The sequence below is a fragment of the Gossypium hirsutum genome, chromosome D09 (assembly GCF_007990345.1).
Source record: "Gossypium hirsutum isolate 1008001.06 chromosome D09, Gossypium_hirsutum_v2.1, whole genome shotgun sequence".
NCBI classification, from domain to species: Eukaryota; Viridiplantae; Streptophyta; class Magnoliopsida; order Malvales; family Malvaceae; genus Gossypium; species Gossypium hirsutum.
In genome coordinates this window covers 35,085,133-35,190,571 of record NC_053445.1, presented here as the reverse complement: position 1 = coordinate 35,190,571, position 105,439 = coordinate 35,085,133, and the positions used below count along the sequence as shown (strand labels likewise).

Here is a 105,439-nt window from a genome sequence, read left to right as displayed (position 1 = left end):
CTAAAAGTACTAGTAATTACCGTCTCTCTATTATTTAACCGACAAATTGGAGTGATTAATTAAAACTAAAATTAACTAAATTAATTAACTAAAGAACACGAAAAAAAAAACAAATCATGAAACCAATTGATTAACAACCAAGAAGCGAAACAATACCCAGGAAAGCATCCACCTAGATTTCATCTGTCACTATTAATCTAAATTAAACAATTTCTTCACTTAGTATCTTAATCCGTAGAAATCCCTAAATTATGGTAATATATTTTTTGAGAGCAAGAGCAACTGACTCTAGGTTAATTAATTAAAATTTCTTTCTAATTAAACCCCCGTTATCGCGTTAACTCGATCTATGGATCCCCTTATTAGATTTGACTCTAATACGGTAGATTTATGTTGTCCTATTTCTAGTACTGCATGCAACTCCACTCAATTATGCTAAATCTACTCTTAATCAGGGACTTTTCCTCCTCTGATCTAAGCACAACAAACATGGATAAATAATCTAGAAATATTAAACCAAGAATTAAGTACACATAATTAAGAACAAGATTCAAGTATTTATTGCGTAAAACAGAAATCAAAAGATAGAATTCATCATAGGGTTCATCTTCCCTAGGTATTTAGAAAATTAGTTCATAACCGCAAATAAAAACATCTCAAAGACAGTATAGCCACAAGAAATAAAGAAACTCATAATAAATTTCAAAAAAATCAAAAGGAGATATTCAAGCTTGATGGAAATCTACTTCAAAGTTGGCTTCAATGGCATTTTTCGAGTTGTTTTCTTCAATATTCTTTGACGACTTCCTCCCCTCTTCTTATATTTGGTATATATAGGTCTTAAAATGCCCGAAAAACCTAAAAATTATGTTTTTCAGCATTTTTGGAGTGTAGTTCGCGATTTTCACACGGCTTGGTACATAGCCGTGTGGCTTACATGGACGTGTGTCCAACTCGTGTGGAATGACCCATCCCATGTGACTCATAAAATTTGCTCCACTTTTCACTCGTTTTTTGCTCGTTTCATTCCCAAATGCTCTCCTAAGTATAGAAACATGAATTTAAAGGATTAGGAGCATAAAATTCACCATTTTATATCAAATAATCATCCAAAAGCGCATTAAGAATGAAGCTAAAACATGTTATTTTTGGCATTTATCAATGTGTTCATGATTTCCAATATTATATCGTGACTTGATAATGTTTGATATCGTATAGATGAGATGATTAAATGACTCGTATATATGAAACTCACCTATTGAATGCTTGTGGTTGATAGGGTTAATGTTAGTTAACGAGTTTGTTAATTATTAAACTATGTTTCAAGGTAAGTTATATTGTTTTAACCTGTGAACTTACTAAGCTCATTGAAACTTACTCGTGTCATTTTTCTTATTTTCTTGTAGATTTCATTTTACGGAATTGAACAATCGGATCAAGTTGAAGATCATACTATCCAACTATCTTTTGGTAGACTTTGAAAACTTTTATTTTGGAATATATGGCATGTAATTGGAATAACTTGTATTTGTTTGTAAGTGTTCTTATAAGTGGTATATTTGGTGCTTGTGTGTAAGTTGAGTGTTTATGGTAAATAATGTGGTGGATCATAGCTTGGTTTAGAGATTTGAAAGTGATATTTGTTTGATATGTGATGAGATATATATATATATGATGGGATGAAATGCATATATAAGAAATTAATGTGATAAATAATGTTTAAATAGATAATACTTTGATTGGAGTTGTTGTGAATACTACGAATTGGTATATGGATGGTTTTCCTTTAGTAGCTAATATGTGGTACATATGTTTTGGCAAGTAATGGTAGAGATTGAAGTTGAATATTAGACTTGAATGTTGTTTGTGATGATGCCTTATGACATATTGGTTAGAATTAGGTAAATGGCATGTTTTGGTATGTTTTTGATATAATTTGAACAAGTTGAATGATTGATTAATGGCATACTTGTGGTCTAAGTAAGCATAAAATGGTATGACTTGCATTTGAAGGCACACTTAGGTTCACACAGGCTTAAACATGGTTGACACACGGTCGTGTGCCATACACGAGCATATGGCACGACCATGTGGTCTATGTGATTTAGTTATCAGTTGGCACACACAACCGCAGTCTGTTACATGGTTTGAAGACATGGTCGTGTACCTCCACCCACACAGTTTTAGTCCTCACACACGGTTGAACAACATGGCCATGTCCCATAGCATCACAGGATACCAAGCTATCACACAATTGTATGACCCCTACTTTTGGTTTTTACCATACTTTTCTATTTTGTTCTGAACTAGTCCTTACTTATTTTTGAATTGATTCTAGAGTTTCATAGACTCGATTTAAGTCTCGTTTTTGCATTATTAGCATGATATCGAATGATTATTTATTAATGATTGATTAAATTAAATTTTGAGTTGAAATTGCATATTCTTGACTTGTTAATTGGCGTAGTATCCTGTAACCTTAATCTGGTGACGGACACGGGCGAGGGGTGTTACAACTATAGTTTGATCATTTCCAACAAGTTTCTGTTTAATTAAAAATTCCGGAGTATATATTTGCAATTCTTGAATTCTCTGTAGAAATACCAATTTAGTTCTCAGCTCAGTTGAAATAGAATCATCATAATCTTAAGTCAAGTGAGTATTCACAGCTTTTAGAGATTTCTGGCTTAGCAAATAAGTTCTCATATCAGTGTTTACCCAGATGATAATGATACTTGATGATCAATTATAAACTTTCAACTACTCTAGATATATGCACTAGATATATGCACTATCTCCAATTTAATTTTGTAGCTTCTGTTAAAATAGCCTTCAATTGTTTGAAATTTTGTTGGCATTTATTCAATCAAGCAAAACTGACATTTTTCCACAATAACTTCATTAATAGTAGAGTTATCTTTGAGAAGTCTAACAATTCATCTGCAATATTGAATAAATCATAGAAAACTTTGCACTTCTATATTAATTCCCGGAGATTCCCTAGTTCACATTTATTAGAGGTTGATTCGAAGTAATTTAGATATCTTCAGCTATTATCCAAAGGACCTAGAAAAACTTACTTCTCAAAAATCAAAATTCATATTTTCTGGTCTTTATATTTATTTGTTTCTCTCGTAAAATCTGTAACACTATTTTTCTGGTGCTAATCTTGTTCAAATTCATTCATCGCATAATTTGAATATCTTCAATAACATAGCAACAATTCTGTGAAAATACGGCTAGCAAATTCTACCCATTACATTTATAAAGAGATCGAGTGATCAATAATTCAAATGGTGTTACCAGAAACTCACATTGTTTATATCAAGTCTGGAAAGTAATCTTCAACACACCAAACTCATAACTCTTAGCTGACAACAACCTGGTCGAAAATCAACACTTGAAAATATGATAGTTCCCCTTAACTAAACAAATAAATCTTCTCTATAAAGTAATAGGTATTGGTCCTTTATGGTGTCTCACATCTGCTATATGTAATCAATACACGATTATCATAATTTCATCTTTCTTTTTCACAAAACATTATCACTCTCCAAGATTACACGCTCGGTTGAGTAAATCTCCTATCAAATAATTATTTCAACAATGCCTACAATTCTTGTAATTCTGTCAATAACATTCTATACAGAGCAATAGAGATCTAAGCAGTTCCGAGTATCGTATTAGTTACAAACTCATATTCTCTTATGGGTGATAATTCAGATAGTTCTTGTAGAAATATATTAATAAATTCTTTACTCATTTCTATCTAATTATTCCTTGATTCTAACATTCTGATATCTAGGATACAAACAAGGTACGATTCACAACCTTTTTCCAATCATTTCATGGGTCGTTAACATTAACATGCTATTGGTCACACAATTAGTTTTGACAATCTTAACATTGATAGACTTCTCATACTGACACGTAATTAGAATATGTATATAACAATAGTTAACCACAACATTGTTGGAAAAAAAAGGGTTTGAAAAATGCAACGAAAAATAAATTTAGGGAAAACAGAGTTTTAAAATTTTTTTATAACAAGATCTTGGTTATGATATCTAAAATAATAAATACTTAATTAAAATTGTACCTTTTCGATTCGCCTAGGATGAACACTTCATGTAACAGCCCGATTTTTAGTGGTGTCGAAAATAGTGGTTCGAGGCCACTAAATCCGACGAGTAAGTTCGCAAATATTATTATTTAATATTTATGAGTCAAATGTGTTTTTTTAAATGCATTCCCGGGACTCCATTTCGGTAAATCAGATTCGTAAATATTTTTAATAAATATTTACGGAGCTAGTTGTGTCGTTAATTAGGTTTTGATTAGGTTAGTTTGACTTAATTAAGGTTAATTAGATAAAAGGACAAAATTAAATTGATTGTAAAAGTTTAATTATGAAATAGAAAAAAAAATTAAAGGCATCAACGAAGCAATTATGCCATTACTTAAAGTTGAGGCAGCATAAGTAGATATTTATTTAAAAATCTAAAGTTAAAATATATTATAATATAATAATATTACTTAAAATTTAAGTATATATTATATTATATTATATTATATTATATAATGAAAACAAACAAATAGAAAAGAAGGAAAGAAGGAAAGAAAGAAAAGGGAAAATTGGGGTTTTGAAGTTCCAAACTTAATTTGGCAAGTCAAATTAGTCCATTTTCTTATAATTTTGATGTTTTTGAAATCCTAGAACAAAATACTACTCGATTTAAGTTGAAATTTTGAAAGTTAGTAAATTTTTAGATGTTGTTCATGTTGAATTAATTGATGAATTAGGGGTTAAATTGATAGAATTTCAAGTTAGGAGTTAGTAAAGGGTTGATTTGTAAAATAGGGGTTAAATTGATTGAATTTCAAATTTTGAATAGTAGGGACTAAATTGAGAGAATTTCAAAATTAGGGATTTATGGTGAAATTAGAGAGTTAAATTAGTTTAAAGTGGGAATGGAATGAAAATATAAAATTAGATTTGAGAATAAAAGTTAGTCTTGGTTTAGGGACTAAATTGGAATTTAGGCAAATATTGAGTAAAAATTGAAATATTTAACGTGAGATTGAATGGTGTTGTATTGATGATTTTTAATTGTTTTAATTTTGTAGCTAGCGTTGTACCGAAATTCTCGACTAAAAAGGGGAAAAATATAGTTGACGAGGAATAGCTCAGAATTCCTGGTTTGTATTTCTATAATCCGAATATAAGTATTAATTGTTGTATTCTGATTAAATGTTATAGTAAGTGATTGAGGTGAGAATTATTGTGTTTTACAATTGAAATGGATTGTCTTGATATGTGATGAAATTATATTGGTTGAATTGAATTGGAATATATATATGTTATGAATAGATATATGTGTAAACGTGAAATTGTGTAAATATGATAATTGGATTATTTTTTATATGTATAAAATTCAATTCTAATGCCCAAGTAGACGAAATTTAGAACTACTGGGATATTAGTGACATGCTATTAAGAAACTTTAGCGCGCTCTCTGATTATTAGCATGTTGGTGCTCTCTGATTACTAGCACGACAGTGCTCTCCGTTTAGCACATATGTGCTCTCTGTTTAGTACTTTAGTGCTCTTTGTTCATTAGTGCATAATCATGCACCTCTGTATTTGTTTCGTATATCCGGCGTGTTCTATAAAATCTACTTTGGGCTAAGAATATGAGATAGTAAACTGAAAATAGAATGTGAAATATGTTGTAAATACATGGAATACACGAGTTATATATTCATAAATTGATTGTGGAATGGATAGTGTCATTGTTAAAATGATACGTGAATAAATTATGGAAATGTATTATATATAGCAAGTGATGAAAATGGAGTATTGTGTGATTTTAAATGTTCAATTGTGCCTAACATTTTATTATACATATTTTATTGTTTTATTTTTTTAAAAAAATTCGGATTATAGAAATACCACTGAGTTTTTACTCAGCGTACGGTTTTGTTTTTCGTGCTCAGGTTAAGTACTTAAGTTTGATCGTTGATTCAACATCCAGCAACGATCCCGAACTCAAATATGGTGATGTTTATTTCTTTGTGTCAGCATGTACCTAGAGTGTCTAAATATTAGTTATTTTGTGATTTGATTGTAAATGAAGTTATAAGATCTATTTTGGAGAGTTTATAATTTGGATTAAAATGATGCTTTGATGACTTGTTTTGATGATATAAAATGTTTGAGATTTCTGTCTATTTGCTCTGTAATCTTCGGTAATGCTCCGTAACCCAATTTCGACGAGGGATATGGGTTAGAGGTGTTACATTTAATGGTATCAGAGCTTTGCAGGTTTAGTCAATTCTCAGACTAAATCGAGCTCAGAATTGAGTTTAGAGGTACATGCATAATTAAGTCGAATTGAGTTAGGATTTGGATGCTGATATATTTGTTTATGTTTTATAGTTGAAAATATCGAATGATTATAATGATTATGTTAATGATAAATGTTATGTTATACGTGCGTATATATGAAAGTCAAATTTTATGGCTTTATGACCTTCACCCCCTCACCTATACAGTCTTACACAAAGAAATTTACAAAATTTATATTCATTAAGTTTACAAGTGTAAAATTGAAGAGTTTAATAATTGAATGAATAATAATGTGGTCAGAGTTGAGGATGGGATAGCAAGTAAAGAGAGTTCTAGAAAAGATATCAAATTTTTGCTAAAGATTATTCGGGATACGCAATATCGTTATTAAGGAAGAAGTTATTCACGAGTAATCGACTTATTTAGGTATGACATTTAAAGAACGGGTTAATCAGAATTTCTTTTGAATTGATTTCTTTAGTGATTGGGATAATGTGAGATCATTAATGATTGTAGTAGTCAGTGGTATAGTATTGAAATTGCAAAGATATCTAAATGCAACTGTTATAGTCAAGCATCTTATAGTAATCTCTTCCGGGTATTCTATATGTTCATTTATTCTTAGAGGTATATGTAATAATTCATGTTCAGATGTGATTTTTATCATATAGCAAGGTTGGCTAATCATAATGTTAGAAAAAATTATTATTAGTTTGGTTGATTCATGATCGGGATTCCTATATCTTTCTTTGGTTTTCTAATCCATTATGTTCGATAGAAGACTTGATGATAAGACTGATATGAAGTTATTTTCTATTTCTACTGGTTGATGCTCTGAATTACATATAAGCAATTTACATTGTCTTTATCACAACTATTTCTAGTGCATACGAGCGATATTCTTCTTTTGGATTTTTTCTGGGATATCATCGATCGCTTTATCATTCAATGTGATTTTTAATCTAAAAAATTCAGTATAGCTTTACATCTTGGATTTCAGTATCTCAGTTTTCTTATTATTCCTCTGGTCTAATCTTATTTATTAACCATGGTTCGTCTGTAAAATATATTCATTGGCCGGAGATAATTATATTTATTACTATTATAAATCTTGGATCGATCATGGGAGCTCAGTGATATGGATCTCAGATTACAGAAGTTGTATTATTGCACTGGTTGTTATTGGGACTACTTTCGGTTTTCTTCATCTATTTTGGAGTGCACTATTGATGTTGAGATATTGTTTTATCTATAAGATTGAAACATTGGTTCTATTATAGCACTATGATTTTTAATCTATCTAATGGTTGTAAATTTGGTATAGTTCAAAGCTTCAATGATTATAACTGAAATAGCCTTATAACATGTAATCTCTTTCTAGTTCTCGTGACAAGGGTTGACATCGGTTAAAGTGTAGATGGAGGAAGATTGAACTCAAACTTGTATTTTGGTTTTCACTTCTCAGGTAATCTTGAATTATGTCAATAAGTCAATAATGGGATGTCATAATTCGTTTGAATTAATGCAGTTTGTCTCAATCTCATGTCTCAGGCCATGTGGACATTCAAAATGGGGCTACACGCCCGTGTCCTAGCCCCTGTCCAAACTAGTTAGCATATTGACTTGGGTCACATAGCTAGACCCCACGCCATGTATTAGGTCGTGTACCCTTTGAAATGGCCTCATACGCCTGTATGCCAGGCCGTGTGCTAGGCCGTGTGAAAACTGAAGGGTATATTGACTTGTGCCACACGGCCAAGCCACACGCCCGAGTGCTAGGCCGTGTGATGCTACTAACTTGATTTTTAAGTAAGTTACAGGGGACACACGGCCGTGTCACCTGGCCGTGTGGACAGAAATAGACTATTTTTCAAGCTATATTTCTTACTCAAATTGGTACCAACCTACACACATCAATACGCATATAACCATGGCCTAAATAGGCATTCAAAAGTAACCAATGTCAAGTTTATAACATGTAATAATATCACATACCATCATGATACATATAGGCTCCTCAAATGGCCACTCATAATCATGCAAACTATGTCTCTAAATATACCTAATTGGTCAAACACATATATACAATCTTTGTGCCTAAAACTTAACATGTATGCCACTTATAAATCTCTACCAGTTGGTACCCAAAATACCAATTCACAACCAAGTCATTTACATAGTAACCATACATCATATACTATAAGGCTATTTACATATTTATAATTCAAAAGATATGTCCACAAAACAAGCCAAATCAAATGGCTAAAACACAACTAGACATACAAGCCTTCATTAGACAAAAAGACCTATACATGCCATTTAACCCAAAATATAAAGTCAAAAGTACCAAAATAACGTTTGATAGTGTGATGCGATCTTCGACAACTTCCAATCCGAACGAGCTTTCGAAACACTATAAAAATAGGAAAAAATAAATAGAGTAAGCAATTAAGCTTAGTAAGTTCGTATAAAACAGAATTAAACTTACCATTTAACCCCAAATTTAGGTAAGTAACCCAAATCATAACACAATTCAATTTGGCCAAAGCCTATCACATAACCATTTATCAAGTTAGCCATGTATTCATATAAAAACCGAGAATCATGTATGAATTCAACAATTATTAAATTCCATGTACATGTAACATCTATACCGTGTATCCGTATATCATACATAGATCATTTCCATGTAAATACATGTACTAGTTCGTATTGAACTTGTATAATCTCATAATAACACTATGCCCGTTGAACCACTTAGAATATCGTTAGATACGCGAGTGGCACACATGAAGTGTACTGAACTGTAATCCTTCAATTCCTGTACATGTATGCTCATACGAACGATAAACGATAAGCTCCTCCGAGTTGAATAACGGTAAGCTCATACGAGCTGAGTATTAGTAAGCTCATAAGAGCTGGAATCAGTAATCCTATGACATGTCATTTGTATCCTACGAATTCCTATGGTTCAAACGGGGCTCGATATTCTTTGTATGTCGTCGGTTATGCGCTCAATAATTATACATAATAATTAAACCATTCACATACATATATTTCAATTAAATCATATAAATACGCAATTTAATTACACGAACTTACCTTAAATTCGTACGATGGAAATACGATGGTTTAGTCCACGACTTTATCCTTTCCCTGATTTAATTCTGAATGTTGCTTTTCTTGATCTATATAATCAAATTTAACTAATTTAAGCATCATTCTATTCAAATTAACCAACATTCATATTATGGAAAAAATATCATTTTGCCCCTATACTTTTGACTTCTTTACAATTTAGTCCCTAGGCTCGTAAAATGAAATTCATGCAATTTCATACACACCTAAGCCTAGCCAAATTTTATATGTGCTTATAGTAGCCCATATATTCCACAAATTCACACATTTACCACCTAATTTTCATATTTCACAAATTAACCCCTAATTGACAATTTCAACAAAACTCACATAATAAAAGTTGTTTATTTAACAATCAAGATTCATTTTCTTCCATTAAACTTCAAAACCTTAACAAATTCATCAATGGAAAAACTCAAACTATTCAACATTTTTGCAAATTAGCCCTCTAGTTAGCTAGGTTAAGCTATGACGATTCCAAAAACATAAAAATCAACAAAAACGGGACAAAGGATCACCTACATGCAAGGGATTTTGCGGCTGAAAAATTCAAGCTCTCAAATTGGCCATTCTTTGCTGTAATTTTGGTGCATGCAAGAATGAAAGAGATGACCATTTGTGTTTTATTTAATTTTTTTATCTTTAATTACCTAATTACCTTTTTACCATTACCTAACTTTAAAATTTATTCAATTACCAAGCCATGTACATCCACTAACTCATTTAATGGTCTAATTACCATATAAGGACTTCCACTTTAAGGTTCTATTTAACATCTTTAGATAATAGAAATAAACTTTAGTACTTTACGCGATTTAGTCCTTTTTCACAAATTGAGCATACAAACGGTAAAATTTCTTAACGAAAATTTTATACCATAATTCTATCATGCTGTAGATCACAAACTAATATTAAAATAAATTTTTTTGACTTCAAATTTGTGGTCCCAAATCCACTGTTCTGATTTCACTGAAAACGGGTTGTTACAATAATTTCCACATTTCATTTGTATCTTTTGCCAACATCAACTTCATAATTCTACATTTTTCATCTTTGATTTTACCCGATGAAAATTTATAAAAGAACTTAGTACACAGGTGTAAATAATATCAAATGCTCGTCTAAGCTAATCATAAACACTAGTGTCACGGGGCTAGACCTTTCGTCTCGCAATCCGTGCGGCCTTAGGCGATCCGTTTGCTCTAAACTCGCCTAAGTCAGCCTTTACGCCCAAAAATGAGGATTCTTTAGAACTCCTCGAAGGCACCAATTTGTATAGCGAAAGTGATTGTGCCAAAAGAAGCTACAAGTGAACAACAGAAAGCCAAAGAAAGAATGCACACAAAGTGTTTGAGTAAATGCTCAAAGAATTCTATTACTCTTAAGAATTCAGCTTACAATGGACGAGTACAAATGAGAGGGAGCTCTCTATTTATAGTTGAGCTCCCCCAAAACCGACGGTCAAGATACATTTATATCGACGGATGAGATTCACTATATCCATTGATTTTAGGGATTTACAAGATTTACCATATCAAATCTAATCTAATCTTTACAAGATATGATTCTCTCTATCTTCTAAGATTAGTTACTCAAATTAGCCTAAGTTGCCATGTCTTCATCATTGGGCCAACCAGGCTTCAATCTGACAGGCTTCTTCAATAGTTCTCTGAATCGGGCAAGTTCTCGTGGGCTAAATGTTCCCCATCTAATCGATAGACCTTCATGGGGCACTTCTTGTGCCATGGTCACGAGCTTTGCACTTTGGCCCGTGACATTCTCCCCCACCAATTCTCGCAACGCCCTCGTTGTGACTTCTGGATGACACTGACTTGATTCACCTTGAAACTTTCTCGTTGCCTCGGCTTCTTTCCGACTTGTATTGCAATCGGGTTGTCCCTTCCTTCAGAACCTATGCCTCGGCTTCCGTCGCCTCTTATCTTGAACTGTTGCACTCGTTGGTACATTATGTTGGCAAGAAGTCTCCGCTTTAACTTGCCCCAATTTTGACTTGTTCCCACTAGAATCCCCTGGATTTTCACATCTTGGCTTCGTACCACCCATAGTCCTTTTGCCTCCTTGCTTATGAACTTTGAAAGGGCCCCTACGATCTTGCCAAGCTAACAAGTTAGAATTCAAAACACTATCAGAGTGTTTTCAATGTACCTTACTTGTAGCATTTACTCGTCTCGACTCTTTTTGCATTGCTCCTTTTCCCTCGAAGCTTGATGCACAACCCACCTTTCCCAAAGGTGTCGGCTCCACAGTCGAATTCGCAGGCTTCATATCGGTCCCTTGCACCACTAACACTTCCGAAGGGGCTTTCGTAGCATTCCGTTCTGACGAATTAATGTTTCTCCCATACGAAACATCTTCGACTAATTGGATTGACGATAACACCTTGGTCCCAACCTTCATATCCTGATGCACCGGCACAACTGTTTTTGTTGACGAACCGATGACTATATGGATTTGATCGGCCCATGGTTGCAGAGTTGCCTGAATCCGGTCAAGGAAGTTTAAGCCAAGCACATAATCGTCTTCATCCAATTGGATTACCTCGAAATCTTCCTTGCTCTTCCATTTGCCGATTTGTAGTTCCACATCACGAACTACTCTCACAGTTAGGGCTTTCTCGGAAGTTGCTACCTTGATCTTCTTATTCGATTTCCTAATCGACAGACCAATCTTCTTCGCAGCCTTTTCCGACATGAACAAGTTCGATGCTCCCGTATCAATAAAAGCACTCCGCTTCTGACCCGCAATGTTGATGTCCACAAACATCAACCCTTTGCCACCATTCCTCGTCCCAGGAATGAGCACCATCCAATTGACTCTCGTTGTCTTTCCCTCGGTAGGCTTCGCCTCTTCCTTCGGCTCATCTTTTTTTTGATTGCCGAAATCATCATTTTATTCGGACATTTTCGCGCCATGTGTGGTCCTTGACACATGAAGCATTTTATCTTCTTCCTCTTGTCCCTTGGGTTGTCGAATCCCCGATTCGCATCTCATGGTTTCCAATTGCCACTTGTGCTATCGGCACTGTTGCCATTATTGCTATGTCCCTCTTCATCTTCTTCATGGTTTCTATTACCATTGCCCTTTCCATTGGGCTTAGATGCCTCGAGCTTGTCTCTCGCTGGACCAAGCTCAACAAAGGACTCTGCTTCTACCATGGCTATAGTAAGTTCAGTGATTCCTTGCCTTCGCAACTCATGCTTTGCCCACGGCTTTAACCCATCCTCGAACCAATAGAAAGCTTCTTTCTCACTCAAGTCAGAGATTTGAAGCATCAACTCGCTAAATGCCCGAACATACTCCCGAACAGTGCCTTGTTGCGTGAGATGACGCAACTTTGCTCGAGCCACCTTCTCGGCAAACTGAGGGTAAAATTGCTTCTTCAACTCTCTTTGGAACTCCTCCCAAGTCCCAATTGCGTTCCCACCACGTTTCTCATCCGTAGACCTATGACGCCACCACAAGAGAGCTACATCAGTAAAATAGATTGAAATAGTGTTTACCTTAATGGCATCATCCTTGATGCCCATCGCTCGGAAGTATTGCTCCATTTCCCACAAGAAGTTGTCCATATCCCTTGCGGATCGTGCACCCTTAAACTCCTCTGGTTTGGGAACATCCATTGCTTGTTGCTTCAACCTTAAAGTCAACATCCCATTACTCAAAACGGCTTTGTAAATCGTGAGCTCCCCTTTGAGCTCCTCTATTTCTTTCTTCATGGCTAACACCATATCCTCGAGATTCTCATCCCTCTCTGCCAGCTTTTTCGCAGTGGACTCGAGTAATTCCTTCACCTTTTCCCCATTTGCATCAAGAGAATCCAACACAAAATCTCAGGTCTCAATTGGCTCACTCTGACCAATGACTTCTTTTGACATCCCAACGATGCCTTCGAACCAACTCGAATATCACTTAGTTCAAAACTTAGCTCTGATACCACTTGTCACGGGGCTAGACATTTCGTCTCGCAATCCGTGCGGCCTTAAGCGATCCGCTTGCTCCAAACTCGCCTAAGTCAGCCTTTACGCCCAAAAGTGAGGATTCTTTAGAACTCCTCCAAGGCACCAACTTGTATAGCGGAAGCGATAGTGCCAAAAGAAGTTACAAGTGAACAACAGAAAGCCAAAGAAAGAATGCACACAAAGTGTTTGAGTAAATGCTCAAAGAATTCTATTACTCTTAAGAATTCAACTTACAATGGATGAGTACAAATGAGGGGGAGGCTCTCTATTTATAGTTTAACTCCCCCAAAACCGACGGTCAAGATACATTTTATATCGATGAATGAGATTCACTATATCCCTTGATTTTAGGGATTTACAAGATTTGCCATATCAAATCTAATCTAATCTTTACAAGATATGATTCTCTCTATCTTCTAAGATTAGCTACTAAAATTAGCCTAAGTTGCCATGTCTTTGTCATCGGGCAACCAGGCTTCAATCTGACAGGCTTTTTTAATAGTTCTCTGAATCAACCAGTTCTCGTGGGCTAAATGTTCCTCATCTAATCGATAGACCTTCATGGGGTCTTGTGCCATGGTCACGGGCTTTGCAGTTTGGCCCGTGACACTAGTATCAGGTTACCCATCTGGGTTAAACCTTTATCGACACAATAAATAGTCTGACCAAGGCTTTATACATTTAAGGTTACCCGTCCGGGCTAAACCTATAAAACGACATTAGGTTACTTGTCCGAGCTAAACTTGTGTCACATGTATCTTCGAGTCCACAACAAATGATGGAGCTTAGAATCATCGGGCATCAACTTGTAACCTCGTGTATGAGACTTTTACTAAGTTCATTGGGATTAATCTCAACATTTTCATTCAGTACCATTCCATTTCAATTAAGTTAAATCCTCAATTTGAGTACTAACTCATAACCAATTCAAACTTTCAATAAAACATAAATACACATTTAAACATGATACAACAAAAATTAAATCTTATTTATACTGTATGAACTTACTAGGGGAAAACAATAAAAGTAGAAGTGTCAGGGACTAATCTATAAATTTCCCTTTTCCTGATTACCTATCAGTTCTTAATCTATACAATAATTTATTTCCAATTATCAGTTCCAAACACTTTAAATAATCTCATTAATGTATGTCATATTTTATTCAATTTTCACAATTTTCCTAAAGTTTTATCTTTTATTCAATTTAGTCCCTAACACCAAAACAAACATATTGTTCACATTTAAACCCCAAACTTTCAATCCGAATTTAATCTCATCCCAATACAGCCTTCAAGTATCTATATTTATAAGAATTTCATGCTAATTTTAACATATTTTCATTTTAATCCCTAAACTCAAAACTAACAAAAATAATTTTTCATAATAGTCCTATTTCATATTAAAACATCAAACTCAACCATTAGTCATTTAAAAAGCTTTAAAAACAACAATGATAACATTTTAAAACTTTGAAAATTTTAAAATTTAATACCCGAGTTAACTAAACTAAATTACGACCATTTTAAAAACATAAAATTTATTAAAAACACTATATGCGCAAGGGGACTGAAAGCTTCAATTCAAAACAATCGCTTCTTCCTTTATGTTTGTGTATTCGGTGAAGACAACTAAAAACGGGAAAGAAGAGAACCAAGTTTATGTTTTAACTTTATTATATTTATTATTTTAACATTAAAATAACATGTAAAATATAACAAAATATGCACCAACCGTCCCACTATAATAAAATATGGTATTATTGCCATATTAAACTTCAGTCATTTCTTAATTAATCAATTTAACTAATAAAATTAGTAGTGATTAACTTTTAAAACTTTTTACGATTTAGTCTTTATACCTTAATTAGCCATATAATTACTGAAATTTTCAGACCAAATTTTAATTCATCTATATGACAGCTCTGTAAACATTTAATGGAAATATTTATAGGTTCAGTTTACAGAAACAAGATCCTGACACCTTATTTTTTAAAACCATTGACTTAAGGATTAAACCACTTGTACTTTAATTAACAGTTCAATTAACAAAATTTATCAAATCAAAATTCACTATAACACTGTATTTGACTCGTAAATATTATTTAATATTTACGGATTCACTCGTCGAAATTGTGGTTTTGAAACCACTGTTTCTAACACAATTAAAAAACAGGCTGTTACAGTTTAAGCCTGAGTTCGATCCATATTTTAAATGAGCCTAATATTTTTATCCAAATCCTCTCAAAATTTAGGTAACTCGACTCATGAACAAGTTTAAGTGACACCAACTCCGTAAAGTGATTAAATAATAATATAGATTTATAACAAAATTGCGAATACTTTGTATTATTTTTATCATAAATTAAGCGTAAATCACGTATATTTAAAAATTTTGTTAAATACTTATAATAAAAGTCAAAATTTTAAATGCGTAATTAATATCCAAATCTTCGGTTTAATAGATAAATGTAAAAAAGATGGCACTCTATTCCAAGAAACAGCTTTTAACGTAATATAATATATAAAAATATCTCAATTCTCAACTGCTTTGGTATATTCGATTCGAATCGCCTAAAAATTTCTTTTTAGTTTATTTATTAATTTTTAATATTTAATTTATTTATTTTTATAAAAAATAGTATTTTAGTTTTTAAAACCGGATCTAAAATGTTTTTTTTTAAATAAAAGAAAATTTGACTTAATTTAAGAATAAATTTACTTATTGATGATGATAATGATTATAGCAATAATTATAAGCAAAATCCCGGTAGCTACTGCATGGCCTAAAAAGAGGCCTATTGCAGTTGGCCTTTTTCCAATGGCGGAAATGGTTTATGGATAACAAAATCTGTGAAGATGATGAATCCTTATATATCTGATTCTTTGGCGATAGATTTTTCAAAATTTTTCCCTTTGAATTCTCTTGTATTTTAGCCCACACGGACATTTAAGCCCTCCCAAAAATTCCGCGTTATTTGTTGTCAACTTGCTTCACTTACTCGAAAAAAAAATCAATGTCAATTTCATCCCAAGAGATCTGCATTTTGCCTAACAAGAACAATCTGGTGATTTTAAAGGAACCCTTTTTTTCTTCCTTTGTAATTTACTCCTTTTTTTTCTGTTTCTGATTTTCTCATTGTTTTTTTCTTGCTTTTTCGTTTTTAGGCTTTGTTGCAAACTAATGGTATGCCAGGGAACTTATTTAATAACTGTAGTAATCTCCCCGCTACACCAACAAGATTGGAAAGGCTTCTTAGAGAGAGGGAGTTGAGGAAGTACTCCAAGTGTTTGAATGATTGTGAAGCTGAGTTACCATCATCAACCCAAGATTGTTTTTCACCTGATCTTGAGACTTCAACTTGTTGGTTCAACGATGAAGAACTTTTAGAAACTGTTTCAGCATCAAGGTCTTTGAATGATGATGGCGAAAGACTGGATTTTCGAACTTCGAAACAACGGCTTTTGGTGGTTGCTAATAGGTTGCCAGTCTCTGCAGTTAGGCATGGGGAAGATTCTTGGCAACTTGAGATGAGTGTTGGTGGCTTAGTCACTGCACTTCTTGGTAAACTCATCACTTCAATAATTCAATTATGTTTTCTTTTTTCGGGTTTTTTGGTTTTCAGTATGGTGCTTGCAGTGTTTATTGTAATTTTGTTATGAAGGTGTGAAGGAATTTGATACCAGATGGATTGGTTGGGCTGGTGTGAATGTCCCTGATGAAATTGGACAAAAGGCATTAGCTAAAGCTTTAGATGAAAAGGTCATATTAGAAAAGAAAAATGAAGTTCATAATTGTTGTTAAAGAAATGCAAATCCATAATCTTGGAAAAATTTTAGTAGGTTTTATATGCTTAATTTTGTGCTTTAGTTAATGCAGAGGTGCATACCGGTATTTCTTGATGAAGAAGTTGTTCATCAATATTATAATGGATATTGTAACAACATATTGTGGCCACTGTTCCACTATATCGGACTTCCACAAGAAGACCGCCTTGCGACTACTCGGAGCTTTCAATCTCAGTTTGATGCTTATAAGAAAGCGAATCAGTTGTTTGCTGATGTGGTTAATGAACATTATGAGGAAGGGGATGTTGTTTGGTGCCATGATTACCACCTAATGTTCCTCCCAAAATGTCTAAAAGAACGGAACAGTAAAATGAAAGTCGGTTGGTTCCTTCATACTCCATTTCCTTCTTCGGAAATCCATAGGATGCTGCCATCTCGGTTGGAGCTGCTGAGGTCTGTTCTTGCTGCTGATTTAGTAGGGTAAGTTCATTTTGCTTCTGGCATTGTTTATGCAGATTCAGTTATCTTGTTTTTCATTCAGTGTTTATGTAAGGTAGGCTGCTTGGATATATGAATTTTGCTAAGATTGCATGCCGGATGAATGTATTTGAATTTCCACTAAACCTAGTATTAGAAATGTACTTTGGGTTTGACTCTGTATGGAGCTTAAACATTCCTCAGGTTTCATTACCGCCCTTAATGAAAGCTGACATTGAATCACATGTCTTCCGGTTGCCAATCTTTCAATTGTCTTCCATTCTATTTCCTTGCCGCCAATGTGATACAAACTGTTATATTCGTTCTACCTGAACACTGGCAGTTACCTGTAGGCCAGTTTGATTTTTATGTTAGTCTGGTACCTAACAGATAAAATGCACTCCACGTTTTGGAGTGATTATGCTGATTCTTGATTTGATAGGTTGATTCAATTTAACGTTTTGACATGCTTGTAAGTTGAGCAATGTCAAGATTTTTTTGTTTGAACTGCTGCAAAACTGCATTGTTGATTTTAACAGACTCCAGTATTACTCTGTGCATGTTAAAGTTCTCAAGTTCATTACTGTGGCAATATTTTCAATTTTTGGTTTGTTGATTTTCTAGCTTCCATACATACGACTATGCAAGGCATTTTGTTAGTGCTTGTACTCGTATTCTCGGGCTGGAGGGCACACCTGAAGGAGTAGAGGATCAAGGAAAGCTGACTCGCATTGCTGCAGTATGTCTTAGTTGTTCTCATTCTCTGTTTATTATCTAAAAAACTTCTAGTGCATAGGTCTTTTAGCATTTAAAAACATTTATTCCTCATCACATCTACTATTTTTGTTGGACGGGATCTTGAAATAACAGTTTCCAGTAGGGATTGATTCTGAACGATTCATTAAAGCTCTTGAACTCCCTGAGGTACAAGATCACATGAAAGTACTGAAACAGAGGTTTGCAGGTCGAAAGGTAGGAATTGGTCAATTGGATTCTTTGCTTTTCTCCCTTAGTTATCAGTTATGTTTGTGTAACATTCATTAGGCATTTTAAAGTCTCATCTTTTGTTTCAAGGAAGCAACATTCAATCTGTTTTTTGAGTTACTTACAATTAATGTTTAATAATTAAAAGGTAATGTTAGGCGTTGATCGGCTTGATATGATCAAGGGAATACCACAGAAGATTTTGGCATTTGAAAAATTTCTCGAGGAAAATCCCAATTGGCGTAATAAGGTGGTTCTCCTTCAAATTGCTGTCCCTACCAGGACCGATGTTCCTGAGTGTATGTTCCTCTGCATATATGTTTCTTCTTCCCATTTGGTTACCTGAAATATTGCCTTACTTTTTCAATGAGAACCACCACAGCAAATTGATTAACTAGCATCTCAAGACACTCTCATGTTGATTTGCCCTCTTATTGTGCCATGCTGTCTTTTATAACAATAGACTGTTGCATGTATTATGTAAATGGAAGATGCAGTGCCAATCTTATATTCAGCAGATATTTTTTAGTAATGAATCGATTTTGCATGAGTCAGTTATTGCATTTTTTACCAGAATGTCGTCTCATTTAATTTAGCTTTCTGATAATCGAAGGCTTTCTTAGGCCATTTTTGCCCCTCTCCCTCTACCCCATTCTCAAAACCTTACATGTCTTACTTTCTTGATATAGATCAAAAGCTTACAAGCCAGGTTCATGAGATTGTGGGGCGCATTAATGGAAGATTTGGAAGTCTTACTGCTGTACCGATACATCATCTGGTTTGTCTATACCTTATTATCAGTTTCCATATATGATATGACTAAAGAATGAACTAAAGGTTACTGCTGGATTGGAAAGATTCAGACCAAAAAAGAAAGACATCTAAGCTTAATCTTATTTACTTTCTTCAACATATGTCACTTTCCAGAAATTCTAGAGGAAACTATGAAAATTTGAAGTGTGAAGTGGTTAAAAATTCTTATTGATAAATTATCACAGATTGTGTAAGGTACAGATATAGGACATTGGCTTGTGTTTGTAAAACTATAACTTATGCAAGGATGCATATGCAATGTGTGTGTGTTTCAATATTTCTGCATATATAGGTGAATAAATGCAATTTTAAGAATATGATTAATCAACAATGACCTAGCTAGAACGCAATTCAAAATTTGGTAAAAGTACCATGAAGGCCCCTGTACTAGGAGTCGGATTGCATTTTATCTCCTGTATTTTAGATAAAAGAGTAAATTGATCTTTCTGTTAAAAATTTCATCCACTTTTATGGTTAAAAATTGGTCCTTGTACCTTACGGAGGTACATGTGGTACGCCATGTGTTATTGTTTACTTATTCCATTAGCTACGTCAATTTTTAATAGTATAAGTGGATGAAATTTTTAACAAAAATGACCATTCTGCTCTTTGATCTAAAGTAGAAGGACTAATTTGCCCATTTTTTTAGTAGAGGGGGCAAAATACAATCTGACTCCTAGTACAGGGGCCTCCATTGTACTTTTGCCTTCAAAATTCATATGGCATATTCCTTTTTAAAGGATAAGTAAAGCCTTTGTTTGCTTATATGAGCACTGTTTCATGCCAGTACGGCATACTGGATGCTTGTTTAATCAAGTAGAACCGTGAGGCTATACGGTCTTGGGAAGATTTTAGAATACTCCAATAAATATTGAATTGAAAATATGTGTTGGGAAGATATGCATATGACTTTAGTATGTGTCAAATGAATGTGAAATTTTATCAGGTTATATCATTGAATACACTACATGAACTTGTGAATACTGTAGATTTTGTTGCCAAGACAGACTTAAAGGAGGAGTACTAAACTTAAACAAACTCCATTCTGGTAGCCATTGAATATGAAACATTTGCACCCTTTACTATATAACTCTAATATGCCTCAATTTCTAAAGTTTTTTACTTACTGTTTTGCAGGATCGTTCTCTTGATTTTCATGAATTATGTGCACTGTACGCTGTTACAGGTACCGACCTTTGTGCTTTAATACCAATTGGAATCACTGTTTTTGTTTGAAATGATAACTTGATTTTTATTCATGTCTGAACTTTTGGCAATTAACAAATCATGCAGATGTAGCTCTTGTGACATCTTTGAGGGATGGAATGAACCTCGTCAGCTATGAGTACGTTGCCTGCCAAGAGTCCAAGAAAGGGGTCCTTATACTAAGCGAGGTACTTAGATTGGATTTGGATTATACATATGTAAGGGCTTTGCCGGATGTGTGTAATTTTCTTAAGAACGTCCCTGCATATATTCTAGTTTGCTGGGGCTGCTCAGTCTCTGGGTGCCGGAGCCATTTTGGTTAATCCATGGAATGTCACTGAAGTTGCTTCTTCTATTGGTTATGCTTTGAATATGCCAGCTGATGAAAGAGAAAAACGACACCACCATAACTTCAAGCATGTGATTTCACATACAGCTCAAGAATGGGCTTCAACTTTTGTAAGGTGGTGATCATAGCTTAGTGCTCATATTTTCTTTGATGAGAACTTGAGGGAGGGAGTGATTGGTGCTTATAATGTGAGATGAAGATTGAAATAAGACCTTTCAGTTTTATGGTAAACTCTGAAGCTTTGTTTGTGCAGTGAACTTAATGTTACCATTGTTGAAGCTCAACTGAGGACAAGACAAATTCCCCCACCACTCCCAATTGAAGTTGCGGTTGATCGCTATTCATGTTCGAATAACTGTTTGCTCATATTGGTATGCTAATTTTTGTAGTCTCATCTTTCTTTATTTGACAATGTCGAAAGGGGCCCTGCTTCTCTTGCTTTGTATCTCCAAACATTATAGGAAAAGAAAAAAGCCACTTCTAATTTTCATTTTCATAATCTCTCTTCCATGTTACAGGGATTTAATGCAACTTTAACTGAACCAGTGGATACCCTTGGAAGGAAGGACAGTCAAATTAATGAATGGCAGCCCAAGTTACGTCCAGATTTACGAGAACCTTTGAGAAAACTTTGTGATGATCCGAAGACAACAGTTCTTGTCCTCAGTGGAAGCGCTAGAAATGTCCTGGATGATGTATTAAATCCTTAGTTTTGACTTGTTGCATTTTTTTTCTTTAAAATGAAATCTCTGAACTCGTAATTTGCAATGCAGAACTTCAGTGATTACAACTTGTGGTTGGCAGCCGAAAATGGGATGTTTTTACGAGTTACAACAGGAGATTGGATGACGACAATGCCTGAAAACTTAAGTATGGAATGGGTGGATAGTGTTAAGGTACTTAACATTAGCTCAATAAAGCTCATAATATGTATGAAGTTGTGTCTAGACTTTCTGATGCTTACTCTGATTTCAGAATGTATTTGAATATTTTACCGATAGAACTCCTCGATCTCAGTTCGAGGTCCGAGAGACTTCACTCATATGGAACTACAAATATTCAGGTCCTCATCTGAGCCTCTTTCACAGATAATCACTTGATTTTATGTTGGTTTCTTGCGTTTATTAATTTTTCTTCTGAACAACTTAATGAAAAAAATGTCTAGATGTCGAGTTTGGAAGACTCCAAGCGAGAGATCTGTTGCAGCATCTTTGGACTGGTCCGATCTCTAATGCATCTCTCGATGTTGTCCAAGGTAGACGGTCTGTTGAGGTTAGATCAGTCGCTGTTACAAAGGTATGCTTTAGTGGTATTATTCACTCTTGGATCACAAGTTATCTCATTTCATGCTTTAATGTATATATAGAGTGCTGCAATCGATCGAATCCTCGGAGAAATAGTTCATAACAAAGGCATGAAAGAACCTATTGATTACGTCCTATGTATCGGTCACTTTCTCACTAAGGTGCGTTTTCGATCACCGACTTTTAGCTGTTTTCCTTTCTTCCAAAGTTTTCCTATATAAAGGAATATGAACTTGGAGAACCAACTCTCGATAAGATCATGTAATGAAAAACCAATGCGGGATAGGATTTAGCCTCAAACTAGTGAAAAATTGGTTGCATTGATTGATAAACTTCGAAAACTGAAACTAAATGATGATCTGCAATTGGTTCAGGATGAAGACATTTATACATTTTTCGAGCCAGAGCTTCCCTCAGAAGTCCCGGCTTCGGTAAGACCCCAAGTACCAACACAAGTTAGGACATCCATCGTTGGGTCGAGGGCAGCTCTCCTTATGAAACAAAATTCTACGTCGGCTGTAGAACAGAACAAGAGCTATGCCATAGATGGAGATACGTTGCACTCGATGGTGACCGATCGAATATCGCTTCAAGAAGGTTCTTCAGTGCTTGATCTTCAGGCCAACGACTACTTTTCTTGCTCCGTTGCAAGGAAAAGATCAAACTCGCGCTACCGCCTTCAATCATCTGATGAAGTTGTGACACTCTTGAGAGAACTAGCAGATCATCGTTGATGGTAAAATCCCGAGATTTAAAGCATATTCTTCGATCGTATCATATTTATTGTTATTGCAGACATAGTAGTTCTTATCGGTCATCTACAGTATATCATGGGATATATACCTAGATGGATTTTACATTAGACGTAGCAAAGTTCAAAGATTAGTTTTATATATTTAGTAGTAAAAGTTCTTTTTGAAAATAATAAATTTCCTTTTTTTTCATAATAAAATTTTATTCTTTTGCAATAATATATACATATATAATAGCCAATTAAAACTTTGAATTTGATTCCATAACACTCAATTAAATTTGTTTATATGTAAAAAGTTGAATTTAAATATTTAAATTTTACTTGAATTGAAATTCTTTTTTTATTTTTTAGAAGCAATATGTATGCTTAAAATTAAGAATGCTCAATTAAATTCACTAGCCATTATAATAAATATTAAAGGTTAAATTCTGCTGTTAGTCCCTGAACTTGTATAGAATTTGAGAATTGGTCTCTGTACTTTAAAAATTAAATCCTCTTAATTTTTCAATTTAAAAAATCTTAGTCCAATAATTATTATTGTCAGTAGTTTTTGTCAAAATTTGTCAAGTTAACATTTTTTTTTCAATCCTATAACACAATTATATGCTTCAATAGGAATCACGCACACAAAGGTAAATTGATACAATATAAACCTCCGTAAAATGCCCCCATAACCCAGTAGATAAAGTACATTACATAGTTTGTTCTAAGCATTGACAACTTACCCATTTCATGACTTTGGCATTGGACATTCTAAAAATGGGTACTATCGGGTTGGGTGAATTCAATAATAGATGCCTAGCGGCATTCTAGCTTTTCTTCTCCTTCCAGGACCTATCCGAAAGAGAATTCAGATCTTCTCGATCATGAATACCTAAATAGGGCGAATCACTTAGTGGATATCTTTGCTTTGGAACAAAACAATTAGAATAGAATTAGGCTCGGTCAATTAGAATTTGTATTATCCATATATTATCCACTATTTTAATAATTGAATTGGGATTTTTAAATAAAAAATAAGACTATTTTTACCTTTTTTTTAAATATGGACTAAATCTCAAAATTTGTCAAAGTATAGGGGCTAATAGCAAATTTTAACCAATATTAAAATACTTGCTTGAATTTTTAAAAGTAATCGAACGGAATGGAATAGAATTAATTTTTATTTATTAATTGCTCTCTCCCATTGCTGAGTACTCTTTGAAAATTGTTTGCTTTGTTCTTCGGTTTTAGTGACAGTTCTTATGAACAGAAGTACTGTCAAAATCTCGCGCGCTTTTATTCAAAAACCCAAACAATCAAATACCCTTTTTCAGTATCTCAATCTTCCTTCGGAATCTTTCACTACAATTTCTTGTAATGCAAATTCTCATTCCCCCAAATATAAATTTTTACTCTCCGATCACCTAAAGAACCGAAGATTGGATGAAGCTCGTGAGGTTTTAAACAAAATCCCATACCCTGGGGTGCATTTATACACCATGATGATCGACGGGTATGCGTTGAATCATCGGCTTGACGATGCAATTCAACTGTTCGAGAAAATGCCGGTGAGAGATACCGTTTCGTGGAATTCAATGATTAAAGGGTGTTTGAATGGCGGGGATTTAATTACGGCCAAGAAGCTTTTCGATGAAATGCCTGGACGGAATGTTGTTTCTTGGACGACAATGGTAAATGGGTATTTGCAGTTTGGGAAAATCGAGGTGGCTGAGAGGTTGTTTTTTGAGATGCCTGTGAAGGATGTTGCGGCGTGGAATTCAATGATTTATGGGTATTTGAAGTCTGGTAGAGTTGATGAGGCGGTTAATTTGTTTAGAAAGATGCCATCTAGGAATGTAATTTCATGGACTTCAATGATTGATGGGTTGGATTATAATGGAAGAAATGATGAAGCTTTAATTTTTTATAAAAAGATGGTGGGTTTTGGTGTTAAGCTGAGTTCAAACACGGTTTCTTGTGTGTTGAGAGCTTGTGCAAATGTCATGGCTTTGCATTTGGGTGTTCAAACTCATTGCCAAGTAGTTAAATTGGGGTTTTCTTTTGATGAATTTATATGTACTTCGCTTTTAACTTTTTATGCAAACTGCAAGCAAATGGAAAATGCTTGCAAGGTTTTCAATGAGAAACTGCATGGGAATGTGGTAATATGGACAGCTCTCTTGACTGGTTATGGCTTGAACCATAAGCATGAATCTGCATTGATGGTTTTTGGAGACATGATACGAATGGCTGTCCTCCCAAATCAATCATCTTTCACTAGTGCTTTGAATTCGTGCAGTGGATTAGAGGCTCTAGACAAGGGTAAAGAGATCCATGCCGTGTCTGTCAAGCTAGGTCTGGGCTCTGATGTATTTGTTGGTAATTCTCTAATTGTAATGTATACTGTATGTGGGAGTATTAATGATGCTGTAGCTGCATTTAGTAATATTGGTGAGAAAAATGTCGTCTCATGGAACTCCATTATTGTTGGATCTGCAAAGCATGGTCAAGGTAAGTTGGTTCTCACACTCTTTAGCCGGATGATACGTGATGAAGTTGATCCGGATGAGATTTCATTCACGGGGTTGCTTTCTGCTTGCAGCCATTCTGGGATGTTGCAAAAAGCTAGATGCTTTTTCGAGTATATTAGTCGATATAAATCCACTGCGATAAAGCTTCAGCACTATGTTTGTATGGTTGATGTCCTGAGTAGATGTGGTAAATTGGAAGAAGCAGAGGAACTAATTAAAAATATGAAGGTAAAACCGAATTCTATAGTATGGCTAGCTTTGCTTAGTGCTTGTAGGATGCATTCTAACTTAGGAGTGGCTGAAAGGGCTGCAAAATCGATCCTTGATCTTGAACCGAATTGCAGTGCTGCTTACGTTTTGTTGTCAAATATATATGCTTCTGCCGGTAAATGGAGTGATGTCTCAAGAATGAGAGTAAGGATGAAACAAGCAGGGATCGTGAAACAACTAGGTTGCAGCTGGGTTACTTTGAGGGGAGTGCGACATGAGTTTGTTTGTGCAGATAGGTCTCACCCTCTTAGTGAAAAAATATATCAAAAGCTGGACTGGTTGGGAGGGAAGTTGAAGGAGTTTGGGTATGTTCCAGATGAGAGTTTTGCCCTGCATGATGTGGAGGATGAGCAGAAGAAAGAGATGTTGTTGTATCACAGCGAGAGGCTTGCTGTTGCATTCGGATTGGTGACTACCGCAGAGGGCAGCACAATAACAGTGATGAAGAATCTTCGTGCATGTGGCGATTGTCACAGTGCCATTAAGCTCATAGCTAAGATCGTTGGGCGTGAAATCATTGTAAGAGATTCTACACGCTTTCATCACTTCCGAAATGGGATGTGCTCTTGTGGGGATTATTGGTAGCAAATTACAAGGGTTGCCTTGCTAATAACATTTTGATCGTTCACTGAAGTTAAAGCTGTTTTCTTTTCATTTCCAACCCCCTTGGATTTACCTTTCAGTCTACAAAGAAGTAAATCAAGCTAAAAATCCATGTAGAAAGAACTGGAGTGTGAAGGGCTAGAAGTGCAAGGAATTGAAGGTTTGGGTCACAAAAGAGGGGCAAAAGGTTGCAGCAGTAAGGGGCAAAACTGGTCAGTCTCTCTATTAGCATAAATCTGTGATATCATCCATATTAAACTTCACTTCTTTGTACTGACTAGAAAGTCAAGCATGCTATTTAGGAGTAAAGGGATGTTAATTTAAATGAATTGAGATCTGAATTCTTAGGTTAAGCTATGTTAATCTTGGATATGAAAATATGATCATATTTTACTGCTTCTGATAGCATAGGTTGTGGCCTTGATTCTTCCATTGCTATGATTTGTAAATCAATACTAATTTTCCATTCACATTGCTAATCAAGCTTCAATTATTTACTCTCCTTTCAGAAAACTACAAATGTTATGTTAATTGGCTAATACAAACAAAAACTGGTTTGAGATTCTAATTGTAATGGTAATCCACTGAGACAAACAAAATTGTAACCCTAAAACAACAGATTTCAAATTAAATTAATATTAGCAATTTATATGTCTAGATGTTCTTCTTCAAAGCAGATTATTTAGTAATAATAATGATAACAACAATAATAGTAATAAGCAAAATTGTGGTGGCTACTGCATGGCCTAAAAAGAGATAGGAAAAGTTCTGTTGCATTTGGCCCTTTTTCAATGGCGGTATGGAAAACTAAATCTGTCAGAGTGATGAATCTTTATATACACACGCGCGCGCGCGCGATTATTTTGTACATGGCAATAGGTATTCTTTTTATTTTGAATTCTTTTGTATTTTAGCCCACACAGCATTTAAGCCCTCCCAAATATCCAAATCCTTTTTGCCAATTTGCTTGATTCCTCCCTCTCAATCCCCTTCTCATATTCAAAAATAATTTCATCCAAGATTCTTGGCAACTTGAAACTAGTGCTGGCTGATGAAGGATGAAGTTTTGCAAAGATAAAAAATAATAATAAAGAGAAGTAGAATTCTGCAGATGAAGGATAGAAAATTTAAGAAAACATTGCGAGAGGAGAAAATATAGGGGAAATCTCATGGCTAACAACATATATATATCCCTGGTAACCAAATCAGCCAAAATAACTAACAAAATAACAGAATCAACAAAGTATCCTAACAGAATAGCAATGGCGGCCATAACCAACCAAATAACAACCAGATGAAAAGAAAAATGAAGATAAATGGCCTGGAACACTAAAACGCTAACGTTTAAATTGTACTGATTTACCCTGTAACGGTTAGTGCACTTCTTGGTAAACTGATCACTTCAATTCTTTATTGATTCATTTTTCCTTTCCAGTTGTTTTTATACTGTTTGCAATGTTTTTAATTTTGTTATGAAGGTGTGAAGGAATTTGAGACCAGATGAATTGGTTTGGCTGGCGTAAGTGTTCCTGATGAAATTGGACGAAAGGCATTAACTGAAGCTTTAGCTGAAAAGGTCAGACTAGAAAAGACTGAAGATCTTAACTGTTGTTAAAGAAATGCAATTCCATAATCTTGGAAAAGTTAATAGGATTATATGTTTAATTTTGTGCTTAAATTAATGCAGAGGTGCATACCGGTGTTTCTTGATGAAGAAATTCTCCATCTATATTATAATGGAACCTGTAACAACATGTTGTGGCCATTGTTTCACTATCTCAGACTTCTGCAAGACAACTGCCTTGCAACTACTTGAAGCTTCCAATCTCAGTTCGATGCTTATAAGAAAGTGAACAAGTTGTTTGCCGATGTGGTTAACGAGCACTACGAGGAAGGGGATGTGGTTTGGTGCCATGATTACCACCTAATGTTTCTTCCAAAATACCTAAAAGAATGGAACAGTAAAATGAAAGTCGGTTGGTTTCTGCATACCCATTTCCTTCTTCTGAAATCCATCGGACACTGCCATCTCGATTGGAGCTGCTGAGGTCTGCTGCTGATTTAGTAGGGTAAGTTCATTTTACTTCAGGCATTGTTTTATTGGAATGCAGAGTCAATTTTCTTGTCTTTCTTTCAATGTTTATGTATTAGTAGGTTGCTTGGATATATGAATTGAGCTTAGTTTGCATGTTGGATGAAGGTATTTAAATTTCCACCGAATATAGTATTAAAAATGCACTTTGGATTCAACTCTGTAGGGAGCTTAAACATTCCTCAGGTTTTATCACTAAGAGCAGAACGAAAGCTAACATCAAATTACATGTCTTCTTGCTGCTATATGATAACCTTTCAATTTTCTATCATTCTTCTGCCTTGTACCCAATGTGATACAAACTGTTGTAGTCATTCCGCCTAAACACTTGCAATAAACCGTTGGCCATTTATATTCTTTTATGTTAGTCCGATACCTAAAAGAAAAAATGCTGTCTGGATTGGGGAGTGATTATGCTGATTCTTGATTTGATTGGTTGATTCAATTCAATGGTTATGGATATACTGAAATCTCCCTACGTTAGATTGCAAAGCACTTAATTGTGAAATGAGAACAGTTTCAAACAATCTTGTTTCGACATGCTTGTGAGTTGTGCAACATCATGAATTTTTTGTTTGAACTGCTGCAAAACTGCAATGTCAGTTTTAATGCACTCTTGTATCACTTTGAGCATGTTGTTTCTTTCTGTCAAAATCATATTATGTTATAGTTCTCAAGGCCATTACCATGGCATCGTTTTAATTTCCGGTTTGTTGATGTTCCAGCTTCCATGTATATGACTATGCAAGGCATTTTGTTTGTGCTTGTACTCGTATTCTCGGGTGCCCTCGAAGGAGTAGAGGGTTGAGGAAAGTTGACTTGCGTAGCTGTAGTATGTCATAGCTGATCTCTTTCATCTTTTTCCATCGAAGAATCTTTAAATTGCCAATTTAATTTGTTCTTTTGCATGGACCTTTTAGCATTTTAAATACATTCATTCCTTATCACATCTACTCTTTTTGTTGCTTGGGATCTTGAAATTACAGTTTCCAGTAGGGATTGATCCTGATAATTTCATTTGAGCTCTTGAACTCCCTCGAGTACAAAATCTCATGGAAGAACTGAAAGAGAGGTTTGCGGGTCTAAAGGTAGGAATTGAATTCTTTTCTCCCTTAATTGGTATCAGTTATGTTTGTGTAGTTTGATTTAAGGGAAGCAACTTTCAAGCTGTTTTTGAGTTGCTTATGGGTTCATGTTTAATAATGGTAAGGTAATGTTGGGCGTTGATCAGCTTGATATGATCGAGGGAATACCACAAAAGATTTTGGCATTTGAAAAGTTTCTCAAGTAAAATCCTGATTCGGGTGATAAGGTGGTTCTCCTGAAAATTGCTGTCCCTACCAGGACAGATGTTCCCAAGTGTACGTTCAGAAACACTTTTCTTCTTCTTTCTGGTTACCTGAAAGATTGTGTTAACTTTTGCAATGAGAACTGCCATGGGATTAAACTGATTAACATTATCATACTAATACTCTAGCATCTCAAGATGCAGTACTCTTGTGTTGATTTTCCTTCTTATTATGCCATACTGACTTTTTTGACTATCAATTGTTGCATCTATTATTTAAATAGAACATGCAGTGCTATCTTTATCTTCAGCAGACACTTTTTAATAGTGAATCTGATTTCCATGAGTTATTTCTTGCTTTTTTACCATAATATTGTCTCATTTCATTTTGTTTTCCGATAATTTGTGGTTTTCTCAAGGCTATTTCAACCCTCCCCTTGTACTGACTCCTCAAACCTTACATGTTTACTTTCTTGATATCATAGATAAAGAGCTTACAAGCCAAGTCCATGAGATTGTTGGACGCATTAATGGAAGATTTGGTACCCTTACTGATGCACCAATACATCATCTGGTTTTTCTATACCTTATTAACTTTTATCCATCACTATATATGATAAAAGAGTGAACTAAAGGTTACTGCTTGGTTCGAAAGATGCTGCCCCCCCCCCCCCCCCGGTTTTTTTCCCCCAAAAAATAATCAAAGCTTCATATTATTTACTTCAACATTTAGTTGCTTTTCTGAAATTCTAGGTGAAACAATGAATAAGACAGTTTACGGTACAGATATAGGTTCTTAGGTTATGATTGTCAAAGTATTATTTATGAGAGGGTATGCACGTGCATAGACAGTTTGTGTGTTTTTCAATGTTGATGCATATATAGGTGAATAAATGCAATACAAAGAATATGATTAATCAACAATGACCTAGCTAGAAAGCATTTCACAGCTCACATAACATTTTCCTTTTCAAAGGACAAGGAAAGCCTTTTGTTTTCTTATACAGGCACTTTTCCATGCCAGTAAGGCATGCCAGTAGACCATCTAATTTAAGTAGAAATTTCCCATGAGTCTAAACATTCTTAGCAAGATTTTAGCTTACTAAGATATAACTTCACATTTTGTGTGTTGAACAGTCATGCTTATGAGTTTTTTATGTCCCAAATGAATTTCTGAAATTTAATATCTGGTTAAGATTTAAATCATTGAAAACTCCATACTTCTGTAACACATTAATTTGCAGTTTAACTTTCTGTGGTATGTTATTGAGTTGATTTTGTTGCATAATTGATAGAAGAAGAAGTTCCAAACATTACTTTGCTTAACTCAATCTTCTAAGCTGCTGAATATAAAAAACATTGTGGCCCTTTCTACAACTTTTAGCATGTCTCGAGTTCTATAGCATTTTCCTTACTGATTTGCAGGATCACTCGCTTGATTTTCACACCTTATGCACACTATATGCTGTTACCAGTGCTGACTTTTGTGTTATTAACACCGATTGAAATCACTATTTTTGTTTGAAATGATAACTTGATTTTAGGCATGTCTGAACTTTTGGCAATTAACAAATTATGCAGATGTAGCTCTTGTGACATCTTTGCGGGATGGAATGAACCTCGCCAGCTATGAGTTTGTTGCTTGCCAAGCATCCAACAAAGATGTAGCTATCTGATTTGGTTTATACATATGTTTAGGGCTTTTTCCGGATGTGTAAACCCTAAAGCTTAAATTTTCATAAGAACGTCTCTGCATATTTTCCAGTTTGCTGGGGCTGCTCAGTCTCTTGGTGCTGGAGCTATTCTGGTTAATCCGTGGAATGTCACTGGAGTTGCTGATGAAAGAGAAAAGCGTCACCGCCATAACTTCATGCATGTGACTTCACATACATCTCAAGAATGGGCCACATCGTTTGTAAGGTGGTGGTCATAGCTTAGTACTTATATTCTCTTTTATGAAAACTCGAGGGATGGAGAGACTGGTGCTTATAATGTTAGAGAAAGATAGAAATAAGACCTTTCTCGCAACCCTTTCCCTTTGTTTTTTTCTTTTCTTAATTAGAAAAATGGAACACCAAAACTTTTCTTTTCGAAATCTTGGAATTTAAGTTGTCAAATTGGAGAAAGATTGCGTGGTTTCCCCTTTTTTATGCCTATCTCTTGTTTCAATTTTATGGTAAACCCTGAAGCTTTCCCTTTGTAGTGAACTTAATGAAACCATTGCTGAAGCTCAATCGAGGACAAGACGAATTCAACCATCACTCCTGATTGAAGTTGCGGTTGATCGTTACACACGTTTGAATAATCAATTGCACATACTGGTATGCTAACTTTTGTAGTGCTTCTTTATTTGACAATGTTGAAAAGGCCCTGCTTCTCTTGCTCTCTATCTCCGAATATTATAGGAGAAGAGAAAAACTGCTCCTAGCGTGCATTTTCATTTTTGTAATCACCCTGCTATGTTATAGGGATTTAATGCAACTTTAACTGAACCACTGGAGACCCTTGGGAGGAAGGGCAGTCAAATTAATTGGAGCCAAAGTTACATTCGGATTTACGAGAACCAATCAATTATGTGCTGTAAGAGGAAATATGAGTTCGGAAAACGAATGTGTTATAGGGTTTATCCTCAAACTAAAGAAAATTTGGTTATGATTAAATAACTTCGAACATGCCCAGTGTAACAACTCGGTTTTGACCCTAATCAGAATAGTGGTTTCGGGACCACAAATCCGAATAAAAAAAAATTAATATTATTTCATGTGTTTATTATATGTTAATTTACATGTGTGAAAATTTCGTGAATTAATTTTATTGTTTGCGTGCTTAATTTAATAAAAGGACTTAATCGCGTAAAATGTGAAATTGATTAATTAATGTGTAAAGTGCTAACTTGCTAATGTCTTTATAATGTGAAGTCCTTAATAGGAAATTAGGCCATTATTCAAGATAGTGGATGGCATTATGCTTATAAATTATAGTTTTTATATTATGTATAAAGGTTATAATAATATATTATATTATAAAGTTAATATATTAAAAGACAAACAAATTAAAAGCCACATTTTTCATCTTATTTTGACTGAAACTAGAGAAAAAAAAAGAAAGAAACCTAAGCTAGGTTCGGCCATCTTTTGAAGCTTAATTCAAGGTTAGTTTTTGTTCGGTTTTCGATAATTTTTACGTTTTTGAGATCGTTGCTTTGAATACTACTCGACCCATGCTTGAATTTCTGATTTTAATGAATATTTTGAGTTATGCCATTGATGAATATTTGTGTTTTGTGATGTTTGATGATGAATAATGGAAGATATGTCTTAGATTAACATGTTTTGTCTTGAGATTTTTGATAAATTTGAGTATTTAGGGCTAAATTGTGAAAATAAATTTTTGAGGGACTAAAATGTGAAATAAATGCAATGTGTGGACTTGTATGAGAACCATGAATATTCGGCCCTTGTGTGGTAAGGGCAAATTTTGTGTATTTTGTGTTTTGTGCAAAAAGGACTAAATTGCAAAAAGTGTAAAATGTTAGGGGCAAAATGGTAATTTTCCCATTTATGTATTTTTGGACTTAATTGAATGTTTTGATGAATAAAAAGGTTAAATTTGATTATGTTTAGATCAAGAAACGAAGAAAACGAATTTGGATCGGGGAAAAACGAAAGTAATCGAATAGTCGATCGTGTCCGCTGATATCCGAGGTAAGTCTATTAGCAATTAAAAGTTATTAAGTTAATATTTATACATGTATACTAATTGTATTTTGTGTTGAGCTATATTTAAAAATATATTGATTGAATAAATTTTGAAGTATGGATGATATTTATATATATAGCATGTTCGAATATACAAGTATAATCTTGTATAGATTTATGGGTTGAAATAAAGGTAAGAAATGTATAAGAGTATAGTTGATATTTGAATAAGCATGTATATGTATATGTATATATAATGCTAGGATATATATACATATATATATATATAAGTTATAGAAATTAGTTAAAGTATGAATGTTGCATAGGTATAAATTCTTGATTTTAAGCAAAGGTATGTATAATACATATATATGGTGCGAATATATATAAGTGGTTCGAAGGTATGTTTCAATTACTGTGAACTGAATCTAATGTTATGAATTAAAGATATTTATATATTGTTCGAATATATGTGTATATAAATATATAGGGTTTTTGAATTTGATTGAAGTATGGAAGTTATGAAAATATGTATATGAAGTCTCAATATATATATGTATATAATTGTATAAATTTTTGGAATTGAATTTAAGGTATGAACTATATATTATGGAATAAGTGTGGTTTGAATGGGTATAACCGTATATACAATTATTTGTATTGAGCTAAAAGTATGGATTGTAAGTACAGGTATAACTGAGCTATGGTCTGCCAATTTCTTGAAAATGTGGTTAATGCTACATGAATTATACGTATATGTTTTAAACATGTGTAATGCCAGTAAGGGTTATATGAGAAATTATTCTTGTATTTGTGATATTCAAGTTCTGTACCTAGCAGGCTTAATGCCAGTGAATTTTTCAGACTTTAAGTCTAGCAGGCTACGTGCCGGTGATCTGAATCAGGTTATAAACCTAGCAGGCTACGTGCTGGTGATCTGAATCAGGCTATAAGCCTAGCAGGCTAAGTGCCGTTGAATCTGTTTAAATTAAGTGATTCTATGTATTGGGTATAAATATATATGATTTTTTTATATGAAATGGATAAGTTTATGAACATTGTATCAAGGTGGTTGATGATTATATAATCGTTTGAATCTTTGTGAATAGTAAGTATGTATATATATATTGGTTGTCATGAAATTGTTGGATATATATATGTGTGTATATATGTATGCATTCGGCATAGGTGGGTATAGGTGTATATGTGCATTCGGCACTTATAGTTGATAAGTATAAAAATTATGCTTTTGGTATATGTATTTGAACAATTATATTTAAATGGATCCGATGAAGTGCGAACAATAAGTACTATAGAAATCAGTATATGCAGTTAATGATTATGTTAGTAAATTGATTATATGCATATAATGTATATATATTTGTCCGTTTATGTGTATTAGATAAATACACATCCATTTAGATTTAAACAAAATAACTTAATATAGCAATGTTTGATTAGTAATTATAATTGATAATTGTGATTTCAATAAATTTTATTAAAGAATTATATGATTCTTTTATATGTATTTTAGATATGCTATAGACTTACTAAGCTATAAAAGCTTACTTTGTTTGTTTTCGTCCATTTGATTTTATAGATTTTGGAGACGCGTTATGAGCTCGGGGATCATCAGCATAGTCCATCACACTATCGACTTCTTTTGGTATTTTGTTAAATATTTGAACTTAATCTTATGGCATTTATAGGTTTGAGTACGATGTTAATTACATTTTGATTGTAAATTATAATAGCTATGCGAAAGTAATTAAATTTTCATGTTGTGATCAGTTTGGTTTTAGAAATGGTTGTGTTTGTTCGGTAATGCCTCGTAACCCTAATTCGGCGACGGAGACGGGTTAGGGGTGTTACATTTTATTGGTATCAGAGCTACGGTTTAGTCGATTCTTAGACTAACGTAGCATGTATGAGTCTAGCTATACATGCCATATTTTTATATCGAGATAGTGTGATGACTGCTGACGTCTAAAAATGTGTTTTCGTATAGTAATAGATCCCGATCGAGCCGTAGCCGATGATGTTGAGAGTATAGTGCCTGCTCCCGCATAAGGGACAGAGCCGGTAGATTCTCGACCGACCTCGAGTAACCAGGAGGGAGAGGCTAAACAAGCCTTCTACCAAATGATGAATGACTGGTTTACTCAATATGTCTGAACTAATCCGGTTGCACAACAACCTCCACCCCCGACTAATCCATCTTCGATTCCTGTTATACCTCAAGTAAGTGATCCGACGAGATTACTTAAGCCTCCTGTTGACAAAATTCGAAAACACGGGGCCGAAGAGTTCAGAGCTACTGATGATGATGATGCTGAGCGAGCTGAATTCTGGCTTGATAATACTATTCGAGTGTTTGATGATTTATCTTACACCTCTGATGAGTGCTTGAAATGTGCCATATCTTTGCTACGGGATACTGCATATCACTAGTGGAATACACTAGTATCGGTGGTTTCGAAAGAGCGAGTGACCTGGGAATTCTTTCAGATTGAGTTCCTTAAGAAATACATCAGCCAGAGATTCATTGATCAGAAACGTAATGAATTTCTTGAATTGAAACAGGGTCGTATGACAGTGACAGAATATGAGCGGAAATTTGTGAAACTCAGTAGATATGCTCGAGAATGTATTTCGACTGAAGCTATCATGTGTAAAAGATTTGAAGATGGGCTGAATGAAGATATTAAACTGTTAGTTGGCATACTTGAGATAAAAGAGTTCGTAGTACTTGTTGAACGAGCTTGTAAAGCTGAGGAACTCGGAAAAGAGAAGAGGAAAGCTGACTATGAAGCTCGAGATTCTCGTAAAAGATCATTCAGTAAATCATTTCAGTCGACCTCAAAGAAATCCAGAGAGGATCATAGCCGATCTAAAGCTACTGCAGGGTTTTCTAAGTATGATCGAGATCGACCCCCTGTGAGTTCACGAGCTACTTCAGTTGCTAGCGTTGGTAGTATTCGACAAAATAGATCAGAGTGCAAGCATTGTGGGAAATGGCATCCTGGAGATTGCAGATTACATGATCGGTCTTGCTTTAAGTGCGGTTCAAAGGATCATTTCATTCGAGAGTGTCCGATGGTAGCTGAGCAAAACACTGTGCAGAATACCAGACCGAGTAATGTGCCAGTACGAGGTAGACCGCCGAGGAAATTGAGCAATGTAAGTGGTAGTCAGAGAGGAACAAAGGACACGGCAATTCGATCTGAGGCTCGTGCACCTGCCAGAGCATATGCCATCCGTGCTCGGGAGGAGGCTTCTTCTCCAGATGTTATTACTGGTACTTTCACTCTTTATGATACTAATGTTATTGCGTTGATTGATTCTGGTTCGACTCATTCTTATGTGTGTGAGACCTTAGTATTCAGTAAGACTCTACCTACTGAGTCTACTGAGTTTGTAATTAAAGTATCAAACCCCCTGGGCCGGTGTGTGTTTGTTGACAAAGTGTGTAAGAATTGTCCGTTGATGATTCGAGATTTATGTTTTCCCGCTGATTTGATGTTGTTGCCATTCGACGAGTTTGATATAATTTTGGGTATGGATTGGTTAACTTTACATGATGCTATTGTAAACTGCAAACGGAAAACTATTGATCTACGGTGTCGGAATGATAGGATTATTCGGATTGAATCTAATGATCTGAATGGTTTACCAGCAATAATATCCTCGACGTCGGCTCAGAAGTATGTGAGAAAAGGTTGTGAAGCTTATCTTGCATTTGTTCTTGATAATAAAGTGACCAAAAAGAAGATTGAATCCGTGCCAGTAGTGTGTGAGTATTCAGATGTGTTTCCTGAAGAATTACCGGGTTTGCCACCTATTCGAGAGGTAGAGTTTGGTATTGAGTTAGTACTAGGGACGACTCCAATCTCGATAGCTCCGTACCGTATGGCACCAACCGAATTAAAAGAATTGAAAGTACAGTTGCAAGAGTTGACTGATAAAGGTTTTACACAACCGAGTTTCTCTCCTTGGGGTGCACCAGTTCTATTTGTGAGAAAGAAAGACGGAACGATGAGAATGTGTATTGATTACCGGCAGCTCAATAAGGTGACTATAAAGAATAAATATCCGTTACCACGGATTGATGATTTGTTCGATCAGTTGAAAGGGGCTACTGTGTTTTCGAAGATAGATCTGAGATCAGGCTACTATCAGTTACGAGTTAAAGACTCTGATGTGCCAAAGACTGCTTTCCGAACGAGGTACGGACATTATGAGTTCTTGGTTATGCCTTTTGGACTTACTAATGCACCTGCTGTTTTCATGGATTTGATGAATCGGATTTTTAGACAGTATCTGGATCGGTTTGTGGTAGTATTTATAGATGATATTTTGATCTACTCTCGTGATGAAACCGAGCATGCTGATCATCTGAGACTTGTGTTACAAACTTTGCGAGATAAGCAGTTGTATGCAAAGTTCAGTAAATGCGAGTTCTGGTTACGTGAAGTTAGTTTTCTGGGCCATGTTGTGTCAGCATCGAGTATTCGGGTTGATCCAAGTAAAATTTCAGCTATACTTGATTGGAAACCTCCGAGAAATGTCTCTGAAGTTCGAAGCTTTCTCGGACTCGCTGGTTATTATAGACGGTTCGTGAAAGGGTTCTCTATGATTGCGACCCCGATGACAAAGCTACTACAAAAAGACGTTAAGTTCGAGTGGTCAGAAAAGTGTCAGAAAAGCTTTGATCAGTTGAAAGTTCTTTTGACCGAAGCTCCAGTCCTAGTTCAGCCCGAATCGGGTAAAGAGTTTGTTATCTATAGTGATGCATCTTTAAATGGTTTGGGCTGTGTTTTGATGCAGGAAGGCAAAGTTGTAGCCTATGCCTCGAGACAGTTAAAGCCGCATGAAAAGAACTATCCGACGCATGATCTGGAATTGGCTGCTATTGTATTTGCATTAAAAATATGGCGCCACTATCTGTTTGGCGAAAAATGTCATGTTTATTCCGATCACAAAAGCCTGAAGTATTTGATGACTCAGAAAGATTTGAATTTGAGACAGCGTCGATGGTTAGAATTGCTAAAAGATTACGAGCTTGTGATTGACTATCATCCGGGAAAGGCTAATGTTGTTGCTGATGCCCTAAGTCGAAAGTCACTGTTTGCTTTACGTGCAATGAACGCACATATGGTTATGTCTGATGATGGTGCAATAGTAGCTGAGTTGAAAGCAAAACCGTTATTTGTTCAACAGATTTGTGAAGCCCAAAAAGTCGATAATGATTTACTTGCAAAACGAGCTCAGTGTGACTTAAATGTTGATTCAGAATTTCTAGTTGATGCTGAGGATTGTTTGAGATTCAGAAATCGATTATGTGTTCTGAGAAATTCAAAATTAATACAGGTGATTTTGAATGAAGCTCATAATAGTCGATTTTCTATTCATCCGGGAAGTACGAAAATGTATAACGATCTGAAACAGCACTATTGGTGGCATGGTATGAAACGAGACATTTCTGACTTTGTTTCGAAATGTTTAATTTGTCAGCAAGTTAAAGCCGAGCATCAGGTACCATCTGGGTTGCTTCAGCCGATCATGATACCTGAATGGAAATGGGATCGAGTCACGATGGATTTTATATCCGGTTTACCGTTGACACCGAACAAGAAAGATGCAATCTGGGTTATTGTTGATAGGTTAACAAAATCGACACACTTCATTCCGATTCGCACAGATTTTTCGCTCGATAAACTTGCGGAATTATATGTTTCACAAATTGTGAGGTTGCATGGTGTACCTATTTCTATTGTTTCAGACAGAGATCCGAGATTCACATCGCGATTCTGGAAGAAACTACAAGATGCTTTAGGTACGAAGTTACATTTTAGTACAGCTTTCCATCCGCAGACAGATGGTCAATCCGAACGAATCATTCAGATACTTGAGGATATGTTGAGATGTTGCATTCTCGAGTTTAAAGGTACGTAGGAACGATACTTACCTTTGATTGAATTTGCTTATAATAACAGCTTTCAATCTAGTATCAAAATGGCACCTTATGAGGCTTTGTACGGTCGTAAATGTCGTACACCACTGTATTGGACCGAGCTCAGTGAAAATAAGATACACGGGGTTGATCTGATTAAAGAGACTGAATAGAAAGTGAAAGTGATTCGGGATAGTCTGAAATCAGCATTGGATCGTCAGAAATCTTATGCAGATTTGAAAAGAAAGGATATAGAATTTCAGATCGGAGATAAAGTGTTTTTGAAAGTCTCACCGTGGAAGAAAATACTCAGATTCGGTCGCAAAGGCAAATTGAATCCGAGATTCATTGGACCGTATGAGATTATAGAGCGTGTTGGATCGGTTGCTTATAGATTGATGTTACCGCCTGACTTAGAAAAGATTCATAACGTGTTCCATGTTTCGATGCTCCGTAGATACCGATCTGATCCTTCACATGTGATTAGTCTGACGGAGATTGAAATTAACTCTGATATGACATAAGAAGAAGAACCGATTAGCATTCTGGCTCGTGAGATCAAAGAATTACGAAATAAGAAAATTTCGTTAGTTAAAGTATTGTGGCATAAACACGGGGTTGAAGAAGCAACTTGGGAGTCAGAAGATACAATGAAAGAGCGTTATCCAAACCTATTCACCGGTAAGAATTTTCGGGGACGAAAATCCCTAAAGGGGGGAGAGTTGTAACAACCCGGTTTTGACCCTAATCGGAATAGTGGTTTCGGGACCACAAATTTGAATCAAAAAAATTTTAATATTATTTCATGTGTTTATTATATGTTAATTTACATGTGTGAAAATTTCGTGAATTAATTTTATTGTTTGTGTGCTTAATTTAATAAAAGGACTTCATCGCGTAAAATGTGAAATTGATTAATTAATGTGTAAAGTGCTAACTTGCTAATGTCTTTATAATGTGAAGTCCTTAATAGGAAATTAGGCCATTATTCAAGATAGTGGATGGCATTATGCTTATAAATTATAGTTTTTATATTATGTATAAAGGTTATAATAATATATTATATTATAAAGTTAATATATTAAAAGACAAACAAATTAAAAGCCACATTTTTCATCTTATTTTGACCGAAACTAGAGAAAAGAAAAAGAAAGAAACCTAAGCTAGGTTCGGCCATCTTTTGAAGCTTAATTCAAGGTTAGTTTTTGTTCGGTTTTTGATAATTTTTACATTTTTGAGATCGTTGCTTTGAATACTACCCGACCCATGCTTGAATTTCTGATTTTAATGAATATTTTGAGTTATGCCATTGATGAATATTTGTATTTTGTGATGTTTGATGATGAATAATGGAAGATATGTCTTAGATTAACATGTTTTGTCTTGGGATTTTTGATGAATTTGAGTATTTAGGGCTAAATTGTGAAAATAAATTTTTGAGGGACTAAAATGTGAAATAAATGCAATGTGTGGACTTGTATGAGAACCATGAATATTCGGCCCTTGTGTGGTAAGGGCAAATTTTGTGTATTTTGTGTTTTGTGCAAAAAGGACTAAATTGCAAAAAGTGTAAAATGTTAGGGGCAAAATGGTAATTTTCCCATTTATGTATTTTTGGACTTAATTGAATGTTTTGATGAATAAAAAGGTTAAATCTGATTATGTTTAGATCAAGAAAAGAAGAAAACGAAAGTAATCGAATAGTCGATCGTGTCCGCTGATATCCGAGGTAAGTCTATTAGCAATTAAAAGTTATTAAGTTAATATTCATACATGTATACTAATTGTATTTTGTGTTGAGCTATATTTAAAAATATATTGATTGAATAAATTTTGAAGTATGGATGATATTTATATATATAGCATGTTCGAATATACAAGTATAATCTTGTATAGATTTATGGGTTGAAATAAAGGTAAGAAATGTATAAGAGTATAGTTGATATTTGAATAAGCATGTATATGTATATGTATATATAATGCTAGGATATATATACATATATATATATATATATATAAGTTGTTGAAATTAGTTAAAGTATGAATGTTGCATAGGTATAAATTCTTGATTTTAAGTAAAGGTATGTATAATACATATATATGGTGCGAATATATATAAGTGGTTCGAAGGTATGTTTCAATTACTGTGAACTGAATCTAATGTTATGAATTAAAGATATTTATATATTATTCGAATATATGTGTATATAAATATATAGGGTTTTTGAATTTGATTGAAGTATGGAAGTTATGAAAATATGTATATGAAGTCTCAATATATATATGTATATAATTGTATAAATTTTTGGAATTGAATTTAAGGTATGAACTATATATTATGGAATAAGTGTGGTTTGAATGGGTATAAACGTATATACAATTATTTGTATTGAGCTAAAAGTATGGATTGTAAGTACAGGTATAACTGAGCTATGGTCTGCCAATTTCTTGAAAATGTGGTTAATGCTACATGAATTATACGTATATGTTTTAAACATGTGTAATGCCAGTAAAGGTTATATGAGAAATTATTCTCGTATTTGTGATATTCAGGTTCTGTACCTAGCAGGCTTAATGCCAGTGAATTTTTCAGACTTTAAGTCTAGCAGGCTACGTGCCGGTGATCTGAATCAGGTTATAAACCTAGCAGGCTACGTGCCGGTGATTTGAATCAGGCTATAAGCCTAGCAGGCTAAGTGCCGTTGAATCTGTTTAAATTAAGTGATTCTATGTATTGGGTATAAATATATATGATTTTGTTTATATGAAACGGATAAGTTTATGAACATTGTATCAAGGTGGTTGATGATTATATAATCGTTCGAATCTTTGTGAATAGTAAGTATGTATATATATATCGGTTGTCATGAAATTGTTGGATATATATATGTGTGTATATATGTATGCATTCGGCATAGGTGGGTATAGGTGTATATGTGCATTCGGCACTTATAGTTGATAAGTATAAAAATTATGCTTTTGGTATATGTATTTGAACAATTATATTTAAATGGATCCGATGAAGTGCGAACAATAAGTACTATAGAAATCAGTATATGCAGTTAATGATTATGTTAGTAAATTGATTATATGCATATAATGTATATATATTTGTCCGTTTATGTGTATTAGATAAATACACATCCATTTAGATTTAAACAAAATAACTTAATATAGCAATGTTTGATTAGTAATTATAATTGATAATTGTGATTTCAATAAATTTTATTAAAGAATTATATGATTCTTTTATATGTATTTTAGATATGCTATAGACTTACTAAGCTATAAAAGCTTACTTTGTTTGTTTTCGTCCATTTGATTTTATATATTTTAGAGACGCGTTACGAGCTCGGGGATCATCAGCATAGTCCATCACACTATCGACTTCTTTTGGTATTTTGTTAAATATTTGAACTTAATCTTATGGCATGTATAGGTTTGAGTACGATGTTAATTACATTTTGATTGTAAATTATAATAGCTATGCGAAAGTAATTAAATTTTCATGTTGTGATCAGTTTGGTTTTAGAAATGGTTGTGTTTGTTCGGTAATGCCTCGTAACCCTAATTCGGCGACGGAGACAGGTTAGGGGTGTTACACCCAGATTGATACTTAAATATGACAAACTGAAACTAAATGATGTTCTGCATTTGGTTCAGGATGAAGGCATACATTTTTTTGAGCTGAAATATCCTTCAGAAGTCCCAGCTTCAGTATCACCCCAAGAACCAACATCAGTTGGGACATCTGCTGCCGGATCGATTGCAGCTCACCTTAAGAGACAACGTTCGATGTTGACTGTAGAAGGAACAAGAGCTATTCCTAGTCCCAGCTGTGTTTGAATCAACGGTGGCTGATCAAATGTCGTTGCAGGAAGTTTCAGTCCAGACTTTGTTAACACACTAAGTACCAACACCAGTCGGGACATCCATTGTTAGATCAGGGGCAGCTCACCTTAAGAAACAACGTTCGGTGTCGGCTATACAAGGGAACAAGAGCTATTCCATAGTTCGAGTTTATTCGATTTCTTATATTTGAATTTGATTTTTTCTGTGGTTTTATGTTCGATATTTGTGCTTTGAATTAAAAAAAATTAATATAAAAAATTTAAAAATTAAGAGTGCTTGAATTTATTCATTCAATCATTGGAGTTTAAATTGAATTTAATTTAATTAAAATGTTTGCATGAATTTTATTGAGTCAAAATCGATTGGTTGCTTTGTTCTTCCATTTTTAGTGACAGTTCTTATGCACAAAAGTAATGTTGAAATTTGACGCCCATTTTTCAAAAGTCCAAACAATCAAACTACCCTTTTCAGAATCTCAATCTTTCACTACAGTTTCTGCTGGATTTTTGTTGAAAAAAGGATTGAAACTGAGGCAAAAAAGATTTTTAAAAAATGGAGAAATGTCAGCTTGTGATCAACTGTTTTATTTAAGAAAAAATCGATACAATGTATATAAGAACAAGTGAGCTTAAATAAGCTAATAATAATAATAATAATAATAATAATAATACAACTCGGCTTAATCTTGTAAGTTGATTCACACAACTTGCTTCCTCATTGGTTGATTTCAGTCTAATCAACACCCAGAATGTCTTATCAAAAATCATCACTGTTTTAGTGCAAGTTGGCAACTTGCAGGGTAAGGAGCTCGCATGTGTAGGTTTGTCTGACAGAGCTCACACCTTTAGTGACCTCGCATGTTTGGATGAGCTCTCAATCTTGGTGATCTCGCACATTTGAAGAACTCGCAGATTTTGGGGAGCTCACAATCTTGCGATTAAGGTTTTCCAATGTATGGATGGTCACTTCGCAACACTCCTCTTTGACCTCCATGTTGTTGCGAACCCCAATATCATTACATAGCTTTTCAAACTTCATTTTCTCAAGGGTTTTGTTAGAATGTCAGCTAGTTGATCTTGTGAACTGTAATGAACCAAGGTTACTTCCTTGGTTTGTTCCACTTCTCTCACAAAGTGATACTTGATTTTGAAGTGTTTTGCTCTTCCATGGAACATTGGATTGTTTTGCAATTGCAACAACGGATTAATTATCACATTTAATCTCTGTTTCTTCTTCTTATTTTAAATTCAAATCATCCAGCAGTTTCTTTAACCAAATAGCTTGATTCACAGCTGTTGCGGCTGCAACATACTCAGCTTCAGCAGTTGACTGCGCCACTGTTTCTTACTTCTTCGAGCTCCAACAAAACATGCTCAATCCTAGAGTAAAGAAATAACCTAAGGTACTTTTCATGTCTTCAGTAGACCTAGCCTAATCACTATTTGAATACCCAAGTAGTTTGTCTTTTTCAGTCTTCACAAATCTTACTCCATGACTTAGAGTTCCTCTTATGTATCGTAGAACCCTTTTTGCTACTTTGTAGTGGATCACATTGCAGCAATGCATGAATTTTGATAACAAGCTTATAGCAAACATTATGTTAGATCTGGATGCTATCAAGTAAAGTAGACATCCCACCAAGCTTCTGTAGCTTGTTTCATCAACCTTTTCAGCATCTTTATTGCTGGTGAGTTTCTCACCTTGAGCAATAGGGGTGCTCCCAGGTTTACAATTCTTCATACTCTATCTTCGCAGAATTTTTATTGTGAACCTCTTCTGGTTTATGAAGATTGCATCGCAAGTTTGATTCACCTCCAAACCAAGAAAGCATGTCATTTCACCTAAGTCTGACATTCCAAACTTTTCTTGCATCTGGTTCTTGAACACAATCATTGGTTCGTTGTTGCTGTCAATCACAAGTAAATCATCAACATATACCAATTTTCTTCACATATAATGTGGGCTCGTTGATGCTTCTTTCAAAACTCATCTCTGTCAGATGATTGTCAATTCTTTCATACCATCCTTTTGGTGATTGCTTCAAGCTATATAATGCTTTGTTTAGTTTGTACACTTTGGCCTCGCTCCCAGGTACTGCGAACCCTTGAGGTTACCCAACATAAATTGCTTCCTTTAGAAAGTCATTTAGAAAGACTAACTTTACATCCATTTGATGTATCCTCCAACCTTTTTGAATTACAAAAGTTATTAGCAGCCTTATGGTGTCTAAACCCCTTCACAACCAACCTCGCTTTATATCTGTTGACTAATTCATTAGGATTCATTTTGGTTTTGAACACTCACTTAACTCCAATCACTTTCTTGTGAACTGGTCTATCCACAAGTTTCCATGTTTCATTTTTGTTGATCATGTCATCTTTCATAGTTGTTAGCCATTCATCTTCTTGAGCAGCTTTTTCAAAAGTGATTGGTTCTAGCTTTGTCAGATTACACCATTGATAAATTTCAGTGATGGACTTAGTTCCTCGCACTGGTTGTTCATCGACTAGATCATTTTCAGTTTGGTCTCTAGTGGCTGGCACATCAAGTTTAGGACCCTCCTGTTCGCACATCTCCTCCTCTATTGCAGTCCAATTCCATATTTTTCCTTCATCAAATTTCACATCTCTGCTTACGATCACTTTCTTGGTGAAAGGATTATATATTCTATATCATTTTTTTAACACTGGAATGTCCAACTAATATCTCTGGTTGCAATCCACTGTCCTGTGAAAATATAATGTCGGTAATGACAATATAGCGCAAAGAAAAATAGAAATAGAAAAATAAAGAACACACAGATTTTACGTGGAAACCCTTTCGGGAAAAAACCACAGGCAGAGGAAAAGAAAATTCACTATGTCGAAAAAAAAATAATTACAAGAGGAGTAAACTATGCCTATTTGTAGGCTTGTAAACCTTATTCTAATAGGAGTGAAACTCCTTATTCAAATAATATCAAATAGATGAAGTTTAATAAGGTTTAAAAAACCTTATTCTAAAATAAAATAAAAGAAGTATAATTCTATAGGGATTTTACTATTATTTTATTTTACCACAATATTTTATTTAAATAAGGATTTGGGTCACTTAATTCTAACAATCTCCACCTTGACACGAATTCTTAATGATCAAGTTCTTCATCATGAACTCTCAACGAATAAGTTTCTCCACCTCTTCCATAAAACCCCTTAAGGGTTTATTTTCAACAATGAACACCAACCAAGTCTAAGCAATGCTCAAACTTGGTTATAGGAAGTGACTTAGTCATCATATCTGCAGGATTTTCATGAGTACTAATTTTGCTCACAACAATATCACCACGAGCAATAATATCACGAACAAAATGATACCGAACATCAATGTGTTTTGTTCTCTCATGAAACATTTGATCTTGTGTAAGGAAGATGGCACTCTGACTGTCACAAAATACTGTATTGATTTGAAGGTCTTCATTGAGTTCACTAAAGAGTCCCTTCAACCATATAGCTTCTTTACAAGCCTCAATAATCGCCATGTACTCAGCTTCAGTGGTAGACAAAGCGACTGTAGTTTGCAAAGTGGCTTTCCAACTGATTGCACAACCTCCGATTGTAAAGACATAACCGATAAGAGATCTTCTTCTATCGAGGTCCCCAACAAAATCAGCATCAACATACCCAATGACTCCATCTCTAGTTCTTCCAAACTGTAAGCAAACATCGGTAGTACCTCGTAAGTATCTTAAAACCCACTCGTAAGTATCTTAAAACCCACTGAACTGTTTTCCAATGTTCTTTACCAGGATTCGCCATGTATCTGCTAACTGCACTAACTGCATATGATAAATCTGGACGTGAACAAACCATGGCATACATGAGAGATCCCATTGCACTAGAGTATGGAACATGTGACATGTACTCAATCTCATCATCTGATTGTGGAGACAAAGCCAATGAAAGTCTGAAATAGGCTGCTAAATGAGTACTAACAGGCTTAGCATTCTGCATATTGAATCTAGAAATAACTTTCCAATGTACCCTTTCTGACTTAAATACAATTTACTTGCTTTTCTATCCCTGAGAATCTCCATACCAAGTATCTTCTTTGCTGGTCCCAAGTCTTTCATCTCAAATTCTTCACTTAGTTGGGCTTTGACCTTTCTTATCTCTCATTTATCTTTTGCTGCTATCAACATGTCATCAACATAAAGGAGTAGATACACAAAAGAACCATCACTATTTTTCTTAAAGTAAACACAACTGTCAAAGCTACTTCTTTTAAAATCATGAGAAGCCATAAAGAAATCAAACCTCTTACACCACTGTCTTGGTGACTGTTTCAAATTGTAAAGGGGCTTTTTCAGCAAGCAAACATAGTCCTCTTTTTCTGAAACTGTAAAACCCTCTAGTTGTTGCATATAAATATCCTCCTCAAGTTCTCCATGCAAAAATACAGTTTTTACATCTAACTTCTCAAGCTCTAAATCATGCATGGCCACAATACCAAGCAAAGCTCGAATCGAACTATGCTTCACAACTGGAGAGAACACATCTGTGAAGTCCACTCCTGGAATTTGACTGTAACCCTTTGCAACAAGCCTTACTTTATATATGGGTTCTTCAACTCTTGGAGTCCCCTCTTTCTTTTTAAACACTCATTTACAATGAACAACCTTTTTACCTTTAGGAAGTTTCACAATATCCCATGTTTGATTTTTGTGTAGTGATTCCATCTCCTCTTGCATAGCAAACATTCACTTTTCTGATTATTCACAACTAACCGCCTCAGAATAATTAGATGGCTCTTGGTTTGCATCTATATCTTCAGCCACATTTAAAGTATAAGCAACTAGATCAGCCTCGGCATACTTCTTTGGAGGTTTAATTTCTTTTCTAGTTCTGTTTTTGGCGATAGAGTATTGTGGTGAAGAAGCAACTCTATTTTGAAATTTTTACTGGCTTTAATAGTCAATTCTATTGTAGATTCTAGATCAATCTGATGCTCCACCTGCTTTTGATTTTCTTTATTGGAAGAGTCTTTAAGAGATAAGTTAGGTAGAATAGCAGTTTCATCAAAAACAACATCTCTGCTAATCACAACTTTTCTATTTTCAGGACACCATAACTTATACCCATTTACACCAGCTTTATAACCAAGAAAAATACATTTAATAGATCTCGGTTCCAATTTTCCATTATCAACATGAGCATACGCAGGACAACCAAAGATCTTTAAATCAGAATAGTCAGCAGGATTACCAGACCATACCTCTTGTGGAGTCTTTTTCTCAATGGCAACGGATGGAGATCGGTTGATCAAAAAACATGCATTAGAGGCTACTTCTGCCCAAAATGACTTTGATAAGTTGGCATTTGACAACATACATCGAACCTTCTCCATGATCATGATCATTCTATTTATTCGTTCTACAACGTCGTTTTGCTGTGGAGTATGACGAACTGTCAAGTGTCTCATGATCCCTTCTGACTTGCACAGTTTATTAAATTCATCAGAATAGAACTCTAAGCCATTGTCTGTGCGGAGATATTTTATTTGCTTCCCTGTCTGTTTTTCAATCATGGTTTTCCAATACTTAAATACGAAAAACACATCGCTTTTTTGCTTCAGGAAGAACACCTATACTTTTCTGGAAAAATCATCAATAAAAGTTAGCATATAATTAGCTCCACCTCTCGAAGGCACTTTGGATGGCCCCCATAGATCAGAATGAATATACTCTAACATTCCCTTCGTGTTATGGATTCATCTGGTGAATCGAACTCTCTTTTTCTTCCCAAAAATGCAATGCTCACAGAACTTCAGTTTGCAAATTCCTTACCCATCAAGAAGTCTTCTTTTGCTCAATTCTGCCATGCCATTCTCACTCATATGCCCTAGGCGTATATGCCAAAGTTTAGTAATATCATCATCTGACAAGAAAGAGGATGACATAGCTACATCACCAGTAACAGTAGAACCCTGCAAAACATATAACTTGGCAGTCTTTTTCTGCCCTTTCATCACAATGAGGGAACCTTTAGAAATCTTCAAAACCCCACTTTCAGCTGTGTATTTCTACCCTTTTGAATCAAGAGTACTCAATGAAATTAAATTTCTCTTTAATTCTGGAACATGTCGTACGTCACTGAGTGTTCTGACAACTCCATCAAACATTTTAACTCTAATTGTTTCAACACCTGCAATTCTACATGAAACATTATTTCCCATTAACACAATACCTTCAGACACTGTTTCGTAAGTTGCAAACCAATCCCGATTGAGACTCATGTGGAAGGTGCAACTCGAATTAAGGATCCACTCCTCGCTCACTTTGGAATTGTTGACAGAAACGACTAGAAGTTCACCATCGCTGTAATCTTCTACAACATCAGCTTTACCAGAATTTTCTAGTTGTTTTCTATTTTGAATAGCAGTCTCCCTTTTGATCTTGTTCTGTAGCATATAGCACTCAGATTTAATGTGTAATTTTTTCTTACAAAAGTTACAAGTTTTACCTCTATTTAAAGACTTCGATCTACCCTTAGATTTACTGCGAGGATTTCGTTCTTGTATCCTTCCACGATCATCATCAGCATTTCAATCTTGTCTCCCATGAACAATAAGAGCCTCTCTCTAAGAATCAGTTTTAACCACAAGTTGCTTCATCTTATCATACGAGGTTAAAGAATCATAAATCTCATCAACTGTGAGAGACTCGCGGCTATATAAAATCGTATCTCTAAAGGTTGAATAAGACGGGGGCAACGAACAAAGTAAAATCAAACCTAGATCTTCCTTATCATACTGAACCTCCATGGCCTCTAAGTTTGAGAAAATTTCTTTGAACACTGTTAAGTGTTTGTGCACAGATGCACCTTCCTCCAAACGATGAGCATAAATACGCTGCTTCATATGTAGCTCGCTAGTTAGAGTTTTCGACATACATATCTGTTCCAACCTTTTCCATAATCCAACGGCAGTCTTTTCCTTCATCACATCCTGAAAAATTTCGTTAGACAAATGCAGATGTAATTATGTTAACGTCTTTCGATCCTTGCGCTTCTTCTCTTCTTCCGTCAAAGTTGAAGGCATCTTATCTACCCCTAGTAGGGCTTCCTCTAAGTCCATCTGTGAAGAACTGCTTGCATCTTTATCTGCCATAATGCAAATCTGGTGTTGCGATCCAACAGCGGAATTTCGTACTTTAAATACGTCATTACCGTGATTGAGATAAATAACCCAAAAGCTCTGATACCAATTTGTGAAAAATATAATGTCAGTAATGACAATATATCGCAAAGAAAATAGAAATAGAAAAATAAAGAACACACAGATTTTACGTGAAAACCCTTTCGGGAAAAAACCACAAGCAGAGGAGAAGAAAATTCACTATGTTGAAAAAACATTAATTACAAGAGGAGTAGACTATGCCTATTTATAGGCTTGTAAACCTTATTCTAATAGGAGTGAAACTCCTTATTCAAATAATATCAAATAGATAGAGTTTAATAAGGTTTAAAAAACCTTATTCTAAAATAAAATAAAAAGATAATTCTATAGGGATTTTACGTTTATTTTATTTTACCACAGTATTTTATTTAAATAAGGATTTGGGTCACTTAATTCTAACATGTCCAATTTTTTTCTTTTCTCTCTTAGAACATTAACAAAACATGTGCAACCAAATACTCTTAAGTGTGAAACAGAAGGTTTAAAACCATACCGAGCCTCAAATGGTTTCTTCCCTTCAACAACTTTCATAGGTAGTTTATTTAGCAAGTAAACAACAGTGTTTACTGCCTCTGCCCAAAAATTATTTGACAATTTACTTTCAAACAACAAGCAACGAGCCATGTTCATTATAACTTTATTTTTTCTTTCACTTCCTTCATTTTTATTGTGGAATGTACACATTACTTGATTGCTGATGGACATGAAACTCTTCATAGAATTTTTCAAATTTCTCTGAGGTGTATTCTACCCCGTTGTATGATCTTATCATTTTGAGCTTGCAGTCACTTTGGTTCTCAACCATGAACTTAAATTTTAAGATTCCAGCTACCTCGGATTTGTTCTTCATGAAGTGCCCCAACAGAACCTTGTATTGCCATAAATAAACAACACAAAGTACCTACTTCCATTTAGCGAACTTGTTTTCATGGGTCCACAAATTTTGGTATATACTAAATGTAATTTTTTAGTGGCTCACCATGCTATGTTTGCAAGAAATGGAGACCTCGCTCGTTTTCCAAGCTGGCACACCTCACATACATCTTCATGATCAACCATATTTGATAAATTTTCAATCAAGTTATTCTTGGATATTTGACTTAAGGATTTGTAGTCAACATGTCACATTCTTCTATGCCATAACTTGGTTTCATCTAGCGAGCTGGTATGAGCTACCAAAGTTGCTAAGGTCCAGTTGATGGCAAAGCTTCTATAAACCTTTTGTTGAAATGAGCTCGCATCCACTTAGATAAAAGATTAAACATTTGTTGTCTTTGAATACCACTAAATATTTTTTTTCTCAAGCAAGTGACCTACACTCAATAAATTTTTATTTATGTCAAAAACTAAAAGAACACATGTGACAAGTTTAGTACTTGATGGAGTTTTAATCAAAACATCTTTCTTTTGTACTGCTTCGATGTACTAGTCATTTCCAACTTTCACCTTAGAGTAAAACCTTTTGTCAATGCTTTTGAAGATGCTCGCATCTGCAGTCATATGACTTGTACAACCACTGTCAACCAACCAGTTTTTTCTTTCTTTGTTGGAGGGTTCGCAAGATGTCGCGAACTGGGTTTTAAAGAGGGGTTCGTAGAATTTCGCGAACTGTGTTTCACATGAGGCTGTGAACATCAATTCTTATTGACTTCTTTCTGCAATCTGTGTCTGAGTGTTTTGTTGTTGTGTGTTTCCCTTATTCTTGCACACCGTTTCTTCATGGCCAAATTGTTTGCAGTTTTTGCATTAGGCATTAGGCCTAAACCAACAGAATTTCTCAAGATGACTCATTTTTTTATAGCTCGATCACGGTGGATATTTTTTCTTTCCATTATCTTTCTTTAACTTCTTATTTTTATCTGACTAGTTCTTTTTTTCTTTCTGACTTGAGGAGCTCGCAGCTTCTCTGTTTCTGTCTTGAAAAGCTCATTCAACATGCTGTTCTTCTCTGCTTGTCCTTCTTTGTTCTAAAGCATATAGAGCATTGAATAGTTCTGAGAGTGAGATGTTGATAGATCCCTCGAATTTTTTGGTGAGGATATTTTTTATTCGTATATCTGAAGAAGTGTGTAATCACCTTTTCAACCACTCGACTATCTGCGAACTGGTCCACTAACAGTCTTATCTAGTTTACTACTACCATGATTCGATCTAAATATTATTTCACAGTCTCAGCTTCCTTAATCTTGAGGTTTTTAAAATCTTGTCTGAGATTTATCGTCTAGTGCTGCCTTGCCTTCTACGAACCCTGGAACTCTTTCTTAAGCTTATCCCAAACTTTTTTAAGAGTATCACATAATATCACATCAAAAACACCGTGTAGGCAAGACATCACCTTGTGTTTTTTGGCATATTCCTCATTGTGTTGTTTTATTTGAGCCAGTGTAAGATTTAGTCACAATACTGATGGTTCTATTTCAAAATTTACAACCTCTTGAAGATTAAAGGCTTGAAGATATATTTTCATTTTTACTACTCAAATTTGATAGTTTTGTTCCTGTAAAAATAAGGGTGGTGGTATAAAGCTTGTTGAAGACATTTTTATGAAAACAGACCCTCAAAAGGTAACTGGATCTAAATACCAATTGTTGGATTTTTTATGGAGAAAGATTAGCTTGTGATCCACTGTTTTATTTAAGAAAAAAAAGGATACAATGTTTGAACGAGTGAGTTTAAATAAGCTAAAAATAATAATAATAAAATTTTATAGTCTAATCAACACTAAAAAATCACTCTTTCAATACAAGTTAGCAAGTTGACAACTTCTAGAGCTCATAGTTGTGGGTTTGTCTGATGGAGCTCGCACCTTTAAAGACTTCGTAGGTTTGGTGAGCTCGCACATTTGAAAATCTCAAAGTAGATAGGGGTATTATTTAACTACATCTATCTCAATGAGTGTTTATCGAATCGTTGCAATTGATGTTCGCAGTCTTACGATCAGGGTTTGCCAACATATGGATGATTACTTAGCAATAGTTTCTAGTAATGCAAACTCACGCACCCCTAATGGTAAGCTTTTTACTCTATGATCACCTAAAAAACCAAAGATTAGACGAAACTGGTGAGGTTTTAAACAAAATCTCATTCTCTGGGGTACATTTATACACCATGATACTCGATGGGTGAGTGCTGAATCATCGGCTTGATGATGCAATTCAACTGTTAGAGAAAATGTCGGTGAGAGATATGGGTTCGTGGAATTCAATAATTTAAGGGTGTTTGAATTGCGGGTATTTAATTATGGACAATAAGCTTTTCAATGAAATGCCTGGCCAAAATGTTGTTTCTTGGATGACAATAATAAGCAGGTACTTGCAATTTGGGGAAATTGAAGTGGCTGAGAGGTGGCTTTTTTAGATGCCTTTGAAGGATGTTGTGGCTTGGAATTCAATGATTTATGGGTATTTGAAGTTTCGGAGAGTTGATAAGGTGGTTAATTTACTTTTGAAAATGCCATATTGGAATGTAATTTCATGCACTTCAATGATTGACTGATTGATTGGATTATAATGGAAGAAATTATGAAGCTTTATTTTTTTGTGACAAGATGGTGGGTTCTGGTGTTAAGCTGAGTTCAAACATGCTTTCTTGCATATTGAAAGCTTGTGCAAATGTGATGGCCTTGCATTTGGGTGTTCAAACTAATGGTCGGGTTGTTAAGTTGGGGTTTTATTTTTATGAATTCATATGCGCGTAGCTTTGAACTTTTTATGTGAACTGCTAGCAAATGCAAAATGTTTGCGTAGTTTTTAGTGAGAAACGTTATGGGAATGTGGTAATATGGACAGCTTTTAGCTAGTTATGGCCTGAACCATAAGCATAAATCTGCGTTGATAATTTTTGGAGACATGATATGAATGGTTGTCCCCCAAATCAATCATCTTTCACTAGTGCTTTGAATTTGAGCAGCGGATTAGAGGCTCTAGACAAGGCTAAAGAGCTCATTGCCATAGTCATCGTGCGAAGTCTGAACTCTAATGTATTTGTTGGTAATTCTCTAGTTGTATTGTATATTGTATGTGGGAATACTAATGATGCTGGGGCTGCTTTTTATAATATGATAAAGTTAACCTCCATGCAGCAGCCAAGGTGGCCATGCAGGAAACACGCAATGCAGCAACTGAAGCATAATGCAACTGTTCTGTTTGTTTCATTTGGTTACTCCAATGAACATTTTGTAATCTAGTTGGATTTAAACTTATTAGGTAGTTGTATTTTGATGTAATTATGTGTTGATTGACTGATAACTCAGCAATACAACATAAGCAAGTTATATTAATAAGTTTCAATGTACCTTAGTGGTGTAAGGTAGTTGTTTAGGTGAAAACTTGTTTGTTTTGTCAAGTTGACAAATATATGCAATGGCTTAAATGCCTATTTTGGTGTCAATGAACAATTTCATTCTTGTTATCAACCATATTCTCCAATCTTTGCTTTAATTTGTTCTGTTCTAAATAAAAACTCAGTTTTGTTTCTTCTCCAAGCCACGAGGCTTGCTGTTCAAGCAATCCAAAAATCAGCTTGCTCACTGTCTTAACACCAACAAGTGGTATCTAGAGCCTTTGTCTTAGTGGACCTGTTGCAACTGAACCACTATTCAAATGGCTTCTTCAGGATTTTCTCCAGCAGCCCCACTAGTCTTCAATGGGGAAGGTTTCACATATGGGTGGTTAAGATGAGGACTTACCTGTAGGCTTTTGATTTGTGGGAAGTTGTGAACACCGATGTTGAACCTGCACCACTTAAAGCCAATCCCACAGTGGTTCAAATCAGACATGCTGATGAAAGGACTAAAAGGCATAAAGCCGTATCTTACATTCAGAACTGTGTCTCAGATGTCATTTTCACTAGAATTATGGCCTGTGAAACACCAAAGAAACCTTGGGACAAGCTTAAGGAGGAGTTCCAAGGCACAGAGAGGACAAGGCAGCAGCAACTGTTGAGTTTGAAAAGAGATTTTGAAAACTTGAAGATGAGAGAAGAATAAACAATAAAGCAGTATGCAGACAGGATCATGGCAGTGGTCAATAGCATAAGGCTCCTTGATGAGCAGTTCAGTGAAGCAAGGATAGTGGAGAAAGTCCTCTTTACCTTACCTGAGAGGTATGAGGCAAAAATATCCTCCTTAGAGGATTCAAGTGACCTAGCTAGCATCTCTCTAACTGAGCTAATTAACTCCTTCTATGCTCAGGAGCAAAGGAGAGCTAGCAGGGTCGAAGAGTACCAAGAAGGTGCTTTTCAAGCCAATGTCAGATAAGCCTTGAGCACCAATTCCTACAAAGGCAAAAAGGTGTGGAAAAATAAGCCTAAGCCTGATGCTGCAAGGAGAGAAGACCAACCCTACAGACATTGCAAAAGTCCTGGTCATCTAGAAGAAAAATGCTGATTTAGACCAGATGCATTATGTCAACATTGTAAGAAAAGAGGGCATGTTGAAAGGGTTTGCAAAAACAAGGGCAAGCCTAGGCAGATTCAATCACAACAAAAGAATGTTGAAGCTCGTGTTGCTGAAGAAAGTAGTGATCATGAAGAGCAGGTCTTTGTTGTGTCTTGCTCTGCTAATCAAAAGAAGGGATCAAAAGGTTGGCTGTTGGACAGTGGTTGCAATAGTCACATGTCACCAGATACAACCATTTTCAAAACTTTGGATAGAAGCTGCAAAACCAAAGTAAAGGTTGGCAATGGTCAGTTCATAAAGGCTGAAGGAAAGGGGGATGTGTTAATATGCACTTCCACAAGTGCCAAAGTTATCTCGAATGTACTATTGGTGCCAAAGATTGACAGAAACCTTCTCATCATTGCTCAACTGTTTGAGAAAGGTTATTCAGTTGTATTCAAGGGCAAAGAGTGTCAGATTGCTGATCCAAGTGGATCAAGCCTCATGACAGTCACTATGAAAGATAAATGCTTTGAAGTTCATTGGCCAAGTGACTCGAAGTCAGCCTATACAGCCTCTACTGATGATTCCAAGCTTAGGCACCAAAGGCTTGGACATGCTAACTTTAGATTGATGGCTTAGATGGTCAGTGAAGGCTTGGCTGAAAACTTCACCAACACAGTGGAGAATGATGAAGTTTGTGAGGTATGCCAGCCAGGAAAACAAGCAAGACTGCCATTTCCTGTAAATAGAGCATGGAGAGCCTCAGAAAGGTTGCAGTTGATGCACACTGATGTGTGTGGCCCAATGAAGACTGAATCACTCAATGGAAACAGGTACTTCATTCTTTTCATTGATGATTGTACCAGATATTGCTAGATATTCTTCTTAAAACTTAAGTCTGATGTAGCTCAAGTGTTTATGAAGTTCAAAGTTGTAGTTGAAACAGAAACTGAATGCAAGTTAAAGCCTATAAGATCATACAATGGGACTGAGTACACCTCAGCTTAGTTTCAAGCTATTTGCAATGAAGCTGGTATCAAACATCAATTAACCAATGTCTATACTCCTCAGCAAAATGGAGTTAGTGAAAGAAAAAATAGAAGTTTGATGGACATGGTCAGATGTCTGTTGTTTGAGAAGAATTTGCCCAAAACCTTGTGGGCTGAGACTGTAAACACTACAGTCTATCTTCAGAACAGACTTTCAACTAAGGCACTTACTCACAAGACACCTTTTGAAGCTTGGTTCGGACTCAAGCCATCGTTAGCTCATCTGAAAGTCTTTGGTTGCCTATGTTATGCACAAATACCAGCTGTGAAGAGAGACAAGCTGTCAAAGAGGCCTAACCTGGTATCCTAGTAGGCTACAGCTCAGTAAAGAAAGGTTACAGGATCTTGGATTCTTCAACAAATAAGATCCAAATAAGCAGATATGTTGTCTTTGATGAAAAAGGATGCTGGAACTGGGAAAGAAATGAGGCAGAGGTAAACTCTAAAGAGCTGATGACTGATCAAGTTGAACCTGATCGAATTAGTTCTGAAATTGATATAGATGACATGCCAGTCAGGGGCACAAGACTCTTGACTGAGATTTATGAGAGAGTACATGTTGCCACAGTGGAACCAAGCAGTTTTGAAGAAGCTGAAGCTCATGAAGGATGGAAGCAAGCCAAGGTTGATGAGATCAGGATGATTCAAAAGAATCAGACTTGAGAGCTAGTAGAGAGGCCTGCCAACAAAAATACCATTGGTGTAAAATAGGTCTATCAAGTTAAGTACAATGCAGATGGCAGTTTAAACAAGCTAAAAGCTAGGCTAGTGGTCAAAGGTTTCAGTCAGAGATATGGTCTGGACTACATGGAAACATTTGCACCAGTAGCCAAACTCGATACAATTAGATTGCTGGTAGCTTTGGCTGCTCAAAACCAGTAGACAATTCACCAGATGGATGTAAAGTCAGCATTTCTAAATGACTTCCTGGAAGAAGAGATTTACATTGACCAGCCTCAAGGATTTGTTGTATCTGGCAAGGAACATATGGTCTACAGGCTCAAAAGGGCCTCATATGGCTTAAAGTAAGCACCTAGAGCCTGGTATGCTCGAATTGATTCCTATTTAGTCAGTTTGGGATCCGAGAGAAGTGTTAGTGAACCAACACTTTATGTCAAGAAGAATCAAGCTGAAACACAGCTCATTGTATCCCTTTATGTAGATAATCTCTTGGTGACAGGAAGAGACAAGATCAGATTAGCAAATTTCAAAACAAAAATGAAGGAGATGTTTAAGATGTCTGACTTGGGATTGATGACATATTTCCTAGGAATGGAGGTGTGCCAAGCAGAAGGAGGAATCTTTTTGGGATAAAAAACATTTGCCTTTAAGGTTCTATCCAAGTTTTCAATGGAGAACTGCAAGCCAACAAGTACTCCTATAGTTGTTGGAGTAAAGTTGTCAAGTCAAGGGATTCATAAACAGGCCAGTGAGCCTATCTACAGGAGTCTAGTTGGTTGTTTGTTGTATTTTACAGCAACTAGGCCTAATATTATGTTTGCTGTTAGTATGTTATTAAGGTTTATGCATTGCTGCAATGAGTAGCATTTTCAAGCAGCAAAAAGAGTGCTAAGATACATCAAAGGCACTTTTAGCTATGGAATGTTATTCAACAGAGCTCAAAATTTGAAGTTGATAGGCTACACTGACAGTGACTGGCTGGTTCGAGTGATGATATGAAGAGCACTTCTGGTTATACATTTACACTTGGCTCAGCTATGTTTTGTTGGAGTTCAAGAAAGCAATCGATGGTGGCTCAGTCAACAGCAGAAGCAGAGTATATTGCAGCTGCAAGTGCTGTAAATCAAGCCATATGGCTTAGAAAAATTCTGGTGGATTTGAACCAACATCAAGAAGGAGCAACAGAGATTTATTGTGATAACAATGCTGCTGTTGCAATTGCAAAGAATCCTGTTTTCCATGGTAGAAAGAAGCATTTTAGCATCAAGCTACATATGATAAGAGAAATGGAACAAGCTCGAGAAGTGGAGCTGATTCATTGCAATTCTGAAGAACAGATAGCTGATATCTTCACAAAAGCCCTCAGTGTATCAAGGTTCATAAGTCTAAGAGATCAAATGGGAGTCAGCAGCATGGAAGCTAAGGAGGAGTGATGAAGTTAGCCTCCATGCAGCAGCCAAGGTGGCCATGCAAGAAACACGCAATGCAGCAACTGAAGCACAATGCAACTGTTCCGTTTGTTTCATTTGGTTCCTCCAATGAATATTTTGTAATCTATTTGGATTTAAACTTATTAGTAGTTGTATTTTGATGTAATTAGGTGTTGATTGACTGATAACTCAGCAATACAACATAAGCAAGTTATATTAACAAGTTTCAATGTAACTTAGTGGTGTTAGGTAGTTGTTTAGGTGAAAACTTGTTTGTTTTGTCAAGTTGAAAAATATATGCAATGGCTTAATGCCTATTTTGGTGTCAATGAAATATTTCATTCTTGTTATCAACCAAATTCTCCAACTTTGCTTCAATTTGTTCTGTTTTAAACAAAAACTCAGTTTTGTTTCTTCTCCAAGCCACAAGGCTTGCTGTTCAAGCAATCCAAAAATCAGCTTGCTCACTACCTTAACACCAACATAATGCCGGTGAGAAAAATGTTGTCTCGTGGAACTCCGTTATTGTGGATGTGCACAGCATGGTCAAGGTATGTTGGTTCTCACACTCTTTATCCAAATGATACGTGATGAAGTTGATCCGACCGAGATTATGTTCACATGGTTGCTCTCTGCTTGCAGCCATTCCAGAATGTTGCAAACGGCCTGATGCTTTTTTTAGTATATTGGTCTATATAAATTCACTGCGATAAAGCTTCAGCACTATGTTTGTATGGTTGATGCCCTGGGTACATGTGGGGAATTGGAATAAGCAGAGGAGCTAATTAAAAAATATGCAGGTAAAACCAAATTCTATGGTATGGATAGCTTTGCTTAGTGCTTGTAGGATGCATTTAACTTAGGAACGGCTGAAAGAGCTGCAAAATCGATCCTTTATATTGAACCGAATTGCAGTGCTTCTTATGTTTTGTTGCCGAATATATATGATTCTGCTGGTGAGCGGAGTGATGTCTCAAGAATGAGAATAAGGATGAAACAAGGAGGGATTGTGAGACAACTGGGTTACTGTGAGGGGAGTGCAACGTGAGTTTGTTTCTGCAGATAGGTCTCACCCTCTTAGTGTGAAAATATATCAAAATCTGGATTGGTTGGGAGGGAAGTTGAAGGTGTTTGGGTAGGTTCCAGATAAGAGGTTTGCCCTGCATGATGTGGAGGATGAGCAGAAGCAAGAGATGCTGCCGTATCACAGTAAGAGGCTTGCTGATGCATTCAGATTGGTGACTACTGCAGAGAGCAGCACAATAACAGTGTTTAAGAATCTTCGTGCATGTGGCAATTATCACAGTGCCATTATGGTCATAGCAAAGATCGCTGGGCATGAAATCATTGTATGAGATTCTACACTCTTCCATCACATCCTTAATAGGATTGTGCTCTTGTGGGGATTATTAGTAGCAAGTTTTTGAAGATTGCCATACTAAGAACATTTTGATCTTCCAAAACAATCTTGTTATTAGCTGATTCAGAAAAGATATTCGTGGTATTCTTGAGACCATTAAATGCAAGGAAATTATCCCCCTTTATTGCAGCCAATCTGTCCAGTTGTGGCAACGCTTCCATTAGCTTCACTGAAGTTAAAGCTGCGTGTTTTTTTTTCATTTCTATCCCCCTTTGATGTACCTTTCAGTCTAAGAAGAGGTAAATCAGGCCAAAAATCAATGTAGAAAGAAAGTACTGGAGTGTGAAGCGCTAGATATGCAAGGAATTGAAGGTTTGGGTCACAAAAGAGGGAGAGATGAGTTGAATGTCATGAACATGAAGTGGTGAATGCAAGGAAGCTTGATTGGGGTTCAAATATTGCCTTGTTTGGAGCTGTTGCTATCTATGTTACTCAAACTCAAATTTGGGTGTCCGATACGGGTTTATTTAATTATTTCAAAATTTTCATATATTTTGAAAATCCTTGGAAGACCATACCCTCATACACGAATGTCAAGCACAAATAAATACTAAAAGAAAAATGACAAGTGAAAAAGATATAGATTGCCAATGCTGCTGCCGCTGCTGTGGATTTCAAGGAAGCAATTAGGCTTCAAGGTTGCAGCAGTAAGATGGAACAAGCGTGAAACTGGTCAGTCTCTCTATTAGTATGAATCTGTGATATCATCCATATTAAGCTTCACTTCTTTGTACTGGTTAGAAAGTCAAGCATTCAATTTAGGAGTAAAGGGATGTAAATTTAAATGAATACTAGTTGTTTGATATCTGAATTCTTGGGTTAAACTATGTTAAACATGACTATGGAAATATGATCATATTCTGGCCTTGATTCTTCCATTGCTGTGATTTGTAAATCAATACTAATTTGCTATTGAGATTGCTAATTAAGCTTCAATTATTTACTCTCCGTTCAGAAAATTATAGTAGGCATGTTAGTTCACTAATGCAAACTAAAACTGGGATGGGATTCTAATTGTAACGTTAATCCACAAAGACAAACAAAATTATGACCCTAAAACAAAAAAATTTTAATTAAATTAATTTTAGTTTTTTTTTTAATGGGGAAATGGTTATGGATGAAAGTCTGTTAGGATGATGAATCTATATATATGGATGATTCTTTGTATAGAGCAAATAATTTCTTTTCAGTTTTCCTTTGAGTTCTGTTATATTTAGCCCACATATCATTGAAACCCTCCCAAAATATCCACATTCCTTTGCCAACTTTCTTGACTCCTCTCTCTCAATCACCTTCTCATATTCCAAATACTTTCATCCAAGATATCAGCATTTTGCATTACAAGAACAATCTGGTAATTTTAGATGAACTGTTTTTGCTTTCTTGGTAAATTATTCATTTTCTTTTTTGATTTCTCATTGATTTTCTTGGTTTTTCTTTAAGCTTTGTTGCAAACTAACAGGATGCCAGGGAACAAATATAGCTCTAGTAATCTCCCTGGTACACCAAGAACAAGATTGGAAAGGCTTCTTAGAGAAAGGGAGTTAAAGAGATTCAGCAGGGATTTTAATGAAGGGGAAGGTGAGTTATCATCAGCCCAAGATTCTTTTTCACCTGAGTCTTCAACTTCTTGGTTAAATGATGAAGAATCTTTACAACCCCTTTCAGGTGCAAGGACTTCACATGATGGAGGTGCAAGGCAAGATTTTCAGGCTTCCAAACAACGTTTGTTGGTGGTTGCTAATAGGCTGCCAGTTTCGGCAGTTAAGCATGGGGATTCTTGGCAACTTGAGATGAGTGCTGGAGGCTTAGTTAGTGCACTTCTTGGTAAAGTGATCACTTCAATTCCTTATTAATACATGTTCTTTTTTCATTTTTTGCTTTTCGGAATTGGTTTTTTCAGTTGTTATAATGTTTGCAATGTTTTTAATCTTGTTATGAAGGTGTGACGGAATTTGACACCAGATGGATTGGTTGGGCTGGCATAAATGTCCCTGATGAAAGTGGACAAAAGACATTAACTGAAGCTTTAGCTGCAAAGGTCAGACTAGAAAAAATGAAGTTCTTAATTGTTGTTAAAGAAATGCAATTCCATAATCTTGGAAAAGTTAGTAGGGTTATATGTTTAACTTTGTGCTTTAATTAATGCAGAACTGCATACCGGTGTTTATTGAAGAAGAAATTGCTCATCAATATTATAATGGATATTGTAACAACACATTATGGCCACTGTTTCACTATCTTGGGCTTCCGCAAGAAGACCACCTTGCAACTACTCGAAACTTTAAATCTCAGTTCGAAGCTTATACGAAAGCGAACCAGTGTTTTGCCGATGTGGTTAGCAAGCATTATGAGGAAGGGGATGCGGTTTGGTGCCATGATTACCACCTAATGTTTCTTCCAAAATACCTAAAAGAACGGAACAGTGACATGAAAGTTGGTTGGTTTCTGCATACCCCGTTTCCTTCTTCCGAAATCCATCGGATGCTGCCATCTCGGTCAGAGCTGCTGAAGTCTGTTCTTTCTGCTGATTTAGTAGGGTAAGTTCATTCGCTTTAGGCATTGTTTTTTGTATGTAGATTCAATGATCTTGTTTTTCTTTCAATATTTATGTGTCGGTAGGTTGCTTGGATATATGAATTGAGCTTAGTTTGCATGTCGGACAAAGGTATTCGAATTTCCACTAACTCTAGGATTAAAAATGTACTTCAGGTTCAACACTGTAGGGAGTTTAAACATTCGTCAGGTTTTATCACTGCCATTAATGACTGGCATGAATCTAATAAACAAACCTAAGATTAGAACGACAGTTAACGTCAAGCCTATGTTTCTTTCGTTCTACTTCCTTATACCCAATGTGATACAAACTGTTACAGTCATTCCGCCTGGACACTACTGTTTTGACTTGCTTGTGAGTTGTGCAACATCATGAATTTTTTGTTTGAACTGGTGCGAAACTGCAATGTTGGTTTTAAGGGACTCTGGTATCACTTTGAGCATGTTGTTTCTTTCTGTCAAAATCATATAATGTTAAACTTCCGAAGGCCATTACTGTGGCATTGTTTTAATTTCCGGTTTGTTGATCTTCCAGTTTCCACACATATGACTATGCAAGGCATTTTGTCAGTGCTTGCACTCGTATTCTCGGGCTGGAGGGCACACCTGAAGGAGTAGAGGATCAAGGAAAGTTGACTCGTGTAGCAGTAGTATGTCTTCACTGATCTCTTTCATCTTTTATCATCTAAGAATCTTCAGATTGTCAACTTAATTTGTTCTTTTGCATGGACCTTTTAACATTTTAAACCATTTATTCCTCATCTCATCTACTTTTTTTGTTGCTTGGGATCTTGAAAATACAGTTTCCAGTAGGGATTGATCCTGATCGATTCATTCAAGCTCTTGAACTACCTCAAGTAAAAGATATCGTGAAAGAACTGAAACAGAGGTTTGCAGGTTATAAGGTAGGAATTGGATTCTTTTCTCCCTTAATTGGTATCAGTTATGTTTGTGTAGCATCTCGTATCTTTGATTTAAGGGAAGCAACAAGCTGTTTTTGAGTTACTTATGGGTTGATGTTTAATAATGGTAAGGTATTGTTGGGCGTTGATCGGCTTGATATGATCAAGGGAATACCGCAGAAGATTTTGGCATTTGAAAAGTTTCTCGAGGAAAATCCCGATTGGCGTCATAAGGTGGTTCTCCTGCAAATTGCTGTCCCTACCAGGACACATGTTCTCAAGTGTATGTTCATAAATACTTTTCTTCTTTCTTTCTGGTTACCTGAAAGAGTGTATCAACTTTTGCAATGAGAACCGCCACGGCATTAAACGGATTAACATTATCATACTAATACTTTAGCATCTCAAGATGCAATACTCTGGTGTTGGTTTTCCTTCTTATTATGCCATACTGACTTTTTTGACAATCAATTGTTGCATATATAAATAGAACATGCAGTGCTATCTTTATCTTCAGCAGACATTTTGTTTTCTGATAATTTGTGGTTTTCTCAAGCCTGTTTCAACCCTCCCCTTGTACTGACTCCTCAAAACCTTACATGTTTACTTTCTTGATATCATAGATAAACAGCTTACAAGCCAAGTCCATGAGATTGTTGGCCGCATTAATGGAAGATTCGGATCGTTTTCTTCTGTACCAATACATCATCTGGTTTGTCTATACCTTATTATCTTTTATCCATCACTATTTATGATAAAAGTGTGAACTAACTTGGTTGAAAGTATTATTTATGAGTGGATAGGCAGTTGGCTTTTTGATGTTTATGCATATATATATATATAGGTGAATAGATGCAATACAAAGAATACGATTAATCAGCAATGACTGTTTTGCAGGATTGCACCCTTGATTTTCACACATTATGCGCGATATATGCTATAACCGGTACCGACTTTTGTGTTTTAAACACATACCCAAGTCACTATTTTTGTTTGAAATGATAACTTGATTTTATGCCTGTCTGAACCGTTGGCAATTAACAAATTATGCAGATGTAGCTCTTGTGACATCTTTGAGGGATGGAATGAACCTCGTCAGCTATGAGTTTGTTGCCTGCCAAGCAGCCAACAAAGGGGTCCTTATACTAAGTGAGGTACTTACTTCTGATTTTGATTATACATTTGTTCAGGGCTTTTCTGGATGTGTAAACTTCAAAGCTTAGATTTTCATAAGAACGAATTTTCTAGTTTGCTGGAGCTGCTCAGTCTCTTGGTGCCGGAGCCATTCTGGTTAATCCATGGAATGTCGCCGAAGTTGCTTCTTCCATTGGTTATGCTTTGAATATGTCGGCTGATGAAAGAGAAAAACGACACCACCATAACTTCTTGCATGTGACTACACACACATCTCAAGGATGGGCCGAAACGTTTGTAAGGTGCTGATCATAGCTTAATACTCGTATTTTCTTCAATGAAAACTCATGAGATGGAGAAACTAGTGCTTATAATGTTGAAGATAAAAAAATAGCCATTCTTGCAACCTTTTCCCTTCTTTTTTTTCTTCAATTAAAAAAGACGGGACCCCAAAATTTTTCTTTTTGAGATATTGGAATTTTATTATAAACCCTGAAGTTTTCCTTTTGTAGTGAACTTAATGAAACCATTGTTGAAGCTCAATTGAGGTCAAGACAAATTCCACCACCACTCCCGATTGAAGCTGCGGTTGATCGTTATGCATGTTCGAATAACCGATTACTCATACTGGTATGCTAATTTTCATCTTCACTTCTTTCTTTATTTGACAATGTCGGAAAGGCCCTGCTCTGAACATTATAGGAGAAGAGAAAACCGCTCATAACGTGCATTTTCATTTTCATAATCACTCTTCCATGTTATAGGGATTCGATGCAACTTTAACTGAACCACTGGATGCCCTTTGGAGGAAGGGCAATCAAATTAAAGAATTGAAGCACAAGATACGTTCAGATTTACGGGAACCTTTGAGAAAGCTTTGTGATGATCCGAAGACAACAGTTCTTGTCCTCAGTGGAAGCAATAGGAATGCCCTGGATAATGTAAACCCTTAATTTCAACTCGCTGCATTTTTTCTTTAAAATGAAATCCCTGAACTCGTAATTTGCAATGCAGAACTTTGGTGATTTTAACCTGTGGTTGGCGGCCGAAAATGGGATATTTTTACGAGCTACAATGGGAGAATGGATGATGACTATGCCTGAAAATACAAGCATGGACTGGGTGGATAGTGTCAAGGTACATAACATTAGTTCCAGCAAGCTCATAATCCGTATGAAATGCTTCTGGCTCTAGACTTTCTGATGCTTGTTTGTCATTTCAGCATGTATTCGAATATTTTACCCAAAGAACTCCTCGATCTCATTTCGAGCTCCGGGAAACTTCGCTCATATGGGATTATAGATATTCAGGTCCTTATCTAGACTTCTGTTTAGCGCAAACAATCGCTTGAATTTTTATTGATATATCTTCTGAACAACTAAACCAAAAAATTGTAGATGCCGAGTTTGGAAGACTTCAAGCGAGAGATCTATTGATGCATCTTTGGACTGGTCCGATCTCTAACTTATCTCTCGATGTTGTCCAAGGTAGTCAGTCCATTGAGGTTAGATCCGTCGGTGTGACGAAGGTATGCTTTCATGGTACTATTCGCTCTTCTTCTATTCAATCAGGACCACAAGTTGTCTCATATCATGCTTTATATAGGGTGCCGCAATCGATCGAATCCTCGGAGAAATAGTTCATAACAAAGGCATGAAGGAACCCATCGATTATGTCCTATGTATGGGGCACTTTCTCGCTAAGGTGCGTTTCTTATCGCCTACTTTTATCTGTTTTCCTTTCTTATGAAGCATTCCTATACGAGGAATTACGAGTTCCGAAAACCAATGGTCGAAAATATGATTAACTTGAAACTAAATGATTTTCTGCAATTGGTTCAGGATGAAGACATTTATTCGTATTTTGAGCTGATGCTTCCTTCAGAAACCCCGACTTCATCATCATCCCAAGTACCAACCCCATTCGGGACACCCACCGCCGGATCGAGTGCAGCTCCCCTTAAGAAACAACATTCGCTGTCACCAGGGAAGAAGAGCTCTTTCATAGGCGACAGTATGTTGGATCCGATGATGGGAGCCGATCGAATGTCGTTGCTAGAGGGTTCTTCGCTGATCAATCTTCAGGCTGAGAATTATTTTTCTTGCTCTGTTGCGAGGAAAAGGTCGAAGTCACGCTATCTCCTTCGATCATCCGATGAAGTTTTGGAACTCTTGAGAGGGATGGCAAATCATTGTTGACGGTTGGAACCCGGGATTAGAGTAGTGATTTACGGAGATTGTATCATGCTTATCGTTACTGTAAACTGCAGCTAAAAATTTTGAATTTGATCAATTTTGTGGCAGAGGCAAAGTTTAAAAAAAAGATTAATTTTGTTTAGTAAAAATTCTTTTTGAAAAAATATTTTTGCAAACTAAATTTTACTCGAATCCAATTAAACAGCAGCCTCCACTAGTAATCGACGGTTTCTCAGTTGCTCAGAAACCAAATCGGACGCCTTGTATCTTTCCACATCTTGAATCCGGCCCCTCCAAATCCTGTCCACCGCATCCAAGTACTGGGCGCCGTACGCGTCAGGATATCCGGCCAAGTACTTGGCGATGCAATCCAGTGCGACGGCGCAGTAAGCATCCTTAATGGAATCGGGAGCCCTTTGCTGTTGTCGATGCACCCGATCTTCTCCAACGCGTCGAGTATTTTATCGGAAATCTCACCGGCGGTGATTTCGGCTCGCACGGTACGGAGGAGCACGGCCTTTTTTCAACTGAGGCCTGGGCTCCAATGGCGGGAAAGTTTCAATAACTTTCTTTACCTCCATATCGTCGGGTGAGTACTGAGTACCTGACAAGGAATTCAATAATGCAACCGCAGATACATAATTCAAAACCCTAAACTTTCGACTGTGTTTTTGAATTTTGAAGAGAAAAATTAAATATCATTATTCAACGATTTTTCATACTGCATTATTCAAAATTCTAATCCAACTAAAATACCAAATCATAATTACAATATCCCCCCAACCCCAACCTATATATATTTAATAGACACACCGAAGTTTTAACATCTAGCACCTTTTTTTTTTCTCGTCAATAGCGGATTATAGAGAATACATCCCTTCATTACAACCTCATATCTCCGATCATTCATCTGAGCACAACCCTCCTCCAAGTCCAAGCATGCGGAGGAAGCTCAGAGATACTCTAAGAAAATACTACAAGGAAGCCTAAAGGTAGGCCTTCAGGCTCTAAAAATAAACCCAAAACTCCAATTGTTATAATCAGAGACAACGATTCAGTTATAAAGCCAGCGGTTCTCCAAATCCCCGTTGGTTTTGATGTTATTGAAAACACCATCAATTTCGCCCGTATATACCATGTCAATGTTAGTATAATCAGTGCTACCGGCTCTGTTTCAGACATCATTCTCCGATATTCTTCTTCTCTAGGGGCGCCATATCGTTTTGTTGGAACCTTTAAGATACTCTCCTTGTCTGGCTCATTCTTTGCCGATCATAGTACTACACCAACGCCATGCTCTTCTTTTAATATAATTCTTTCAAGAGAACAAATCCAATTCTCAGGAGGGATAGTAGTCGGGAGACTAATGACAGCAACGCCAGTGACGATGGCGGTGGTTACTTTTGCAAACCCTTCGTTCCATAAACTTCCGTATGAAGGAAATAACAACGATCATCATCACAAAACAATGCTTTATAACATTGATGGTGCCACCCAATGTTACACTCCATATTCCTTGGGCTTCTCTCTAAAAGACGAATGACATATATGAAAAACTTAACCCCTTCATAATTTTACATCATCGTCATCCTCTTTTAAGCTAATTTTCACTGTTTTGGATTCTATTCTTTTTTTACTGAGTCCATTTTTGTTAACATTCATCTAATAATATTTTGTTTACTTTGAGGAAATTTAATGTTGATTAATATTTAGTTCCATCTACATTTATGCTCCTCGTTTTGGTGTATTTTTTTTTTGGTAGAAAAGTTCTGGTCTAAATATTATTAAACCATGAAGCAAGACATGGATATAATAATACGACCCTAGATTTTTAAACTATATAAGGGAAGAAGAGCTCTTTCATAGGCGAGAGTTAGTGGATTGGATGACGGTGGTGTTGAGCGGCGATGAAAATTAGTGGTTCTTATATTATAAATAAATAAATAAATAATATTTTGAACCAATTTAGAAAAGTTTTTTTAATTTTAATTAAAAGTAAAAAAAATACCACAATAACAGTAATGGAATTTTTAACAGAAGTGATCAATTTAAATAATTATAGAGTAATTAAATTAATAAAAATTTAATAAATAGATTAAAATTAAAATAAGAAAGAAAAGGAACGTGACTTTCCTTTTATAAATAGGCATACAAATCAACAGATTATTTAATTATCTAATCATAACTTTACTAACAAGTGGTTGATAGTTTGCGATTATTTCAGTACCTTATATACACTAATTTCAGAATGGTATCGGAAGAAGTTTCTTGCGCTTGATAGTTGAGCTCTTGTTGCGAAGGGGCGAATTTGGGCTTCTATAAGGTATGAAAAACTCAATGATTTCTGTTATTATTGTGGATGTGAGATCTAATTTGACTTTTGGTCCGCATATTAGAGTTGTGCCACTAAGAGGTAAAGCTTTGAGATCTGAGGGATGAGATTCTAATTCTTCGGAGTTCAATAAAAAGTAGGGGGAGAAAATTTAAGGAGGGTGAGAAATTTATGGGTTCTAACAAAGATGTGGATATGGCTCTTTTACAGAAGATGGAAAATAAGGGAATCTACAATATTGAGTTTAGTGGGGATTATGGGGATATGTCAACTAGAGGGTAGGATAGAGAAAGGTTAGGTTGGGAAAGGGTATGTATGGAGTGAGTGTGGGAATGGGCAGTGTGGAATTGGGTAGTGAAGAAGCTAGGTATAAAGGTAAGGTTGGTTTGTTGGAGGATTGAGTTATAGAGAAATGGTGCATGATTCTTTCGAGAATGTGAATCCCAATATTCTTCCTACTCAAGCAGATTATTGGTGCACGAAATCTACTTCTTTTGGTGAGAATGGTAAGATTGTGATTCAAATGAGAGATTTGATTTGTAATTAATATGTTGAGCCATTGGAGGATGAGGAGGGTAGCCATGGGAAGGTGAGTATTGAGACTTCGAAGGTGGGTAATAATGGTAGGATGGATTCTGAGAGGTTTGGGTTGGATTCGAGCTTTAAAGTGGTTGAGGAAGCCATGCTGTCGAATAAATTTAAAATGTTGAATCTTAAAATAAGTTTAATTGCTTGAATGAGGACTCGGTTACTAAAAAATTAAAATTGGATGTGTAGGATTCTGGCAAGCAATCTAATCTAAGTGCAAATTGGTTCCAACTCAAAAACGTAGTTAAGAAGAAAATCAGTACACAAGGTAGGGGTAGACTTAGGAAATCCAAGGAGCTGAAGTTGTTTGAACTTTGAAGTACCCATCTTGGAGAAGGATTTTTGTGATTCTGAAGGTTGTGGTGGCTGGCCTGAAATAGTCATATGATTGCTTTATCTTGGAAGAGTCGGGGAGTGGGGTCAAACCTGACAGTTCAAACTCTTAGGGAGGTAAAGAAAATATGACCCTGAATTTGTTTTCTTGATGGAAACTAAAAATAGAAGGGGTAAAGTGGACAGTTTAAGGAGAATATTTAGATATGATGAGGCCTGGCATGTGTAACTAGAGGGTTTGAATGGAGACTTAGGTTTGTGATGGAAAGAGGATTGGATTGTAAATATTTTGGAGTTGTCAGAATTTCATTGATCGTAGAGCTGTGAATGGTAACGCAAGAGGGGTGAAATGAAGGAGTTGAGGAAGACGGAGTGCTTCAAAGACATGATTACTGATGGTTTAGAGTGATATTCCTGTTTAAGGGTAAATGTTTAATCACAAATTAAAATATTTTATCTAATTATCACTCAACCTCGAAAATACTCGTGATTATACAAAAGAAAATTATAAATAATAATCTCTCGATAACAAGCTAATTTTGCAATGGTAATGGTGTACAAGATCCCAAGTTCCATGTTCATTCATCCTCTTGGCTGCGCAACCTCGCAAGCTTGTTAGTAACCAGAACATCGAGCTGGGCTGCTCGTTCAACGATCTCTTTTCTCTTCTTTGTTGAAACATCATGTGCAATCTCTGCACAGTATGTCCTGAGAAAAAACAACCGACAAGAACAAATTAACAAAACGAGTTACAAATACAGCAAAAGATTGAATCACTCGTTTTCGGTTTTTTAAGATTTACCTGTTGTGCATCATCAACAGTTTGAGCTCTCCAACATTGTGTACAACAAATTTCTTAAAGCCATTAGGTAGATAGTGACGTGTCTTCTTGTCTGAACCATAGCCGATATTAGGCATCAAAGTATAGCCCTTGAACTTTCTTCTTACACGAGAATCAATACCCTTCGGTCTTCGCCAGTTTGTCTGTTTCATTCAACAAAAATGTCGGATAGTATTTGTTATGAGTATGTTTAATTCATACATTGTATTTGGATAGTCCTTGGAGGACATATCCAATACTCCAGACCAGGTATGATACAGAAAAAAGTTTCAAAACCAAATACTAAACAGAAAAATGAAGACTTGGAATAACATAAGATTAAAATGTGACCAGGGATTTAGTAACAGAAAGCTTATGAAAAATAAACGCTAACTGTGTCGCAAGACCTGTTCAACGACTTTGTATCTGCCCGTAAAAACGAAACATCCAGCTACAAATAGATAAAAGCTGGACATCAGATACCAAGGGCAAGAACTTACCAGACAAGGCAAAAACAAATGACAATCAAAGGAGTTTAATAATCAGACACAAGACAAGCATGAATACATGAATGCTTGACTTACTATATCAATGTCAGAATATACCATAAAGTGAACACTTTTAGAGAATATGTGCAATCTCAGTCGAAAGATGGTGATTATTTATATAATCATCACAGGTAGATCAGGTCTGATGATTCATTCCATCATAGATTGCAGAAAATTCCCGCCCAAAAATAACACTAAAAACAGTTAAAATCACTGAAAATTGACCACAATTTTTCAAGAAAAACCTGCAAGAGATCAGATGGTAGTGCATGTTTGTATTCATCATTCAAATGCAGAAATGATGGATAAACATCATCATGTCTCATTGCATACTTTAAAGAATCAAATCTTCTAATAAATAAATAAAAATCTTTTTTGATAAAAATGGATCAGATTATAAGTTGATAGATCTCTTCATCTTCCACTAAGAAATGGAAGTAAGACTGGGTGTCAAACAACAATCATCATATCCCTTTTGAAGATCTTTTACAACAAAATTTAAGAGCAAAAAATGAATACTTTATAGTAACCCTAATGGAAAATCGATAAAACAATTTTGGGGACAAGGATAAAAATAAATAAAAGATCGGTCATTTGATAAATATGGATCAGATAAAAAGTTGATTAATCTCTTCATCTTCCATTAACAAATGGAAGTAAGACTGGGTGTCAAACAACAATCATCATGTCCCTTCTGTAAATCTCTTACAATAAAATTAAGAAAAAATACTTTATAAAAACCCTAATGGAAAATGGATCAAGAAATTGAGGTTTTGGGTATGAAGATCTTATCTTCATAATTCATATGTAAATCCACACAAACTATATTCATGAAAAACAGAAAAAAGTATCTATTAATCAAAATCTTGTAAACAAATAAAGCTGGAAATGAATCAGATAAGAATGTCAATCACCAATTTTGCATATGAAGACATTGAATATATGCAAAGTAAGACTGGGGCGACAATAAATATCATCATCTTCACTTCTCTCCCAAATAAACAAAGCTCAGAATAACATAATGAAACAGAGAAAAAAAAGGTTTAATCATGTTAACAGTCCTTGTACTCTTCGAAATTTTGAAATTCAATCCCTGTACTTGTCTGTCCAAGTGGTAACAACAATGGGTTTCATATAAATTTGATTCCTGAAATTAAAAAAAAATAGACTAAATTTCAAGAGTCAAAAGAGTACAGGGATTGTGGATATAAATAGACCAAAACAAAATTTTGAATGAAAAATATTTTAAAATTTTTATACCTTGACGGAGATTTTGCGATCGCTCTGGGGTCTCTTAAACTTCGTGACCCTCTTCTTCACGATCTTCTTACTTAGAAGCGGCACCGCCATTTCTTCTTTATCTTCTTCTTCTTACCTACTTTACCATTAACAAAGCCAGAAAAAAAAACAAAGTGTTATTGAAGTTGCTGAAATAGTAAAGGATAATGAATGCATCATATGAAGAACCACAGAGGGAAAAAGAAGAAAAGAAAGGCGATAAGAGGGCTTACTGGCAAAATTAGGGTTTTGGATTGGCCGCCCTACTTTTGCTGTGAATGGGTTGCGGCAGATTATATAGAGATGCTAAAAGTGAAGTCTTTTTTAGGGTTTTTTACAGATTTAGGGTTTCCCTCGATTTCGAGGAATTTAAATAAATCAACGGTGGAGATTAGTCATTTGCTTTATTCATTTTATAAGTACTGGATTTGGGTTGTTCGCATAGGGTTCTTGGGCGGGACAAGGTCCCAGTTTTTAAAAAATTCGAAGTTGGACTTATGAATGGGTGAAAGTTGTGGTGCAGTGAAAAATTTTACCCTATAATTATAATAATTAATTTTACTATTATTCTTATTTTTAATCTTATCAGAGATAAACGTATCTCCCATGTAAAGGCGTCCTTAGGGTCCTTTTAAATGGGCAGTGCGTTTAACCGTAGTTAGTGTAAAATCAACGATGGCGATAAAATTAAATACTATAGTGTGAGACCAAAAGAAAAAAGCTAAACGCACTATACTGAATGTATACGTCCATCCAAATGAGCCCTTAATCTATCCAAAATAACTTGTTTTTCTATTTAAAAAATAGAAGTATTAATGGGTTGGATCGTGATATATTATGCATAGTTGTTTAAATTTGATTTAATTTTTATCTAGCCCTTCATATTTGTAAATGATTAAATCGAGTTTATTTTTCTAAATTAGTTTTCTTGTTTAAACTATTTCAAATTTCGAGTAAAACCTTCAAGCTTAAATAGATAGCTCGGCTTGAAGAGGTCTATTTAAAAAATGTTTTATTAAATTTAATTATAAAATATATTAATATAAATATAAATCTTTTTTTTTTGAAAAAAATCAACTGGACTTTTATAAAATCTTAAACCATATAAAAACAAATAGTTTCAGCAGCACTGGACTTGAGTCCAATAAAGAAAGTCAATTAAAACAAAGTCAAAGCAACAGGACCCAAATTTGTACAGAATTGGCCCTTGAAATTTGAAATGAATGAAACAAAAAAAAAGGAAACCTAATCCTATCCTATTCCAGTCGAGAGCAACAGCTAGACACCATAAGTCAATGTCTTTTCACATCACCTTCCCAGCTTTTGATGATAGCAAGTTTTAAAAAAATCTTTTAGGGTGAGTTTGGATTGGTGATTGGGTGCGGTGCGGTGCGTTTAACTTATTTTTTGTCTCACGTATTGCTAAGTATCTAATCTCACCACCACCGCTGTTTTTACACTAACCACAGGTAAAAGCACCGTCCATCCAAACCCACCCTTAGTCTTTTGCTACCAATTTCCACGAAGGCCTTCTTTCCTTTTTCCAATCTAGTAGCCTTGGTCGACGTTTCTCCAGTGCGCAACGAACATAACCCGGAGCACCACCCAGCAGATAATGTCATTCTCCCTTTTTTAGTGCCTCTTTCGCAAGAATATGAGCATATGTATTCTCTGCTTTAGGGATAAAATGAAACTCAATCTCCTGAAAATGAATCTTTTTACTATGGATATCTCTGATGAGTGCCCCAATAACCGATCTGTCGAAATCTGTAGTTTGGCATTTCTTTATTATAGTTATTGAATCTCCCACTATTTCCAGAATACTAAAACCCATAGAAATTCCTAATTGCATGGCTTGTAATCCTGCATGTGCCTCCGCCGCAGATGGATATGCTACATCAGAGTGGAGAACAGTATTTGATGCAAAGAACTCGCCCCCCACATCTCGTACTACCAGTTCCAAAGTAGATCTGGAAAATCAATGATCAAAAGCTGTGTCAAAGTAGATTGTCACCCGCATTCTCCTATCAACATGTTTATGGTCTCTGTCTATTTTTAAGGTGAGGTTCTTCTCCTCTATACCGTCTAACTCAGAAATATAACTATAAATTTGTTTCGAGATGTCCCCACCCGTCTTACTTTTTCTTTCATAGATTAACCGATTTTTATATGTCCAAATTAACCAATGTCCGCAATAAAAAAGACGACACTGGTCGCTAGTCCCCCGACTAAAAACCCAGGTAAGCCACTCCCACATGCTTTGAATGACATTATTAGGTACCCAGGAAAGGTTTAAGTTCATCCATACTTCTACCGTTGTAGGACACTACCGAAATATATGGTTACTATCTTTCTCAAAATGACGACATCGAGGGCAATGAACTTTCACAACCACTTTTTTATGCTTGAGATTAGCTAGAGTAGGAATATAATTCCAGGAGATCTCCATACTATTATTTTAACTTTCGAAGGAATGTATAAATTCCATAGTTTTCTGTAAAAATATTTAATCTCAGCCTGTATAATATTATTACTAGGACCCGAATTAGTCTCCTCTAATAGTTTATAGGCGCTTTTAACTGAGAAATCGTCAGACGGCTCTTCTCTCCACACTTGAAAGTTTTCATATACTATATCCACCAAAGGGATCTGTATAATTTTCTTTGCGATATCCATATTAAAGGTATTAACAATTATATTTGTTTTCTAAGTTCTATTGGTGACCTCAATCAAATCCGATACTAACTTGATGTTTTTGTTGTTATCTTGATTCTGTAATCTGTCTACTTCATCTCCCGAAATCTATAGATCACCCCAAATAGAAATTCGGTCCCTCATACCAACCCTCTAACATAGACCTTTTCTCCAGAAGTCCTTTTGTTGCCCAGACGCTCTTCTAGGTAAGCGAAGGTAAATTCTCTAACTGAGCGTTAAAAAAATTCGAGTTCAGATAATATTTTACTTTCAAAGCTCGGGCTAACAAAGATTTGAAAAAATTAATAAGACGCCAACCCTGTTTGGCTAATAACGCAATATTAAATTTGTCAAGATTTCGAAAACCGGCCACCATCTTCTTTTAATGAACATAGATCATTCCAAGTACACCAATGAATACCTTTTCTACCTCGACTTTTTTACCACCAGAATTTAGCTATTATACCCTCCAAATCAGCACATAAAGACTTAGGGAGTAAGAAACAAGCCATAATGTAGGTTGGAATGGATTGAAGAATATCATTTATGAACACCTCTTTCCCTCATTGAGAAAGATGCCTTATACTCCAGTTATCGATCCGTTGCTTAAATCTATCCTTTAAGACCTGAAAAGACAATTTCTTTCTTCTTCCCACCATATTGGGGAGACCAAGGTACCGTTCTAGATCATTTGAGCTACGAACCTAAGTACGTTGGAAATTGTTGTTCTTTTCCCTCCTGCTTATTAGCACTAAAAAATACTGTAGACTTATCATAGTTAACACATTGACCAGAACAAATCTCATATTCGTGCAAAATCTGCTTCAAAGAATGAACTCCTCTTTCTGAAGCCTCCCAAACAAAATACAATCGTCTGCAAATAATAGATGTGAAACCTGCAGACCACTTCTACTTGCCTTAACTCCTCTAATTATTTTTCCTTTCATTGCAAGCCGCATAAGACTAGAAAGGCCTTCCTTACAAAATAAAAATAGGAATGGGGCTAAAGGGGTCACCCTGTCTTAGTCCTCTAGTAGGGTGAGAATTTTCTCCAATATGACCATTAAAAACCACCGAATATGAAACTGTAGATATGCATTTCATTAAATAATCATCCCAAACTGGATCAAAACCCATTCGCTTCATTATCTCTTCCACAAAATTCCATTCAACCTTATTGTACGCTTTGTTTATGTCTAATTTCACCGCTATAAACCCTTTTCTCCCCATTTTCTTGTGTTTTAAGGTGTGTAAAATTTCATAAGCCAGTAAAACATTATCAAAAATCAATTTCCTAGGCACAAAAGCACTTTGTGCTAAATCAATACATTTATCTACCACAACCTGAAGACGATTAGCGATGACCTTAGCCATCAATTTATAAAGCACGTTACATAAACTAATTGGTCTAAATTGAGTAATGTTTGAAGGGTGTGGAATTTTTGGTATTAGCACAATATTGGTTTTATTGATCGAACTAATGTCCATACCTCCATTCAGTAGTTAAAAACAAAAGGATGTAACATCTTCCCCGATAATTGGCCGACACTTCTGATAGAATAAAGCTGGAAAATCGTCTTCTTTTGGTGCTTTTGTGGGACCCAATTCTGATAATGCCTCTCGAATCTCCTCATTAATGTATCTCGCCTTTAACTTAGAATTGTCGTCATCAAATATATAGCGACCAATTCCTGACAAAATATAATCGTAATTTCCCCTCCTCCCAACTGAAAACAAATTCTGGAAATACGATCTAGCAATTACTTCTATTTCCCGAACCTCTTCCATTTTTCTACCATCATCGAATTGCATTTTGCGGATAAAATTCTTTCTTCGTCGCTGTGTCGCTTGTTTATGAAAAAACACAGTATTTCTATCACCAAATTTTAACCAATTAACTCGCGCCCTCTGTTCCCAATAGCGCTCATCCTTTTCGATCTCAAAATTAAGTTGGATCTTTGTGTCAATAAGTTCTGCCAAGTTTTCATCATTCCGTTCAGATTCTAACAATTCTGCCAGTTTAGAAGTTAACACCTCATTTTCCCTTTTTCTACTTTGTCGAATTTGATTAGCCCATCTCTCCAAGCATTTCTTCACACTTTTTAACTTACTCAGTAGATCTCTTGTGGAATTATCCCAAATATGTCGAACCTCCTCAGCAAATGATTCCTCCAAAACTCATCAAGCTTCAAACTTGAAACTTCTGTTATGCTGCCCTTTATCTTCTCGTCTTGTAGTAATAAACAGTGGACAATAATCTGAAAAAGAATGAGGAAGGTGTTGAATTAAAAACTCAAGAAATAAAGCCATCCATTCTTCGGTAGCCACGCCCCTATCTAAGCGTTCTTGAATGTTCATTTCTAGTAAATTTCTTCTCTCCCAAGTAAACCAGTTTCCAGAATAACCACATCCAATAGATTACAATCTTCTAACACCTTGCGAAATGCTTCCATTCGTCTTTCCTCTCGAGGTAAGCCTCTATTCTTTTCGAATCCATACATAATTTCATTAAAATCCCTACAATTCAACCATGGAAGCTCCCCAGCATTGCGTAGATGTCTTAAAAGATTCCATGATTCATCCCTATCCTGCGTATAAAGAAAGTCATAAAAACTAATAAATCTCCACTTGTTACCTTCATCAGTGTCTTCAATTACCACACATCAATATGTCGTTTTGAAAAACTTTAAAGCATAATATTAATATTCTCACGCCATGCCAAACATAATCCGCCTCTAGATCCAATCGATTCAACATCAATACCATTAGGAAAACCACAACTCCTTCGAACTCTTTCCATCTGACTCCAATTAATTTTTGTCTCCATGAAGAAGACCATCCGGGGATTATATATCTTCAGTGAATGCTAAAGCTGTCACACTGTCCGTGGATTCCCTAAACCATGAACATTTCAACTGAAGATTTTTATTGCTCCCGGTCGGCTTACCTTTTGGCAGCCGTCGAGAATAAAATATTACTATTCACCTTTCTCCTATCCTTTGTATCCAAACTATAGGATTCTTCGCCGACTATGAACCCTTCAATCTCTCATCTATGTCTCTTCTTCCCCTCTTCTTCTATTAAAACTCCTTCTTTAGCATCATTGTCCATTGCAAATTGATTTTCCACTAATCGTTGATTTTATGCCCGTTTAAAATATACAAGTGAATTCCCTTCCAAATTAAATCCTAAAATGGGATAATGATAAACCCACTTCAAGAATTATTAATCGCACCCCATATTTTACTTTCAGATGCCCTATTTTTATTGCTACAGACTCCCATTTCATTCTTTTCCCTCACGTAACCAGACACTACTTTGTGCTCAGGCTTTTCGAGATTGTGCTCATAGCGAAAGATCCCAGCCTATCTCAATAGTCTCCACACCTAGTGCTATTTTCACTTCTTAGAATGAGTCACTATGTCCCAAACGACCACAATAGAAACAAAAAAAAGTGTTAATCTTTTGTATTTGAATCAAACATATGACCTATTTCCATAAAACATAGCCTATTTTTTCTTTTTAGAAGGTATCGTATATCCAGTTAAATCTTGACTCGTAAAAAAATCTGATATCCCTTCCCCATATTAGCACCATCATACTCCAAGAACGTTCCTAATAACTCGCCTAATTGTTTTGCCAAAGTCTCAGAGAAGAAACCTGCAGGAACATCATGGATCTAAACCCAAAAAGGCGTCAAAAGTAAATGGACTCTTAAAGGGTCTTCCCCCCACTGCAGCGTATGTAGTATTAATAAATGGTTATTAAATTTCCATGGTGAGCCCTTCAAAACCCTCTCCATATCCATAATATGAAAAAAACTAAAATAGAAACCTTTGTTCCCCTAGATCCAAAATTTAGACACCTTTGACCGGATGCCACAAGTTCACCATGGTGCTTTTCATAGCCGAAAAATGGATGACGCTAGCTGTTAGAAAGCAGCTCACTAGACGAAACCCCCCTCTTCCCTTTTTGGAGTTTAAGAAGGTTGTATTTATAAGATCGCTTCCTCTTATTCATTAAGAGTTGAACCAGCAAATTCCGCTTCCATAAAGATTGATTAAATTTCATGCTTTGAAGATAATAATTGAAGAAAAAAGAAAAAAAATAACTATAAAAAATGGCTGCCGCCACAGTAAACAAAAAAAACCCTAAAACCTTGCCAGAGAAGGCAGACAGTAGCGTGCTGGGTAGCAGACTTGATTATGATACATATAAATATAAATCTTTTATATTTGTTATTACTAAACGGTAAAATAAATTAGGTTTGTATTGAAAAATCGTCCAAGGTCAACCCAAAGTAGCCCAAGTTGATCGGTCCATGAACACCTCTAGTTGTGGGCTATGGGTTCATACTTAAACAAGATATTTGTGTTGGTAAAAGTATCATGGATGCCTCTATATTAGAAATTAAATTGCATTTTGCCTCTTATACTAAAAAAAAGATAAATTAGTCATTTTGTATTAGATCAAATAGCAGACTAGTCTTTTCTGTTAAAAATTTTGTTAATTTTTACTGTTAAAAATTGACATGGTTGATAGAATAACATATAGCTACACGTGACATGCCACTTGTACCTCATACTAAATTACATGGACCAGCTTTTAACAATAAAAATGGATAAAATTTTTAACAGAATGACTAGTTTATCCATTTTTTAAGTAGAATGAACAAAATGCAATTCAACTTTTAGTGCAAAAGCCTTGATGATACTTTTACTTATCTCTATCAATAAACAACTTGAATTTGATTTAGAAAAATGAATTATAACTCGGTTGTTTTTTTAATAAAAATTGATATATCTAGTGACTTGGAAAAAAATCATTATGACAAGATATTTGGGTTCATGAGTTTACCCTTTATATATCCTACCTTCAAATTCAAGCTATCATCTTTTCTTTCTTTGGATATTCTAATTACATAGGTACATTATTCATATTCAAGTATACGTTTAATAAGTGTCAAACATAAATACTTAAAAAAAATAGAAAGCCCAAGCACATATTTTGTTGTGCATTGCCCCTTAATGTCACTTACAAAGGGTCAAGGTTATTTGTTACTCGAAATGCATTTATGTTGCTTAGTTTGTTTTTATTTATATAAATGTCTAAAATTATCTATAATTCTCCCTAATCCTTAAATAGAAGAATAAATGCGCTTCAAATTTCATATCTTGAACTTTTGATAATTATTCCTTATGTTAGTCGGACTCCAAAGGTAAATGTTGGATATAAGCGTGTCTGAAATGAGCATGCTCAATTTTTTCCCCACATTTTTCATGTATTAATTGGAATGTCTTTAGAGGATCATATATACATAGCTATGAATTATTTTGGATTCTATGTAATTTTAGATTTGATTATTTAGGGTTTGGAAGTTCAGACAATTACGGATTTAAATCATTCAAGTTTACTAGTTAAGTCATTTTGTATTATTCATTAAGATAATTAAGAATCAAGTCGTTGAATTTCACATTATTCAATTTAGATTTAAATGGTTTTAGATTTGAATATTTATTTTAAGTTTAAGTTTTTTTTTTATTTGGATGTTTTCGTGTTTGATTTTTATGATTTAGGGTCTGTTTGTTTAACTAAAAATGATTTTTGGAAAATGATTTATGGAAATGACTTACTTTCCTAGAAAAGTTAATATTTTCTGGTATTTAGATGAATCTGTGTAAAATATTTTTTGTTGTTTAACAAATTCCTTAAAAATATTTCATAAAAGTTGTTTCCAATGAAACAAATATAGATTTGAGATTTTCTTATTTCTTTATTATTTAATTGAGTTTATTTTATATCTATAAATTTATATTTTACATTATTTTTGCATATATTAAAAACATTTTTTTAAATTTAAGTTCATTACAACGTCCTTTTTAGTTACATGACTACCGAGTGAATATTTATTATTTAAAAATGTGACATCAACAAAATTGACAATGTCAACAATTGGACTTGATTTTCAAATCTAAAAAGTAAAGGGACTAAATTCTTGAAAAAAAAATACATAAACTAAATTACAAATTTGTGGAGTACATAAATTTATGATATATTTTAACATTTATACTACAAAACATTCATTATTAATATATTTATAATTATAATAAATATTAAATATTAAAATATTAATATTGAATATTTTCAATAATATGCGAAGAATATTATTTAAAATTATTATTTTTAAAATTTATTATTAAAATAATATTAAAATACTAAAATAATAATTTATATTAATTATATTAATAATTTATTATATGACTAAATATAAATAATTAAATCTATATGTTTAATAATATTGAAAAATATAATATTTTATATTAATATTTTAATTATTTTTAAAAATAAAAATGAAATTATTATAAATATAATAATATTAAGTTTAATTTAAAATAAATTTTATATAAAAATAAAATTAGCTTAAGGGCTTTTTTTTCGGAGAGTAATATAAAAAATATTTTCCATAAAACTTTTTACATGTGAATAAACTAACACTTAATTAAATTTAAATTTAGACGAGTTGAAACGAGTTTGGAAGTTGGAGTTACAATTGCCAAGTCTAAGTAGAGGTGTTCATGGGCCGGGCTGGGCCCAGAAAAAATTTTGGCCCGCGTCCTAGGCTCGGGCCCAGCCCGGCCTGAAATATGGGCCTGAAATTTTGTCCAAGTCAGGCTCGGGAAAAAATTCCTAAGCCCGAGCCCAGCCCGGCCCATTTTTTTAATAAACACCAAAATTTTATTTTAAAAATAAAAAAAATAAAAAAATTACTTTAAAAATATTTTAAAATTAAAAAAATAAAAAATATATTTATTATATTCGGGCTGGACCGGGCCGGTCTCAAGCTAAAAAAGTGGTGCCCGAGGCCCTTTTTTTTGCCAAAACTCATATTTCGGGCCTATATTTTTACCCGAACTCTCTCATATTTTGGGCGGGCCATTGAGCCGGGCCGGGCCGCCCGGCCCATGAACACCTCTAGGTCTAAGTGAAGCTTGAGAAAAAAAAATTGAGTCTCAGCTCATCAAAGTTTCTACAGAAAGATTTGGGCCTATGATCCAAGAAAATGAAAGGAAAAAACTTTAATGGAAGATTTGGGTTTTTGAGGGATTCAAAGGTAAATGGGGTCAAAGATCTAAGAGCTACGGTGCGAAACAATGAAGAAACATAAACGTAAACGTCCCGTCCAGATCCTACATCGAACCGCGAACCGTGAACCGTTCACGTGGCGCCATGCCTTTCGCTTGAACTAAAGTTCCAAATTCCAATGATATGATGGTTTAAGCACCGTTAAAAGATTCAATTCATATCGCCATTGATACGGATACAGTCGAGGTTACTTCATCACTGAGTGAAAAATGGTGACAATTTCAATCTCTCCAGTAGCGGCTCAATCTCTTTACATTCGCAATGCACGAAATGTACCCTTTATTCCTCTTCGAAACGCACCGTTTCGAGCTACTACGAAGCTTTCTACTCTCGCTCACTCTTCTGGTTCGATCAGTTTCAGTCCTCTAAGGTAAGTTCATTACTTGATTCGAATCGAATTGGGGGGAAATGAAGGGAAAATTTTTCGAGTTCCTTTAAACTTTTGAGTTTTTGAAATTGTAGATTTTTGATTAAGGATAAGGAAATAAAGAAGAAAAAGAAGAGTAGAGGATCGAGTGCGGTTTGCTACGCTGCTCCTCTCTCACGTCTTAGTCTCCAGTGGATCTCCGCCATATCTTCTGCGTACGTCTTTTGATTGATTGCCTTCTTGTTTTCATTTTTGGAAAAAGAAATTTATTTTTTGAAGTGATTTTGAACAGGGTTTTATTTTTCACAAAAGGAACAGTGATTCGGAAACAATTTCTTGTTCCATTGATAGCAATTCAAGCTCCTACAAGTATCATTTCATGGATGAAGTAAGCAATATTATTCTTACCCTTTGTGACTCTACTGTCATTGGGTTGATTTTGGACTTGATCATCGAGTCAGGTTTTAAAGTTATAGGATCATTTTAGTTCGGGTCAAATTCGGATTCGAATTAGTTTCATGTTCAAGTTCTTCTTTGTTCTGGTTATTCGGGTTTTCTTTAGTCTAGTCACTTCGGATTCAAGTCTTTTATTCTACTGTATTTTACTTTCTTTTTTTTTTTTTTTGTCTAATATCCTACATCTGGTAACCATACTGGGTCTGGACTATTCCAAAGTCGAGCCAGTTAAAACTCCAAAATGGAGGCAAAGCTTTCTCAGCGCCTATTTTTTCTGTTCACTATACTCGAAAACCGAATAAATAACATAGAACTCCTTACCACTTAATCCAAGTACATAACTTTTTCCCTTAAAATCCTTGTGATTGATGGTTTTAAAATTTGCAGGGGTGAATATGGTATTTGGGCAGCATTCTTGGGACTGCTAGTTCGTCTCTTCTTCTTCATTCCTGGTAAATTCTTACAATCCCAGTAGAGACTTCTATTTCGAGTCAATTCACATTTTGTTTGTTCGGGTTTGATTGTGTTGTAGCTCTATAAGTTGGATTGGTTTCATTGTGGCATGATTGAATCAGATTCAATTTTTCAGAATGATTTGGCCATGAAGCAAGAAACATGGATACATTCAATCATGAAAGTTTTGACCATTTTTTTGCTTGCTAAAATAATTGGATGATAAATTAAAATTTTTCTGTTTCTAGGTGAACTTGAGTTGCCATTTCTAGCATTACTCTTGGTGATTGTGGCCCCTCTCCATGTAATGAACTTAAGGTTAGTGTTAATGTATTACTTTAGGCAAATTGATGCTGTTATTCTTTCTTTTCGATACTTATGTTTGATGGAGTGTAAGTTTCACATAAGGGAATGTTTTCGACATGATTATTTTCATTTTTTAAAAAGATTTTTTCATATATTTTGAGGATCTTAGGATGGTCATATCCATGTACGAAACTTACTCAAGTCTAAGTAACATAAACTATTCTTCTTCTTTTTTATGCTTATGTTTGATGGGGTTTATATATTTTTGATAGACCTGTCAATTCTAATCCAAACTTGAAAACCAACCGGATTAACCCAAATCCGACTCACCTTGATTTGCTCATAAGAAGTTAACAATCCAAACTATTCCAATCCAAACAAAAAATGTTCCAAACTCAGAATAACTCAAACATGACATGACTCAAACAAACAACCTGAAATGACTTGAAAACCTAGTTAGCAAACCCGAATGACCTGAACATAAAATGACACGATCCTAAAATGACTTGAAAATTTAAAGACTCGAATTGATCCAACCCAAATTGACCCAATTCAAAACAAACCCCACCATTGAGAGGTCTCAATTTTTTACTATCTGTGTTGTTTCATTTACAGGGGAACACAACAAGGCGCTATCATTTCCTTGGTGATTGCAGCGTATTTGGCTTACCAGCATTTCTCAGGTGCTGGCAGCTTGCAGAGAGCATTTGACCAAGGTTCAATTATTGCCACTGTTGGCATTGTTTGCATCACTGTTGTCTCCTGCTTGCTTTTGATATGAATTTAATGAAGAATCAAGACGTCTTCCAAGTTATTGAAGACTCGTAGAAGGAGAGAGTACTGTAAGAATAACATATTTTCCAGACCTATGTTCTTGTGTTAGCATGATAAGTCCATTTTATGCTGAGAAAAATAAGACTTCTAGATGAAATTTTATATATGTTGAATGTGTATGTTCCTTTCACTTTGCTATATGTTGTCTTAGTGTAATATCAGTGTAAGATGGGAATCGTTGTTGAAATAATACAAGTTTAGTTTGCAGTGGAATGATTAATGATTATAGTCTTTGGACACTTTATTGGCTCTTATTGTTTCATTGTTCTTCTTAATCATGTATGCCATTGACATTGCCAAAGCTCATTCTTGCTTCTGGATGCTTCTCTTTTAACTAATGCATCTATTAAACATTTTTTACTCATGTTATCCAAATTCGGGAGTTCATGTCCCATATGGATATATGTTTGACATGAATATGCTCAATCTTTTCTAAGTATTTTCATATATTCATAGAATTATACTTCATATCTCTATCTGAATATGTAGCAGATAGAAGTATTTTAGGAAAAATGAAAACCTATATTACCCTGTGTCGGGTGTGTGTCCCATTCAAGTATGGTAAATTTTTGGAAGTGTTTCTCTGTATATAGCGGATCTTCGGAAGTCATATTGACTTCATGTTTCTTGAAGTACTCATGTCTAACACCAATGTACAAAATGGGTATAAGGATATGACCCTCCAAAGACATGGAAAACTTTAGAAAATTTTGAAGATACCCATGTGCCAGATGCATACCGTATCCAACATTCACATTCAAATCCAAATATGTGAAAAAATTATTGCAATGCTGAGCTGATGAATAAGTATAATTTAGTATTGCCTTTACAAATGAAAGTATAAATGTATTTATGTATTTATTAATGCACTAGCTACACCTGTGACAATTTCCAGTTTTCTTCAATAGCATTCCTAGATCTCAATAACTTATTGTTCTAACTGTAATTCTGATAAAGCAGCTATCATAACATATCTATGGATACAAGAACCTAAGATATTCTATGATGTTCTTCATTTTTTTTCCCCATCCTTCAGCTTCTATGCATACATAGATCGAGAACTATAGCTATAGATCTTTAATGTTTCTAGGCCTCTGAGATAGACATCTCATTGTTGATCCTCAAAGATTGCTGGTAAGTTTATGAACTTTGCTAAGGAACAATGGAATTGCAATCTTATATCTGAAATTTGATTCATTCTTTGCCTAGAGTTTGTTTGCAGTGATAAACGACCACACCAGACTTATCGTCGCGACGATTGGCCAAAATCGGAATGACACAGAGATGGCTGAGTTCGGGAGTCCGGTCGGTTCGAAACCCGTGTCTCCACCTGTTCCAGTAAATGTTGGCGGGGTCATGCCAAAGGGTGGAGCCATGGTGGTAGTACTTGGTGGGGACATGGTGGTTGGTGGTGTCGTGTTGGAGGGTGGACTCCCACTGTGTTCACATGTTGAGAAGAAAAGACAGTAAGCTACCCTTTTCTCTTAGTCTGGAAATTTAAAAGATTAAATTATCTGACGGGTCCTTATACTATAAGCTTAGGAGCAAATTAGTCCTACTATAAAAGTGAGCAATCTAGTCCTTGCATATTTAATTTTAAAGTAAATAGGTAAAATCACAAATGACAATAAAGTATGTTAAAAATGCTGATTTGTTATGTTTTAAAGTGAGGTGAAAAAAAAAACAATTTAGTTATTGTCCGTGTTCTAGAAAGTGTTGATTTTTTTTTCTTTCTTTTTTCCTACACTACAAGTCAGCATTTTTTAACCTTTATAATTTACCTATTCGCTTCAAGTTAAATTTATAGTGAATAAAATGCTTACTTTTTATATTAAAGAGACTAATTTACTTTTCAGCCTATATTATAGGGGCTCACTAGATAATTTAACCAATTTAAAACACCATGGTAATTGGTTGTAAGATTATTACCCTGTCGACGAGGATGCCGAGAAATGACAATTTCCAGTACCTGAAGCAATACAGAGACGAATTTCAATAGAAATATTTGGATTGCATTACTTAGGGTTGAGAAAAAAAAAATCGAAAATCAATGAAGCGAACCAATCCGAATCGATATGGCTCAGTTCAAGTCGATTACTATAGCATTCAGTCCAGCTTTAGCTTGGTTTTTCAAAAATCAGAATACTGTATATTAATAGTAAATTTTATTCGAAACTGAACCGAACCATTAGTACCCATAGATGATATCTTACTTGGATCAGTGTTACTAAGCTGTGCTGCCCCTCCGAAAACACAGCTTGTCGGATCTGGGTGCTTCTGGTAATAATCATTGAAAGCATAGGAAGCATGATTTTGAATTGTGTTAGGTTCATAACAACTTCCGCCAGTTTGAATTGCAGAGCAATCTGCACCACCATAGCCACAAGCATAATCTAGAGCTACTTGTAATGCAGTTGGTGAAGCACCTTGGTTTGCAACACACCAACTCCCTCCCGATGTTCCTGGACTCGTGGTTGTCCCTGTTGGAGGAGTTGTGGTTGTCCCAGTTGGAGGAGTCATGGTAGGGCCAGTCGGAGGAGTCGTGGTAGGGCCGGTGGGAGCTGGATTTGTGTCCGGTAATGTTGGAGTCGGATTGGTGTCTGGTAATGTTGGAGTTGGATTTGTGTCCGGTGATGTCGGGGTAGTAGGGTTTGTAATCGGTGTCGAGGGGGATGTTGGGTTTGGAGTGGTTCCCGGAGTTGTTGGGTTAACAATGGGGACACCGTCTAGTATTGTTGTGGATATTGAAGGGGCAAACAGCATCCGAATGCTTTGTTTTGGTTTTTGATTGATTTCTTGCGGAGGAGGTTTGCCTGAAACACTTGAACCTGAAGAGATTAAAAGCAAAGGTAAGTTCTTTTATCAGTTTTCTTTTTCATGAAGAAATATATGAATTTCGAGGGTCAAAATTAAATTATAAACTTTTAAAGGGTTAAAATGCAACAACTTTTAATTTTTAAAGGAATTGAACTATCCTTTTTGAGACCAAGACCCTGCCTATATATATATATAATTGATATTAGATTAAATCGAGACCATAGGGTTAAATTGAAATAAAGGCAAACAGGGTATTGGTTTTAAATAAAATGGTGTAATTGTATTTTTAGTCTTTCTAGGAAATTTTCTCCAGAAACAATTGCTCTCTCATTCATATGACACTTAGTTTCCATCTTTATTCCCGCATGATATTATCAAAAGATTGACATTTGAGTTAAATTATACTCAAAAACATTTGTGCTTTGACATATATTATATGATTTTTGAAATATATTAAAAAGACAAATTGGAACATATCCGTATTAGAAAAAAGCATACCTGACACTTACCTCGAGTTTGGTTACATAAAAAATAACATGAAGTCAACTTAATGTGCATTTTGGCTTAATAAAATCTAGTTTCCCACACAAATGCATAATTAGGAGCAATCTATCCATCTGTCTATATATTTATATGTGTATGTGAATGAATGAATCACCTGAACAGAGGAAAATATGGAAGAGAAAGATTGATAGAAACTGAAGAAGCCTACAACCCATGTCTTGCATCTGCTTGAATAAATTGCAAGCAAGCAGTTCTTCAAAAAAAAAAAAAATCTTTAATAGGAACAATTATATACAAGCTAATATGTATGTATGTATGTATATATATATATGAGAAAACAAAGAGAAAGACCAATGGCAAAGAAGGTGTGTGTTTCTATTTTATTATCACTCCTTTATTACATATATTTGGTGTCTATAAATAAACCCACAAAAAAAAAGAGGGGGAGGGGGGGGGGAATTGAAAAGAATCAAAGCTGCCTTGGATAGAAGATAGATTGAAAACAGAGAGAAAAGGAGAATATAAGAAAACTTGAGAAAAGAGGCAATTTGGTTATCGGAATTAGCAAGCAAGGTGTAAGGTGCCAAAAAAGGAGAAAACCCTCAAAAAGTGTATGGAATGGGGAAAGTAAAGGCAAAAGGGTTGTCTGCTAGGATTTTAAATCTTTGGGTTTTTGATATATATATATGTTGTTGGAACGGTTGATATATCGGTTCGGATAAAGGGATTGGACCGACATCCGAGCAAATCAGTAAAAAAAAATTGATTGATGTATTTGTAAAATTTTCTGAAAATTTGATTGTTTATTTAATTACGGTTAGATCAACAGTCGAATTGAGAGTAAATGATTTGATCGGTTCAACCACTGGTTCGGTGTTTACAACATTAATGTAGGGTAATTATTCTACCCATTGTTAGTGGAGTAAAAAAAGAACTTCGGAAGCGGGTCTAGGATATTGTCAAGTAGTTTTATTATTTTATTACACCCTAAAAATATGAAATCATCCTAAATTTGTTTGTGGATTTGTTTTACTTCACAGAGTAACGATTTAAGGTTGGTTATGGAATGTCTCTAATTGATAATTCCGATTAATTTTAGGGTTTAGATTCTTTAGAATAATAATTATTATTTGTATATAAAGAGTATATAATCTTGAAATAGAGAAAAAAAATAGAAATAAGGGTGAGTAATGAGTTGGTGTCACTTAAAAAATCATTTCAAACCGATGGATTTAAATAAATTTGACGATTTAATATTTTTGAAACGTTTTATTTTTTATTTTAATTTTGTAGAGTCAACCACGAACCATATTGGACCGTCCTAAAAAATTATAAAATCAATCCACCGGTTTTAGATTAGTGACAATTTCTTGAATTATGGTTACACTTAATTACAAATAAAATAAACTAAGTGGTCCATAAAATAATATATTTATTAGTTATGAGTGAATCTTTTGTAACTGTTTTATAGGACTGAATCAAAAAAAGTTAAAGTGTAAGATAGATAAAGAGAGATTTTTCATGATTTGATGCAAAAAGGGATGATACTTGGAGGCTTTGCAATTCACTATTGAAAGGGTATTGATTCAATTTGTCTAAAGGGAAAAATAATAATAATAAGAACATACTGATTCCTTATTCTGATTAATTAATGTTTGTGATTTTGCTGCCTTAAATATGACTTAACCTTAAAAATAAAAAGTTTGTAGGGACTTAGAATAGAATCTAACTTTATTGTTCATTTCAGTTTGCCTATAAGCTAAGGGAAGAACTACCTTCTTAACTAGGTTTAGCTCAATTATAGGAAACCTTGAAATTCCATTTCTTTTTTTTTTTTGCTTAATGATAATGTTTGTATGTTTTTGACAAAAATGGCCCTAATTGAATTTTTGTGCCTTTTTTTGGCTATCAACTTTTATTTTTTTTTCAATCTGTTTTTTTAAATAAATTTAATGAAAGTGCTGTTAAAAAAGTTAATAGGGATGATGTGGAATTTCATATGTAGAATTTTTTAATGAGGTGTAACTTATTACTTAGATAACTCATTGAGATAATTACATGTGAAAAATAATAAAATAAATAAATAATACATTAAATTAAAAAAACTCTTAATTTGAAGAAAATAGATGTAATTATCTAAAAAAATATTAACTTAGTATAAAAACTTCTCAATAAACAAACATATGAAAGATGTAAACCTTTTAAAAGAAAAGAAAATTTGAAACCTTGAATTTATTCATTACATTTGTTAGAAAAAGCAGATTGAAAAAAAAGAACAAAAATTGATGGCCAAAAAAGACAAAAAATAAATTAGGGTCATTTTGACAAAACATGCAAACGTTAGTAGTCAAATTTTTCATTAAGTCATTTTTTTTGTTATCATAAAAATCGAAACGCCAAAAAATTAAAGATTGTTGAATGACAAAAAAAAAAACAAAAAATGAATACTTATATGATCATTTTGTAACTTTTTATAGTTGAGTGATAAAAAAATCATAATTAAGTGACAAAAAAATCATAATTCAGTAAAAATTTAAATACAAATATTTTATAATTCCACTGTTAATTTAATAACATTTGGATTGAATTTGATAATTCATTTTTTTTTATAAATGTGGAATAGTAAAGGTAGATTTCTTTAATAAAAAGAATCAAACCGTATTAGATTCCATTTTACAAGAGTTACACTTATCTCGTAATATTAACAAATATTCGGTGCAATGATAAATACTTATTGTATTTTTATGAGAGAATTTAATTTCAGATTCTGAAAAAGATATAATTTTAAAAAGTGTTAAATTTCATAAACCGTAAAATAATGGTTAAAGATACCGATTAACCACATAATACACACACAAAAAAAACACACTTCTTTTGGGATTCTTTTCATGGCAAACAAGCCTCTTAAGAAGTAATTAATTATGTGAGAAGTTTGTTGGGATCTATATCTTATACCTGAAGTATTTGTATTGTGTTTATTCTTTTATTCTATATTGTATTGATGTTTAGGTTAAAATATGTGGTTAGTCTTTGTAGTTTGATAATATTTGAGATTCAATCATTATGCTTAAAAAAGTTCAAAGTTAAAATTTAAAATTTTAAACTTTTATGATTTAAAAATCCCAACCCAATAATTAAAATCGCAAATATTTTTTTGTTAAAATTTATCAATTTGACATGTTGATTAAGCTACCTTCACATGACGGGTTATATGATTGACGGAAACTAAATAAATTTTAAACAGAAACTACCATTAGACTATGATTATTAAATTGAAAAAATAAGAGGATTTTAACTTTTAAAGTATAGGGATTTAGTATAGGGACTAAATCTCAAGTTCTATAGAAGTACATGGACTAGAAGCATATTTTAACCTTATGTTTAATGTATTTTATGTTATGTTCATGTCTATGTATCTTTTGTATATTTGAAATTTATTCTTCCTATTTTTATTCCAAAGAATTTAGTCTCTCTGCTTTTCGAGTATAAGAATGCAAGTCCAATTATTAACATAGTTAAATTCCTTCTATTAAATTGAGGTTCATCAATATTGTTTTTTAACAAAATAATTTTAATGCTGTTAACTATTGGACTTAAATTTTGAAATTTGAAAAGCATAGGGACTAATTTCTGAAAAATATAAATATAGAGATTACATTTCAATAATACAAAAGGTATAGGGGCTTGGAGCTTATTTTAACCTTTATAGTAATTTTTAATTTTTATATTATATTTTAATTGTTTTTCTTATATTATCCGAAAAAATCAAAATCTCCATCCCATTGCCATTTATATCCAAGTGACTTTGGTTATGATAAATAAATATTTGTTTGAATATTCACGTACTCACAAATTATTCGAATTTTGTTATTTTTTTAAAAATTAAATTCAGTCAAATTATTATAACCTTGAAATATTGCATGAGGATCGAGATTTATTGTCATCTTTGATTTTAATTTAAATAAGTAATACCGTTAAAAATTACATTAATTGGAATAGTAAAAAAAAAATTTATGTTAAATTAAAGTATAGAGACTGAATCCTCAATTTGAATACAGTACAGGGGCCAAAACCATAATTTGACCTTGAATCTATGGACAAAATTATGCAAATTTAGTCGCTGTTTATAAAGCTGAACAAACATTTTTATTTCTTTTCATATGAAAATTCCCAAAAGAGAAAAAACCACTAAACAAAGCATGTAAACCTTTATGTAAAAATTGTACTCTTTTGTGAAACCCCACACACACACACACATATATATACCTTTGTCTTGTATCTTCTAACATCAATTCCTTGAATATTAATCTCCTAATGCAGCTAGCTATACATATAGTATATCATAATCAGGTATCATATCATAGTATCATTACAAAAAAGGATAAATTCTCTGCCTTTCTCACCTTCCAGCCCGGTGTATATGCCATTACTTGAGGAGGGATCTTGTAAGATGTTCCCGTGCGGTTGCCAATGCTTGAGTTATCGTCTGTAAAAACAAACATCGAATGTTTTAGTATGGTGGCGATGGTCATCAATATTTTACTAGTTAAAAGAATTCAGGTCCTCTTTTCAAGGGGGAAATTGGAAGAAGATTGAAAAAGAGGGAGGGAGTTGAGCATTGCTTGTTTTGGAACAAGGATCGTAGTACCTGTTCAGACAAAGGAGCTCCGGCATCCATGCTATGACTAGCAACCTTTCCGGCGATAACATTTGCATCAGTTTCGAGAATGATGCTGCCAAAAGATAAAGAACAGTCAAACAGAGATGAGAGGCAAGCATTGTCATGGGGCAGTTGCTTCGGGTGACTGCCCCTTATCGTTCTTTTTCTTGTTCTACCAATCTTCTCAACTAAACCGCTATAAGGTACAATAGGTGATTAGTGCAACATCCATATGTTTAACCTAGTCTACCATCACCATGTTAGCCAGTATTTTACGGAGGTGCGGAAGAAGAATCAAGAGACATTTCCAGCCAAGAATTGTATTGGTATAATGAAATATTTGCAAAAAACCAACTTCAGTTGAAATAATGATACAACATCTTTAAACTTTCACCAAACAAACCCAGATAAATACCAGAGACACTTGAAAAGAATCATATAAGCAAAGAAAGATATCTTCTAAAAGATTAAAAAAGGTAAAGATAAATCAAATTCACTACGCAAAGAACGATTATTCATACCCGCCGTCAACAATCTCATCGAGGCATAACAAAATAAGATCCAAGTTCTCCAGTGCTTCCTTCTTGTCCACAGTGCCTCTGAAACAAAGGGTAGTGAGAACAGGGGGTGCAAAATCAAAATTAGGCATGACGACTACGTTGTTCCGACTTCCGACTCTTCATGAAGTACCTATGCCTATGCCCAAACTGTTCATTTACATGAAAATCTTGTAAAAACAAACACCATATCAGACACATATCCATGTCCAACACATACACCTGAGTCCAAGTAACATAGCACGATGATATCTCACACATGTAGAAAGATTGTAATAGTAGGAAACATTATGAAAAACCTGAGGAGAAGTCCAACTGCATCATAGAAACCCTGGAGTACTGCAGCCAAGATAATCTCGTTTTCATTTTCACCTCCGGTAACAAAAAAGTGAAGGTCTTGAACAAACTTGTATACGACAACATAATTATCAAACATTGTTATCTCAGCTGTAAGAGAGCGGAAAAAAAAACCATGTTAAACTAGCAATCCGAAATACTTAAAGCAATGCCAACCTAGGATATTTCCGCAATTCACCCACACAGAAACAATGAAAACTATGTTTAGAACATCTTATGAACAAGCAAACGGTGAATTTCTCAAATATTATAACTTGATTAACTCACCATCATCAACCTTCCTCATAAATCAATATGATTTACATGTATACAGACAAACAGATCAAATGAAATATCAAGTAAACATTAACAAAAACTAAAAAAAGGGTTCAAAACGATACATCAAAGGAAAAGTAAAACCCCTTTTTGAACAAGCAAACAACTCCAAATTCTCAAATCTAATGACTTGATTAACTTAAACCTACATTATTTTACGTGTAAACAATCAGATCAGATGAAATATTAAGAAAGCATTAACAGAAATGAAAAACAAAGTCAAAAACAATACATCCAAGGAAAACCCTCTATGAACAAGCAAACAACCTTCAAAATTCTCAAATCTAATGACTTGATTGATTTAAATCTACATGATTTTACATGTAAACAATCAGATCAAACAAAATGTTAAGAAAGCACTAACACAAACGAAAACAATGTTCAAAACAATACTGTTGACGGGAGGTTGGTCTCTCTTTGGGAGACATCTTCTTGGATTGTCATCCGGGGAGCCGGCGAACCCCTCAATGGTGGAAGTATTGTGCCCGGGGTGTTTATGCTAGGTTTTGGCCCGGGTTTTATCTTTTGGTTCCAAGGAGAGCCCAACGGGTTCCCAGAGTTTGGGGAGCGCCTCACCATCAAGCATAGATACCCCAAGCACAATACCTCCACCGTTGAAGGGTTCACCAACTCCCCGGGCAACACTCCCTGAAGATGTCTCCCAGAGCGAGACCGACCTCCCCTCAACAAATGCAATTGAAGGAAAACCCTTTATGAACAAGCAAGCAACATTTCAAATTCTCAAATCTAATGACTTGATTAACTCACCATCAGCATTAACCTTTGTTAACAAATCTACATGATTCACACCTAAACAATCAGATCAACCGAAATGTTGAGCACACATTAACAGAAAAATCATAGTGCAGAAGCAAAATTTTACCATCTGTACGGGCATTAGTCTTTTGGGTTTTAGCAAACACAGCTTTCTCAAAAGCTTCCTTAGCAGCATTGGTAGGCCAATCATCTGAATAATACTTAACAGCTATACGTTTACCTTCGGAATCCAAAAGAAGAATGTTTTTAACTAAAGGACACAATTCCTACAAACAACAAAAATCGAACTTTAAAACTGGATTCAGCTAAACAAGCTAATTATAATGTAAAAATTATCTTCAACATACAATTTTCTATCGTTTTTTTGATAATTGAACTCTAAAAGAAATATATTGGATCCGAGTCTAACTCTTAGAAAAATTAACATTACGAACAAAGTTCAATTCAAATTTGATGTAAATACGTTTAGATCTGCGTTACAGATAATCGAACACAAACAAAAGTGATCATTAAAACGCAAAAATTAGAGAATTGTTTTCTTAAAGGTTCTTAAAATGCAAAATTGAAAGACAAAATAGCTGAAAAAGAGAAGGAAAGCTGACCATTTTTTTTCTCGTTTGGCAAAGATTTTCTCGGGAAAGAAATTTCTAGGAATTTTTATTGACTGATGTTTTTCTGAGCTGTGACTGTTTTGTAAGGTACGAGGAAAAAACGGGACGAGGGACGAAATTGATAAATGTAATTTATTAGTTCTTATTAAGGCCAAACTATACTAATTATAAAATGGGTAATATATTAAATAAACCCTTTAACTTTATTATTGTATTCAAATAAGCCCTCAAACTTTAATAGGTAATCAAATTGGATAATTCCCATGAATTTTTATCTTTCTGCGATATCTTAGAGGTGGTTATTATTTAAGGGTAAAATCAATTAAGTCTCGTAAAAAAAAGTCAAGTTTGATCATTACTTTTCTTTTCGTTGATGTGATTATCAGAGCAAGTAAATAGCAACATGTGATATGCCACGTGTAATAATATTGACATGATAAAATGCCACAGTTAAAAGTCCAACAGGATTAGAGAATTCATCAGTCAAGACAAAAATGAGTATTGTATAATTTTTGTTTTTAGTATACTTTTATTTAAAGGAATTTAATCCTCTACTTTTTTAGATGTTAAAATTATTTTGTTAAATTCATATTCATTATAATGTTAGTTTTTAATAATATTTCTTTCAAGTGAGTTTTTTTTTTAAAATTTTAAAATGTCAGATCAACAAATTTAACAAAAAAATTTAATAGTGTTAACAAATGGGCTTAAATTTTGAAATTTGAAAAATAAAAAGACTAAATTCCTAAAAATTAAAGTATAAGGACTAAATCCAAATTTGTTAATAGTACAAGGATCTATGGCATATTTTAACCTATACAAATTTGTTTGTACGCAAGCAGCAGCCTGCCTGAGGAATTTAAATAATTATGTATGTAATTTGATGCACAATTAGGGGTATGTATGTAATTTCATGCACTTCAAGTGTTGCTGATGTATATGTCGGGATAATAATAATAATAAACTTCAATTGATTCGTCTATAAATTTGAATACAACTATAAACTAAATGAAATCTAATTAAAATAACTAAATAACTGAATTTAAAATTTTAAAATCCCAACATAAGCTTTTACGATCAAGCGGATGTATACTAATAGAATTCAATATACCTCCTCCATTCCCGTCCAATTCTTGTAAAATAGAACCTTCTCCATCGTATTTGACTCCTATAGGATCCGGCCCATCATTACTAGTTTCTGACCCAGAATTCCCCTTTATCATTCATCTTAATGTTATCAGGAATTCTAGTTAACTCAGCAAACACTTTTGGCTCGTATAGTTAACTCAGTAAACTTTTGTACATTACAGATGCCTTTTTTGTACGCGGATCATATCTAAACAATCTTCTAGTTCGATCAGTTGATGATCTCAATAAAAGGTCCGCATGCCTACACACATGCAAGTATTCATGAGTTTTAAATAACAAACAATATTTGTATCAAGAGCAACCGTAAAGAAAAGAAAAGAAAAGAAAAGAAATATCTCCTCTGGAAAATAATGTTGTTATCTGTAAAATAAACAACTCCCGTGTTGATATCGATGTCTAACCCATTTGTAAATCTAAATAGGATTCCCTCAAACGAATTGACAAGAACTTGTGCTACGCCCCCTTTGGGTCCAACCATTAGCAAACCAAAGTATACGTCTGCAATATAAAGATCGCATGTTGCATCGTTAAATTTTAAACCAAAAGCCCTTCCAGATACAGGTTCAAGCATGGGATTTGTCGACCCATCACATAACCTCCTTTCCCTGATCCAACAAAGAAAAAAACCTGTCAATTATTTCACTATTATGTCAACAAAATGATAAAAAAAAGATGATGATAAATTAATACCTGGTTAATGAAGGAATAGCAAATTCTTTTAAACTAAAATTTGGTTCATGCTTAAGTATTCTGTCGTCGAATACACCAACGTATGGCCCTTCGCCTTTACAATCGAAGGTGATGCTCTCCAGTCCCGCAATATCAGTAAGATCAAATTGATTATAACTTTTTGGAATAACAATACGACTCTGATAAGATTGTTTGATGAAAGCGAAGCAAAAGATAAAAAACAAAAACTTTAACGAATTCATCATCATTGAATTAAGCAAAGAATTAAAATATATAACAGTTAAAGAAACAGTAATTAAAGAATAAAGCTGAGATATATATTTATAGAGCAAGTAATTTACATAAATTAGATGTCGAAACCAATTTTTTGAAATTGACTTTTATTTTAAAAAATAAAAAAAAATAGGAGTCGCCACCAATCCTTTTTTATGAGGTGTGATCGGGTCACCTCGTAAATTGATCGCTTTAATAAACGATTTGATTTACTAAAACAAAGATTTCTGGTCTACAAAATTTAGGAAACGGGTTTGGAAGTCGGTTACGCACGAGGAAGGATTAACACCCTTGTAACGCCCAAAATTGGTACCTAGTTGATTAATTAAAGTCTTAGTGCCAAAATTTGAAAATTTGAAGGAAGTTTAAAACACGATCCCTTTTTGCATAATAATATTTTTGTTTGAAATCATTTAGTTAAATCCAAACTTATATAAGAAGCTTTCTTATCTCGAGTTAACGAAAAGGTCATGTCCCGTAAGTTAGGACATGACATCCCGTATTCTCGAAAATAAAATCGCTCATCATATAATTATTGTTTAAATCTCATGTATTTTAGTTTTAAAATGTATGTTCGATTATCTAGATTTAAGGAGAAAGTCAAACCCCGTAAGTTAGGGCACGACTTCTCGAATCTCCAAATACAGAACATTGCCTTAATTTTAAAATTTCCCTCATCGAGTAACGACAAATGTAATATTTAAAACAATGTGTATCTATCTTATTTGGGCATAATACAACAATGGGTAAATATGTCTAAATGTGATTCATGACATGATTTTAATGAAATAAGATAAAATGGTAATGTAGAAAATGGAACAATGATATACGAATAAAAATGTTGCGCTAATAAATGACAATAATATGAATATACTAATAAAAACAATTCATAATAAATATAATGGCGATAATCACATAATATATATTACTCTAATACTAATATGAATAATCAAAGAAAAATAAAATAAATAATAACAATAATAATAGTAACAAAATGTGCACATAAAAAAACGATAATACCAATTTTAAATATAATAAGGACGAGGAAATAAATAAATACATAAATAAATGAATATAGAGGAAAATAGTTTATAAAATATTGAAAATAAAGGACCAAATTAAAATGTAACTGAAATTAGGGGTGCAATTTGTAATAAAATACATAAATAGATAATAATAGATAAAAAAATAAAAAAATAAATAGATGCCCGATGAAAAAAATAAAGAAAAGATTTGAATATAGCAAAAAGTAAAAAAATACTAAACAAACAAACAAACAAACAAACAAACAAATAAATAAAAGAATTAAAATAAATAAAGGACCTAATTGTCACCTAAATTAAATTAAAAGGATAAATTAAGATAAAATAAATAAACAAAAGACTAAAATGAAAGGCGCGAAAACAAACGAGGACCAAATGAGCAATTATCCCAATCCTCAAGACACGTGTCCTTTCTCCAGGAGATCAGGGAACCGAGGACTTAAGTGAAAGCGAGACAAAATTGAATGGTAAAATCTTTAAAAATAAAAAAATAATGAAATTAGGACTAAATTAAAACAACCCAAAAAGGCGAAAGGACCAGGAGTGCAAATATCCCATTGGTTGCGAAAACACGCGAATCCTGGAGTGGGTCGGGTTGGTTTTCAGGTCGTCCCCAAAACGACGCCGTTTTGGGGCGGTTGGGGCCTAGGTGAAATGACACCGTTTCACTACTACTATTTAAGTTAAATTTTAAAAAAAAATCATTTCAGTTCTTGAAAATAACAAAATTCGAAAAACCTCCTTCCTTTTTCTCTGAAGCTAACCCCTATTCCGGCCTAAGGGTCCGGCGAGCCCACGGCGGCCACCGGTTGCCGGAGAGGGGCTCCGCCATTTTTTATGGCTGGAAAATACCAAAAATACCCCTTTTTAGCCCGTTTTAAACCTAGGTTTTAGATCAAGAAAGCAAATGCCTAAAAAAAAGAAAAAGAATGGAAAAGGTTCGGCCTTTGGCCTTCTCTATCGATTTCGATGCCAGAGAAAGTGTCTGACGGCGAGTACGTGAAGCGACACAGGTGAGTTTCTTTATTTTCTTTTTATTTTTATTTTTATTTTTTACATGTAAAATATATAAAAAAAATAAAAAACAATAAAGGAATCACCTTTTTAAAATTCTTTTGTATTCGATCTTTTTTGTATATTTTCTCCTCCTCAAAAAAATATTACATGGAGTTGTGGCTTTTTATAGCCGATTGATACATGTTCTACTTTTTTTATGCTACTGTTTGCCTTTGCTTCTTTTCCGTTTCTTGCGCTGCTTCTGCTTTCTTTTCTGTCATTTTTGCAGACGTTGACGGAGGCGGAGAAGAGGCGCCTTTGCCGTTTTGGTGTAAGGCAGCAAAGGAGGGGTCAGGCCTCGGGACGAGGCGCGGGCGGCGTGATCGAGGGGAGGGGTGCTGTGCCAGAAAGAAATTAGGGTTTAAGTTTTTCTGAAAATTTTTAAGGGCACGTTTGGTTCGCTGTAATTGAATAGAGCTGTAATGGAATAGAGCTGTAATAGTAATTCAATTGTTTGGTTGAATGGAATGGAATAAAACTGTAATAGTATTCTTGTGTTTAGTTGAATGGAATGATTTTGTAATAACATAAGGAAAAAAACTAAAATGACTAGAATACCCTTAGTAGAATTTTTTTAGGTAGATGATTATTATTATTGTTATTAAATTTTAATAAAATTATTAATATAAATAATAAATAATTTAATCATATTTTAACATAATTATTATTAAATATAATTTAATAAAAAATATATAATTTAATAAAATTCTTAAAATAATTATTCTTATATGAATTTACTAAAATCATAATATATAATAGTATAAAAATAATATATAATCTCATTTATTATTTTTAAATCGCAATACATATTTAATGTGCTAAAATATCATTAGTGGATGAAATAATTTAATTATTCTACAAAAAAAAATTAGAAGTAATAAATAACTTGGGAATTATATTTTGCATAAATATAATATTCATATATTAACAAAAGGTTACATGATTTCATTAATTTATATGTCATAATCCATATGTTATAAAATTTTACATCCAAAAGTTACAACATTACCATTGAATTTCTTCACAAAATGATGATCCAAACCAACAGGGTCAAATAAACATAAATAAATACATAAGCATGGCTGTTAGAGCTCAGAGAAGGCACCCTATGTGTTCCATTCAGAATTAATAATAAAAAATGATTTCATATGTCATCCATGATGCATGTTGATCAAAACAATTCAACTTTTATTTTTTCCATTTCAATTGTTAGAAACTCCATCATTCACGTTTGTTGTCCTTCAATTTCAATAGCAGCAAGCTGCTTCAAATGTCATTAATGTGGATTGGATGACTGACTTTGCCATGGAGCTGATATGAAAATTCATCCATTTGCCTCAGCTCTGCAATTTATTTCCCAGCAATGGCCGAATGAAGGTGGATTCCATGTCATTATTTTTAGACACTGAATAAATTGGTTCATTTTCAGATAGATACTTGCTCTCTTCACTTTTTCCTAGGACAACCAGATACAATCCAGCTATTATCAATGCTGCTCCTACTACCCTGCAAGTTTCACATATTTTGCAAGCAATATTCAATGTCACTCCAACCCTGCAAAGTATGATTGTAGGCAACAATGTATGGGTTAAAAGTTAAGGCTTACCCTCCCAAGTAGAATTCTTCACCCAATGTAACAACAGCTATTAAAGCCGCAAGTAAGGTTTGCAAAGGCAAATACATTGAGACAAACAAAGGGCCTCCTCTATCAACAACATATATTTGAATAACAAACACCATTTCTGAAGCTACGAGTCCCTGCACCACATCAAGCACTTTCCAATCATTTCAAAGGAAAACCGTAAACTCAACAATTTCAAGGATTAAACTGTAGGGGTTTTAAGCATTTTAACCATCTGCTTTGAGGCCAAGGGAGTACACAGCAGTAAAATTTTGCAATTTTCTCTCAAGGTCTGCACATATGTTCTATGCTTTTAATCAGATTTCCTTCTAAAAGTGACACACAATCCAAACTAGGAACACTGTCTAATTTGAAGTAGAAATCTATTAGACTGTTGTACCAACAGCGATTTAGCACCAAAACTTAAGATCATAGTCAAATACGGTTCAATGACAAATATATAATTGCAAAATCATCACATCAATGTCTCCTCTCACATCCTCTTCAACTGTCATTACAATTTCTTCAAACAAGATGTTCCAGAACCAAACATCCATTACTCATCATCATTTGTTTTTTAACAAAAAAAAGCATAAACAGATCAATAAAAGTAAATGCATTGAATTTCTCCAGTAAACTGCATCTTAATCTTTCAAAAGTACTTGATGGTTGCATACCTTCTAGCAAATCAACAGCCAATATAACATACCTTCCAGCAAAAACTATAATCCTTTGCTGCTGATTTTTGTTTTGGCGATGCTTTAGAGCCAACTAAGCAATCTGAATTCCAGCTGCTAGGTTCATCTCACCCTCCATTTCAAGACCTGTATGCATTGAAACGTGCATAGAGAATAAGAAGGCAACGATGATGACATAGCTAATAGAGTGGAAGGAAGATGACCTTTAATTCAGAAATATGTAAATAAAATATTATAGATTACTCATTAATTACATGCTACTTTTGCATAAAAATGACAAGCTACACTAAATATAACTCCTGAAACCCAACAGCAACGACAAGTTTTCCATTTCTAAACTCTAATAAAAAAGCTGCTCGTCTTTCATAGAGGTTATCAAACATGGATTTCTCACAGAACTACATTCTTTACATAGGTCATGGTACAAATTTGCTAAAGTTAAGTTAAGTAAAGTAAAGTACTCGTATGATACAAATAACAAGCTGTAAAACTATTAATGTTGTTTTCCTTCAACATATATGTCAATTTTTCTTGTTAGAAGGAAATAAAGTAGCCTCCATGTCCGTTATAAGTTCATAAAAACTAGTCCTTTTGGGTTTGTCTCTAAGGTTCTAAGTTCGAACCCAAGTTCTCTCTTTAGGAGTGCAACGGTAAAGCAATACACATACTTCTAAGGTTCTAATAGTCTCCAAACATGACTGAAAAAAATAAGTACCATGCATGCAAAACAAGATTTTTCCAAGTTCACTAGTAGGAGTAGCCAATACACGTGCTCCTTCTCCCGCCATAGTCAAAATCCCCACCGTATTCTTCGGATTAGACTGCCATTAATTCATTAAACGAAATCAAATTCCCATAATTTTACATTCCATTAAAAGGCAATCATTTTACCTGGGTTTTAGCTCCACAGATAAGACTAACAGCATCAGCTTGGGCTTGAAATCGAGACGGAGAATAATTGCCATTTCGCATCCATTCTGAGTTATCAATGCATATCATAGTAGCCTAATTGACCGATTTGAAAATTGAAAACCAAAAAAGAAAAATCAACAAAACCCTTTTGAGTAACGAAAAAAGAAGAAAATACTAAAATAATTGATGATATAGAAGAAGGAGATCAAAAGAGGAATCTAATTGAATAGCTTACCTCGAGACCCATGGCTGCAAAAGTGACAAAAAAACACAGAAGAGAAACGTTAAAAAGAATGGAAAAATTAAAGAAGGAAAAAATTACTTGAAATATGGGAACAGAAGGAGAGAAAGTTACAAATCTGTGGAAGAAGATGAATGAGAAAATCTGAAATATGACAAGAAAGTGAAGGAGAAGATAACGGAGGGCAGAAATTGGAAAATGGAAAAAGAGAGCCGGATGGAATAGCCAATCGGATATGTGGGCAAGGAATGGCTATTACAGCCTTTTCATGTAATAGGGCCTGAATAGAATCAGGCTGTAATGGCATTACAGCCAACCAAACGTTGGTTTGGTGGTGGGCCCACCGAATAGGGGGAATGCATTCCTACTCCCCCAACCAAACATGCTCTAAGTGTTTTGGGCCTTTAGACTTTGGGTTAAGTTTAGGTTAATTTTGGGTTTGTAAATTGAGCTTTTTGGGTTTAATGTAATTTGGGCTTGTAAGTGTTGTAAATGGACTTTTGATATTTGGAATTTTTTATTTATTTTTTTGGTTTTATTTATTATTTTTATTTGGTCTTGGGCCCGGACAAAATTGGCCTATTACAATTGCCCTTTTTTGCTCGTTATCGTATAATGAGAACGGAGCAAAGACTTTAAACAGACCAATTTAGTCTGGTCTTGCCGAATCTCAACTTCTTTGGTGTTTCCTTTCTTCAAGTAGCTTCATTCTAGCCCATTGCAACTTCAGAGGTATATATGTGTTGCTTCAATCTATTCCACTGCAATTTCAGGGAGATTAGACTTATAGCTTTAATCTGCTCCACTGCAACTTCAGGGAGATGAGATTTGTAATTTTTCGTTTTAATCTATTCTACTACAACTTTAGGGAAATAAGATATGTAGCCTTTATCTGATGCACTGCAACTTTAGGGAGATAAAATTTGTAACTTATAGCTTCAATCTGTTCCACTGTAACTTCAGGGAAATGAGATTTGTAACTTTAATTTGCTCCACTGCAACTTCAGGGAGATCAGGTTTATAACTTTAATCTGCTCTACTGCAACTTCAGAGAGATAAGATTCACTATCTTCAATCTACTCCACTGCAACTTTAGGAAGATGAGATTTGTAACTTCAATCTACTCCACTGCGACTTCAGGGAGATAAGATTTGTGTTTTCAATCTACTCCACTGCAATTTCAAGGAGATAATATTAACATCTTCAATCTACTCCATTGCAACCTCAGGGAGAAGATTTGTTTCTTTAATCTGCTTCACTGCAACTTCAGGGAGATAAGATTCGCGACGATGACTTCAATCCGTCCCATTGCAACTTCAGCGGTATAGGATTTGTGGTTTGTAGCCTTAATCTATTCCACTGCAACTTTAGGGAAATAAGATTCGCTATCTTCAATCTGCCCCACTGCATCTTCAAGGAGATAAGATTTTTTTATCTTTAACCTTGTAATACCCCTAACCCGTATCCATCTCCAGAATAGGGTTATAGAGCATTACCAGAGTTTACAAATTAATTTACAGACATTTCATTTCATCAAGCATTCATATTTAAAATCAATCAGAATCAAAACATTAATGAGCTAACGTTGGCCAATTTAACTCATACATGTCATTATAACCATAATCAAAACAGCCAAAAT

General features: G+C 34.7%; 8 protein-coding genes, 1 long non-coding RNA gene, 3 other non-coding genes and 2 pseudogenes across 23 annotated transcripts; 5 read left to right on the top strand and 9 right to left on the bottom strand.

The window, feature by feature from the left end:
* Positions 1-16,211: 16,211 nt before the first annotated feature.
* Positions 16,212-23,332, top strand: LOC107891731 (alpha,alpha-trehalose-phosphate synthase [UDP-forming] 1). Of its 4 annotated transcripts, none has more exons than XM_041100455.1 (18): positions 16,212-16,531; positions 16,632-17,028; positions 17,129-17,226; positions 17,344-17,732; positions 18,354-18,468; positions 18,600-18,701; positions 18,862-19,012; positions 19,403-19,491; positions 20,664-20,712; positions 20,820-20,920; positions 21,009-21,196; positions 21,335-21,452; positions 21,600-21,776; positions 21,855-21,977; positions 22,057-22,144; positions 22,247-22,353; positions 22,448-22,546; positions 22,760-23,332. In XM_041100455.1, the coding sequence occupies exons 1-18, from the start codon at positions 16,481-16,483 to the stop codon at positions 23,117-23,119; spliced, it is 2,802 nt and encodes a 933-aa protein (XP_040956389.1). In that variant the 5' UTR covers positions 16,212-16,480; the 3' UTR covers positions 23,120-23,332. The 4 variants fall into 4 exon arrangements, with proteins under 4 accessions (XP_040956389.1, XP_016672094.2, XP_016672095.2 ...); XM_016816605.2 differs by having other exon boundaries at positions 22,247-22,377; XM_016816606.2 differs by having other exon boundaries at positions 16,236-16,531; positions 17,335-17,732.
* Positions 23,333-23,578: 246 nt separating this feature from the next.
* On the top strand, positions 23,579-32,367 carry LOC107891732 (pentatricopeptide repeat-containing protein At5g46460, mitochondrial). Of its 5 annotated transcripts, none has more exons than XM_041100460.1 (8): positions 23,579-26,441; positions 26,606-26,737; positions 28,004-28,101; positions 28,213-28,594; positions 29,343-29,449; positions 29,604-29,705; positions 29,828-29,978; positions 31,487-32,087. In XM_041100460.1, the coding sequence occupies exons 1-2, from the start codon at positions 24,384-24,386 to the stop codon at positions 26,618-26,620; spliced, it is 2,073 nt and encodes a 690-aa protein (XP_040956394.1). In that variant the 5' UTR covers positions 23,579-24,383; the 3' UTR covers positions 26,621-26,737; positions 28,004-28,101; positions 28,213-28,594; positions 29,343-29,449; positions 29,604-29,705; positions 29,828-29,978; positions 31,487-32,087. The 5 variants fall into 5 exon arrangements, with proteins under 5 accessions (XP_040956394.1, XP_040956392.1, XP_040956390.1 ...); XM_041100458.1 differs by adding an exon at positions 32,109-32,367 and having other exon boundaries at positions 23,582-26,737; positions 31,487-31,825; XM_041100456.1 differs by having other exon boundaries at positions 23,582-26,737.
* Positions 32,368-55,634: 23,267 nt separating this feature from the next.
* Positions 55,635-56,639, top strand: LOC107892595 (uncharacterized). The gene is made up of 2 exons (XM_016817661.1): positions 55,635-55,868; positions 56,040-56,639. The coding sequence occupies exons 1-2, from the start codon at positions 55,635-55,637 to the stop codon at positions 56,637-56,639; spliced, it is 834 nt and encodes a 277-aa protein (XP_016673150.1).
* A 5,118-nt stretch (positions 56,640-61,757) lies between these two features.
* LOC107891734 (alpha,alpha-trehalose-phosphate synthase [UDP-forming] 1) lies at positions 61,758-67,509 on the top strand. Of its 2 annotated transcripts, XM_041100454.1 has the most exons (19): positions 61,758-61,934; positions 62,024-62,161; positions 62,249-62,407; positions 62,524-62,621; positions 62,732-63,120; positions 63,672-63,786; positions 63,940-64,041; positions 64,171-64,321; positions 64,662-64,750; positions 64,936-64,984; positions 65,092-65,192; positions 65,287-65,474; positions 65,685-65,802; positions 65,937-66,113; positions 66,187-66,309; positions 66,395-66,482; positions 66,570-66,700; positions 66,778-66,876; positions 67,014-67,509. In XM_041100454.1, exons 2-19 carry the CDS (start codon positions 62,044-62,046, stop codon positions 67,368-67,370), a joined length of 2,652 nt encoding a protein of 883 aa, XP_040956388.1. In that variant the 5' UTR covers positions 61,758-61,934; positions 62,024-62,043; the 3' UTR covers positions 67,371-67,509. The 2 variants fall into 2 exon arrangements, with proteins under 2 accessions (XP_040956388.1, XP_016672101.2); XM_016816612.2 differs by having other exon boundaries at positions 62,024-62,407.
* Positions 67,510-70,996: 3,487 nt separating this feature from the next.
* On the bottom strand, positions 70,997-73,735 carry LOC107891735 (60S ribosomal protein L32-1). Of its 3 annotated transcripts, none has more exons than XM_016816613.2 (4): positions 73,500-73,735; positions 73,249-73,366; positions 71,423-71,604; positions 70,997-71,328 (listed from the first exon to the last, which is right to left on the bottom strand). In XM_016816613.2, exons 2-4 carry the CDS (start codon positions 73,336-73,338, stop codon positions 71,199-71,201), a joined length of 402 nt encoding a protein of 133 aa, XP_016672102.1. In that variant the 5' UTR covers positions 73,339-73,366; positions 73,500-73,735; the 3' UTR covers positions 70,997-71,198. The 3 variants fall into 3 exon arrangements, with proteins under 3 accessions (XP_016672102.1, XP_016672103.1, XP_016672104.1); XM_016816614.2 differs by having other exon boundaries at positions 73,249-73,363; positions 73,500-73,647; XM_016816615.2 differs by lacking the exons at positions 73,249-73,366; positions 73,500-73,735 and adding an exon at positions 72,025-73,135.
* On the bottom strand, positions 72,074-72,158 carry LOC121221551 (small nucleolar RNA Z196/R39/R59 family). The gene has a single exon (XR_005918942.1). It is a non-coding gene; the product is annotated as a small nucleolar RNA Z196/R39/R59 family (small nucleolar RNA).
* LOC121221550 (small nucleolar RNA Z195/SNORD33/SNORD32 family) lies at positions 72,238-72,314 on the bottom strand. Its single transcript, XR_005918941.1, has one exon. It is a non-coding gene; the product is annotated as a small nucleolar RNA Z195/SNORD33/SNORD32 family (small nucleolar RNA).
* On the bottom strand, positions 72,375-72,460 carry LOC121221563 (uncharacterized; annotated as a pseudogene).
* LOC121221562 (uncharacterized) lies at positions 72,594-72,679 on the bottom strand (annotated as a pseudogene).
* On the bottom strand, positions 72,879-72,972 carry LOC121221561 (small nucleolar RNA U31b). The gene has a single exon (XR_005918951.1). It is a non-coding gene; the product is annotated as a small nucleolar RNA U31b (small nucleolar RNA).
* Positions 73,736-82,986: 9,251 nt separating the features above from the next.
* Positions 82,987-85,758, top strand: LOC107891737 (cold-regulated 413 inner membrane protein 2, chloroplastic). The gene is made up of 6 exons (XM_016816616.2): positions 82,987-83,473; positions 83,566-83,685; positions 83,763-83,858; positions 84,314-84,378; positions 84,628-84,697; positions 85,301-85,758. The coding sequence occupies exons 1-6, from the start codon at positions 83,313-83,315 to the stop codon at positions 85,464-85,466; spliced, it is 678 nt and encodes a 225-aa protein (XP_016672105.2). The 5' UTR covers positions 82,987-83,312; the 3' UTR covers positions 85,467-85,758.
* Positions 85,759-86,316: 558 nt separating this feature from the next.
* LOC107891738 (integumentary mucin C.1) lies at positions 86,317-89,439 on the bottom strand. The gene is made up of 4 exons (XM_016816617.2): positions 88,995-89,439; positions 87,733-88,347; positions 87,449-87,488; positions 86,317-86,956 (listed from the first exon to the last, which is right to left on the bottom strand). The coding sequence occupies exons 1-4, from the start codon at positions 89,062-89,064 to the stop codon at positions 86,725-86,727; spliced, it is 957 nt and encodes a 318-aa protein (XP_016672106.1). The 5' UTR covers positions 89,065-89,439; the 3' UTR covers positions 86,317-86,724.
* A 3,590-nt stretch (positions 89,440-93,029) lies between these two features.
* Positions 93,030-96,246, bottom strand: LOC107891739 (coatomer subunit zeta-1). 2 transcript variants are annotated; one of them, XM_016816620.2, is made up of 7 exons: positions 96,109-96,246; positions 95,613-95,772; positions 94,357-94,504; positions 94,022-94,099; positions 93,489-93,573; positions 93,244-93,326; positions 93,030-93,164 (listed from the first exon to the last, which is right to left on the bottom strand). In XM_016816620.2, the coding sequence occupies exons 1-6, from the start codon at positions 96,109-96,111 to the stop codon at positions 93,267-93,269; spliced, it is 534 nt and encodes a 177-aa protein (XP_016672109.1). In that variant the 5' UTR covers positions 96,112-96,246; the 3' UTR covers positions 93,030-93,164; positions 93,244-93,266. The 2 variants fall into 2 exon arrangements, with proteins under 2 accessions (XP_016672109.1, XP_016672107.1); XM_016816618.2 differs by having other exon boundaries at positions 93,030-93,326.
* Positions 96,247-103,428: 7,182 nt separating this feature from the next.
* LOC107892930 (uncharacterized) lies at positions 103,429-103,973 on the bottom strand. Its single transcript, XR_001682665.2, has 2 exons — positions 103,539-103,973; positions 103,429-103,468 (listed from the first exon to the last, which is right to left on the bottom strand). It is a non-coding gene; the product is annotated as an uncharacterized lncRNA (long non-coding RNA).
* Between the last annotated feature and the right edge of the window lie 1,466 nt (positions 103,974-105,439).

What these genes read in the sequence shown, in the direction of transcription:
- LOC107891731 (XM_016816604.2), top strand. Translation starts at nt 16,481, where the DNA reads ATGTCAATTTCATCCCAAGAGATCTGCATTTTGCCTAACAAGAACAAT. An exon ending in AGAGGTTTGCAGGTCGAAAG is followed by an intron (nt 18,702 to 18,861) that starts GTAGGAATTGGT and finishes AATAATTAAAAG; the next exon opens with GTAATGTTAGGCGTTGATCG. An exon ending in ATAACTGTTTGCTCATATTG is followed by an intron (nt 21,453 to 21,599) that starts GTATGCTAATTT and finishes TCCATGTTACAG; the next exon opens with GGATTTAATGCAACTTTAAC.
- LOC107891732 (XM_041100458.1), top strand. Translation starts at nt 24,384, where the DNA reads ATGAACAGAAGTACTGTCAAAATCTCGCGCGCTTTTATTCAAAAACCC.
- LOC107892595 (XM_016817661.1), top strand. Translation starts at nt 55,635, where the DNA reads ATGGCAGTGGTCAATAGCATAAGGCTCCTTGATGAGCAGTTCAGTGAA. An exon ending in AAGGTGCTTTTCAAGCCAAT is followed by an intron (nt 55,869 to 56,039) that starts GTCAGATAAGCC and finishes CAACATTGTAAG; the next exon opens with AAAAGAGGGCATGTTGAAAG.
- LOC107891734 (XM_016816612.2), top strand. Translation starts at nt 62,044, where the DNA reads ATGCCAGGGAACAAATATAGCTCTAGTAATCTCCCTGGTACACCAAGA. An exon ending in AGTTGACTCGTGTAGCAGTA is followed by an intron (nt 63,787 to 63,939) that starts GTATGTCTTCAC and finishes TTGAAAATACAG; the next exon opens with TTTCCAGTAGGGATTGATCC. An exon ending in CAGGACACATGTTCTCAAGT is followed by an intron (nt 64,322 to 64,661) that starts GTATGTTCATAA and finishes TTGATATCATAG; the next exon opens with ATAAACAGCTTACAAGCCAA.
- LOC107891735 (XM_016816613.2), bottom strand. Translation starts at nt 73,338, where the DNA reads ATGGCGGTGCCGCTTCTAAGTAAGAAGATCGTGAAGAAGAGGGTCACG. An exon ending in ATCGCAAAATCTCCGTCAAG is followed by an intron (nt 71,605 to 73,248) that starts GTATAAAAATTT and finishes TGAATGAAACAG; the next exon opens with ACAAACTGGCGAAGACCGAA. An exon ending in CTGTTGATGATGCACAACAG is followed by an intron (nt 71,329 to 71,422) that starts GTAAATCTTAAA and finishes GTTTTTTCTCAG; the next exon opens with GACATACTGTGCAGAGATTG.
- LOC107891737 (XM_016816616.2), top strand. Translation starts at nt 83,313, where the DNA reads ATGGTGACAATTTCAATCTCTCCAGTAGCGGCTCAATCTCTTTACATT. An exon ending in ATCAGTTTCAGTCCTCTAAG is followed by an intron (nt 83,474 to 83,565) that starts GTAAGTTCATTA and finishes TTGAAATTGTAG; the next exon opens with ATTTTTGATTAAGGATAAGG. An exon ending in ATCTCCGCCATATCTTCTGC is followed by an intron (nt 83,686 to 83,762) that starts GTACGTCTTTTG and finishes GATTTTGAACAG; the next exon opens with GGTTTTATTTTTCACAAAAG.
- LOC107891738 (XM_016816617.2), bottom strand. Translation starts at nt 89,064, where the DNA reads ATGCAAGACATGGGTTGTAGGCTTCTTCAGTTTCTATCAATCTTTCTC. An exon ending in CCATATTTTCCTCTGTTCAG is followed by an intron (nt 88,348 to 88,994) that starts GTGATTCATTCA and finishes TAATCTCTTCAG; the next exon opens with GTTCAAGTGTTTCAGGCAAA. An exon ending in TCGGCATCCTCGTCGACAGG is followed by an intron (nt 86,957 to 87,448) that starts GTAATAATCTTA and finishes ATGTGAACACAG; the next exon opens with TGGGAGTCCACCCTCCAACA.
- LOC107891739 (XM_016816618.2), bottom strand. An exon ending in GACTAATGCCCGTACAGATG is followed by an intron (nt 94,505 to 95,612) that starts GTAAAATTTTGC and finishes GCTCTCTTACAG; the next exon opens with CTGAGATAACAATGTTTGAT. An exon ending in GAGCTCCTTTGTCTGAACAG is followed by an intron (nt 93,327 to 93,488) that starts GTACTACGATCC and finishes TTGTTTTTACAG; the next exon opens with ACGATAACTCAAGCATTGGC.